This window comes from Vicugna pacos, unplaced genomic scaffold (assembly GCF_048564905.1).
Source record: "Vicugna pacos unplaced genomic scaffold, VicPac4 scaffold_19, whole genome shotgun sequence".
In the NCBI taxonomy this organism is placed as follows: domain Eukaryota; kingdom Metazoa; phylum Chordata; class Mammalia; order Artiodactyla; family Camelidae; genus Vicugna; species Vicugna pacos.
The window spans coordinates 2392705-2536883 of record NW_027328740.1 but is presented as its reverse complement, the minus strand read 5'-3'; positions in this window follow the sequence as shown (position 1 = coordinate 2536883).

Sequence of the window (144179 nt, the reverse complement as noted above, 5' to 3'; positions counted from 1 at the left end):
CAGAATATAGAATATAGAATACAGAATGCAGAATTTAGAATACAGAATATAGAATGTAGAATACAGAAGATACATTATGGAAAACAGAAAAAAGAACCCAGAATTTAGAACATGGAATTCAGAACACAGAATTTAGAATATAGAATACAGAATACATAATATAAATTTTAGAATATAGAATGTAGAACACAGAATATAGAATATAGAATAGAGAATATAGAAGACAGAATGTAGAACATGGAATTCAGAACACAGAATTTAGAATATAGAATACAGAATAATGAATATTGAATTTAGAATATAGAATGAAGAACACAGAATTTAGAATACAGTGTAAAGAATACAGAATATAGAATACAGAATATAGAATATAGAACACAGAATAAAGAATATAGAATACGGAATGAAGAATATAGAATACAGAATATAGAATGTTGAAAACAGAATATAGAAATAAGAAAACAGAATACAGAACCCAGAATTTAGAAAATGGAATGCAGAGCACACAATTTAAAATATAGAATACAGAATACATAATATAAATTTTAGAATATAGAATGTAGAACACAGAATATAGAATATAGAGTACGGAATGCATAATATAGGATACAGAATATAGAGTTTATAACACTGAATGTGGAATATTTCATAGAGTATATGGAACCCAAAATTTAGAACATGGAATGCAGAACACAGAATTTAGAATATAGAATACAGAATACTGAATATAGTATTTAGAATATAGAATGTATATACAGAATATAGAATATAGAATACGGAATGTAGAATATAGAATAGAGAATATAGAATATTGAACACAGAATACAGAAATAAGAAAACAGAATACAGAACCCAGAATTTAGAAAATGGAATGCAGAGCACAGAATTTAAAATATAGAATACAGAATACTGAATATAAAATTTAGAATATAGAATGTAGAACACAGAATATGTTATGTAGAATACGGAATGCAGAATATTGAATACAGAATATAGAATATGGAGCACAAAATTTAGAATATGGAAAACAGAATTTAGAACCCAGAATATAGAAAATGGAATGCAGAACACAGAATTTAGAATATAGAATACAGAATACTGAATATAGAATTTAGAACATGGAATGCAGAACACAGAATTTAGAATATAGAATACAGTAAACTGAATATAGAATTTAGAATATAGAATGTACAACACACAATAAAGAATATAGAATAGAGAATATAGAACCCAGAATATAGAACATGGAATGAAGAACACAGAATTGAGAATATAGAATACAGAATACTGAACATCGAATTTAGAATATAAACGCAGAGCACAGAATATAGTATATAGAATATGGAATGCAGAATATAGAATACAGAATATACATTATGGAAAACAGAATACAGAACCCAGAATTTAAAAATGGAATTCAGAACACAGAATTTAGAATATAGAATACAGAATACATAATATAAATTTTAGAATATAGAATGTAGAACACAGAATGTAGAATACAGAATAGAGAATATAGAAGACAGAATACAGAACATGGAATTCAGAACATAGAATTTAGAATAAAGAATACAGAGTAATGAATATAGAATTTAGAATATAGAATGAAGAACACAGAATTTAGAATACAGTGTAAAGAATACAGAATATAGAATTAAGAATATAGAATGTAGAACACAGAATATAGAATATAGAATACGGAATGAAGAATATAGACTACAGAATATAGAATGTTGAACACAGAATGTAGAAATAATAAAACAGAATACAGAACCCAGAATTAAGAAAATGGAATGCAGAGCACACAATTTAAAGTATAGAATACAGAATACTGAATATAAAGTTTAGAATATAGAATGTAGAACACAGAATATGGAATGTAGAATACGGAATGCAGAATATTGAATACAGAATATAGAATTTGGAACACAGAATTTAGAATATGGAAAACATAATGTAGAACCCAGAATATAGAAAATGGAATGCAGAACACAGAATTTAGAATATAGAATACAGAATACTGAATATAGAATTTAGAATATAAACGCAGAACGCAGAATATAGAATATAGAATACGGAAGGCAGAATATAAAATACAGAATATGGAATGTAGAATACAGAATATACATAATGGAAAACAGAATACAGAACCCAGAATTTAGAAAATGGAATTCAGAAAACAGAATTTAGAATATAGAATACAGAATACATAATATAAATTTTAGAATATAGAATGTAGAACACAGAATATAGAATATAGAATAGAGAATATAGAAGACAGAATATAGAACATGGAATTCAGAACACAGAATTTAGAATATAGAATACAGAATAATGAATATAGAATTTAGAATATAGAATGAAGAACACAGAATTTAGAATACAGTGTAAAGAATACAGAATATAGAATTTAGAATATAGAATTTATAACACAGAATATAGAATATAGAATACAGAATGAAGAATATAGAATACAGAATATAGAATTTTGAACACAGAATATAGAAATAAGAAAACAGAATACAGAACCCAGAATTTAGAAAATGGAATGCAGAGCACACAATTTTAAAATATAGAATACAGAATACTGAATATAAAATTTAGAAAATAGAATGTAGAACACAGAATATGGAATGTAGAATACGGAATGCAGAATATTGAATACAGAATATAGAATATGGAACACAGAATTTAGAATATGGAAAACAGAATGTAGAACCCAGAATATAGAAAATGGAATGCAGAACACAGAATTTAGAATATAAAATACAGAATACTGAATATTGAATTTTGAAAATGGAATGCAGAACACAGATATTAGAATATAGAATACAGTAAACTGAATATAGAATTTAGAATATAGAATGTACAACACACAATATAGAATAGAGAATAGAGAATATAGAACCCAGAATTTAGAACATGGAATGAAGAACACAGAATTTAGAAAATAGAATACAGAATACTGAATATAGAATTTAGAATATAAACGCAGAACACAGAATATAGAATATAGAATACGGAATGCAGAATATAGAATACAGAATATAGAATGTAGAATCCAAAATATACATTATGGAAAACAGAATACCGAACCCAGAATTTAGAAAATGGAATTCAGAACACAGAATTTAGAATATAGAATACAGAATACATAATATAAATTTTAGAATATAGAATGTAGAACACAGAATATAGAATATAGAGTACGGAATGCATAATATAGGATACAGAATATAGAATTTAGAACACAGAATATGGAATATTTCATAGAGTATATGGAACCCAATATTTAGAACATGGAATGCAGAACACAGAATTTAGAATATATAATACAGAATACTGAATATAGAATTTAGAATATAGAATGTAGTATACAGAATATAGAATATAGAATACGGAATGTAGAATATAGAATAGAGAATATAGAATATTGAACACAGAATATAGAAATAAGAAAACAGAATACAGAACCCAGAATTTAGAAAATGGAATGCAGAGCACCGAATTTAAAATATAGAATACAGAATACTGAATATAAAATTTAGAATATAGAATGTAGAACACAGAATATGGAATGTAGAATACGGAATGCAGAATATTGAATACAGAATATAGAATATGGAGCACAGAATTTAGAATATGGAAAACAGAATATAGAACCCAGAATATAGAAAATGGAATGCAGAACACAGAATATAGAATATAGAATACAGAATACTGAATATAGAATTTAGAACATGGAATGCAGAACACAGAATTTAGAATATAGACTACAGTAAACTGAATATAGAATTTAGAATATAGAATGTACAACACACAATAAAGAATATAGAATAGAGTATATAGAACCCAGAATTTAGAATATGGAATGAAGAACACAGAATTTAGAATATAGTATACAGAATACTGAACATCGAATTTAGAATATAAAAGCAGAGCACAGAATATAGAATATAGAATACGGAATGCAGAATATAGAATACAGAATATAGAATGTAGAATACAGAATATACATTATGGAAAACAGCATACAGAACCCAGAATTTAGAAAATGGGATTCAGAACACAGAATTTAGAATATAGAATACAGAATACATAATATAAATTTTAGAATATAGAATGTAGAACACAGAATGTAGAATATAGAATAGAGAATATAGAAGAGAGAATATAGAACATGGAATTCAGAACATAGAATTTAGAATATAGAATACAGAGTAATGAATATAGAATTTAGAATATAGAATGAAGAACACAGAATTTAGAATACAGTGTAAAGAATACAGAATATAGAATTAAGAATATAGAATGTAGAACACAGAATATAGAATATAGAATACGGAATGAAGAATATAGAATACAGAATATAGAATGTTGAACACAGAATATAGAAATAAGAAAACAGAATACAGAACCCAGAATTTAGAAAATGGAATGCAGAGCACACAATTTTAAAATATAGAATACAGAATACTGAATATAAAATTTAGAATATAGAATGTAGAACACAGAATATGGAATGTAGAATACGGAATTCAGAATATTGAATACAGAATATAGAATATGGAACACAGAATTTAGAATATGGAAAACAGAATGTAGAACCCAGAATATAGAAAATGGAATGCAGAACACAGAATTTAGAATATAGAATACAGAATACATAATATAAATTTTAGAATATAGAATGTAGAACACAGAATATAGAATATAGAATAGAGAATATAGAAGACAGAATATAGAACATGGAATTCAGAACACAGAATTTAGAATATAGAATACAGAATAATGAATATAGAATTTAGAATATAGAATGAAGAACACAGAATTTAGAATACAGTGTAAAGAATACAGAATATAGAATTTAGAATATAGAATTTATAACACAGAATATAGAATATAGAATACGGAATGAAGAATATAGAATAAAGAATATAGAATTTTGAACACAGAATATAGAAATAAGAAAACAGAATACAGAACCCAGAATTTAGAAAATGGAATGCAGAGCACACAATTTTAAAATATAGAATACAGAATACTGAATATAAAATTTAGAATATAGAATGTAGAACACAGAATATGGAATGTAGAATACGGAATGCAGAATATTGAATACAGAATATAGAATATGGAACACAGAATTTAGAATATGGAAAACAGAATGTAGAACCCAGAATATAGAAAATGGAATGCAGAACACAGAATTTAGAATATAGAATACAGAATACTGAATATTGAATTTAGAAAATGGAATGCAGAACACAGAAATTAGAATATAGAATACAGTAAACTGAATATAGAATTTATAATATAGAATGTACAACACACAATATAGAATAGAGAATAGAGAATATAGAACCCAGAATTTAGAACATGGAATGAAGAACACAGAATTTAGAAAATAGAATACAGAATACTGAATATAGAATTTAGAATATAAACGCAGAACACAGAATATAGAATATAGAATACGGAATGCAGAATATAGAATACAGAATATAGAATATGGGCACAGAATTTAGAATATGGAAAACAGAATATAGAACCCTGAATATAGAAAATGGAATGCAGAACACAGAATATAGAATATAGAATACAGAACACTGAATATAGAATTTAGAACATGGAATGCAGAACACAGAATTTAGAATATAGATTACAGTAAACTGAATATAGAATTTAGAATATAGAATGTACAACACACAATAAAGAATATAGAATAGAGTATATAGAACCCAGAATTTAGAATATGGAATGAAGAACACAGAATTTAGAATATAGAATACAGAATACTGAACATCGAATTTAGAATATAAAAGCAGAGCACAGAATATAGAATATAGAATACGGAATGCAGAATATAGAATACAGAATATAGAATGTAGAATACAGAATATACATTATGGAAAACAGCATACAGAACCCAGAATTTAGAAAATGGAATTCAGAACACAGAATTTAGAATATAGAATACAGAATACATAATATAAATTTTAGAATATAGAATGTAGAACACAGAATGTAGAATATAGAATAGAGAATATAGAAGACAGAATATAGAACATGGAATTCAGAACACAGAATTTAGAATATAGAATACAGAATAATGAATATAGAATTTAGAATATAGAATGAAGAACACAGAATTTAGAATACAGTGTAAAGAATACAGAATATAGAATTTAGAATATAGAATTTATAACACAGAATATAGAATATAGAATACGGAATGAAGAATATAGAATACAGAATATAGAATTTTGAACACAGAATATAGAAATAAGAAAACAGAAGACAGAACCCAGAATTTAGAAAATGGAATGCAGAGCACACAATTTTAAAATATAGAATACAGAATACTTAATATAAAATTTAGAATATAGAATGTAGAACACAGAATATGGAATGTAGAATACGGAATGCAGAATATTGAATACAGAATATAGAATATGGAACACAGAATTTAGAATATGGAAAACAGAATGTAGAACCCAGAATATAGAAAATGGAATGCAGAACACAGAATTTAGAATATAGAATACAGAATACTTAATATTGAATTTAGAAAATGGAATGCAGAACACAGAAATTAGAATATAGAATACAGTAAACTGAATATAGAATTTAGAATATAGAATGTACAACACACAATATAGAATAGAGAATAGAGAATATAGAACCCAGAATTTAGAACATGGAATGAAGATCACAGAATTTAGAAAATAGAATACAGAATACTGAATATAGAATTTAGAATATAAACGCAGAACACAGAATATAGAATATAGAATACGGAATGCAGAATATAGAATACAGAATATAGAATGTAGAATACAGAATATACATTATGGAAAACAGAATACCGAACCCAGAATTTAGAAAATGGAATTCAGGACACAGAATTTAGAATATAAAATACAGAATACATAATAGAAATTTTAGAATATAGAATGTAGAACACAGAATATAGAATATAGAGTACGGAATGCATAATATAGGATACAGAATATAGAATTTAGAACACAGAATATGGAATATTTCATAGAGTATATGGAACCCAATATTTAGAACATGGAATGCAGAACACAGAATTTAGAATATAGAATACAGAATACTGAATATAGAATTTAGAATATAGAATGTAGTATACAGAATATAGAATATAGAATACGGAATGTAGAATATAGAATAGAGAATATAGAATATTGAACACAGAATATAGAAATAAGAAAACAGAATACAGAACCCAGAATTTAGAAAATGGAATGCAGAGCACCGAATTTAAAATATAGAATACAGAATACTGAATATAAAATTTAGAATATAGAATGTAGAACACAGAATATGGAATGTAGAATACGGAATGCAGAATATTGAATACAGAATATAGAATATGGAGCACAGAATTTAGAATATGGAAAACAGAATATAGAACCCAGAATATAGAAAATGGAATGCAGAACACAGAATATAGAATATAGAATACAGAATACTGAATATAGAATTTAGAACATGGAATGCAGAACACAGAATTTAGAATATAGACTACAGTAAACTGAATATAGAATTTAGAATATAGAATGTACAACACACAATAAAGCATATAGAATAGAGTATATAGAACCCAGAATTTAGAATATGGAGTGAAGAACACAGAATTTAGAATATAGTATACAGAATACTGAACATCGAATTTAGAATATAAAAGCAGAGCACAGAATATAGAATATAGAATACGGAATGCAGAATATAGAATACAGAATATAGAATGTAGAATACAGAATATACATTATGGAAAACAGCATACAGAACCCAGAATTTAGAAAATGGAATTCAGAACACAGAATTTAGAATATAGAATACAGAATACATAATATAAATTTTAGAATATAGAATGTAGAACACAGAATGTAGAATATAGAATAGAGAATATAGAAGAGAGAATATAGAACATGGAATTCAGAACATAGAATTTAGAATATAGAATACAGAGTAATGAATATAGAATTTAGAATATAGAATGAAGAACACAGAATTTAGAATACAGTGTAAAGAATACAGAATATAGAATTAAGAATATAGAATGTAGAACACAGAATATAGAATATAGAATACGGAATGAAGAATATAGAATACAGAATATAGAATGTTGAACACAGAATATAGAAATAAGAAAACAGAATACAGAACCCAGAATTTAGAAAATGGAATGCAGAGCACACAATTTTAAAATATAGAATACAGAATACTGAATATAAAATTTAGAATATAGAATGTAGAACACAGAATATGGAATGTAGAATACGGAATTCAGAATATTGAATACAGAATATAGAATATGGAACACAGAATTTAGAATATGGAAAACAGAATGTAGAACCCAGAATATAGAAAATGGAATGCAGAACACAGAATTTAGAATATAGAATACAGAATACATAATATAAATTTTAGAATATAGAATGTAGAACACAGAATATAGAATATAGAATAGAGAATATAGAAGACAGAATATAGAACATGGAATTCAGAACACAGAATTTAGAATATAGAATACAGAATAATGAATATAGAATTTAGAATATAGAATGAAGAACACAGAATTTAGAATACAGTGTAAAGAATACAGAATATAGAATTTAGAATATAGAATTTATAACACAGAATATAGAATATAGAATACGGAATGAAGAATATAGAATAAAGAATATAGAATTTTGAACACAGAATATAGAAATAAGAAAACAGAATACAGAACCCAGAATTTAGAAAATGGAATGCAGAGCACACAATTTTAAAATATAGAATACAGAATACTGAATATAAAATTTAGAATATAGAATGTAGAACACAGAATATGGAATGTAGAATACGGAATGCAGAATATTGAATACAGAATATAGAATATGGAACACAGAATTTAGAATATGGAAAACAGAATGTAGAACCCAGAATATAGAAAATGGAATGCAGAACACAGAATTTAGAATATAGAATACAGAATACTGAATATTGAATTTAGAAAATGGAATGCAGAACACAGAAATTAGAATATAGAATACAGTAAACTGAATATAGAATTTAGAATATAGAATGTACAACACACAATATAGAATAGAGAATAGAGAATATAGAACCCAGAATTTAGAACATGGAATGAAGAACACAGAATTTAGAAAATAGAATACAGAATACTGAATATAGAATTTAGAATATAAACGCAGAACACAGAATATAGAATCTAGAATACGGAATGCAGAATATAGAATACAGAATATAGAATGTAGAATACAGAATATACATTATCGAAAACAGAATACCGAACCCAGAATTTAGAAAATGGAATTCAGAACACAGAATTTAGAATATAGAATACAGAATACATAATATAAATTTTAGAATATAGAATGCAGAACACAGAATATAGAATATAGAGTACGGAATGCATAATATAGGATACAGAATATAGAATTTAGAACACAGAATATGGAATATTTCATAGAGTATATGGAACCCAATATTTAGAACATGGAATGCAGAACACAGAATTTAGAATATAGAATACAGAATACTGAATATAGAATTTAGAATATAGAATGTAGTATACAGAATATAAAATATAGAATACGGAATGTAGAATATAGAATAGAGAATATAGAATATTGAACACAGAATATAGAAATAAGAAAACAGAATACAGAACCCAGAATTTAGAAAATGGAATGCAGAGCACAGAATTTAAAATATAGAATACAGAATACTGAATATAAAATTTAGAATATAGAATGTAGAACACAGAATATGGAATGTAGAATACGGAATGCAGAATATTGAATACAGAATATAGAATATGGGCACAGAATTTAGAATATGGAAAACAGAATATAGAACCCAGAATATAGAAAATGGAATGCAGAACACAGAATATAGAATATAGAATACAGAACACTGAATATAGAATTTAGAACATGGAATGCAGAACACAGAATTTAGAATATAGATTACAGTAAACTGAATATAGAATTTAGAATATAGAATGTACAACACACAATAAAGAATATAGAATAGAGTATATAGAACCCAGAATTTAGAATATGGAATGAAGAACACAGAATTTAGAATATAGAATACAGAATACTGAACATCGAGTTTAGAATATAAAAGCAGAGCACAGAATATAGAATATAGAATACGGAATGCAGAATATAGAATACAGAATATAGAATGTAGAATACAGAATATACATTATGGAAAACAGCATACAGAACCCAGAATTTAGAAAATGGAATTCAGAACACAGAATTTAGAATATAGAATACAGAATACATAATATAAATTTTAGAATATAGAATGTAGAACACAGAATGTAGAATATAGAATAGAGAATATAGAAGACAGAATATAGAACATGGAATTCAGAACACAGAATTTAGAATATAGAATACAGAATAATGAATATAGAATTTAGAATATAGAATGAAGAACACAGAATTTAGAATACAGTGTAAAGAATACAGAATATAGAATTTAGAATATAGAATTTATAACACAGAATATAGAATATAGAATACGGAATGAAGAATATAGAATACAGAATATAGAATTTTGAACACAGAATATAGAAATAAGAAAACAGAAGACAGAACCCAGAATTTAGAAAATGGAATGCAGAGCACACAATTTTAAAATATAGAATACAGAATACTTAATATAAAATTTAGAATATAGAATGTAGAACACAGAATATGGAATGTAGAATACGGAATGCAGAATATTGAATACAGAATATAGAATATGGAACACAGAATTTAGAATATGGAAAACAGAATGTAGAACCCAGAATATAGAAAATGGAATGCAGAACACAGAATTTAGAATATAGAATACAGAATACTTAATATTGAATTTAGAAAATGGAATGCAGAACACAGAAATTAGAATATAGAATACAGTAAACTGAATATAGAATTTAGAATATAGAATGTACAACACACAATATAGAATAGAGAATAGAGAATATAGAACCCAGAATTTAGAACATGGAATGAAGATCACAGAATTTAGAAAATAGAATACAGAATACTGAATATAGAATTTAGAATATAAACGCAGAACACAGAATATAGAATATAGAATACGGAATGCAGAATATAGAATACAGAATATAGAATGTAGAATACAGAATATACATTATGGAAAACAGAATACCGAACCCAGAATTTAGAAAATGGAATTCAGAACACAGAATTTAGAATATAAAATACAGAATACATAATAGAAATTTTAGAATATAGAATGTAGAACACAGAATATAGAATATAGAGTACGGAATGCATAATATAGGATACAGAATATAGAATTTAGAACACAGAATATGGAATATTTCATAGAGTATATGGAACCCAATATTTAGAACATGGAATGCAGAACACAGAATTTAGAATATAGAATACAGAATACTGAATATAGAATTTAGAATATAGAATGTAGTATACAGAATATACATTATGGAAAACAGAATACCGAACCCAGAATTTAGAAAATGGAATTCAGAACACAGAATTTAGAATATAAAATACAGAATACATAATAGAAATTTTAGAATATAGAATGTAGAACACAGAATATAGAATATAGAATAGAGAATATAGAAGACAGAATACAGAACATGGAATTCAGAACACAGAATTTAGAATATAGAATACAGAATAATGAACATAGAATTTAGAATATAGAATGAAGAACACAGAATTTAGAATACAGTGTAAAGAATACAGAATATAGAATTTAGAATATAGAATTAATAACACAGAATATAGAATATAGAAAACGGAATGAAGAATATAGAATACAGAATATAGAATTTTGAACACACAATATAGAATATAGAATAGAGAATAAAGAACCCAGAATTTAGAACATGGAATGCAGAACACAGAATTTAGAATATAGAATACAGAATACTGAATATCGAATTTAGAATATAAACGCAGAACACAGAATATAGAATATAGAATACGGAATGCAGAATATAGAACACAGAATATAGAATGTAGAATACAGAATATACATTATGGTAAACAGAATACCGAACCCAGAATTTAGAAAATGGAATTCAGAACACAGAATTTAGAATATAGAATACAGAATACATAATATAAATTTTAGAATATAGAATGTAGAACACAGAATATAGAATATAGAATAGAGAATATAGAAGACAGAATGTAGAACATGGAATTCAGAACACAGAATTTAGAATATAGAATACAGAATAATGAATATTGAATTTAGAATATAGAATGAAGAACACAGAATTTAGAATACAGTGTAAATAATACAGAATATAGAATACAAAATATAGAATGTAGAACACAGAATAAAGAATATAGAATACGGAATGAAGAATATAGAATACAGAATATAGAATGTTGAACACAGAATATAGAAATAAGAAAACAGAATACAGAACCCAGAATTTAGAAAATGGAATACAGAGCACAGAATTTAAAATATAGAATACAGAATTCTGAATATAAAATTTAGAATATAGAATGTAGAACACAGAATATGGAATGTAGAATACGGAAGGCAGAATATTGAATACAGAATATAGAATTTGGAACACAGAATTTAGAATATGGAAAACAGAATATAGAACCCAGAATATAGAAAATGGAATGGAGAACGCAGAATTTAGAATATAGAATACAGGATAATGAATATAGAAATTAGAACATGGAATGCAGAACACAGAATGTAGAATATAGAATACAGTAAACTGAATATAGAATTTAGAATATAGAATGTACAACACACAATATAGAATATAGAAAATAGAATATAGAACCCAGAATTTAGAACATGGAATGGAGAACACAGAATTTAGAATATAGAATACAGAATAATGAATAACGAATTTAGAATATAAACGCAGAACACAGAATATAGAATATAGAATACGGAATGCAGAATATAGAATACAGAATATAGAATGTAGAATACAGAATATACATTATGGAAAACAGCATACAGAACCCAGAATTTATGAAAATGGAATTCAGAACACAGAATTTAGAATATACAATACAGAATACATAATATAAAGTTTAGAATATAGAATGTAGAACACAGAATATAGAATATAGAGTACAGAATGCATAATATAGGATACAGAATATAGAGTTTAGAACACTGAATATGGAATATTTCATAGAGTATATGGAACCCAAAATTTAGAACATGGAATGCAGAACACAGAATTTAGAATATAGAATACAGAATACTGAATATAGAATTTAGAATATAGAATGTATATACAGAATATAGAATATAGAATACGGAATGTAGAATATAGAATAGAGAATATAGAATATTGAACACAGAATATAGAAATAAGAAAACAGAATACAGAACCCAGAATTTAGAAAATTGAATGCAGAGCACAGAATTTAAAATATGGAATACAGAATACTGAATATAAAATTTAGAATATAGAATGTAGAACACAGAATATGGAATGTAGAATACGGAATGCAGAATATTGAATACAGAATATAGAATATTGAACACAGAATTTAGAATATGGAAAACAGAATATAGAACCCAGAATATAGAAAATGGAATGCAGAACACAGAATTTAGAATATAGAATAGAGAATACTGAATATAGAATTTAGAACATGGAATGCAGAACACAGAATTTAGAATATAGAATACAGTAAACTGAATATAGAATTTAGAATATAGAATGTACAACACACAATAAAGAATATAGAATAGAGAATATAGAACCCAGAATTTATAACATGGAATGAAGAACACAGAATTTAGAATATAGAATACAGAATACTGAACATCGAATTTAGAATATAAACGCAGAGCACAGAATATAGTATATAGAATATGGAATGCAGAATATAGAATACAGAATATACATTATGGAAAACAGAATACAGAACCCAGAATTTAAAAATGGAATTCAGAACACAGAATTTAGAATATAGAATACAGAATACATAATATAAATTTTAGAATATAGAATGTAGAACACAGAATGTAGAATACAGAATAGAGAATATAGAAGACAGAATACAGAACATGGAATTCAGAACATAGAATTTAGAATAAAGAATACAGAGTAATGAATATAGAATTTAGAATATAGAATGAAGAACACAGAATTTAGAATACAGTGTAAAGAATACAGAATATAGAATTAAGAATATAGAATGTAGAACACAGAATATAGAATATAGAATACGGAATGAAGAATATAGACTACAGAATATAGAATGTTGAACACAGAATGTAGAAATAATAAAACAGAATACAGAACCCAGAATTTAGAAAATGGAATGCAAAGCACACAATTTAAAGTATAGAATACAGAATACTGAATATAAAGTTTAGAATATAGAATGTAGAACACAGAATATGGAATGTAGAATACGGAATGCAGAATATTGAATACAGAATATAGAATTTGGAACACAGAATTTAGAATATGGAAAACATAATGTAGAACCCAGAATATAGAAAATGGAATGCAGAACACAGAATTTAGAATATAGAATACAGAATACTGAATATAGAATTTAGAATATAAACGCAGAACGCAGAATATAGAATATAGAATACGGAAGGCAGAATATAAAATACAGAATATGGAATGTAGAATACAGAATATACATAATGGAAAACAGAATACAGAACCCAGAATTTAGAAAATGGAATTCAGAAAACAGAATTTAGAATATAGAATACAGAATACATAATATAAATTTTAGAATATAGAATGTAGAACACAGAATATAGAATATAGAATAGAGAATATAGAAGACAGAATATAGAACATGGAATTCAGAACACAGAATTTAGAATATAGAATACAGAATAATGAATATAGAATTTAGAATATAGAATGAAGAACACAGAATTTAGAATACAGTGTAAAGAATACAGAATATAGAATTTAGAATATAGAATTTATAACACAGAATATAGAATATAGAATACAGAATGAAGAATATAGAATACAGAATATAGAATTTTGAACACAGAATATAGAAATAAGAAAACAGAATACAGAACCCAGAATTTAGAAAATGGAATGCAGAGCACACAATTTTAAAATATAGAATACAGAATACTGAATATAAAATTTAGAAAATAGAATGTAGAACACAGAATATGGAATGTAGAATACGGAATGCAGAATATTGAATACAGAATATAGAATATGGAACACAGAATTTAGAATATGGAAAACAGAATGTAGAACCCAGAATATAGAAAATGGAATGCAGAACACAGAATTTAGAATATAAAATACAGAATACTGAATATTGAATTTTGAAAATGGAATGCAGAACACAGATATTAGAATATAGAATACAGTAAACTGAATATAGAATTTAGAATATAGAATGTACAACACACAATATAGAATAGAGAATAGAGAATATAGAACCCAGAATTTAGAACATGGAATGAAGAACACAGAATTTAGAAAATAGAATACAGAATACTGAATATAGAATTTAGAATATAAACGCAGAACACAGAATATAGAATATAGAATACGGAATGCAGAATATAGAATACAGAATATAGAATGTAGAATCCAAAATATACATTATGGAAAACAGAATACCGAACCCAGAATTTAGAAAATGGAATTCAGAACACAGAATTTAGAATATAGAATACAGAATACATAATATAAATTTTAGAATATAGAATGTAGAACACAGAATATAGAATATAGAGTACGGAATGCATAATATAGGATACAGAATATAGAATTTAGAACACAGAATATGGAATATTTCATAGAGTATATGGAACCCAATATTTAGAACATGGAATGCAGAACACAGAATTTAGAATATAGAATACAGAATACTGAATATAGAATTTAGAATATAGAATGTAGTATACAGAATATAGAATATAGAATACGGAATGTAGAATATAGAATAGAGAATATAGAATATTGAACACAGAATATAGAAATAAGAAAACAGAATACAGAACCCAGAATTTAGAAAATGGAATGCAGAGCACCGAATTTAAAATATAGAATACAGAATACTGAATATAAAATTTAGAATATAGAATGTAGAACACAGAATATGGAATGTAGAATACGGAATGCAGAATATTGAATACAGAATATAGAATATGGAGCACAGAATTTAGAATATGGAAAACAGAATATAGAACCCAGAATATAGAAAATGGAATGCAGAACACAGAATATAGAATATAGAATACAGAATACTGAATATAGAATTTAGAACATGGAATGCAGAACACAGAATTTAGAATATAGACTACAGTAAACTGAATATAGAATTTAGAATATAGAATGTACAACACACAATAAAGAATATAGAATAGAGTATATAGAACCCAGAATTTAGAATATGGAATGAAGAACACAGAATTTAGAATATAGTATACAGAATACTGAACATCGAATTTAGAATATAAAAGCAGAGCACAGAATATAGAATATAGAATACGGAATGCAGAATATAGAATACAGAATATAGAATGTAGAATACAGAATATACATTATGGAAAACAGCATACAGAACCCAGAATTTAGAAAATGGAATTCAGAACACAGAATTTAGAATATAGAATACAGAATACATAATATAAATTTTAGAATATAGAATGTAGAACACAGAATGTAGAATATAGAATAGAGAATATAGAAGGGAGAATATAGAACATGGAATTCAGAACATAGAATTTAGAATATAGAATACAGAGTAATGAATATAGAATTTAGAATATAGAATGAAGAACACAGAATTTAGAATACAGTGTAAAGAATACAGAATATAGAATTAAGAATATAGAATGTAGAACACAGAATATAGAATATAGAATACGGAATGAAGAATATAGAATACAGAATATAGAATGTTGAACACAGAATATAGAAATAAGAAAACAGAATACAGAACCCAGAATTTAGAAAATGGAATGCAGAGCACACAATTTTAAAATATAGAATACAGAATACTGAATATAAAATTTAGAATATAGAATGTAGAACACAGAATATGGAATGTAGAATACGGAATTCAGAATATTGAATACAGAATATAGAATATGGAACACAGAATTTAGAATATGGAAAACAGAATGTAGAACCCAGAATATAGAAAATGGAATGCAGAACACAGAATTTAGAATATAGAATACAGAATACATAATATAAATTTTAGAATATAGAATGTAGAACACAGAATATAGAATATAGAATAGAGAATATAGAAGACAGAATATAGAACATGGAATTCAGAACACAGAATTTAGAATATAGAATACAGAATAATGAATATAGAATTTAGAATATAGAATGAAGAACACAGAATTTAGAATACAGTGTAAAGAATACAGAACATAGAATTTAGAATATAGAATTTATAACACAGAATATAGAATATAGAATACGGAATGAAGAATATAGAATAAAGAATATAGAATTTTGAACACAGAATATAGAAATAAGAAAACAGAATACAGAACCCAGAATTTAGAAAATGGAATGCAGAGCACACAATTTTAAAATATAGAATACAGAATACTGAATATAAAATTTAGAATATAGAATGTAGAACACAGAATATGGAATGTAGAATACGGAATGCAGAATATTGAATACAGAATATAGAATATGGAACACAGAATTTAGAATATGGAAAACAGAATGTAGAACCCAGAATATAGAAAATGGAATGCAGAACACAGAATTTAGAATATAGAATACAGAATACTGAATATTGAATTTAGAAAATGGAATGCAGAACACAGAAATTAGAATATAGAATACAGTAAACTGAATATAGAATTTAGAATATAGAATGTACAACACACAATATAGAATAGAGAATAGAGAATATAGAACCCAGAATTTAGAACATGGAATGAAGAACACAGAATTTAGAAAATAGAATACAGAATACTGAATATAGAATTTAGAATATAAACGCAGAACACAGAATATAGAATCTAGAATACGGAATGCAGAATATAGAATACAGAATATAGAATGTAGAATACAGAATATACATTATCGAAAACAGAATACCGAACCCAGAATTTAGAAAATGGAATTCAGAACACAGAATTTAGAATATAGAATACAGAATACATAATATAAATTTTAGAATATAGAATGCAGAACACAGAATATAGAATATAGAGTACGGAATGCATAATATAGGATACAGAATATAGAATTTAGAACACAGAATATGGAATATTTCATAGAGTATATGGAACCCAATATTTAGAACATGGAATGCAGAACACAGAATTTAGAATATAGAATACAGAATACTGAATATAGAATTTAGAATATAGAATGTAGTATACAGAATATAGAATATAGAATACGGAATGTAGAATATAGAATAGAGAATATAGAATATTGAACACAGAATATAGAAATAAGAAAACAGAATACAGAACCCAGAATTTAGAAAATGGAATGCAGAGCACAGAATTTAAAATATAGAATACAGAATACTGAATATAAAATTTAGAATATAGAATGTAGAACACAGAATATGGAATGTAGAATACGGAATGCAGAATATTGAATACAGAATATAGAATATGGGCACAGAATTTAGAATATGGAAAACAGAATATAGAACCCAGAATATAGAAAATGGAATGCAGAACACAGAATATAGAATATAGAATACAGAACACTGAATATAGAATTTAGAACATGGAATGCAGAACACAGAATTTAGAATATAGAATACAGAATACTGAATATCGAATTTAGAATATAAACGCAGAACACAGAATATAGAATATAGAATACGGAATGCAGAATATAGAACACAGAATATAGAATGTAGAATACAGAATATACATTATGGTAAACAGAATACCGAACCCAGAATTTAGAAAATGGAATTCAGAACACAGAATTTAGAATATAGAATACAGAATACATAATATAAATTTTAGAATATAGAATGTAGAACACAGAATATACAATATAGAATAGAGAATATAGAAGACAGAATGTAGAATATGGAATTCAGAACACAGAATTTAGAATATAGAATACAGAATAATGAATATTGAATTTAGAATATAGAATGAAGAACACAGAATTTAGAATACAGTGTAAATAATACAGAATATAGAATACAAAATATAGAATGTAGAACACAGAATAAAGAATATAGAATACGGAATGAAGAATATAGAATACAGAATATAGAATGTTGAACACAGAATATAGAATATAGAGTACGGAATGCATAATATAGGATACAGAATATAGAATTTAGAACACAGAATATGGAATATTTCATAGAGTATATGGAACCCAATATTTAGAACATGGAATGCAGAACACAGAATTTAGAATATAGAATACAGAATACTGAATATAGAATTTAGAATATAGAATGTAGTATACAGAATATACATTATGGAAAACAGAATACCGAACCCAGAATTTAGAAAATGGAATTCAGAACACAGAATTTAGAATATAAAATACAGAATACATAACAGAAATTTTAGAATATAGAATGTAGAACACAGAATATAGAATATAGAATAGAGAATATAGAAGACAGAATACAGAACATGGAATTCAGAACACAGAATTTAGAATATAGAATACAGAATAATGAACATAGAATTTAGAATATAGAATGAAGAACACAGAATTTAGAATACAGTGTAAAGAATACAGAATATAGAATTTAGAATATAGAATTAATAACACAGAATATAGAATATAGAAAACGGAATGAAGAATATAGAATACAGAATATAGAATTTTGAACACACAATATAGAATATAGAATAGAGAATAAAGAACCCAGAATTTAGAACATGGAATGCAGAACACAGAATTTAGAATATAGAATACAGAATACTGAATATCGAATTTAGAATATAAACGCAGAACACAGAATATAGAATATAGAATACGGAATGCAGAATATAGAACACAGAATATAGAATGTAGAATACAGAATATACATTATGGTAAACAGAATACCGAACCCAGAATTTAGAAAATGGAATTCAGAACACAGAATTTAGAATATAGAATACAGAATACATAATATAAATTTTAGAATATAGAATGTAGAACACAGAATATACAATATAGAATAGAGAATATAGAAGACAGAATGTAGAATATGGAATTCAGAACACAGAATTTAGAATATAGAATACAGAATAATGAATATTGAATTTAGAATATAGAATGAAGAACACAGAATTTAGAATACAGTGTAAATAATACAGAATATAGAATACAAAATATAGAATGTAGAACACAGAATAAAGAATATAGAATACGGAATGAAGAATATAGAATACAGAATATAGAATGTTGAACACAGAATATAGAAATAAGAAAACAGAATACAGAACCCAGAATTTAGAAAATGGAATACAGAGCACAGAATTTAAAATATAGAATACAGAATTCTGAATATAAAATTTAGAATATAGAATGTAGAACACAGAATATGGAATGTAGAATACGGAAGGCAGAATATTGAATACAGAATATAGAATTTGGAACACAGAATTTAGAATATGGAAAACAGAATATAGAACCCAGAATATAGAAAATGGAATGGAGAACGCAGAATTTAGAATATAGAATACAGAATAATGAATATAGAAATTAGAACATGGAATGCAGAACACAGAATGTAGAATATAGAATACAGTAAACTGAATATAGAATTTAGAATATAGAATTTACAACACACAATATAGAATATAGAAAATAGAATATAGAACCCAGAATTTAGAACATGGAATGCAGAACACAGAATTTAGAATATAGAATACAGAATAATGAATAACGAATTTAGAATATAAACGCAGAACACAGAATATAGAATATAGAATACGGAATGCAGAATATAGAATACAGAATATAGAATGTAGAATACAGAATATACATTATGGAAAACAGCATACAGAACCCAGAATTTATGAAAATGGAATTCAGAACACAGAATTTAGAATATAGAATACAGAATACATAATATAAAGTTTAGAATATGGAATGTAGAACACAGAATATAGAATATAGAGTACAGAATGCATAATATACGATACAGAATATAGAGTTTAGAACACTGAATATGGAATATTTCATAGAGTATATGGAACCCAAAATTTAGAACATGGAATGCAGAACACAGAATTTAGAATATAGAATACAGAATACTGAATATAGAATTTAGAATATAGAATGTATATTCAGAATATAGAATATAGAATACGGAATGTAGAATATAGAATAGAGAATATAGAATATTGAACACAGAATATAGAAATAAGAAAACAGAATACAGAACCCAGAATTTAGAAAATTGAATGCAGAGCACAGAATTTAAAATATAGAATACAGAATACTGAATATAAAATTTAGAATATAGAATGTAGAACACAGAATATGGAATGTAGAATACGGAATGCAGAATATTGAATACAGAATATAGAATATTGAACACAGAATTTAGAATATGGAAAACAGAATATAGAACCCAGTATATAGAAAATGGAATGCAGAACACAGAATTTAGAATATAGAATACAGAATACTGAATATAGAATTTAGAACATGGAATGCAGAACACAGAATTTAGAATATAGAATACAGTAAACTGAATATAGAATTTAGAATATAGAATGTACAACACACAATAAAGAATATAGAATAGAGAATATAGAACCCAGAATTTATAACATGGAATGAAGAACACAGAATTTAGAATATAGAATACAGAATACTGAACATCGAATTTAGAATATAAACGCAAAGAACAGAATATAGAATATAGAATACGGAATGCAGAATATACAAAACAGAATATAGAATGTAGAATACAGAATATACATTATGGAAAACAGCATACAGAACCCAGAATTTAGAAAATGGAATTCAGAACACAGAATTTAGAATATAGAATACAGAATACATAATATAAATTTTAGAATATAGAATGTAGAACACAGAATGTAGAATATAGAATAGAGAATATAAAAGACAGAATATAGAACATGGAATTCAGAACATAGAATTTAGAATATAGAATACAGAGTAATGAATATAGAATTTAGAATATAGAATGAAGAACACAGAATTTAGAATACAGTGTAAAGAATACAGAATATAGAATTAAGAATATAGAATGTAGAACACAGAATATAGAATATAGAATACGGAATGAAGAATATAGAATACAGAATATAGAATGTTGAACACAGAATATAGAAATAAGAAAACAGAATACAGAACCCAGAATTTAGAAAATGGAATGCAGAGCACAGAATTTAAAATATACAATACAGAATACTGAATATAAAATTTAGAATATAGAATGTAGAACACAGAATATGGAATGTAGAATACGGAATGCAGAATATTGAATACAGAATATAGAATATGGAACACAGAATTTAGAATATGGAAAACAGAATGTAGAACCCAGAATATAGAAAATGGAATGCAGAACACAGAAATTAGAATATAGAATACAGTAAACTGAATATAGAATTTAGAATATAGAATGTACAACACACAATATAGAATATAGATTAGAGAATATAGAACCCAGAATTTAGAACATGGAATGAAGAACACAGAATTTAGAAAATAGAATACAGAATACGGAATATAGAATTTAGAATATAAACGCAGAACACAGAATATAGAATATAGAATACGGAATGCAAAATATAGAATACAGAATATAGAATGTAGAATACAGAATATACATTATGGTAAACAGAATTCCGAACCCAGAATTTAGAAAATGGAATTCAGAACACAGAATTTAGAATATACAATACAGAATACATAGTATAAATTTTAGAATATAGAATGTAGAACACAGAATATAGAATATAGAGTACGGAATGCATAATATTGGATACAGAATATAGAATTTAGAACACAGAATATGGAATATTTCATAGAGTATAGGGAACCCAAAATTTTGAACTTGGAATGCAGAACACAGAATTTAGAATATAGAATACAGAATACTGAATATAGAATTTAGAATATAGAATATAGTATACAGAATATAGAATATAGAATACGGAATGTAGAATATAGAATAGAGAATATAGAATATTGAACACAGAATACAGAAATAAGAAAACAGAATACAGAACCCAGAATTTAGAAAATGGAATGCAGAGCACAGAATTTAAAATATAGGATACAGAATACTGAATATAAAATTTAGAATATAGAATGTAGAACACAGAATATGGAATGTAGAATACGGAATGCAGAATATTGAATACAGAATATAGAATATGGAGCACAGAATTTAGAATATGGAAAACAGAATATAGAACCCAGAATATAGAAAATGGAATGCAGAACACAGAATTTAGAATATAGAATTCAGAATACTGAATATAGAATTTAGAACATGGAATGCAGAACACAGAATTTAGAATATAGAATACAGTAAACTGAATATAGAATTTAGAATATAGAATGTACAACACACAATAAAGTATATAGAATAGAGAATATAGAACCCAGAATTTAGAACATGGAAAGAAGAACACAGAATTTAGAAAATAGAATACAGAATACTGAATATAGAATTTAGAATATAAACGCAGAACACAGAATATAGAATATAGAATACGGAATGCAGAATATAGAACACAGAATATAGAATGTAGAATACAGAATATACATTATGGTAAACAGAATACCGAACCCAGAATTTAGAAAATGGAATTCAGAACACAGAATTTAGAATATAGAATACAGAATACATAATATAAATTTTAGAATATAGAATGTAGAACACAGAATATAGAATATAGAGTACGGAATGCATAATATAGGATACAGAATATAGAATTTAGAACACAGAATATGGAATATTTCATAGTGTATATGGAACCCAAAATTTAGAACATGTAATGCAGAACACAGAATTTAGAATATAGAATACAGAATACTGAATATAGAATTTAGAATATAGAATATAGTATACAGAATATAGAATATAGAATACGGAATGTAGAATATAGAATAGAGAATATAGAATACTGAACACAGAATATAGAAATAAGAAAACAGAATACAGAACCCAGAATTTAGAAAATGGAATGCAGAGCACAGAATTTAAAATATAGAATACAGAATACTGAATATAAAAATTAGAATATAGAATGTAGAACACAGAATATGGAATGTAGAATACGGAATGCAGAATATTGAATACAGAATATAGAATATGGAGCACAGAATTTAGAATATGGAAAACAGAATATAGAACCCAGAATATAGAAAATGGAATGAAGAACACAGAATTTAGAATATAGAATACAGAATACTGAATATAGAATTTAGAACATGGAATGCAGAACACAGAATTTAGAATATAGAATACAGTAAACTGAATATAGAATTTAGAATATAGAATGTACAACACACAATATAGAATATAGAAAAGAGAATATATAACCCAGAATTTAGAACATGAAATGAAGAACACAGAATTGAGAATATAGAATACAGAATACTGAATATCGAATTTAGAATATAAACGCAGAAAACAGAATATAGAATATAGAATACAGAATGCAGAATTTAGAATACAGAATATAGAATGTAGAATACAGAAGATACATTATGGAAAACAGAAAAAAGAACCCAGAATTTAGAAAATGGAATTCAGAACACAGAATTTACAATATAGAATACAGAATACATAATATAAATTTTAGAATATAGAATGTAGAACACAGAATATAGAATATAGAATAGAGAATATAGAAGACAGAATGTAGAACATGGAATTCAGAACACAGAATTTAGAATATAGAATACAGAATAATGAATATTGAATTTAGAATATAGAATGAAGAACACAGAATTTAGAATACAGTGTAAAGAATACAGAATATAGAATACAGAATATAGAATGTAGAACACAGAATAAAGAATATAGAATACGGAATGAAGAATATAGAATACAGAATATAGAATGTTGAAAACAGAATATAGAAATAAGAAAACAGAATACAGAACCCAGAATTTAGAAAATGGAATGCAGAGCACACAATTTAAAATATAGAATACAGAATACATAATATAAATTTTAGAATATAGAATGTAGAACACAGAATATAGAATATAGAGTACGGAATGCATAATATAGGATACAGAATATAGAGTTTATAACACTGAATGTGGAATATTTCATAGAGTATATGGAACCCAAAATTTAGAACATGGAATGCAGAACACAGAATTTAGAATATAGAATACAGAATACTGAATATAGTATTTAGAATATAGAATGTATATACAGAATATAGAATATAGAATACGGAATGTAGAATATAGAATAGAGAATATAGAATATTGAACACAGAATACAGAAATAAGAAAACAGAATACAGAACCCAGAATTTAGAAAATGGAATGCAGAGCACAGAATTTAAAATATAGAATACAGAATACTGAATATAAAATTTAGAATATAGAATGTAGAACACAGAATATGTTATGTAGAATACGGAATGCAGAATATTGAATACAGAATATAGAATATGGAGCACAAAATTTAGAATATGGAAAACAGAATTTAGAACCCAGAATATAGAAAATGGAATGCAGAACACAGAATTTAGAATATAGAATACAGAATACTGAATATAGAATTTAGAACATGGAATGCAGAACACAGAATTTAGAATATAGATTACAGTAAACTGAATATAGAATTTAGAATATAGAATGTACAACACACAATAAAGAATATAGAATAGAGTATATAGAACCCAGAATATAGAACATGGAATGAAGAACACAGAATTTAGAATATAGAATACAGAATACTGAACATCGAATTTACAATATAAAAGCAGAGCACAGAATATAGAATATAGAATACGGAATGCAGAATATAGAATACAGAATATAGAATGTAGAATACAGAATATACATTATGGAAAACAGCATACAGAACCCAGAATTTAGAAAATGGAATTCAGAACACAGAATTTAGAATATAGAATACAGAATACATAATATAAATTCTAGAATATAGAATGTAGAACACAGAATGTAGAATATAGAATAGAGAATATAGAAGACAGAATATAGAACATGGAATTCAGAACATAGAATTTAGAATATAGAATACAGAGTAATGAATATAGAATTTAGAATATAGAATGAAGAACACAGAATTTAGAATACAGTGTAAAGAATACAGAATATAGAATTAAGAATATAGAATGTAGAACACAGAATATAGAATATAGAATACGGAATGAAGAATATAGAATACAGAATATAGAATGTTGAACACAGAATATAGAAATAAGAAAACAGAATACAGAATCCAGAATTTAGAAAATGGAATGCAGAGCACACAATTTAAAATATAGAATACAGAATACTGAATATAAAATTTAGAATGTAGAATGTAGAACACAGAATATGGAATGTAGAATACGGAATGCAGAATATTGAATACAGAATATAGAATATGGAACACAGAATTTAGAATATGGAAAACAGAATGTAGAACCCAGAATATAGAAAATGGAATGCAGAACACAGAATTTAGAATATAGAATACAGAATACTGAATATTGAATTTAGAAAATGGAATGCAGAACACAGAAATTAGAATATAGAATACAGTAAACTGAATATAGAATTTAGTATATAGAATGTACAACACACAATATAGAATAGAGAATATAGAACCCAGAATTTAGAACATGGAATGAAGAACACAGAATTTAGAAAATAGAATACAGAATACTGAATATAGAATTTAGAATATAAACGCAGAACGCAGAATATAGAATATAGAATACGGAATGCAGAATATAGAATACAGAATATAGAATGTAGAATACAGAATATACATATTGGAAATCAGAATACAGAACCCAGAATTTAGAAAATGGAATTCAGAACACAGAATTTAGAATATAGAATACAGAATACATAATATAAATTTTAGAATATAGAATGTAGAACACAGAATATAGAATATAGAATAGAGAATATAGAAGACAGAATACAGAACATGGAATTCAGAACACAGAATTTAGAATATAGAATACAGAATAATGAACATAGAATTTACAATATAGAATGAAGAACACAGAATTTAGAATACAGTGTAAAGAATACAGAATATAGAATTTAGAATATAGAATTAATAACACAGAATATAGAATATAGAAAACGGAATAAAGAATATAGAATACAGAATATAGAATTTTGAACACACAATATAGAATATAGAATAGAGAATAAAGAACCCAGAATTTAGAACATGGAATGCAGAACACAGAATTTAGAATATAGAATACAGAATACTGAATATCGAATTTAGAATATAAACGCAGAACACAGAATATAGAATATAGAATACGGAATGCAGAATATAGAACACAGAATATAGAATGTAGAATACAGAATATACATTATGGTAAACAGAATACCGAACCCAGAATTTAGAAAATGGAATTCAGAACACAGAATTTAGAATATAGAATACAGAATACATAATATAAATTTTAGAATATAGAATGTAGAACACAGAATATAGAATATAGAATAGAGAATATAGAAGACAGAATGTAGAACATGGAATTCAGAACACAGAATTTAGAATATAGAATACAGAATAATGAATATTGAATTTAGAATATAGAATGAAGAACACAGAATTTAGAATACAGTGTAAATAATACAGAATATAGAATACAAAATATAGAATGTAGAACACAGAATAAAGAATATAGAATACGGAATGAAGAGTATAGAATACAGAATATAGAATGTTGAACACAGAATATAGAAATAAGAAAACAGAATACAGAACCCAGAATTTAGAAAATGGAATACAGAGCACAGAATTTAAAATATAGAATACAGAATTCTGAATATAAAATTTAGAATATAGAATGTAGAACACAGAATATGGAATGTAGAATACGGAAGGCAGAATATTGAATACAGAATATAGAATTTGGAACACAGAATTTAGAATATGGAAAACAGAATATAGAACCCAGAATATAGAAAATGGAATGGAGAACGCAGAATTTAGAATATAGAATACAGAATAATGAATATAGAAATTAGAACATGGAATGCAGAACACAGAATGTGGAATATAGAATACAGTAAACTGAATATAGAATTTAGAATATAGAATGTACAACACACAATATAGAATATAGAAAATAGAATATAGAACCCAGAATTTAGAACATGGAATGGAGAACACAGTATTTAGAATATAGAATACAGAATAATGAATAACGAATTTAGAATATAAACGCAGAACACAGAATATAGAATATAGAATACGGAATGCAGAATATAGAATACAGAATATAGAATGTAGAATACAGAATATACATTATGGAAAACAGCATACAGAACCCAGAATTTATGAAAATGGAATTCAGAACACAGAATTTAGAATATAGAATACAGAATACATAATATAAAGTTTAGAATATAGAATGTAGAACACAGAATATAGAATATAGAGTACAGAATGCATAATATAGGATACAGAATATAGAGTTTAGAACACTGAATATGGAATATTTCATAGAGTATATGGAACCCAAAATTTAGAACATGGAATGCAGAACACAGAATTTAGAATATAGAATACAGAATACTGAATATAGAATTTAGAATATAGAATGTATATACAGAATATAGAATATAGAATACGGAATGTAGAATATAGAATAGAGAATATAGAATATTGAACACAGAATATAGAAATAAGAAAACAGAATACAGAACCCAGAATTTAGAAAATTGAATGCAGAGCACAGAATTTAAAATATGGAATACAGAATACTGAATATAAAATTTAGAATATAGAATGTAGAACACAGAATATGGAATGTAGAATACGGAATGCAGAATATTGAATACAGAATATAGAATATTGAACACAGAATTTAGAATATGGAAAACAGAATATAGAACCCAGAATATAGAAAATGGAATGCAGAACACAGAATTTAGAATATAGAATAGAGAATACTGAATATAGAATTTAGAACATGGAATGCAGAACACAGAATTTAGAATATAGAATACAGTAAACTGAATATAGAATTTAGAATATAGAATGTACAACACACAATAAAGAATATAGAATAGAGAATATAGAACCCAGAATTTATAACATGGAATGAAGAACACAGAATTTAGAATATAGAATACAGAATACTGAACATTGAATTTAGAATATAAACGCAAAGAACAGAATATAGAATATAGAATACGGAATGCAGAATATACAAAACAGAATATAGAATGTAGAATACAGAATATACATTATGGAAAACAGCATACAGAACCCAGAATTTAGAAAATGGAATTCAGAACACAGAATTTAGAATATAGAATACAGAATACATAATATAAATTTTAGAATATAGAATGTAGAACACAGAATGTAGAATATAGAATAGAGAATATAGAAGACAGAATATAGAACATGGAATTCAGAACATAGAATTTAGAATATAGAATACAGAGTAATGAATATAGAATTTAGAATATAGAATGAAGAACACAGAATTTAGAATACAGTGTAAAGAATACAGAATATAGAATTAAGAATATAGAATGTAGAACACAGAATATAGAATATAGAATACGGAATGAAGAATATAGAATACAGAATATAGAATGTTGAACACAGAATATAGAAATAAGAAAACAGAATACAGAACCCAGAATTTAGAAAATGGAATGCAGAGCACAGAATTTAAAATATACAATACAGAATACTGAATATAAAATTTAGAATATAGAATGTAGAACACAGAATATGGAATGTAGAATACGGAATGCAGAATATTGAATACAGAATATAGAATATGGAACACAGAATTTAGAATATGGAAAACAGAATGTAGAACCCAGAATATAGAAAATGGAATGCAGAACACAGAATTTAGAATATAGAATACAGAATACTGAATATTGAATTTAGAAAATGGAATGCAGAACACAGAAATTAGAATATAGAATACAGTAAACTGAATATAGAATTTAGAATATAGAATGTACAACACACAATATAGAATATAGATTAGAGAATATAGAACCCAGAATTTAGAACATGGAATGAAGAACACAGAATTTAGAAAATAGAATACAGAATACGGAATATAGAATTTAGAATATAAACGCAGAACACAGAATATAGAATATAGAATACGGAATGCAAAATATAGAATACAGAATATAGAATGTAGAATACAGAATATACATTATGGTAAACAGAATTCCGAACCCAGAATTTAGAAAATGGAATTCAGAACACAGAATTTAGAATATACAATACAGAATACATAGTATAAATTTTAGAATATAGAATGTAGAACACAGAATATAGAATATAGAGTACGGAATGCATAATATTGGATACAGAATATAGAATTTAGAACACAGAATATGGAATATTTCATAGAGTATATGGAACCCAAAATTTAGAACTTGGAATGCAGAACACAGAATTTAGAATATAGAATACAGAATACTGAATATAGAATTTAGAATATAGAATATAGTATACAGAATATAGAATATAGATTACGGAATGTAGAATATAGAATAGAGAATATAGAATATTGAACACATAATACAGAAATAAGAAAACAGAATACAGAACCCAGAATTTAGAAAATGGAATGCAGAGCACAGAATTTAAAATATAGAATACAGAATACTGAATATAAAATTTAGAATATAGAATGTAGAACACAGAATATGGAATGTAGAATACGGAATGCAGAATATTGAATACAGAATATAGAATATGGAGCACAGAATTTAGAATATGGAAAACAGAATATAGAACCCAGAATATAGAAAATGGAATGCAGAACACAGAATTTAGAATATAGAATACAGAATACTGAATATAGAATTTAGAACATGGAATGCAGAACACAGAATTTAGAATATAGAATACAGTAAACTGAATATAGAATTTAGAATATAGAATGTACAACACACAATAAAGAATATAGAATAGAGAATATAGAACCCAGAATTTAGAACATGGAATGAAGAACACAGAATTTAGAAAATAGAATACAGAATACTGAATATAGAAATTAGAATATAAACGCAGAACACAGAATATAGAATATAGAATACGGAATGCAGAATATAGAACACAGAATATAGAATGTAGAATACAGAATATACATTATGGTAAACAGAATACCGAACCCAGAATTTAGAAAATGGAATTCAGAACACAGAATTTAGAATATAGAATACAGAATACATAATATAAATTTTAGAATATAGAATGTAGAACACAGAATATAGAATATAGAATAGAGAATATAGAAGACAGAATGTAGAACATGGAATTCAGAACACAGAATTTAGAATATAGAATACACAATAATGAATATTGAATTTAGAATATAGAATGAAGAACACAGAATTTAGAATACAGTGTAAAGAATACAGAATATAGAATACAGAATATAGAATGTAGAACACAGAATAAAGAATATAGAATACGGAATGAAGAATATAGAATACAGAATATAGAATGTTGAAAACAGAATATAGAAATAAGAAAACAGAATACAGAACCCAGAATTTAGAAAATGGAATGCAGAGCACACAATTTAAAATATAGAATACAGAATACATAATATAAATTATAGAATATAGAATGTAGAACACAGAATATAGAATATAGAGTACGGAATGCATAATATAGGATACAGAATATAGAGTTTATAACACTGAATGTGGAATATTTCATAGAGTATATGGAACCCAAAATTTAGAACATGGAATGCAGAACACAGAATTTAGAATATAGAATACAGAATACTGAATATAGTGTTTAGAATATAGAATGTATATACAGAATATAGAATATAGAATACGGAATGTAGAATATAGAATAGAGAATATAGAATATTGTACACAGAATACAGAAATAAGAAAACAGAATACAGAACCCAGAATTTAGAAAATGGAATGCAGAGCACAGAATTTAAAATATAGAATACAGAATACTGAATATAAAATTTAGAATATAGAATGTAGAACACAGAATATGTTATGTAGAATACGGAATGCAGAATATTGAATACAGAATATAGAATATGGAGCACAAAATTTAGAATATGGAAAACAGAATTTAGAACCCAGAATATAGAAAATGGAATGCAGAACACAGAATTTAGAATATAGAATACAGAATACTGAATATAGAATTTAGAACATGGAATGCAGAACACAGAATTTAGAATATAGAATACAGTAAACTGAATATAGAATTTAGAATATAGAATGTACAACACACAATAAAGAATATAGAATAGAGAATATAGAACCCAGAATATAGAACATGGAATGAAGAACACAGAATTTAGAATATAGAATACAGAATACTGAACATCGAATTTAGAATATAAACGCAGAGCACAGAATATAGAATATAGAATATGGAATGCAGAATATAGAATACAGAATATACATTATGGAAAACAGAATACAGAACCCAGAATTTAAAAATGGAATTCAGAACACAGAATTTAGAATATAGAATACAGAATACATAATATAAATTTTAGAATATAGAATGTAGAACACAGAATGTAGAATACAGAATAGAGAATATAGAAGACAGAATACAGAACATAGAATTTAGAATAAAGAATACAGAGTAATGAATATAGAATTTAGAATATAGAATGAAGAACACAGAATTTAGAATACAGTGTAAAGAATACAGAATATAGAATTAAGAATATAGAATGTAGAACACAGAATATAGAATATAGAATACGGAATGAAGAATATAGACTACAGAATATAGAATGTTGAACACAGAATGTAGAAATAAGAAAACAGAATACAGAACCCAGAATTTAGAAAATGGAATGAAGAACACAGAATTTAGAATATAGAATACAGAATACTGAATATAGAATTTAGAATATAAACGCAGAACGCAGAATATAGAATATAGAATACGGAAGGCAGAATATAAAATACAGAATATGGAATGTAGAATACAGAATATACATAATGGAAAACAGAATACAGAACCCAGAATTTAGAAAATGGAATTCAGAAAACAGAATTTAGAATATAGAATACAGAATACATTATATAAATTTTAGAATATAGAATGTAGAACACAGAATATAGAATATAGAATAGAGAATATAGAAGACAGAATATAGAACATGGAATTCAGAACACAGAATTTAGAATATAGAATACAGAATAATGAATATAGAATTTAGAATATAGAATGAAGAACACAGAATTTAGAATACAGTGTAAAGAATACAGAATATAGAATTTAGAATATAGAATTTATAACACAGAATATAGAATATAGAATACAGAATGAAGAATATAGAATACAGAATATAGAATTTTGAACACAGAATATAGAAATAAGAAAACAGAATACAGAACCCAGAATTTAGAAAATGGAATGCAGAGCACACAATTTTAAAATATAGAATACAGAATACTGAATATAAAATTTAGAAAATAGAATGTAGAACACAGAATATGGAATGTAGAATACGGAATGCCGAATATTGAATACAGAATATAGAATATGGAACACAGAATTTAGAATATGGAAAACAGAATGTAGAACCCAGAATATAGAAAATGGAATGCAGAACACAGAATTTAGAATATAAAATACAGAATACTGAATATTGAATTTTGAAAATGGAATGCAGAACACAGATATTAGAATATAGAATACAGTAAACTGAATATAGAATTTAGAATATAGAATGTACAACACACAATATAGAATAGAGAATAGAGAATATAGAACCCAGAATTTAGAACATGGAATGAAGAACACAGAATTTAGAAAATAGAATACAGAATACTGAATATAGAATTTAGAATATAAACGCAGAACACAGAATATAGAATATAGAATACGGAAGGCAGAATATAGAATACAGAATATAGAATGTAGAATCCAAAATATACATTATGGAAAACAGAATACCGAACCCAGAATTTAGAAAATGGAATTCAGAACACAGAATTTAGAATATAGAATACAGAATACATAATATAAATTTTAGAATATAGAATGTAGAACACAGAATATAGAATATAGAGTACGGAATGCATAATATAGGATACAGAATATAGAATTTAGAACACAGAATATGGAATATTTCATAGAGTATATGGAACCCAATATTTAGAACATGGAATGCAGAACACAGAATTTAGAATATAGAATACAGAATACTGAATATAGAATTTAGAATATAGAATGTAGTATACAGAATATAGAATATAGAATACGGAATGTAGAATATAGAATAGAGAATATAGAATATTGAACACAGAATATAGAAATAAGAAAACAGAATACAGAACCCAGAATTTAGAAAATGGAATGCAGAGCACCGAATTTAAAATATAGAATACAGAATACTGAATATAAAATTTAGAATATAGAATGTAGAACACAGAATATGGAATGTAGAATACGGAATGCAGAATATTGAATACAGAATATAGAATATGGAGCACAGAATTTAGAATATGGAAAACAGAATATAGAACCCAGAATATAGAAAATGGAATGCAGAACACAGAATATAGAATATAGAATACAGAATACTGAATATAGAATTTAGAACATGGAATGCAGAACACAGAATTTAGAATATAGACTACAGTAAACTGAATATAGAATTTAGAATATAGAATGTACAACACACAATAAAGAATATAGAATAGAGTATATAGAACCCAGAATTTAGAATATGGAATGAAGAACACAGAATTTAGAATATAGTATACAGAATACTGAACATCGAATTTAGAATATAAAAGCAGAGCACAGAATATAGAATATAGAATACGGAATGCAGAATATAGAATACAGAATATAGAATGTAGAATACAGAATATACATTATGGAAAACAGCATACAGAACCCAGAATTTAGAAAATGGAATTCAGAACACAGAATTTAGAATATAGAATACAGAATACATAATATAAATTTTAGAATATAGAATGTAGAACACAGAATGTAGAATATAGAATAGAGAATATAGAAGACAGAATATAGAACATGGAATTCAGAACATAGAATTTAGAATATAGAATACAGAGTAATGAATATAGAATTTAGAATATAGAATGAAGAACACAGAATTTAGAATACAGTGTAAAGAATACAGAATATAGAATTAAGAATATAGAATGTAGAACACAGAATATAGAATATAGAATACGGAATGAAGAATATAGAATACAGAATATAGAATGTTGAACACAGAATATAGAAATAAGAAAACAGAATACAGAACCCAGAATTTAGAAAATGGAATGCAGAGCACACAATTTTAAAATATAGAATACAGAATACTGAATATAAAATTTAGAATATAGAATGTAGAACACAGAATATGGAATGTAGAATACGGAATTCAGAATATTGAATACAGAATATAGAATATGGAACACAGAATTTAGAATATGGAAAACAGAATGTAGAACCCAGAATATAGAAAATGGAATGCAGAACACAGAATTTAGAATATAGAATACAGAATACATAATATAAATTTTAGAATATAGAATGTAGAACACAGAATATAGAATATAGAATAGAGAATATAGAAGACAGAATATAGAACATGGAATTCAGAACACAGAATTTAGAATATAGAATACAGAATAATGAATATAGAATTTAGAATATAGAATGAAGAACACAGAATTTAGAATACAGTGTAAAGAATACAGAACATAGAATTTAGAATATAGAATTTATAACACAGAATATAGAATATAGAATACGGAATGAAGAATATAGAATAAAGAATATAGAATTTTGAACACAGAATATAGAAATAAGAAAACAGAATACAGAACCCAGAATTTAGAAAATGGAATGCAGAGCACACAATTTTAAAATATAGAATACAGAATACTGAATATAAAATTTAGAATATAGAATGTAGAACACAGAATATGGAATGTAGAATACGGAATGCAGAATATTGAATACAGAATATAGAATATGGAACACAGAATTTAGAATATGGAAAACAGAATGTAGAACCCAGAATATAGAAAATGGAATGCAGAACACAGAATTTAGAATATAGAATACAGAATACTTAATATTGAATTTAGAAAATGGAATGCAGAACTCAGAAATTAGAATATAGAATACAGTATACTGAATATAGAATTTAGAATATAGAATGTACAACACACAATATAGAATAGAGAATAGAGAATATAGAACCCAGAATTTAGAACATGGAATGAAGATCACAGAATTTAGAAAATAGAATACAGAATACTGAATATAGAATTTAGAATATAAACGCAGAACACAGAATATAGAATATAGAATACGGAATGCAGAATATAGAATACAGAATATAGAATGTAGAATACAGAATATACATTATGGAAAACAGAATACCGAACCCAGAATTTAGAAAATGGAATTCAGAACACAGAATTTAGAATATAAAATACAGAATACATAATAGAAATTTTAGAATATAGAATGTAGAACACAGAATATAGAATATAGAGTACGGAATGCATAATATAGGATACAGAATATAGAATTTAGAACACAGAATATGGAATATTTCATAGAGTATATGGAACCCAATATTTAGAACATGGAATGCAGAACACAGAATTTAGAATATAGAATACAGAATACTGAATATAGAATTTAGAATATAGAATGTAGTATACAGAATATAGAATATAGAATACGGAATGTAGAATATAGAATAGAGAATATAGAATATTGAACACAGAATATAGAAATAAGAAAACAGAATACAGAACCCAGAATTTAGAAAATGGAATGCGGAGCACAGAATTTAAATATAGAATACAGAATACTGAATATAAAATTTAGAATATAGAATGTAGAACACAGAATATGGAATGTAGAATACGGAATGCAGAATATTGAATACAGAATATAGAATATGGAGCACAGAATTTAGAATATGGAAAACAGAATATAGAACCCAGAATATAGAAAATGGAATGCAGAACACAGAATATAGAATATAGAATACAGAATACTGAATATAGAATTTAGAACATGGAATGCAGAACACAGAATTTAGAATATAGATTACAGTAAACTGAATATAGAATTTAGAATATAGAATGTACAACACACAATAAAGAATATAGAATAGAGTATATAGAACCCAGAATTTAGAATATGGAATGAAGAACACAGAATTTAGAATATAGAATACAGAATACTGAACATCGAATTTACAATATAAAAGCAGAGCACAGAATATAGGATATAGAATACGGAATGCAGAATATAGAATACAGAATATAGAATGTAGAATACAGAATATACATTATGGAAAACAGCATACAGAACCCAGAATTTAGAAAATGGAATTCAGAACACAGAATTTAGAATATAGAATACAGAATACATAATATAAATTTTAGAATATAGAATGTAGAACACAGAATGTAGAATATAGAATAGAGAATATAGAAGACAGAATATAGAACATGGAATTCAGAACATAGAATTTAGAATATAGAATACAGAGTAATGAATATAGAATTTAGAATATAGAATGAAGAACACAGAATTTAGAATACAGTGTAAAGAATACAGAATATAGAATTAAGAATATAGAATGTAGAACACAGAATATAGAATATAGAATACGGAATGAAGAATATAGAATACAGAATATAGAATGTTGAACACAGAATATAGAAATAAGAAAACAGAATACAGAATCCAGAATTTAGAAAATGGAATGCAGAGCACACAATTTAAAATATAGAATACAGAATACTGAATATAAAATTTAGAATATAGAATGTAGAACACAGAATATGGAATGTAGAATACGGAATGCAGAATATTGAATACAGAATATAGAATATGGAACACAGAATTTAGAATATGGAAAACAGAATGTAGAACCCAGAATATAGAAAATGGAATGCAGAACACAGAATTTAGAATATAGAATACAGAATACTGAATATTGAATTTAGAAAATGGAATGCAGAACACAGAAATTAGAATATAGAATACAGTAAACTGAATATAGAATTTAGAATATACAATGTACAACACACAAAATAGAATAGAGAATATAGAACCCAGAATTTAGAACATGGAATGAAGAACACAGAATTTAGAAAATAGAATACAGAATACTGAATATAGAATTTAGAATATAAACGCAAAACGCAGAATATAGAATATAGAATACGGAATGCAGAATATAGAATACAGAATATAGAATGTAGAATACAGAATATACATATTGGAAATCAGAATACAGAACCCAGAATTTAGAAAATGGAATTCAGAACACAGAATTTAGAATATAGAATACAGAATACATAATATAAATTTTAGAATATAGAATGTAGAACACAGAATATAGAATATAGAATAGAGAATATAGAAGACAGGATACAGAACATGGAATTCAGAACACAGAATTTAGAATATAGAATACAGAATAATGAACATAGAATTTAGAATATAGAATGAAGAACACAGAATTTAGAATACAGTGTAAAGAATACAGAATATAGAATTTAGAATATAGAATTAATAACACAGAATATAGAATATAGAAAACGGAATGAAGAATATAGAATACAGAATATAGAATTTTGAACACACAATATAGAATATAGAATAGAGAATAAAGAACCCAGAATTTAGAACATGGAATGCAGAACACAGAATTTAGAATATAGAATACAGAATACTGAATATCGAATTTAGAATATAAACGCAGAACACAGAATATAGAATATAGAATACGGAATGCAGAATATAGAACACAGAATATAGAATGTAGAATACAGAATATACATTATGGTAAACAGAATACCGAACCCAGAATTTAGAAAATGGAATTCAGAACACAGAATTTAGAATATAGAATACAGAATACATAATATAAATTTTAGAATATAGAATGTAGAACACAGAATATAGAATATAGAATAGAGAATATAGAAGACAGAATGTAGAACATGGAATTCAGAACACAGAATTTAGAATATAGAATACAGAATAATGAATATTGAATTTAGAATATAGAATGAACAACACAGAATTTAGAATACAGTGTAAATAATACAGAATATAGAATACAAAATATAGAATGTAGAACACAGAATAAAGAATATAGAATACGGAATGAAGAATATAGAATACAGAATATAGAATGTTGAACACAGAATATAGAAATAAGAAAACAGAATACAGAACCCAGAATTTAGAAAATGGAATACAGAGCACAGAATTTAAAATATAGAATACAGAATTCTGAATATAAAATTTAGAATATAGAATGTAGAACACAGAATATGGAATGTAGAATACGGAAGGCAGAATATTGAATACAGAATATAGAATTTGGAACACAGAATTTAGAATATGGAAAACAGAATATAGAACCCAGAATATAGAAAATGGAATGGAGAACGCAGAATTTAGAATATAGAATACAGAATAATGAATATAGAAATTAGAACATGGAATGCAGAACACAGAATGTAGAATATAGAATACAGTAAACTGAATATAGAATTTAGAATATAGAATGTACAACACACAATATAGAATATAGAAAATAGAATATAGAACCCAGAATTTAGAACATGGAATGCAGAACACAGAATTTAGAATATAGAATACAGAATAATGAATAACGAATTTAGAATATAAACGCAGAACACAGAATATAGAATATAGAATACGGAATGCAGAATATAGAATACAGAATATAGAATGTAGAATACAGAATATACATTATGGAAAACAGCATACAGAACCCAGAATTTAGAAAATGGAATTCAGAACACAGAATTTAGAATATAGAATACAGAATACATAATATAAATTTTAGAATATAGAATGTAGAACACAGAATGTAGAATATAGAATAGAGAATATAGAAGACAGAATATAGAACATGGAATTCAGAACATAGAATTTAGAATATAGAATACAGAGTAATGAATATAGAATTTAGAATATAGAATGAAGAACACAGAATTTAGAATACAGTGTAAAGAATACAGAATATAGAATTAAGAATATAGAATGTAGAACACAGAATATAGAATATAGAATACGGAATGAAGAATATAGAATACAGAATATAGAATGTTGAACACAGAATATAGAAATAAGAAAACAGAATACAGAACCCAGAATTTAGAAAATGGAATGCAGAGCACAGAATTTAAAATATACAATACAGAATACTGAATATAAAATTTAGAATATAGAATGTAGAACACAGAATATGGAATGTAGAATACGGAATGCAGAATATTGAATACAGAATATAGAATATGGAACACAGAATTTAGAATATGGAAAACAGAATGTAGAACCCAGAATATAGAAAATGGAATGCAGAACACAGAATTTAGAATATAGAATACAGAATACTGAATATTGAATTTAGAAAATGGAATGCAGAACACAGAAATTAGAATATAGAATACAGTAAACTGAATATAGAATTTAGAATATAGAATGTACAACACACAATATAGAATATAGATTAGAGAATATAGAACCCAGAATTTAGAACATGGAATGAAGAACACAGAATTTAGAAAATAGAATACAGAATACGGAATATAGAATTTAGAATATAAACGCAGAACACAGAATATAGAATATAGAATACGGAATGCAAAATATAGAATACAGAATATAGAATGCAGAATACAGAATATACATTATGGTAAACAGAATTCCGAAACCAGAATTTAGAAAATGGAATTCAGAACACAGAATTTAGAATATACAATACAGAATACATAGTATAAATTTTAGAATATAGAATGTAGAACACAGAATATTGAATATAGAGTACGGAATGCATAATATTGGATACAGAATATAGAATTTAGAACACAGAATATGGAATATTTCATAGAGTATATGGAACCCAAAATTTAGAACTTGGAATGCAGAACACAGAATTTAGAATATAGAATACAGAATACTGAATATAGAATTTAGAATATAGAATATAGTATACAGAATATAGAATATAGATTACGGAATGTAGAATATAGAATAGAGACTATAGAATATTGAACACAGAATACAGAAATAAGAAAACAGAATACAGAACCCAGAATTTAGAAAATGGAATGCAGAGCACAGAATTTAAAATATAGAATACAGAATACTGAATATAAAATTTAGAATATAGAATGTAGAACACAGAATATGGAATGTAGAATACGGAATGCAGAATATTGAATACAGAATATAGAATATGGAGCACAGAATTTAGAATATGGAAAACAGAATATAGAACCCAGAATATAGAAAATGGAATGCAGAACACAGAATTTAGAATATAGAATACAGAATACTGAATATAGAATTTAGAACATGGAATGCAGAACACAGAATTTAGAATATAGAATACAGTAAACTGAATATAGAATTTAGAATATAGAATGTACAACACACAATAAAGAATATAGAATAGAGAATATAGAACCCAGAATTTAGAACATGGAATGAAGAACACAGAATTTAGAATATAGAATATAGAATACTGAAAATCGAATTTAGAATATAAACGCAGAGCACAGAATATAGAATATAGAATACGGAATGCAGAATAGAGAATACAGAATATAGAATATAGAATACAGAATATACATTATGGAAAACAGCATACAGAACCCAGAATTTAGAAAATGGAATTCAGAACACAGAATTTAGAATATAGAATACAGAATACATAATATAAAATTTGAATATAGTATGTAGAACACAGAATATAGAATATAGAGTACAGAATGCATAATATATTATACAGAATATAGAGTTTAGAACACTGAATATGGAATATTTCATAGAGTATATGGAACCCAAAATTTAGAACATGGAATGCAGAACACAGAATTTAGAATATAGAATACAGAATACTGAATATCGAATTTAGAATATAGATTGTATATACAGAATATAGAATATAGAATACGGAATGTAGAATATAGAATAGAGAATACAGAATATTGAACACAGAATATAGAAATAAGAAAACAGAATACAGAACCCAGAATTTAGAAAATGGAATGCAGAGCACACAATTTAAAATATAGAATACAGAATACTGAATATAAAATTTAGAATATAGAATGTAGAACACAGAATATGGAATGTAGAATACGGAATGCAGAATATTGAATACAGAATATAGAATATGGAACACAGAATTTAGAATATGGAAAACAGAATGTAGAACCCAGAATATAGAAAATGGAATGCAGAACACAGAATTTAGAATATAGAATACAGAATACTGAATATTGAATTTAGAAAATGGAATGCAGAACACAGAAATTAGAATATAGAATACAGTAAACTGAATATAGAATTTAGAATATAGAATGTACAACACACAATATAGAATAGAGAATAGAGAATATAGAACCCAGAATTTAGAACATGGAATGAAGAACACAGAATTTACAAAATAGAATACAGAATACTGAATATAGAATTGAGAATATAAACGCAGAAAACAGAATATAGAATATAGAATACGGAATGCAGAATATAGAATACAGAATATAGAATGTAGAATACAGAATATACATTATGGTAAACAGAATACCGAATCCAGAATTTAGAAAATGGAATTCAGAACACAGAATTTAGAATATACAATACAGAATACATAGTATAAATTTTAGAATATAGAATGTAGAACACAGAATATGGAATATAGAGTACGGAATGCATAATATTGGATACAGAATATAGAATTTAGAACACAGAATATGGAATATTTCATAGAGTATATGAAACCCAAAATTTAGAACATGGAATGCAGAACACAGAATTTAGAATATAGAATACAGAATACTGAATATAGAATTTAGAATATAGAATATAGTATACAGAATATAGAATATAGATTACGGAATGTAGAATATAGAATAGAGAATATAGAATATTGAACACAGAATACAGAAATAAGAAAACAGAATACAGAACCCAGAATTTAGAAACTGGAATGCAGAGCACAGAATTTAAAATATAGAATACAGAATACTGAATATAAAATTTAAAATATAAAATGTAGAACACAGAATATGGAATGTAGAATACGGAATGCAGAATATTGAATACAGAATATAGAATATGGAGCACAGAATTTAGAATATGGAAAACAGAATATAGAAACCAGAATATAGAAATTGGAATGCAGAACACAGAATTTAGAATATAGAATACAGAATACTGAATATAGAATTTAGAACATGGAATGCAGAACACAGAATTTAGAATATAGAATACAGTAAACTGAATATAGAATTTAGAATATAGAATGTACAACACACAATAAAGAATATAGAATAGAGAATATAGAACCCAGAATTTAGAACATGGAATGAAGAACACAGAATTTAGAATATAGAATACAGAATACTGAACATCGAATTTAGAATATAAACGCAGAGCACAGAATATAGAATATAGAATACGGAATGCAGAATAGAGAATACAGAATATAGAATGTAGAATACAGAATATACATTATGGAAAACAGCATACAGAACCCAGAATTTAGAAAATGGAATTCAGAACACAGAATTTAGAATATAGAATACCGAATACATAATATAAATTTTAGAATATATATGTAGAACCCAGAATGTAGAATATAGAATAGAGAATATAGAAGACAGAATATAGAACATGGAATTCAGAACATAGAATTTAGAATATAGAATACAGAGTAATGAATATAGAATTTAGAATATAGAATGAAGAACACAGAATTTAGAATACAGTGTAAAGTATACAGAATATAGAATTAAGAATATAGAATGTAGAACACAGAATATAGAATATAGAATACGGAATGAAGAATATAGAATACAGAATATAGAATGTTGAACACAGAATATAGAAATAAGAAAACAGAATACAGAACCCAGAATTTAGAAAATGGAATGCAGAGCACATAATTTAAAATATAGAATACAGAATACTGAATATAAAATTTAGAATATAAAATGTAGAACACAGAATATGGAATGTAGAATACGGAATGCAGAATATTGAGTACAGAATATAGAATATGGAACACAGAATTTAGAATATGGAAAACAGAATGTAGAACCCAGAATATAGAAAATGGAATGCAGAACACAGAATTTAGAAAATAGAATACAGAATACTGAATATAGAATTGAGAATATAAACGCAGAACACAGAATATAGAGTATAGAATACGGAATGCAGAATATAGAATACAGAATATAGAATGTAGAATACAGAATATACATTATGGTAAACAGAATACCGAAACCAGAATTTAGAAAATGGAATTCAGAACACAGAATTTAGAATATAGAATACAGAATACATAATATAAATTTTAGAATATAGAATGTAGAACACAGAATATAGAATATAGAGTACGGAATGCATAATAAATGATACAGAATATAGAATTTAGAACACAGAATATGGAATATTTCATAGAGTATATGGAACCGAAAATTTAGAACATGGAATGCAGAACACAGAATTTAGAATATAGAATACAGAATACTGAATATAGAATTTAGAATATAGAATGTAGTATACAGAATATAGAATATAGAATACGGAATGTAGAATATAGAATAGAGAATATAGAATATTGAACACAGAATATAGAAATAAGAAAACAGAATACAGAACCCAGAATTTAGAAAATGGAATGCAGAGCACAGAATTTAAAATATAGAATACAGAATACTGAATATAAAATTTAGAATATAGAATGTAGAACACAGAATATGGAATGTAGAATACGGAATGCAGAATATTGAATACAGAATATAGAATATGGAGCACAGAATTTAGAATATGGAAAACAGAATATAGAACCCAGAATATAGAAAATGGAATGCAGAACACAGAATTTAGAATATAGAATACAGAATACTGAATATAGAATTTAGAACATGGAATGCAGAACACAGAATTTAGAATATAGAATACAGTAAACTGAATATAGAATTTAGAATATAGAATGTACAACACACAATAAAGAATATAGAATAGAGAATATAGAACCCAGAATTTAGAACATGGAATGAAGAACACAGAATTTAGAATATAGAATACAGAATACTGAACATCGAATTTAGAATATAAACGCAGAGCACAGAATATAGAATATAGAATACGGAATGCAGAATATAGAATACAGAATATAGAATGTAGAATACAGAATATACATTATGGAAAACAGCATACAGAACCCAGAATTTAGAAAATGGAATTCAGAACACAGAATTTAGAATATAGAATACAGAATACATAATATAAATTTTAGAATATAGAATGTAGAACACAGAATGTAGAATATAGAATAGAGAATATAGAAGACAGAATATAGAACATGAAATTCAGAACATAGAATTTAGAATATAGAATACAGAGTAATGAATATAGAATTTAGAATATACAATGAAGAACACAGAATTTAGAATACAGTGTAAAGAATACAGAATACAGAATTAAGAATATAGAATGTAGAACACAGAATATAGAATATAGAATACGGAATGAAGAATATAGAATACAGAATATAGAATGTTGAACACAGAATATAGAAATAAGAAAACAGAATACAGAAACCAGAATTTAGAAAATGGAATGCAGAGCAAACAATTTAAAATATAGAATACAGAATACTGAATATAAAATTTAGAATATAGAATGTAGAACACAGAATATGGAATGTAGAATACGGAATGCAGAATATTGAATACAGAATATAGAATATGGAACACAGAATTTAGAATATGGAAAACAGAATGTAGAACCCAGAATATAGAAAATCGAATGCAGAACACAGAATTTAGAATATAGAATACAGAATACTGAATATTGAATTTAGAAAATGGAATGCAGAACACAGAAATTAGAATATAGAATACAGTAAACTGAATATAGAATTTAGAATATAGAATGTACAACACACAATATAGAATATAGAATAGAGAATATAGAACCCAGAATTTAGAACATGGAATGAAGAACACAGAATTTAGAAAATAGAATACAGAATACTGAATTTAGAATTTAGAATATAAACGCAGAACACAGAATATAGAATATAGAATACAGAATGCAGAATATAGAATACAGAATATAGGATGTAGAATACAGAATATACATTATGGTAAACAGAATACCGAACCCAGAATTTAGAAAATGGAATTCAGAACACAGAATTTAGAATATAGAATACAGAATTCATAATATAAATTTTAGAATATAGAATGTAGAACACAGAATATAGAATATAGAGTACGGAATGCATAATATAGGATACAGAATATAGAATTTAGAACACAGAATATGGAATATTTCATAGAGTATATGGAACCCAAAATTTAGAACATGGAATGCAGAACACAGAATTTAGAATATAGAATGCAGAATACTGAATATAGAATTTAGAATATAGAATGTAGTATACAGGATATAGAATATAGAATACGGAATGTAGAATATAGAATAGAGAATATAGAATATTGAACACAGAATATAGAAATAAGAAAACAGAATACAGAACCCAGAATTTAGAAAATGGAATGCAGAGCACAGAATTTAAAATATAGAATACAGAATACTGAATATAAAATTTAGAATATAGAATGTAGAACACAGAATATGGAATGTAGAATACGGAACGCAGAATATTGAATACAGAATATTGAATATGGAGCACAGAATTTAGAATATGGAAAACAGAATATAGAACCCAGAATATAGAAAATGGAATGCAGAACACAGAATTTAGAATATAGAATACAGTAAACTGAATATAGAATTTAGAATATAGAATGTACAACACACAATAAAGAATATAGAATAGAGAATATAGAACCCAGAATTTAGAACATGGAATGAAGAACACAGAATTTAGAATATAGAATACAGAATACTGAACATCGAATTTAGAATATAAACGCAGAGCACAGAATATAGAATATAGAATACGGAATGCAGAATATAGAATACAGAATATAGAATGTAGAATACAGAATATACATTATGGAAAACAGCATACAGAACCCAGAATTTAGAAAATGGAATTCAGAACACAGAATTTAGAATATAGAATACAGAATACATAATATAAATTTTAGAATATAGAATGTAGAACACAGAATGTAGAATATAGAATAGAGAATATAGAAGACAGAATATAGAACATGAAATTCAGAACATAGAATTTAGAATATAGAATACAGAGTAATGAATATAGAATTTAGAATATACAATGAAGAACACAGAATTTAGAATACAGTGTAAAGAATACAGAATACAGAATTAAGAATATAGAATGTAGAACACAGAATATAGAATATAGAATACGGAATGAAGAATATAGAATACAGAATATAGAATGTTGAACACAGAATATAGAAATAAGAAAACAGAATACAGAAACCAGAATTTAGAAAATGGAATGCAGAGCAAACAATTTAAAATATAGAATACAGAATACTGAATATAAAATTTAGAATATAGAATGTAGAACACAGAATATGGAATGTAGAATACGGAATGCAGAATATTGAATACAGAATATAGAATATGGAACACAGAATTTAGAATATGGAAAACAGAATGTAGAACCCAGAATATAGAAAATCGAATGCAGAACACAGAATTTAGAATATAGAATACAGAATACTGAATATTGAATTTAGAAAATGGAATGCAGAACACAGAAATTAGAATATAGAATACAGTAAACTGAATATAGAATTTAGAATATAGAATGTACAACACACAATATAGAATATAGAATAGAGAATATAGAACCCAGAATTTAGAACATGGAATGAAGAACACAGAATTTAGAAAATAGAATACAGAATACTGAATTTAGAATTTAGAATATAAACGCAGAACACAGAATATAGAATATAGAATACAGAATGCAGAATATAGAATACAGAATATAGGATGTAGAATACAGAATATACATTATGGTAAACAGAATACCGAACCCAGAATTTAGAAAATGGAATTCAGAACACAGAATTTAGAATATAGAATACAGAATTCATAATATAAATTTTAGAATATAGAATGTAGAACACAGAATATAGAATATAGAGTACGGAATGCATAATATAGGATACAGAATATAGAATTTAGAACACAGAATATGGAATATTTCATAGAGTATATGGAACCCAAAATTTAGAACATGGAATGCAGAACACAGAATTTAGAATATAGAATGCAGAATACTGAATATAGAATTTAGAATATAGAATGTAGTATACAGGATATAGAATATAGAATACGGAATGTAGAATATAGAATAGAGAATATAGAATATTGAACACAGAATATAGAAATAAGAAAACAGAATACAGAACCCAGAATTTAGAAAATGGAATGCAGAGCACAGAATTTAAAATATAGAATACAGAATACTGAATATAAAATTTAGAATATAGAATGTAGAACACAGAATATGGAATGTAGAATACGGAACGCAGAATATTGAATACAGAATATTGAATATGGAGCACAGAATTTAGAATATGGAAAACAGAATATAGAACCCAGAATATAGAAAATGGAATGCAGAACACAGAATTTAGAATATAGAATACAGTAAACTGAATATAGAATTTAGAATATAGAATGTACAACACACAATAAAGAATATAAAATAGAGAATATAGAACCCAGAATTTAGAACATGGAATGAAGAACACAGAATTTAGAATATAGAATACAGAATACTGAACATCAAATTTAGAATATAAACGCAGAGCACAGAATATAGTATATAGAATACGGAATGCAGAATATAGAATACAGAATATAGAATGTAGAATACAGAATATACATTATGGAAAAGAGCATACAGAATCAAGAATTTAGAAAATGGAATTCAGAACACAGAATTTAGAATATAGAATACAGAATACATAATATAAATTTTAGAATATAGAATGTAGAACACAGAATGTAGAATATAGAATAGAGAATATAGAAGACTGAATATAGAACATGGAATTCAGAACATAGAATCTAGAATATAGAATACAGAGTAATGAATATAGAATTTAGAATATAGAATGAAGAACACAGAATTTAGAATACAGTGTAAAGCATACAGAATATAGAATTAAGAATATAGAATGTAGAACACAGAATATAGAATATAGAATACGGAATGAAGAATATAGAATACAGAATATAGAATGTTGAACACAGAATATAGAAATAAGAAAACAGAATACAGAACCCAGAATTTAGAAAATGGAATGCAGAGCAAACAATTTAAAATATAGAATACAGAATACTGAATATAAAATTTAGAATATAGAATGTAGAACACAGAATATGGAATGTAGAATACGGAATGCAGAATATTGAATACAGATTATAGAATATGGAACACAGAATTTAGAATATGGAAAACAGAATGTAGAACCCAGAATATAGAAAATCGAATGCAGAACACAGAATTTAGAATATAGAATACAGAATACTGAATATTGAATTTAGAAAATGGAATGCAGAACACAGAAATTAGAATATAGAATACAGTAAACTGAATATAGAATTTAGAATATAGAATGTACAAAACACAATATAGAATAGAGAATATAGAACCTAGAATTTAGAACATGGAATGAAGAACACAGAATTTAGAAAATAGAATACAGAATACTGAATTTAGAATTTAGAATATAAACGCAGAACACAGAATATAGAATATAGAATACAGAATGCAGAATATAGAATACAGAATATAGGATGTAGAATACAGAATATACATTATGGTAAACAGAATACCGAACCCAGAATTTAGAAAATGGAATTCAGAACACAGAATTTAGAATATAGAATACAGAATACATAATATAAATTTTAGAATATAGAATGTAGAACACAGAATATAGAATATAGAATACGGAATGCATAATATAGGATACAGAATATAGAATTTAGGACACAGAATATGGAATATTTCATAGAGTATATGGAACCAAAATTTAGAACATGGAATGCAGAACACAGAATTTAGAATATAGAATGCAGAATACTGAATATAGAATTTAGAATATAGAATGTAGTATACAGGATATAGAATATAGAATACGGAATGTAGAATATAGAATAGAGAATATAGAATATTGAACACAGAATATAGAAATAAGAAAACAGAATACAGAACCCAGAATTTAGAAAATGGAATGCAGAGCACAGAATTTAAAATATAGAATACAGAATACTGAATATAAAATTTAGAATATAGAATGTAGAACACAGAATATGGAATGTAGAATACGGAACGCAGAATATTGAATACAGAATATTGAATATGGAGCACAGAATTTAGAATATGGAAAACAGAATATAGAACCCAGAATATAGAAAATGGAATGCAGAACACAGAATTTAGAATATAGAATACAGTAAACTGAATATAGAATTTAGAATATAGAATGTACAACACACAATAAAGAATATAGAATAGAGAATATAGAACCCAGAATTTAGAACATGGAATGAAGAACAAAGAATTTAGAATATAGAATACAGAATACTGAACATCGAATTTAGAATATAAACGCAGAGCACAGAATATAGAATATAGAATACGGAATGCAGAATATAGAATACAGAATATAGAATGTAGAATACAGAATATACATTATGGAAAACAGCATACAGAATCAAGAATTTAGAAAATGGAATTCAGAACACAGAATTTAGAATATAGAATACAGAATACATAATATAAATTTTAGAATATAAAATGTAGAACACAGAATGTAGAATATAGAATAGAGAATATAGAAGACTGAATATAGAACATGGAATTCAGAACATAGAATTTAGAATATAGAATACAGAGTAATGAATATAGAATTTAGAATATAGAATGAAGAACACAGAATTTAGAATACAGTGTAAAGCATACAGAATATAGAATTAAGAATATAGAATGTAGAACACAGAATATAGAATATAGAATACGGAATGAAGAATATAGAATACAGAATATAGAATGTTGAACACAGAATATAGAAATAAGAAAACAGAATACAGAACCCAGAATTTAGAAAATGGAATGCAGAGCACACAATTTAAAATATAGAATACAGAATACTGAATATAAAATTTAGAATATAGAATGTAGAACACAGAATATGGAATGTAGAATATGGAATGCAGAATATTGAATACAGAATATAGAATATGGAACACAGAATTTAGAATATGGAAAAGAGAATGTAGAACCCAGAATATAGAAAATGGAATGCAGAACACAGAATTTAGAATATAGAATACAGAATACTGAATATAGAATTTAGAATATAGAATATAGTATACAGAATATAGAATATAGATTACGGAATGTAGAATATAGAATAGAGAATATAGAATATTGAACACAGAATACAGAAATAAGAAAACAGAATACAGAACCCAGAATTTAGAAAATGGAATGCATAGCACAGAATTTAAAAAATAGAATACAGAATACTGAATATAAAATTTAGAATATAGAATGTAGAACACAGAATATGGAATGTAGAATACGGAATGCAGAATATTGAATACAGAATATAGAATATGGAGCACAGAATTTAGAATATGGAAAACAGAATATAGAACCCAGAATATAGAAAATGGAATGCAGAACACAGAATTTAGAATATAGAATACAGAATACTGAATATAGAATTTAGAACATGGAATGCAGAACACAGAATTTAGAATATAGAATACAGTAAACTGAATATAGAATTTAGAATATAGAATGTACAACACACAATAAAGAATATAGAATAGAGAATATAGAACCCAGAATTTAGAACATGGAATGAAGAACACAGAATTTAGAATATAGAATATAGAATACTGAACATCGAATTTAGAATATAAACGCAGAGCACAGAATATAGAATATAGAATACGGAATGCAGAATAGAGAATACAGAATATAGAATGTAGAATACAGAATATACATTATGGAAAACAGCATACAGAACCCAGAATTTAGAAAATGGAATTCAGAACACAGAATTTAGAATATAGAATACAGAATACAAAATATAAAGCTTGAATATAGAATGTAGAACACAGAATATAGAATATAGAGTACAGAATGCATAATATAGGATACAGAATATAGAGTTTAGAACACTGAATATGGAATATTTCATAGAGTATATGGAACCCAAAATTTAGAACATGGAATGCAGAACACAGAATTTAGAATATAGAATACAGAATACTGAATATAGAATTTGGAATATAGAATGTATATACAGAATATAGAATATAGAATATGGAATGTAGAATATAGAATAGAGAATATAGAATATTGAACACAGAATATAGAAATAAGAAAACAGAATACAGAACCCAGAATTTAGAAAATTGAATGCAGAGCACAGAATTTAATATATAGAATACAGAATACTGAATATAAAATTTAGAATATAGAATGTAGAACACAGAATATGGAATGTAGAATACGGAATGCAGAATATTGAATACAGAATAGAGAATATGGAACACAGAATTTAGAATATGGAAAACAGAATGTAGAACCCAGAATATAGAAAATGGAATGCAGAACACAGAATTTAGAATATAGAATACAGAATACTGAATATTGAATTTAGAAAATGGAATGCAGAACACAGAAATTAGAATATAGAATAGAGTAAACTGAATATAGAATTTAGAATATAGAATGTACAACACACAATATAGAATATAGAATAGAGAATATAGAACCCAGAATTTAGAACATGGAATGAAGAACACAGAATTTAGAAAATAGAATACAGAATACGGAATATAGAATTTAGAATATAAACGCAGAACACAGAATATAGAATATAGAATACGGAATGCAGAATATAGAATACAGAATATAGAATGTAGAATACAGAATATACATTATGGTAAACAGAATACCGAACCCAGAATTTAGAAAATGGAATTCAGAACACAGAATTTAGAATATACAATACAGAATACATAGTATAAATTTTAGAATATAGAATGTAGAACACAGAATATAGAATATAGAGTACGGAATGCATAATATTGGATACAGAATATAGAATTTAGAACACAGAATATGGAATATTTCATAGAGTATATGGAACCCAAAATTTAGAACTTGGAATGCAGAACACAGAATTTAGAATATAGAATACAGAATACTGAATATAGAATTTAGAATATAGAATATAGTATACAGAATATAGAATATAGATTACGGAATGTAGAATATAGAATAGAGAATATAGAATATTGAACACAGAATACAGAAATAAGAAAACAGAATACAGAACCCAGAATTTAGAAAATGGAATGCAGAGCACAGAATTTAAAATATAGTATACAGAATACTGAATATAAAATTTAGAATATAGAATGTAGAACACAGAATATGGAATGTAGAATACGGAATGCAGAATATTGAATACAGAATATAGAATATGGAGCACAGAATTTAGAATATGGAAAACAGAATATAGAACCCAGAATATAGAAAATGGAATGCAGAACACAGAATTTAGAATATAGAATACAGAATACTGAATATAGAATTTAGAACATGGAATGCAGAACACAGAATTTAGAATATAGAATACAGTAAACTGAATATAGAATTTAGAATATAGAATGTACAACACACAATAAAGAATATAGAATAGAGAATATAGAACCCAGAATTTAGAACATGGAATGAAGAACACAGAATTTAGAATATAGAATACAGAATACTGAACATCGAATTTAGAATATAAACGCAGAGCACAGAATATAGAATATAGAATACGGAATGCAGAATATAGAATACAAAATATAGAATGTAGAATACAGAATATACATTATGGAAAACAGCATACAGAACCCAGAATTTAGAAAATGGAATTCAGAACACAGAATTTAGAATATAGAATACAGAATACAAAATATAAAGCTTGAATATAGAATGTAGAACACAGAATATAGAATATAGAGTACAGAATACATAATATAGGATACAGAATATAGAGTTTAGAACACTGAATATGGAATATTTCATAGAGTATATGGAACCCAAAATTTAGAACATGGAATGCAGAACACAGAATTTAGAATATAGAATACAGAATACTGAATATCGAATTTAGAATATAGAATGAATATACAGAATATAGAATATAGAATACGGAATGTAGAATATAGAATAGAGAATATAGAATATTGAACACAGAATATAGAAATAAGAAAACAGAATACAGAACCCAGAATTTAGAAAATTGAATGCAGAGCACAGAATTTAAAATATAGAATACAGAATACTGAATATAAAATTTAGAATATAGAATGTAGAACACAGAATATGGAATGTAGAATATGGAATGCAGAATATTGAATACAGAATATAGAATATTGAACACAGAATTTAGAATATGGAAAACAGAATATAGAACCCAGAATATAGAAAATGGAATGCAGAACACAGAATATATAATATAGAATACAGAATACTGAATATAGAATTTAGAACATGGAATGCAGAACACAGAATTAAGAATATAGTATACAGTAAACTGAATATAGAATTTAGAATATAGAATGTACAACACACAATAAAGAATACAGAATAGAGAATATAGAACCCAGAATTTAGAACATGGAATGAAGAACACAGAATATAGAATATAGAATACAGAATACTGAACATCGAATTTAGAATATAAACGCAAAGAACAGAATATAGAATATAGAATACGGAATGCAGAATATAGAAAACAGAATATAGAATATAGAATACAGAATATACATTATGGAAAACAGCATACAGAACCCAGAATTTAGAAAATGGAATTCAGAACACAGAATTTAGAATATAGAACACAGAATACATAATATAAATTTTAGAATATAAAATGTAGAACACAGAATGTAGAATATAGAATAGAGAATATAGAAGACAGAATATAGAACATGGAATTCAGAACATAGAATTTAGAATATAGAATACAGACTAATGAATATAGAATATAGAATATAGAATGAAGAACAAAGAATTTAGAATACAGTGTAAAGAATACAGAATATAGAATTAAGAATATAGAATGTAGAACACAGAATATAGAATATAGAATACGGAATGAAGAATATAGAATACAGAATATAGAATGTAGAATACAGAATATACATTATGGTAAACAGAATACCGAACCCAGAATTTAGAAAATGGAATTCAGAACACAGAATTTAGAATATACAATACAGAATACATAGTATAAATTTTAGAATATAGAATGTAGAACACAGAATATAGAATATAGAGTACGGAATGCATAATATAGGATACAGAATATAGAGTTTAGAACACTGAATATGGAATATTTCATAGAGTATATGGAACCCAAAATTTAGAACATGGAATGCAGAACACAGAATTTAGAATATAGAATACAGAATACTGAATATCGAATTTAGAATATAGAATATAGTATACAGAATATAGAATATAGATTACGGAATGTAGAATATAGAATAGAGAATATAGAATATTGAACACAGAATACAGAAATAAGAAAACAGAATACAGAACCCAGAATTTTGAAAATGGAATGCAGAGCACAGAATTTAAAATATAGAATACAGAATACTGAATATAAAATTTAGAATATAGAATGTAGAACACAGAATATGGAATGTAGAATACGGAATGCAGAATATTGAATACAGAATATAGAATATGGAGCACAGAATTTAGAATATGGAAAACAGAATATAGAACCCAGAATATAGAAAATGGAATGCAGAACACAGAATTTAGAATATAGAATACAGAATACTGAATATAGAATTTAGAACATGGAATGCAGAACACAGAATTTAGAATATAGTATACAGTAAACTGAATATAGAATTTAGAATATAGAATGTACAACACACAATAAAGAATATAGAATAGAGAATATAGAACCCAGAATTTAGAACATGGAATGAAGAACACAGAATTTAGAATATAGAATACAGAATACTTAACATCGAATTTAGAATATAAACGCAGAGCACAGAATATAGAATATAGAATACGGAATGCAGAATAGAGAATACAGAATATAGAATGTAGAATACAGAATATACATTATGGAAAACAGAATACAAAACCCAGAATTTTGAAAATGGAATTCAGAACACAGAATTTAGAATATAGAATACAGAATACATAATATAAATTTTAAAATATAGAATGTAGAACACAGAATATAGAATATAGAATAGAGAATATAGAAGACAGAATATAGAACATGGAATTCAGAACACAGAATTTAGAATATAGAATACAGAATAATGAATATAGAATTTAGAATATAGAATGAAGAACACAGAATTTAGAATACAGTGTAAAGAATACAGAATATAGAATTAAGAATATAGAATTTATAACACAGAATATAGAATATAGAATACGGAATGAAGAATATAGAATACAGAATATAGAATGTTGAACACAAAATATAGAAATAAGAAAACAGAATACAGAACCCAGAATTTAGAAAATGGAATGCAGAGCACACAATTTAAAATATAGAATACAGAATACTGAATATAAAATTTAGAATATAGAATGTAGAACACAGAATATGGAATGTAGAATACGGAATGCAGAATATTGAATACAGAATATAGAATATGGAACACAGAATTTAGAATATGGAAAACAGAATGTAGAACCCAGAATATAGAAACTGGAATGCAGAACACAGAATTTAGAATATAGAATACAGAATACTGAATATTGAATTTAGAAAATGGAATGCAGAACACAGAAATTAGAATATAGAATATAGAATACTGAATATAGAATTTAGAACATGGAATGCAGAACACAGAATTTAGAATATAGAATACAGTAGACTGAATATAGAATTTAGAATATAGAATGTACAACACACAATATAGAATATAGAATAGAGAGTATAGAACCCAGAATTTAGAACATGTAATGAAGAACACAGAATTTAGAAAATAGAATACAGAATACTGAATATAGAATTGAGAATATAAACGCAGAACACAGAATATAGAATATAGAATACGGAATGCAGAATATAGAATACAGAATATAGAATGTAGAATACAGAATATACATTATGGTAAACAGAATACCGAACCCAGAATTTAGAAAATGGAATTCAGAACACAGAATTTAGAATATAGAATACAGAATACAAAATATAAAGCTTGAATATAGAATGTAGAACACAGAATATAGAATATAGAGTACAGAATACATAATATAGGATACAGAATATAGAGTTTAGAACACTGAATATGGAATATTTCATAGAGTATATGGAACCCAAAATTTAGAACATGGAATGCAGAACACAGAATTTAGAATATAGAATACAGAATACTGAATATCGAATTTAGAATATAGAATGAATATACAGAATATAGAATATAGAATACGGAATGTAGAATATAGAATAGAGAATATAGAATATTGAACACAGAATATAGAAATAAGAAAACAGAATACAGAACCCAGAATTTAGAAAATTGAATGCAGAGCACAGAATTTAAAATATAGAATACAGAATACTGAATATAAAATTTAGAATATAGAATGTAGAACACAGAATATGGAATGTAGAATATGGAATGCAGAATATTGAATACAGAATATAGAATATTGAACACAGAATTTAGAATATGGAAAACAGAATATAGAACCCAGAATATAGAAAATGGAATGCAGAACACAGAATATATAATATAGAATACAGAATACTGAATATAGAATTTAGAACATGGAATGCAGAACACAGAATTAAGAATATAGTATACAGTAAACTGAATATAGAATTTAGAATATAGAATGTACAACACACAATAAAGAATACAGAATAGAGAATATAGAACCCAGAATTTAGAACATGGAATGAAGAACACAGAATATAGAATATAGAATACAGAATACTGAACATCGAATTTAGAATATAAACGCAAAGAACAGAATATAGAATATAGAATACGGAATGCAGAATATAGAAAACAGAATATAGAATATAGAATACAGAATATACATTATGGAAAACAGCATACAGAACCCAGAATTTAGAAAATGGAATTCAGAACACAGAATTTAGAATATAGAACACAGAATACATAATATAAATTTTAGAATATAAAATGTAGAACACAGAATGTAGAATATAGAATAGAGAATATAGAAGACAGAATATAGAACATGGAATTCAGAACATAGAATTTAGAATATAGAATACAGACTAATGAATATAGAATATAGAATATAGAATGAAGAACAAAGAATTTAGAATACAGTGTAAAGAATACAGAATATAGAATTAAGAATATAGAATGTAGAACACAGAATATAGAATATAGAATACGGAATGAAGAATATAGAATACAGAATATAGAATGTAGAATACAGAATATACATTATGGTAAACAGAATACCGAACCCAGAATTTAGAAAATGGAATTCAGAACACAGAATTTAGAATATACAATACAGAATACATAGTATAAATTTTAGAATATAGAATGTAGAACACAGAATATAGAATATAGAGTACGGAATGCATAATATAGGATACAGAATATAGAGTTTAGAACACTGAATATGGAATATTTCATAGAGTATATGGAACCCAAAATTTAGAACATGGAATGCAGAACACAGAATTTAGAATATAGAATACAGAATACTGAATATCGAATTTAGAATATAGAATATAGTATACAGAATATAGAATATAGATTACGGAATGTAGAATATAGAATAGAGAATATAGAATATTGAACACAGAATACAGAAATAAGAAAACAGAATACAGAACCCAGAATTTTGAAAATGGAATGCAGAGCACAGAATTTAAAATATAGAATACAGAATACTGAATATAAAATTTAGAATATAGAATGTATAACACAGAATATGGAATGTAGAATACGGAATGCAGAATATTGAATACAGAATATAGAATATGGAGCACAGAATTTAGAATATGGAAAACAGAATATAGAACCCAGAATATAGAAAATGGAATGCAGAACACAGAATTTAGAATATAGAATACAGAATACTGAATATAGAATTTAGAACATGGAATGCAGAACACAGAATTTAGAATATAGTATACAGTAAACTGAATATAGAATTTAGAATATAGAATGTACAACACACAATAAAGAATATAGAATAGAGAATATAGAACCCAGAATTTAGAACATGGAATGAAGAACACAGAATTTAGAATATAGAATACAGAATACTTAACATCGAATTTAGAATATAAACGCAGAGCACAGAATATAGAATATAGAATACGGAATGCAGAATAGAGAATACAGAATATAGAATGTAGAATACAGAATATACATTATGGAAAACAGAATACAAAACCCAGAATTTTGAAAATGGAATTCAGAACACAGAATTTAGAATATAGAATACAGAATACATAATATAAATTTTAAAATATAGAATGTAGAACACAGAATATAGAATATAGAATAGAGAATATAGAAGACAGAATATAGAACATGGAATTCAGAACACAGAATTTAGAATATAGAATACAGAATAATGAATATAGAATTTAGAATATAGAATGAAGAACACAGAATTTAGAATACAGTGTAAAGAATACAGAATATAGAATTAAGAATATAGAATTTATAACACAGAATATAGAATATAGAATACGGAATGAAGAATATAGAATACAGAATATAGAATGTTGAACACAAAATATAGAAATAAGAAAACAGAATACAGAACCCAGAATTTAGAAAATGGAATGCAGAGCACACAATTTAAAATATAGAATACAGAATACTGAATATAAAATTTAGAATATAGAATGTAGAACACAGAATATGGAATGTAGAATACGGAATGCAGAATATTGAATACAGAATATAGAATATGGAACACAGAATTTAGAATATGGAAAACAGAATGTAGAACCCAGAATATAGAAACTGGAATGCAGAACACAGAATTTAGAATATAGAATACAGAATACTGAATATTGAATTTAGAAAATGGAATGCAGAACACAGAAATTAGAATATAGAATATAGAATACTGAATATAGAATTTAGAACATGGAATGCAGAACACAGAATTTAGAATATAGAATACAGTAGACTGAATATAGAATTTAGAATATAGAATGTACAACACACAATATAGAATATAGAATAGAGAGTATAGAACCCAGAATTTAGAACATGTAATGAAGAACACAGAATTTAGAAAATAGAATACAGAATACTGAATATAGAATTGAGAATATAAACGCAGAACACAGAATATAGAATATAGAATACGGAATGCAGAATATAGAATACAGAATATAGAATGTAGAATACAGAATATACATTATGGTAAACAGAATACCGAACCCAGAATTTAGAAAATGGAATTCAGAACACAGAATTTAGAATATAGAATACAGAATACATAATATAAATTTTAGAATATAGAATGTAGAACACAGAATATAGAATATAGAGTACGGAATGCATAATATAGGATACAGAATATAGAATTTAGAACACAGAATATGGAATATTTCATAGAGTATATGGAACCGAAAATTTAGAACATGGAATGCAGAACACAGAATTTAGAATATAGAATACAGAATACTGAATATAGAATTTAGAATATAGAATGTAGTATACAGAATATAGAATATAGAATACGGAATGTAGAATATAGAATAGAGAATATAGAATATTGAACACAGAATATAGAAATAAGAAAACAGAATACAGAACCCAGAATTTAGAAAATGGAATGCAGAGCACAGAATTTAAAATATAGAATACAGAATACTGAATATAAAATTTAGAATATAGAATGTAGAACACAGAATATGGAATGTAGAATACGGAATGCAGAATATTGAATACAGAATATAGAATATGGAGCACAGAATTTAGAATATGGAAAACAGAATATAGAACCCAGAATATAGAAAATGGAATGCAGAACACAGAATTTAGAATATAGAATACAGAATACTGAATATAGAATTTAGAACATGGAATGCAGAACACAGAATTTAGAATATAGAATACAGTAAACTGAATATAGAATTTAGAATATAGAATGTACAACACACAATAAAGAATATAGAATAGAGAATATAGAACCCAGAATTTAGAACATGGAATGAAGAACACAGAATTTAGAATATAGAATACAGAATACTGAACATCGAATATAGAATATAAACGCAGAGCACAGAATATAGAATATAGAATACGGAATGCAGAATATAGAATACAGAATACATAATATAAATTTTAGAATATAGAATGTAGAACACAGAATATAGAATATAGAGTACGGAATGCATAATATAGGATACAGAATATAGAATTTAGAACACAGAATATGGAATATTTCATAGAGTATATGGAACCCAAAATTTAGAACATGGAATGCAGAACACAGAATTTAGAATATATAATACAGAATACTGAATATAGAATTTAGAATATAGAATGTAGTATACAGAATATAGAATATAGAATACGGAATGTAGAATATAGAATAGAGAATATAGAACCCAGAATTTAGAACATGGAATGAAGAACACAGAATTTAGAATATAGAATACAGAATACTGAACATCGAATTTAGAATATAAACGCAGAGCACAGAATATAGAATATAGAATACGGAATGCAGAATATAGAATACAGAATATAGAATGTAGAATACAGAATATACATTATGGAAAACAGCATACAGAACCCAGAATTAAGAAAATGGAATTCAGAACACAGAATTTAGAATATAGAATACAGAATACATAATATAAATTTTAGAATATAGAATGTAGAACACAGAATGTAGAATATAGAATAGAGAATATAGAAGACAGAATATAGAACATGGAATTCAGAACATAGAATTTAGAATATAGAATACAGAATAATGATTATAGAATTTAGAATATAGAATGAAGAACACAGAATTTAGAATACAGTGTAAAGAATACAGAATATAGAATTAAGAATATAGAATGTAGAACACAGAATATAGAATATAGAATACGGAATGAAGAATATAGAATACAGAATATAGAAATTTGAACACAGAATATAGAAATAAGAAAACAGAATACAGAACCCAGAATTTAGAAAATGGAATGCAGAGCACACAATTTAAAATATAGAATACAGAATACTGAATATAAAATTTAGAATATAGAATGTAGAACACAGAATATGGAATGTAGAATACGGAATGCAGAATATTGAATACAGAATATAGAATATGGAACACAGAATTTAGAATATGGAAAACAGAATGTAGAAACCAGAATATAGAAAATGGAATGCAGAACACAGAATTTAGAATATAGAATACAGAATAATGAAAATTGAATTTAGAAAATGGAACGCAGAACACAGAAATTAGAATATAGAATACAGTAAACTGAATATAGACTTTAGAATATAGAACGTACAACACACAATATAGAATATAGAATAGAGAATATAGAACCCAGAATTTAGAACATGGAATGAAGAACACAGAATTTAGAAAATAGAATACAGAATACTGAATTTAGAATTTAGAATATAAACGCAGAACACAGAATATAGAATATAGAATACAGAATGCAGAATATAGAATACAGAATATAGGATGTAGAATACAGAATATACATTATGGTAAACAGAATACCGAACCCAGAATTTAGAAAATGGAATTCAGAACACAGAATTTAGAATATAGAATACAGAATACATAATATAAATTTTAGAATATAGAATGTAGAACACAGAATATAGAATATAGAGTACGGAATGCATAATATAGGATACAGAATATAGAATTTAGAACACAGAATATGGAATATTTCATAGAGTATATGGAACCCAAAATTTAGAACATGGAATGCAGAACACAGAATTTAGTATATAGAATGCAGAATACTGAATATAGAATTTAAAATATAGAATGTAGTATACAGAATATAGAATATAGAATACGGAATATAGTATATAGAATAGAGAATATAGAATATTGAACACAGAATATAGAAATAAGAAAACAGAATACAGAACCCAGAATTTAGAAAATGGAATGCAGAGCACAGAATTTAAAATATAGAATACAGAATACTGAATATAAAATTTAGAATATAGAATGTAGAACACAGAATATGGAATGTAGAATACGGAACGCAGAATATTGAATACAGAATATTGAATATGGAGCACAGAATTTAGAATATGGAAAACAGAATATAGAACCCAGAATATAGAAAATGGAATGCAGAACACAGAATTTAGAATATAGAATACAGAATACTGAATATAGAATTTAGAACATGGAATGCAGAACACAGAATTTAGAATATAGAATACAGTAAACTGAATATAGAATTTAGAATATAGAATGTACAACACACAATAAAGAATATAGAATAGAGAATATAGAACCCAGAATTTAGAACATGGAATGAAGAACACAGAATTTAGAATATAGAATACAGAATACTGAACATCGAATTTAGAATATAAACGCAGAGCACAGAATATAGAATATAGAATACGGAATGCAGAATATAGAATACAGAATATAGAATGTAGAATACAGAATATACATTATGGAAAACAGCATACAGAACCCAGAATTTAGAAAATGGAATTCAGAACACAGAATTTAGAATATAGAATACAGAATACATAATATAAATTTTAGAATATAGAATGTAGAACACAGAATATAGAATATAGAATAGAGAATATAGAAGACAGAATATAGAACATGGAATTCAGAACATAGAATTTAGAATATAGAATACAGAGTAATGAATATACAATTTAGAATATAGAATGAAGAACACAGAATTTAGAATACAGTGTAAAGCATACAGAATATAGAATTTAGAATATAGAAAGTAGAACACAGAATATAGAATATAGAATACGGAATGAAGAATATAGAATACAGAATATAGAATGTTGAACACAGAATATAGAAATAGGAAAACAGAATACAGAACCCAGAATTTAGAAAATGGAATGCAGAGCACACAATTTAAAATATAGAATACAGAATACTGAATATAAAATTTAGAATATAGAATGTAGAACACAGAATATGGAATGTAGAATGCGGAATGCAGAATTTTGAATACAGAATATAGAATATGGAACAAAGAATTTAGAATATGGAAAATAGAATATAGAACCCAGAATATAGAAAATGGAATGCAGAACACAGAATTTAGAATATAGAATACAGAATACTGAATATAGAATTTAGAACGTGGAATGCAGAACACAGAAATTAGAATATAGAATACAGTTAACTGAATATAGAATTTAGAATATAGAATGTACAACACACAATATAGAATATAGAATAGAGAATATAGAACCCAGAATTTAGAACATGGAATGCAAAACACAGAATTTAGATTATAGTAAACAGAATACTGAATATCGAATTTAGAATATAAACGCAGAACACAGAATATAGAATATAGAATATGGAATGCAGAATATAGAATACAGAATATAGAATGTAGAATACAGAATATACATTATCGAAAACAGAATACAGAACCCAGAATTTAGAAAATGGAATTCAGAACACAGAATTTAGAATATAGTATACAGAATTCATAATATAAATTTTAGAATATAGAATGTAGAACACAGAATATAGAATATAGAGTACGGAATGCATAATATAGGATACAGAATATAGAATTTAGAACACAGAATATGGAATATTTCATAGAGTATATGGAACCCAAAATTTAGAACATGGAATGCAGAACACAGAATTTAGAATATAGAATACAGAATACTGAATATAGAATTTAGAATATAGAATGTAGTATACAGAATATAGAATATAGAATACGGAATGTAGAATATAGAATAGAGAATATAGAACCCAGAATTTAGAACATGGAATGAAGAACACAGAATTTAGAATATAGAATACAGAATACTGAACATCGAATTTAGAATATAAACGCAGAGCACAGAATATAGAATATAGAATACGGAATGCAGAATATAGAATAGAGAATATAGAATGTAGAATACAGAATATACATTATGGAAAACAGAATACAGAACCCAGAATTTAGAAAATGGAATTCAGAACACAGAATTTAGAATATAGAATACAGAATACATAATATAAATTTTAGAATATAGAATGTAGAACACAGAATATAGAATATAGAATAGAGAATATAGAAGACAGAATATAGAACATGGAATTCAGAACACAGAATTTAGAATATAGAATACATAATAATGAATATAGAATTTAGAATATAGAATGAAGAACACAAAATTTAGAATACAGTGTAAAGAATACAGAATATAGAATTTAGAATATAGAATTTAGAACACAGAATATAGAATATAGAATACGGAATGAAGAATATAGAATACAGTATATAGAATATTGAACACAGAATAAAGAAATAAGAAAACAGAATACAGAACCCAGAATTTAGAAAATGGAATGCAGAGCACACAATTTAAAATATAGAATACAGAATACTGAATATAAAATTTAGAATATAGAATGTAGAACACAGAATATGGAATGTAGAATACGGAATGCAGAATATTGAATACAGAATATAGAATATGGAACACAGAATATAGAAAATGGAAAACAGAATATAGAACCCAGAATATAGAAAATGGAATGCAGAACACAGAATTTAGAATATAGAATACAGAATACTGAATATAGAATTTAGAACATGGAATGCAGAACACAGAAATTAGAATATAGAATACAGTAAACTGAATATAGAATTTAGAATATAGAATGTACAACACAGAATATAGAATATAGAATAGAGAATATAGAACCCTGAATTTAGAACATGGAATGCAAAACACAGAATTTAGATTATAGAAAACAGAATACTGAATATCGAATTTAGAATATAAACGCACAACACAGAATATAGAATATAGAATACGGAATGCAGAATATAGAATACAGAATATAGAATGTAGAATACAGAATATACATTATCGAAAACAGAATACAGAACCCAGAATTTAGAAAATGGAATTCAGAACACAGAATTTAGAATATAGAATACAGAATACATAATATAAATTTTAGAATATAGATTGTAGAACACAGAATATAGAATATAGATTACGGAATGCATAATATAGGATACAGAATATAGAATTTAGAACACAGAATATGGAATATTTCATAGAGTATATGGAACCCAAAATTTAGAACATGGAATGCAGAACACAGAAGTTAGAATATAGAATACAGAATACTGAATATAGAATTTAGAATATAGAATGTAGTATACAGAATATAGAATATAGAATACGGAATGTAGAATATAGAATAGAGAATATAGAATATTGAACACAGAATATAGAAATAAGAAAACAGAATACAGAACCCAGAATTTAGAAAATGGAATGCAGAGCACAGAATTTAAAATATAGAAAACAGAATACTGAATATAAAATTTAGAATATAGAATGTTGAACACAGAATATGGAATGTAGAATACGGAATGCAGAATATTGAATACAGAATATAGAATATGGAGCACAGAATTTAGAATATGGAAAACAGAATATAGTACCCAGAATATAGAAAATGGAATGCAGAACACAGAATTTAGTATATAGAATACAGAATACTGAATATAGAATTTAGAACATGGAATGCAGAACACAGAATTTAGAATATAGAATACAGTAAACTGAATATAGAATTTAGAATATAGAATGTACAACACACAATAAAGAATATAGAATAGAGGATATAGAACCCAGAATTTAGAAGATGGAATGAAGAACACAGAATTTAGAATATAGAATACAGAATACTGAACATCGAATTTAGAATATAAAGGAAGAGCACAGAATATAGAATATAGAATACGGAATGCAGAATATAGAATACAGAATATAAAATGTAGAATACAGAATATACATTATGGAAAACAGCATACAGAACCCCGAATTTAGAAAATGGAATTCAGAACACAGAATTTAGAATATAGAATACAGAATACATAATATAAATTTTAGAATATAGAATGTAGAACACAGAATGTAGAATATAGAATAGAGAATATAGAAGACAGAATATAGAACATGGAATTCAGAACATAGAATTTAGAATATAGAATACAGAATAATGAATATAGAATTTAGAATATAGAATGAAGAACACAGAATTTAGAATACAGTGTAAAGAATACAGAATATAGAATTAAGAATATAGAATTTAGAACACAGAATATAGAATATAGAATACGGAATGAAGAATATAGAATACAGAATATAGAATGTTGAACACAGAATATAGAAATAAGAAAACAGAATACAGAACCCAGAATTTAGAAAATGGAATGCAGAGCACAGAATTTAAAATATAGAATACAGAATACTGAATATAAAATTTAGAATATAGAATGTAGAACACAGAATATGGAATGTAGAATACGGAATGCAGAATATTGAATACAGAATATAGAATACGGAACACAGAATTTAGAATATGGGAAAGAGAATTTAGAACCCAGAATATAGAAAATGGAATGCAGAACACAGAATTTAGAATATAGAATACAGAATACTGAATATTGAATTTAGAAAATGGAATGCAGAACACAGAAATTAGAATATAGAATACAGTAAATTGAATATAGAATTTAGAATATAGAATGTACAACACACAATATAGAATAGAGAATATAGAACCCAGAATTTAGAACATGGAATGAAGAACACAGAATTTAGAAAATAGAATACAGAATACTGAATATAGAATTTAGAATATAAACGCAGAACGCAGAAAATAGAATATAGAATACGGAATGCAGAATATAGAATACAGAATATAGAATGTAGAATACAGAATATACATTATGGAAAACAGAATACAGAACCCAGAATTTAGAAAATGGAATTCAGAACACAGAATTTAGAATATAGAATACAGAATACATAATATAAATTTTAGATTATAGAATGTAGAACACAGAATATAGAATATAGAATAGAGAATATAGAAGACAGAATATAGAACATGGAATTCAGAACACAGAATTTAGAATATAGAATACAGAATAATGAATATAGAATTTAGAATATAGAATGAAGAACACAGAATTTAGAATACAGTGTAAAGAATACAGAATATAGAATTTAGAATATAGAATTTAGAACACAGAATATAGAATATAGAATACGGAATGAAGAATATAGAATACAGAATATAGAATGTTGAACACAGAATATAGAAATAAGAAAACAGAATACAGAACCCAGAATTTAGAAAATGGAATGCAGAGCACACAATTTAAAATATAGAATACAGAATACTGAATATAAAATTTAGAATATAGAATGTAGAACACAGAATATGGAATGTAGAATACGGAATGCAGAATATTGAATACAGAATATAGAATATGGAACACAGAATTTAGAATATGGAAAACAGAATATAGAAACCAGGATATAGAAAATGGAATGCAGAACACAGAATTTAGAATATAGAATACAGAATACTGAATATAGAATTTAGAACATTGAATGCAGAACACAGAAATTAGAATATAGAATACAGTAAACTGAATATAGAATTTAGAATATAGAATGTACAACACACAGTATAGAATATAGAATAGAGAATATAGAACCCAGAATTTAGATCATGGAATGCAAAACACAGAATTTAGATTATAGAAAACAGAATACTGAATATCGAATTTAGAATATAAACGCAGAACACAGAATATAGAATATAGAATATGGAATGCAGAATATAGAATACAGAATATAGAATGTAGAATACAGAATATACATTATCGAAAACAGAATACAGAACCCAGAATTTAGAAAATGGAATTCAGAACACAGAATTTAGAATATAGAATACAGAATACATAATGTAAATTTTAGAATATAGAATGTAGAACACAGAATATAGAATATAGATTACGGAATGCATAATATAGGATACAGAATATAGAATTTAGAACACTGAATATGGAATATTTCATAGAGTATATGGAACCCAAAATTTAGAACTTGGAATGCAGAACACAGAATTTAGAATATAGAATACAGAATACTGAATATAGAATGTAGAATATAGAATGTAGTATACAGAATATAGAATATAGAATACGGAATGTAGAATATAGAATAGAGAATATAGAATATTGAACACAGAATATAGAAATAAGAAAACAGAATACAGAACCCAGAATTTAGAAAATGGAAAGCAGAGCACAGAATTTGAAATATAGAATACAGAATACTGAATATTAAATTTAGAATATAGAATGTAGAACACAGAATATGGAATGTAGAATACGGAATGCAGAATATTGAATACAGAATATAGAATATGGAGCACAATATTTAGAATATGGAAAACAGAATATAGAACCCAGAATATAGAAAATGGAATGCAGAACACACAATTTAGAATATAGAATACAGAATACTGAATATAGAATTTAGAACATGGAATGCAGAACACAGAATTTAGAATATAGAATACAGTAAACTGAATATAGAATTTAGAATATAGAATGTAAAACACACATTATAGAATATAGAATATAGAATATAGAACCCAGAATTTAGAACTTGGAATGCAGAACACAGAATTTAGAATATAGAATACAGAATACTGAATATAGAATTTAGAACATGGAATGCAGAACACAGAATTTAGAATACAGAATACAGTAAACTGAATATAGATTTTAGAATATAGAATGTACAACCCACAATATAGAATATAGAATAGAGAATATAGAACCCAGAATTTAGAACATGGAATGCAGAACACAGAATTTAGAATATAGAATACAGAATACTGAATATCGAATTTAGAATATAAAGGCAGAACACAGAATATAGAATATAGAATACGCAATGCAGAATATAGAACACAGAATATAGAATGTATAATACAGAATATACATTATGGTAAACAGAATACCGAACCCTGAATTTAGAAAATGGAATTCAGAACACAGAATTTAGAATATAGAATACAGAATACATAATATAAATTTTAGAATATAGAATGTAGAACACAGAATATAGAATATAGAGTTCGGAATGCATAATATAGGATACAGAATATAGAATTTAGAACACAGAATATGGAATATTTCATAGAGTATATGGAACCCAAAATTTAGAACTTGGAATGTAGAACACAGAAGTTAGAATATAGAATACAGAATACTGAATATAGAATTTAGAATATAGAATGTAGTATACAGAATATAGAATATAGAATACGGAATGTAGAATATAGAATAGAGAATATAGAATATTGAGCACAGAATATAGAAATAAGAAAACAGAGTACAGAACCCAGAATTTAGAAAATGGAATGCAGAGCACACACTTTAAAATATAGAATACAGAATACTGAATATAAAATTTAGAATATAGAATGTAGAACACAGAATATGGAATGTAGAATACGGAATGCAGAATATTGAATACAGAATATAGAATATGGAACACAGAATTTAGAATATGGAAAACAGAATGTAGAACCCATAATATAGAAAATGGAATGCAGAACACAGAATTTAGAAAATAGAATACAGAATACTGAATATTGAATTTAGAAAATGGAATGCAGAACACAGAAATTAGAATATAGAATACAGTAAACTGAATATAGAGTTTAGAATATAGAATGTACAACACACAATATAGAATAGAGTATATAGAACCCAGAATTTAGAACATGGAATGAAGAACACAGAATTTAGAATATAGAATACAGAATACATAATATAAATTTTAAATATAGAATGTAGAACACAGAATATAGAATATAGAGTACGGAATGCATAATATAGGATACAGAATATAGAATTTAGAACACAGAATATGGAATATTTCATAGAGTATATGGAACCCAAAATTTAGAACATGGAATGCAGAACACAGAATTTAGAATATAGAATACAGAATACTGAATATAGAATTTAGAATATAGAATGTAGTATACAGAATATAGAATATAGAATACGGAATGTAGAATATAGAATAGAGAATATAGAATATTGAACACAGAATATAGAAATAAGAAAACAGAATACAGAACCCAGAATATAGAAAATGGAATTCAGAACACAGAATTTAGAATATAGAATACAGAATACATAATATAAATTTTAGAATATAGAATGTAGAACACAGAATGGAGAATATAGAATAGAGAATATAGAAGACAGAATATAGAACATGGAATTCAGAACACAGAATTTAGAATATAGAATACAGAATAATGAATAAAGAAGTTAGAATATAGAATGAAGAACACAGAATTTAGAATACAGTGTAAAGAATACAGAATATAGAATTTAGAATATAGAATTTATAACACAGAATATAGAATATAGAATACGGAATGAAGAATATAGAATTCAGAATATAGAAAGTTGAACACAGAATATAGAAATAAGAAAACAGAATACAGAACCCAGAATATAGAAAATGGAATGCAGAGCACAGAATTTAAAATATAGAATACAGAATACTGAATATAAAATTTAGAATATAGAATGTAGAACACAGAATATGGAATGTAGAATACGGACTGCAGAATATTGAATACAGAATATAGAATATGGAGCACAATATTTAGAATATGGAAAACAGAATATAGAACCCAGAATATAGAAAATGGAATGCAGAACACAGAATTTAGAATATAGAATACAGAATACTGAATATAGAATTTAGAACATGGAATGCAGAACACAGAATTTAGAATATAGAATACAGTAAACTGAATATCGAATTTAGAATATAGAATGTAAAACACACATTATAGAATATAGAATATAGAATATAGAGCCCAGAATTTAGAACTTGGAATGCAGAACACTGAATTTAGAATATAGCATACAGAATACTGAATAGAGAATTTAGAACAAGGAATGCAGAACACAGAATTTAGAATACAGAATACAGTAAACTGAATATAGATTTTAGAATATAGAATGTACAACACACAATATAGAATATAGAATAGAGAATATAGAACCCAGAATTTATAACATGGAATGCAGAACACAGAATTTAGAATATAGAATACAGAACACTGAATATCGAATTTAGAATATAAACGCAGAACACAGAATATAGAATATAGAATACGGAATGCAGAATATAGAACACAGAATATAGAATGTAGAATACAGAATATACATTATGGTAAACAGAATACCGAACCCTGAATTTAGAAAATGGAATTCAGAACACAGAATTTAGAATATAGAATACAGAATACATAATATAAATTTTAGAATATAGAATGTAGAACACAGAATATAGAATATAGAGTACGGAATGCATAATATAGGATACAGAATATAGAATTTAGAACACAGAATATGGAATACTTCATAGAGTACATGGAACCCAAAATTTAGAACATGGAATGCAGAACACAGAATTTAGAATATAGAATACAGGACACTGAATATTGAATTTAGAAAATGGAATGCAGAACACAGAAATTAGAATATAGAATACAGTAAACTGAATATAGAATTTAGAATATAGAAAGTACAACACACAATATAGAATAGAGTATATAGAACCCAGAATTTAGAACATGGAATGAAGAACACAGAATTTAGAATATAGAATACAGAATACATAATATAAAATTTAGAATATAGAATGTAGAACACAGAATATAGAATATTGAGTACGGAATGCATAATATAGGATACAGAATATAGAATTTAGAACACAGAATATGGAATATTTCATAGAGTATATGGAACCCAAAATTTAGAACATGGAATGCAGAACACAGAATTTAGAATATAGAATACAGAATACTGAATATAGAATTTAGAATATAGAATGTAGTATACAGAATATAGAATATAGAATACGGAATGTAGAATATAGAATAGAGAATATAGAATATTGAACACAGAATATAGAAATAAGAAAACAGAATACAGAACCCAGAATTTAGAAAATGGAATGCAGAGCACCGAATTTAAAATATAGAATACAGAATACTGAATATAAAATTTAGAATATAGAATGTAGAACACAGAATATGGAATGTAGAATACGGAATGCAGAATATTGAATACAGAATATAGAATATGGAGCACAGAATTTAGAATATGGAAAACAGAATATAGAACCCAGAATATAGAAAATGGAATGCAGAACACAGAATTTAGAATATAGAATACAGAATACTAAAGATAGAATTTAGAACATGGAATGCAGAACACATAATTTAGAATATAGAATACAGTAAACTGAATATAGAATTTAGAATATAGAATGTACAACACACAATAAAGAATATAGAATAGAGAATATAGAACCCAGAATTTAGAACATGGAATGAAGAACACAGAATTTGGAATATAGAACACAGAATACTGAACATCGAATTTAGAATATAAACGCAGAGCACAGAATATAGAATATAGAATACGGAATGCAGAATATTGAATACAGAATATAGAATATGGAACACAGAATTTAGAATATGGAAAAGAGAATGTAGAACCCAGAATATAGAAAATGGAATGCAGAACACAGAATTTAGAATATAGAATACAGAATACTGAATATTGAATTTAGAAAATGGAATGCAGAACACAGAAATTAGAATATAGAATACAGTAAATTGAATACAGAATTTAGAATATAGAATGTACAACACACAATATAGAATAGAGAATATAGAACCCAGAATTAAGAACATGGAAAGAAGAACACAGAATTTAGAAAATAGAATACAGAATACTGAATATAGAATTTAGAATATAAACGCAGAACGCAGAATATAGAATATAGAATACGGAATGCAGAATATAGAATACAGAATATAGAATGTAGAATACAGAATATACATTATGGAAAACAGAATACAGAACCCAGAATTTAGAAAATGGAATTCAGAACACAGAATTTAGAATATAGAATACAGAATACATAATATAAATTTTAGAATATAGAATGTAGAACACAGAATATAGAATAGAGAATAGAGAATATGGAAGACAGAATATAGAACATGGAATTCAGAACACAGAATTTAGAATATAGAATACAGAATAATGAATATAGAATTTAGAATATAGAATGAAGAACACAGAATTTAGAATACAGTGTAAAGAATACAGAATATAGAATTAAGAATATAGAATGTAGAACACATAATATAGAATATAGAATACGGAATGAAGAATATAGAATACAGAATATAGAATGTTGAACACAGAATATAGAAATAAGAAAACAGAATACAGAACCCAGAATTTAGAAAATGGAATGCAGAGCACACAATTTAAAATATAGAATACAGAATACTGAATATAAAATTTAGAATATAGAATGTAGAACACAGAATATGGAATGTAGAATACGGAATGCACAATATTGAATACAGAATATAGAATATGGAACACAGAATTTAGAATATGGAAAACAGAATATAGAAACCAGAATATAGAAAATGGAATGCAGAACACAGAATTTAGAATATAGAATACAGAATACTGAATATAGAATTTAGAACATGGAATGCAGAACACAGAAATTAGAATATAGAATACAGTAAACTGAATATAGAATTTAGAATATAGAATGTACAACACACAGTATAGAATATAGAATAGAGAATATAGAACCCAGAATTTAGATCATGGAATGCAAAACACAGAATTTAGATTATAGAAAACAGAATACTGAATATCGAATTTAGAATATAAACGCAGAACACAGAATATAGAATATAGAATATGGAATGCAGAATATAGAATACAGAATATAGAATGTAGAATACAGAATATACATTATCGAAAACAGAATACAGAACCCAGAATTTAGAAAATGGAATTCAGAACACAGAATTTAGAATATAGAATACAGAATACATAATATTAATTTTAGAATATAGAATGTAGAACACAGAATATAGAATATAGAGTTCGGAATGCATAATATAGGATACAGAATATAGAATTTAGAACACAGAATATGGAATATTTCATAGAGTATATGGAACCCAAAATTTAGAACATGGAATGCAGAACACAGAAGTTAGAATATAGAATACAGAATACTGAATATAGAATTTAGAATATAGGATGTAGTATACAGAATATAGAATATAGAATACGGAATGTAGAATATAGAATAGAGAATATAGAATATTGAGCACACAATATAGAAATTAGAAAACAGAGTACAGAACCCAGAATTTAGAAAATGGAATGCAGAGCACACAATTTAAAATATAGAATACAGAATACTGAATATAAAATTTAGAATATAGAATGTAGAACACAGAATATGGAATGTAGAATACGGAATGCAGAATATTGAATACAGAATATAGAATATGGAACACAGAATTTAGAATATGGAAAACAGAATGTAGAACCCATAATATAGAAAATGGAATGCAGAACACAGAATTTAGAAAATAGAATACAGAATACTGAATATTGAATTTAGAAAATGGAATGCAGAACACAGAAATTAGAATATAGAATACAGTAAACTGAATATAGAATTTAGAATATAGAATGTACAACACACAATATAGAATAGAGTATATAGAACCCAGAATTTAGAACATGGAATAAAGAACACAGAATTTAGAATATAGAATACAGAATACATAATATAAATTTTAAATATAGAATGTAGAACACAGAATATAGAATATAGAGTACGGAATGCATAATATAGGATACAGAATATAGAATTTAGAACACAGAATATGGAATATTTCATAGAGTATATGGAACCCAAAATTTAGAACATGGAATGCAGAACACAGAATTTAGAATATAGAATACAGAATACTGAATATAGAATTTAGAATATAGAATGTAGTATACAGAATATAGAATATAGAATACGGAATGTAGAATATAGAATAGAGAATATAGAATATTGAACACAGAATATAGAAATAAGAAAACAGAATACAGAACCCAGAATATAGAAAATGGAATTCAGAACACAGAATTTAGAATATAGAATACAGAATACATAATATAAATTTTAGAATATAGAATGTAGAACACAGAATGGAGAATATAGAATAGAGAATATAGAAGACAGAATATAGAACATGGAATTCAGAACACAGAATTTAGAATATAGAATACAGAATAATGAATATAGAAGTTAGAATATAGAATGAAGAACACAGAATTTAGAATACAGTGTAAAGAATACAGAATATAGAATTTAGAATATAGAATTTATAACACAGAATATAGAATATAGAATACGGAATGAAGAATATAGAATACAGAATATAGAATGTTGAACACAGAATATAGAAATAAGAAAACAGAATACAGAACCCAGAATATAGAAAATGGAATGCAGAGCACAGAATTTAAAATATAGAATACAGAATACTGAATATAAAATTTAGAATATAGAATGTAGAACACAGAATATGGAATGTAGAATACGGAACGCAGAATATTGAATACAGAATATTGAATATGGAGCACAGAATTTAGAATATGGAAAACAGAATATAGAACCCAGAATATAGAAAATGGAATGCAGAACACAGAATTTAGAATATAGAATACAGAATACTGAATATAGAATTTAGAGCATGGAATGCAGAACACAGAATTTAGAATATAGAATACAGTAAACTGAATATAGAATTTACAATATAGAATGTACAACACACAATAAAGAATATAGAATAGAGAATATAGAACCCAGAATTTAGAACATGGAATGCAGAACACAGAATTTAGAATATAGAATAGAGAATACTGAATATAGAATTTAGAACATGGAATGCAGAACACAGAATTTAGAATACAGAATACAGTAAACTGAATATAGAATTTAGAATATAGAATGTAAAACACACATTATAGAATATAGAATATAGAATATAGAACCCAGAATTTAGAACTTGGAATGCAGAACACAGAATTTAGAATATAGAATACAGAATACTGAATATTGAATTTAGAACATGGAATGCAGAACACAGAATTTAGAATACAGAATACAGTAAACTGAATATAGATTTTAGAATATAGAATGTACAACACACAATATAGAATATAGAATAGAGAATATAGAACCCAGAATTTAGAACATGGAATGCAGAACACAGAATTTAGAAAATAGAATACAGAATACTGAATATCGAATTTAGAATATAAACGCAGAACACAGAATATAGAATATAGAATACGCAATGCAGAATATAGGACACAGAATATAGAATGTAGAATACAGAATATACATTATGGTAAACAGAATACCGAACCCTGAATTTAGAAAATGGAATTCAGAACACAGAATTTAGAATATAGAATACAGAATACATAATATAAATTTTAGAATATAGAATGTAGAACACAGAATATAGAATATAGAGTTCGGAATGCATAATATAGGATACAGAATATAGAATTTAGAACACAGAATATGGAATATTTCATAGAGTATATGGAACCCAAAATTTAGAACATGGAATGCAGAACACAGAAGTTAGAATATAGAATACAGAATACTGAATATAGAATTTAGAATATAGAATGTAGTATACAGAATATAGAATATAGAATACGGAATGTAGAATATAGAATAGAGAATATAGAATATTGAGCACACAATATAGAAATAAGAAAACAGAGTACAGAACCCAGAATTTAGAAAATGGAATGCAGAGCACACAATTTAAAATATAGAATACAGAATACTGAATATAAAATTTAGAATATAGAATGTAGAACACAGAATATGGAATGTAGAATACGGAATGCAGAATATTGAATACAGAATATAGAATATGGAACACAGAATTTAGAATATGGAAAACAGAATGTAGAACCCATAATATAGAAAATGGAATGCAGAACACAGAATTTAGAAAATAGAATACAGAATACTGAATATTGAATTTAGAAAATGGAATGCAGAACACAGAAATTAGAATATAGAATACAGTAAACTGAATATAGAATTTAGAATATAGAATGTACAACACACAATATAGAATAGAGTATATAGAACCCAGAATTTAGAACATGGAATGAAGAACACAGAATTTAGAATATAGAATACAGAATACATAATATAAATTTTAAATATAGAATGTAGAACACAGAATATATAATATAGAGTACGGAATGCATAATATAGGATACAGAATATAGAATTTAGAACACAGAATATGGAATATTTCATAGAGTATATGGAACCCAAAATTTAGAACATGGAATGCAGAACACAGAATTTAGAATATAGAATACAGAATACTGAATATAGAATTTAGAATATAGAATGTAGTATACAGAATATAGAATATAGAATACGGAATGTAGAATATAGAATAGAGAATATAGAATATTGAACACAGAATATAGAAATAAGAAAACAGAATACAGAACCCAGAATATAGAAAATGGAATTCAGAACACAGAATTTAGAATATAGAATACAGAATACATAATATAAATTTTAGAATATAGAATGTAGAACACAGAATGGAGAATATAGAATAGAGAATATAGAAGACAGAATATAGAACATGGAATTCAGAACACAGAATTTAGAATATAGAATACAGAATAATGAATATAGAAGTTAGAATATAGAATGAAGAACACAGAATTTAGAATACAGTGTAAAGAATACAGAATATAGAATTTAGAATATAGAATTTATAACACAGAATATAGAATATAGAATACGGAATGAAGAATATAGAATACAGAATATAGAATGTTGAACACAGAATATAGAAATAAGAAAACAGAATACAGAACCCAGAATATAGAAAATGGAATGCAGAGCACAGAATTTAAAATATAGAATACAGAATACTGAATATAAAATTTAGAATATAGAATGTAGAACACAGAATATGGAATGTAGAATACGGACTGCAGAATATTGAATACAGAATATAGAATATGGAGCACAATATTTAGAATATGGAAAACAGAATATAGAACCCAGAATATAGAAAATGGAATGCAGAACACAGAATTTAGAATATAGAATACAGAATACTGAATATAGAATTTAGAACATGGAATGCAGAACACAGAATTTAGAATATAGAATACAGTAAACTGAATATAGAATTTAGAATATAGAATGTAAAACACACATTATAGAATATAGAATATACAATATAGAGCCCAGAATTTAGAACTTGGAATGCAGAACACTGAATTTAGAATATAGCATACAGAATACTGAATATAGAATTTAGAACATGGAATGCAGAACACAGAATTTAGAATACAGAATACAGTAAACTGAATATAGATTTTAGAATATAGAATGTACAACACACAATATAGAATATAGAATAGAGAATATAGAACCCAGAATTTTGAACATGGAATGCAGAACACAGAATTTAGAATATAGAATACAGAACACTGAATATCGAATTTAGAATATAAACGCAGAACACAGAATATAGAATATAGAATACGGAATGCAGAATATAGAACACAGAATATAGAATGTAGAATACAGAATATACATTATGGTAAACAGAATACCGAACCCTGAATTTAGAAAATGGAATTCAGAACACAGAATTTAGAATATAGAATACAGAATACATAATATAAATTTTAGAATATAGAATGTAGAACACAGAATATAGAATATAGAGTACGGAATGCATAATATAGGATACAGAATATAGAATTTAGAACACAGAATATGGAATATTTCATAGAGTACATGGAACCCAAAATTTAGAACATGGAATGCAGAACACAGAATTTAGAATATAGAATACAGGACACTGAATATTGAATTTAGAAAATGGAATGCAGAACAAAGAAATTAGAATATAGAATACAGTAAACTGAATATAGAATTTAGAATATAGAATGTACAACACACAATATAGAATAGAGTATATAGAACCCAGAATTTAGAACATGGAATGAAGAACACAGAATTTAGAATATAGAATACAGAATACATAATATAAATTTTAGAATATAGAATGTAGAACACAGAATATAGAATATTGAGTACGGAATGCATAATACAGGATACAGAATATAGAATTTAGAACACAGAATATGGAATATTTCATAGAGTATATGGAACCCAAAATTTAGAACATGGAATGCAGAACACAGAATTTAGAATATAGAATACAGAATACTGAATATAGAATTTAGAATATAGAATGTAGTATACAGAATATAGAATATAGAATACAGAATGTAGAATATAGAATAGAGAATATAGAATATTGAACACAGAATATAGAAATAAGAAAACAGAATACAGAACCCAGAATTTAGAAAATGGAATGCAGAGCACCGAATTTAAAATATAGAATACAGAATACTGAATATAGAATTTAGAACATGGAATGCAGAACACAGAATTTAGAATACAGAATACAGTAAACTGAATATAGATTTTAGAATATAGAATGTACAACACACAATATAGAATATAGAATAGAGAATATAGAACCCAGAATTTAGAACATGGAATGCAGAACACAGAATTTAGAAAATAGAATACAGAATACTGAATATCGAATTTAGAATATAAACGCAGAACACAGAATATAGAATATAGAATACGCAATGCAGAATATAGGACACAGAATATAGAATGTAGAATACAGAATATACATTATGGTAAACAGAATACCGAACCCTGAATTTAGAAAATGGAATTCAGAACACAGAATTTAGAATATAGAATACAGAATACATAATATAAATTTTAGAATATAGAATGTAGAACACAGAATATAGAATATAGAGTTCGGAATGCATAATATAGGATACAGAATATAGAATTTAGAACACAGAATATGGAATATTTCATAGAGTATATGGAACCCAAAATTTAGAACATGGAATGCAGAACACAGAAGTTAGAATATAGAATACAGAATACTGAATATAGAATTTAGAATATAGAATGTAGTATACAGAATATAGAATATAGAATACGGAATGTAGAATATAGAATAGAGAATATAGAATATTGAGCACACAATATAGAAATAAGAAAACAGAGTACAGAACCCAGAATTTAGAAAATGGAATGCAGAGCACACAATTTAAAATATAGAATACAGAATACTGAATATAAAATTTAGAATATAGAATGTAGAACACAGAATATGGAATGTAGAATACGGAATGCAGAATATTGAATACAGAATATAGAATATGGAACACAGAATTTAGAATATGGAAAACAGAATGTAGAACCCATAATATAGAAAATGGAATGCAGAACACAGAATTTAGAAAATAGAATACAGAATACTGAATATTGAATTTAGAAAATGGAATGCAGAACACAGAAATTAGAATATAGAATACAGTAAACTGAATATAGAATTTAGAATATAGAATGTACAACACACAATATAGAATAGAGTATATAGAACCCAGAATTTAGAACATGGAATGAAGAACACAGAATTTAGAATATAGAATACAGAATACATAATATAAATTTTAAATATAGAATGTAGAACACAGAATATATAATATAGAGTACGGAATGCATAATATAGGATACAGAATATAGAATTTAGAACACAGAATATGGAATATTTCATAGAGTATATGGAACCCAAAATTTAGAACATGGAATGCAGAACACAGAATTTAGAATATAGAATACAGAATACTGAATATAGAATTTAGAATATAGAATGTAGTATACAGAATATAGAATATAGAATACGGAATGTAGAATATAGAATAGAGAATATAGAATATTGAACACAGAATATAGAAATAAGAAAACAGAATACAGAACCCAGAATATAGAAAATGGAATTCAGAACACAGAATTTAGAATATAGAATACAGAATACATAATATAAATTTTAGAATATAGAATGTAGAACACAGAATGGAGAATATAGAATAGAGAATATAGAAGACAGAATATAGAACATGGAATTCAGAACACAGAATTTAGAATATAGAATACAGAATAATGAATATAGAAGTTAGAATATAGAATGAAGAACACAGAATTTAGAATACAGTGTAAAGAATACAGAATATAGAATTTAGAATATAGAATTTATAACACAGAATATAGAATATAGAATACGGAATGAAGAATATAGAATACAGAATATAGAATGTTGAACACAGAATATAGAAATAAGAAAACAGAATACAGAACCCAGAATATAGAAAATGGAATGCAGAGCACAGAATTTAAAATATAGAATACAGAATACTGAATATAAAATTTAGAATATAGAATGTAGAACACAGAATATGGAATGTAGAATACGGACTGCAGAATATTGAATACAGAATATAGAATATGGAGCACAATATTTAGAATATGGAAAACAGAATATAGAACCCAGAATATAGAAAATGGAATGCAGAACACAGAATTTAGAATATAGAATACAGAATACTGAATATAGAATTTAGAACATGGAATGCAGAACACAGAATTTAGAATATAGAATACAGTAAACTGAATATAGAATTTAGAATATAGAATGTAAAACACACATTATAGAATATAGAATATACAATATAGAGCCCAGAATTTAGAACTTGGAATGCAGAACACTGAATTTAGAATATAGCATACAGAATACTGAATATAGAATTTAGAACATGGAATGCAGAACACAGAATTTAGAATACAGAATACAGTAAACTGAATATAGATTTTAGAATATAGAATGTACAACACACAATATAGAATATAGAATAGAGAATATAGAACCCAGAATTTTGAACATGGAATGCAGAACACAGAATTTAGAATATAGAATACAGAACACTGAATATCGAATTTAGAATATAAACGCAGAACACAGAATATAGAATATAGAATACGGAATGCAGAATATAGAACACAGAATATAGAATGTAGAATACAGAATATACATTATGGTAAACAGAATACCGAACCCTGAATTTAGAAAATGGAATTCAGAACACAGAATTTAGAATATAGAATACAGAATACATAATATAAATTTTAGAATATAGAATGTAGAACACAGAATATAGAATATAGAGTACGGAATGCATAATATAGGATACAGAATATAGAATTTAGAACACAGAATATGGAATATTTCATAGAGTACATGGAACCCAAAATTTAGAACATGGAATGCAGAACACAGAATTTAGAATATAGAATACAGGACACTGAATATTGAATTTAGAAAATGGAATGCAGAACAAAGAAATTAGAATATAGAATACAGTAAACTGAATATAGAATTTAGAATATAGAATGTACAACACACAATATAGAATAGAGTATATAGAACCCAGAATTTAGAACATGGAATGAAGAACACAGAATTTAGAATATAGAATACAGAATACATAATATAAATTTTAGAATATAGAATGTAGAACACAGAATATAGAATATTGAGTACGGAATGCATAATATAGGATACAGAATATAGAATTTAGAACACAGAATATGGAATATTTCATAGAGTATATGGAACCCAAAATTTAGAACATGGAATGCAGAACACAGAATTTAGAATATAGAATACAGAATACTGAATATAGAATTTAGAATATAGAATGTAGTATACAGAATATAGAATATAGAATACAGAATGTAGAATATAGAATAGAGAATATAGAATATTGAACACAGAATATAGAAATAAGAAAACAGAATACAGAACCCAGAATTTAGAAAATGGAATGCAGAGCACCGAATTTAAAATATAGAATACAGAATACTGAATATAAAATTTAGAATATAGAATGTAGAACACAGAATATGGAATGTAGAATACGGAATGCAGAATATTGAATACAGAATATAGAATATGGAGCACAAAATTTAGAATATGGAAAACAGAATTTAGAACCCAGAATATAGAAAATGGAATGCAGAACACAGAATTTAGAATATAGAATACAGAATACTGAATATAGAATTTAGAACATGGAATGCAGAACACATAATTTAGAATATAGAATACAGTAAACTGAATATAGAATTTAGAATATAGAATGTACAACACACAATAAAGAATATAGAATAGAGAATATAGAACCCAGAATTTAGAACATGGAATGAAGAACACAGAATTTGGAATATAGAACACAGAATACTGAACATCGAATTTAGAATATAAACGCAGAGCACAGAATATAGAATATAGAATACGGAATGCAGAATATAGAATACAGAATATAGAATGTAGAATACAGAATATACATTATGGAAAACAGCATACAGAACCCAGAATTTAGAAAATGGAATTCAGAACACAGAATTTAGAATATAGAATACAGAATACATAATATAAATTTTAGAATATAGAATGTAGAACACAGAATGTAGAATATAGAATAGAGAATATAGAAGACAGAATATAGAACGTGGAATTGAGAACATAGAATTTAGAATATAGAATACAGAATAATGAATATAGAATTTAGAATATAGAATGAAGAACACAGAATTTAGAATACAGTGTAAAGAATACAGAATATAGAATTAAGAATATAGAATGTAGAACACAGAATATAGAATATAGAATACGGAATGAAGAATATAGAATACAGAATATAGAATGTTGAACACAGAATATAGAAATAAGAAAACAGAATACAGAACCCAGAATTTAGAAAATGGAATGCAGAGCACAGAATTTAAAATATAGAATACAGAATACTGAATATAAAATTTAGAATATAGAATGTAGAACACAGAATATGGAATGTAGAATACGGAATGCAGAATATTGAATACAGAATATAGAATATGGAACACAGAATTTAGAATATGGAAAAGAGAATGTAGAACCCAGAATATAGAAAATGGAATGCAGAACACAGAATTTAGAATATAGAATACAGAATACTGAATATTGAATTTAGAAAATGGAATGCAGAACACAGAAATTAGAATATAGAATACAGTAAATTGAATACAGAATTTAGAATATAGAATGTACAACACACAATATAGAATAGAGAATATAGAACCCAGAATTAAGAACATGGAAAGAAGAACACAGAATTTAGAAAATAGAATACAGAATACTGAATATAGAATTTAGAATATAAACGCAGAACGCAGAATATAGAATATAGAATACGGAATGCAGAATATAGAATACAGAATATAGAATGTAGAATACAGAATATACATTATGGAAAACAGAATACCGAACCCAGAATTTAGAAAATGGAATTCAGAACACAGAATTTAGAATATAGAATACAGAATACATAATATAAATTTTAGAATATAGAATGTAGAACACAGAATATAGAATATAGAATAGAGAATATGGAAGACAGAATATAGAACATGGAATTCAGAACACAGAATTTAGAATATAGAATACAGAATAATGAATATAGAATTTAGAATATAGAATGAAGAACACAGAATTTAGAATACAGTGTAAAGAATACAGAATATAGAATTAAGAATATAGAATGTAGAACACAGAATATAGAATATAGAATACGGAATGAAGAATATAGAATACAGAATATAGAATGTTGAACACAGAATATAGAAATAAGAAAACAGAATACAGAACCCAGAATTTAGAAAATGGAATGCAGAGCACACAATTTAAAATATAGAATACAGAATACTGAATATAAAATTTAGAATATAGAATGTAGAACACAGAATATGGAATGTAGAATACGGAATGCACAATATTGAATACAGAATATAGAATATGGAACACAGAATTTAGAATATGGAAAACAGAATATAGAACCCAGAATATAGAAAATGGAATGCAGAACACAGAATTTAGAATATAGAATACAGAATACTGAATATAGAATTTAGAACATGGAATGCAGAACACAGAAATTAGAATATAGAATACAGTAAACTGAATATAGAATTTAGAATATAGAATGTACAACACACAGTATAGAATATAGAATAGAGAATATAGAACCCAGAATTTAGATCATGGAATGCAAAACACAGAATTTAGATTATAGAAAACAGAATACTGAATATCGAATTTAGAATATAAACGCAGAACACAGAATATAGAATATAGAATACGGAATGCAGAATATAGAACACAGAATATAGAATGTAGAATACAGAATATACATTATGGTAAACAGAATACCGAACCCTGAATTTAGAAAATGGAATTCAGAACACAGAATTTAGAATATAGAATACAGAATACATAATATAAATTTTAGAATATAGAATGTAGAACACAGAATATAGAATATAGAGTACGGAATGCATAATATAGGATACAGAATATAGAATTTAGAACACAGAATATGGAATATTTCATAGAGTATATGGAACCGAAAATTTAGAACATGGAATGCAGAACACAGAATTTAGAATATAGAATACAGAATACTGAATATAGAATTTAGAATATAGAATGTAGTATACAGAATATAGAATATAGAATACGGAATGTAGAATATAGAATAGAGAATATAGAATATTCAACACAGAATATAGAAATAAGAAAACAGAATACAGAACCCAGAATTTAGAAAATGGAATGCAGAGCACAGAATTTAAAATATAGAATACAGAATACTGAATATAAAATTTAGAATATAGAATGTACAACACAGAATATGGAATGTAGAATACGGAATGCAGAATATTGAATACAGAATATAGAATATGGAGCACAGAATTTAGAATATGGAAAACAGAATATAGAACCCAGAATATAGAAAATGGAATGCAGAACACAGAATTTAGAATATAGAATACAGAATACTGAATATAGAATTAAGAACATGGAATGCAGAACACATAATTTAGAATATAGAATACAGTAAACTGAATATAGAATTTAGAATATAGAATGTACAACACACAATAAAGAATATAGAATAGAGAATATAGAACCCAGAATTTAGAACATGGAATGAAGAACACAGAATTTAGAATATAGAATACAGAATACTGAACATCGAATTTAGAATATAAACGCAGAGCACAGAATATAGAATATAGAATACGGAATGCAGAATATAGAATACAGAATACATAATATAAATTTTAGAATATAGAATGTAGAACACAGAATATAGAATATAGAGTACGGAATGCATAATATAGGATACAGAATATAGAATTTAGAACACAGAATATGGAATATTTCATAGAGTATATGGAACCCAAAATTTAGAACATGGAATGCAGAACACAGAATTTAGAATATAGAATACAGAATACTGAATATAGAATTTAGAATATAGAATGTAGTATACAGAATATAGAATATAGAATACGGAATGTAGAATATAGAATAGAGAATATAGAACCCAGAATTTAGAACATGGAATGAAGAACACAGAATTTAGAATATAGAATACAGAATACTGAACATCGAATTTAGAATATAAACGCAGAGCACAGAATATAGAATATAGAATACGGAATGCAGAATATAGAATACAGAATATAGAATGTAGAATACAGAATATACATTATGGAAAACAGCATACAGAACCCAGAATTAAGAAAATGCAATTCAGAACACAGAATTTAGAATATAGAATACAGAATACATAATATAAATTTTAGAATATAGAATGTAGAACACAGAATGTAGAATATAGAATAGAGAATATAGAAGACAGAATATAGAACATGGAATTCAGAACATAGAATTTAGAATATAGAATACAGAATAATGATTATAGAATTTAGAATATAGAATGAAGAACACAGAATTTAGAATACAGTGTAAAGAATACAGAATATAGAATTAAGAATATAGAATGTAGAACACAGAATATAGAATATAGAATACGGAATGAAGAATATAGAATACAGAATATAGAATGTTGAACACAGAATATAGAAATAAGAAAACAGAATACAGAACCCAGAATTTATAAAATGGAATGCAGAGCACACAATTTAAAATATAGAATACAGAATACTGAATAAAAAATTTAGAATATAGAATGTAGAACACAGAATATGGAATGTAGAATACGGAATGCAGAATATTGAATACAGAATATAGAATATGGAACACTGAATTTAGAATATGGAAAACAGAATGTAGAACCCAGAATATAGAAAATGGAATGCAGAACACAGAATTTAGAATATAGAATACAGAATACTGAATATTGAATTTAGAAAATGGAATGCAGAACACAGAAATTAGAATATAGAATACAGTAAACTGAATATAGACTTTAGAATATAGAATGTACAACACACAATATAGAATATAGAATAGAGAATATAGAACCCAGAATTTAGAACATGGAATGAAGAACACAGAATTTAGAAAATAGAATACAGAATACTGAATTTAGAATTTAGAATATAAACGCAGAACACAGAATATAGAATATAGAATACAGAATGCAGAATATAGAATACAGAATATAGGATGTAGAATACAGAATATACATTATGGTAAACAGAATACCGAACCCAGAATTTAGAAAATGGAATTCAGAACACAGAATTTAGAATATAGAATACAGAATACATAATATAAATTTTAGAATATAGAATGTAGAACACAGAATATAGAATATAGAGTACGGAATGCATAATATAGGATACAGAATATAGAATTTAGAACACAGAATATGGAATATTTCATAGAGTATATGGAACCCAAAATTTAGAACATGGAATGCAGAACACAGAATTTAGAATATAGAATGCAGAATACTGAATATAGAATTTAAAATATAGAATGTAGTATACAGAATATAGAATATAGAATACGGAATATAGTATATAGAATAGAGAATATAGAATATTGAACACAGAATATAGAAATAAGAAAACAGAATACAGAACCCAGAATTTAGAAAATGGAATGCAGAGCACAGAATTTAAAATATAGAATACAGAATACTGAATATAAAATTTAGAATATAGAATGTAGAACACAGAATATGGAATGTAGAATACGGAACGCAGAATATTGAATACAGAATATTGAATATGGAGCACAGAATTTAGAATATGGAAAACAGAATATAGAACCCAGAATATAGAAAATGGAATGCAGAACACAGAATTTAGAATATAGAATACAGAATACTGAATATAGAATTTAGAGCATGGAATGCAGAACACAGAATTTAGAATATAGAATACAGTAAACTGAATATAGGATTTACAATATAGAATGTACAACACACAATAAAGAATATAGAATAGAGAATATAGAACCCAGAATTTAGAACATGGAATGCAGAACACAGAATTTAGAATATAGAATACAGAATACTGAACATCGAATTTAGAATATAAACGCAGAGCACAGAATATAGAATATAGAATACGGAATGCAGAATATAGAATACAGAATATTGAATGTAGAATACAGAATATACATTATGGAAAACAGCATACAGAACCCAGAATTTAGAAAATGGAATTCAGAACACAGAATTTAGAATATAGAATACAGAATACATAATATAAATTTTAGAATATAGAATGTAGAACACAGAATGTAGAATATAGAATAGAGAATATAGAAGACAGAATATAGAACATGGAATTCAGAACATAGAATTTAGAATATAGAATACAGAGTAATGAATATAGAATTTAGAATATAGAATGAAGAACACAGAATTTAGAATACAGTGTAAAGCATACAGAATATAGAATTTAGAATATAGAATGTAGAACACAGAATATAGAATATAGAATACGGAATGAAGAATATAGAATACAGAATATAGAATGTTGAACACAGAATATAGAAATAAGAAAACAGAATACAGAACCCAGAATTTAGAAAATGGAATGCAGAGCACACAATTTAAAATATAGAATACAGAATACTGAATATAAAATTTAGAATATAGAATGTAGAACACAGAATATGGAATGTAGAATACGGAATGCAGAATATTGAATACAGAATATAGAATATGGAACACAGAATTTAGAATATGGAAAAGAGAATGTAGAACCCAGAATATAGAAAATGGAATGTAGAACACAGAATTTAGAATATAGAATACAGAATACTGAATATAGAATTTAGAACATGGAATGCAGAACACAGAAATTAGAATATAGAATACAGTAAACTGAATATAGAATTTGGAATATAGAATGTACAACACACAATATAGAATATAGAATAGAGAATATAGAACCCAGAATTTAGAACATGGAATGCAAAACACAGAATTTAGATTATAGAAAACAGAATACTGAATATCGAATTTAGAATATAAACGCACAACACAGAATATAGAAAATAGAATATGGAATGCAGAATATAGAATACAGAATATAGAATGTAGAATACAGAATATACATTATCGAAAACAGAATACAGAACCCAGAATTTAGAAAATGGAATTCAGAACACAGAATTTAGAATATAGAATACAGAATACATAATATAAATTTTAGAATATAGAATGTAGAACACAGAATATAGAATATAGAGTACGGAATGCATAATATAGGATACAGAAAATAGAATTTAGAACACAGAATATGGAATATTTCATAGAGTATATGGAACCCAAAATTTAGAACATGGAATGCAGAACACAGAATTTAGAATATAGAATACAGAATACTGAATATAGAATTTAGAATATAGAATGTAGTATACAGAATATAGAATATAGAATACGGAATGTAGAATATAGAATAGAGAATATAGAACCCAGAATTTAGAAAATGGAATTCAGAACACAGAATTTAGAATATAGAATACAGAATACATAATATAAATTTTAGAATATAGAATGTAGAACACAGAATATAGAATATAGAATAGAGAATATAGAACACAGAATATAGAACATGGAATTCAGAACACAGAATTTAGAATATAGAATACATAATAATGAATATAGAATTTAGAATATAGAATGAAGAACACAGAATTTTGAATACAGTGTAAAGAATACAGAATATAGAATTTAGAATATAGAATTTAGAACACAGAATATAGAATATAGAATACGGAATGAAGAATATAGAATACAGTATATAGAATATTGAACACAGAATATAGAAATAAGAAAACAGAATACAGAACCCAGAATTTAGAAAATGGAATGCAAAGCACACAATTTAAATTATAGAATACAGAATACTGAATATAAAATTTAGAATATAGAATGTAGAACACAGAATATGGAATGTAGAATACGGAATGCAGAATATTGAATACAGAATATAGAATATGGAACACAGAATTTAGAAAATGGAAAACAGAATATAGAACCCAGAATATAGAAAATGGAATGCAGAACACAGAATTTAGAATATAGAATACAGAATACTGAATATAGAATTTAGAACATGGAATGCAGAACACAGAAATTAGAATATAAAATACAGTAAACTGAATATAGAATTTAGAATATAGAATGTACAACACACAATAAAGAATATAGAATAGAGAATATAGAACCCAGAATTTAGAACATGGAATGAAGAACACAGAATTTAGAATATAGAATACAGAATACTGAACATCGAATTTAGAATATAAACGCAGAGCACAGAATATAGAATATAGAATACGGAATGCAGAATATAGAATACAGAATACATAATATAAATTTTAGAATATAGAATGTAGAACACAGAATATAGAATATAGAGTACGGAATGCATAATATAGGATACAGAATATAGAATTTAGAACACAGAATATGGAATATTTCATAGAGTATATGGAACCCAAAATTTAGAACATGGAATGCAGAACACAGAATTTAGAATATAGAATACAGAATACTGAATATAGAATTTAGAATATAGAATGTATTATACAGAATATAGAATATAGAATACGGAATGTAGAATATAGAATAGAGAATATAGAACCCAGAATTTAGAACATGGAATGAAGAACACAGAATTTAGAATATAGAATACAGAATACTGAACATCGAATTTAGAATATAAACGCAGAGCACAGAATATAGAATATAGAATACGGAATGCAGAATATAAAATACAGAATATAGAATGTAGAATACAGAATATACATTATGGAAAACAGCATACAGAACCCAGAATTAAGAAAATGGAATTCAGAACACAGAATTTAGAATATAGAATACAGAATACATAATATAAATTTTAGAATATAGAATGTAGAACACAGAATGTAGAATATAGAATAGAGAATATAGAAGACAGAATATAGAACATGGAATTCAGAACATAGAATTTAGAATATAGAATACAGAATAATGATTATAGAATTTAGAATATAGAATGAAGAACACAGAATTTAGAATACAGTGTAAAGAATACAGAATATAGAATTAAGAATATAGAATGTAGAACACAGAATATAGAAATAAGAAAACAGAATACAGAACCCAGAATTTATAAAATGGAATGCAGAGCACACAATTTAAAATATAGAATACAGAATACTGAATAAAAAATTTAGAATATAGAATGTAGAACACAGAATATGGAATGTAGAATACGGAATGCAGAATATTGAATACAGAATATAGAATATGGAACACAGAATTTAGAATATGGAAAACAGAATGTAGAACCCAGAATATAGAAAATGGAATGCAGAACACAGAATTTAGAATATAGAATACAGAATACTGAATATTGAATTTAGAAAATGGAATGCAGAACACAGAAATTAGAATATAGAATACAGTAAACTAAATATAGACTTTAGAATATAGAATGTACAACACACAATATAGAATATAGAATAGAGAATATAGAACCCAGAATTTAGAACATGGAATGAAGAACACAGAATTTAGAAAATAGAATACAGAATACTGAATTTAGAATTTAGAATATAAACGCAGAACACAGAATATAGAATATAGAATACAGAATGCAGAATATAGAATACAGAATATAGGATGTAGAATACAGAATATACATTATGGTAAACAGAATACCGAACCCAGAATTTAGAAAATGGAAATAAGAACACAGAATTTAGAATATAGAATACAGAATACATAATATAAATTTTAGAATATAGAATGTAGAACACAGAATAAAGAATATAGAGTACGGAATGCATAATATAGGATACAGAATATAGAATTTAGAACACAGAATATGGAATATTTCATAGAGTATATGGAACCCAAAATTTAGAACATGGAATGCAGAACACAGAATTTAGAATATAGAATGCAGAATACTGAATATAGAATTTAAAATATAGAATGTAGTATACAGAATATAGAATATAGAATACGGAATATAGTATAAAGAATAGAGAATATAGAATATTGAACACAGAATATAGAAATAAGAAAACAGAATACAGAACCCAGAATTTAGAAAATGGAATGCAGAGCACAGAATTTAAAATATAGAATACAGAATACTGAATATAAAATTTAGAATATAGAATGTAGAACACAGAATATGGAATGTAGAATACGGAACGCAGAATATTGAATACAGAATATTGAATATGGAGCACAGAATTTAGAATATGGAAAACAGAATATAGAACCCAGAATATAGAAAATGGAATGCAGAACACAGAATTTAGAATATAGAATACAGAATACTGAATATAGAATTTAGAGCATGGAATGCAGAACACAGAATTTAGAATATAGAATACAGTAAACTGAATATAGAATTTACAATATAGAATGTACAACACACAATAAAGAATATAGAATAGAGAATATAGAACCCAGAATTTAGAACATGGAATGCAGAACACAGAATTTAGAATATAGAATACAGAATACTGAACATCGAATTTAGAATATAAACGCAGAGCACAGAATATAGAATATAGAATACGGAATGCAGAATATAGAATACAGAATATTGAATGTAGAATACAGAATATACATTATGGAAAACAGCATACAGAACCCAGAATTTAGAAAATGGAATTCAGAACACAGAATTTAGAATATAGAATACAGAATACATAATATAAATTTTAGAATATAGAATGTAGAACACAGAATGTAGAATATAGAATAGAGAATATAGAAGACAGAATATAGAACGTGGAATTGAGAACATAGAATTTAGAATATAGAATACAGAATAATGAATATAGAATTTAGAATATAGAATGAAGAACACAGAATTTAGAATACAGTGTAAAGAATACAGAATATAGAATTAAGAATATAGAATGTAGAACACAGAATATAGAATATAGAATACGGAATGAAGAATATAGAATACAGAATATAGAATGTTGAACACAGAATATAGAAATAAGAAAACAGAATACAGAACCCAGAATTTAGAAAATGGAATGCAGAGCACAGAATTTAAAATATAGAATACAGAATACTGAATATAAAATTTAGAATATAGAATGTAGAACACAGAATATGGAATGTAGAATACGGAATGCAGAATATTGAATACAGAATATAGAATATGGAACACAGAATTTAGAATATGGAAAAGAGAATGTAGAACCCAGAATATAGAAAATGGAATGCAGAACACAGAATTTAGAATATAGAATACAGAATACTGAATATTGAATTTAGAAAATGGAATGCAGAACACAGAAATTAGAATATAGAATACAGTAAATTGAATACAGAATTTAGAATATAGAATGTACAACACACAATATAGAATAGAGAATATAGAACCCAGAATTAAGAACATGGAAAGAAGAACACAGAATTTAGAAAATAGAATACAGAATACTGAATATAGAATTTAGAATATAAACGCAGAACGCAGAATATAGAATATAGAATACGGAATGCAGAATATAGAATACAGAATATAGAATGTAGAATACAGAATATACATTATGGAAAACAGAATACCGAACCCAGAATTTAGAAAATGGAATTCAGAACACAGAATTTAGAATATAGAATACAGAATACATAATATAAATTTTAGAATATAGAATGTAGAACACAGAATATAGAATATAGAATAGAGAATATGGAAGACAGAATATAGAACATGGAATTCAGAACACAGAATTTAGAATATAGAATACAGAATAATGAATATAGAATTTAGAATATAGAATGAAGAACACAGAATTTAGAATACAGTGTAAAGAATACAGAATATAGAATTAAGAATATAGAATGTAGAACACAGAATATAGAATATAGAATACGGAATGAAGAATATAGAATACAGAATATAGAATGTTGAACACAGAATATAGAAATAAGAAAACAGAATACAGAACCCAGAATTTAGAAAATGGAATGCAGAGCACACAATTTAAAATATAGAATACAGAATACTGAATATAAAATTTAGAATATAGAATGTAGAACACAGAATATGGAATGTAGAATACGGAATGCACAATATTGAATACAGAATATAGAATATGGAACACAGAATTTAGAATATGGAAAACAGAATATAGAACCCAGAATATAGAAAATGGAATGCAGAACACAGAATTTAGAATATAGAATACAGAATACTGAATATAGAATTTAGAACATGGAATGCAGAACACAGAAATTAGAATATAGAATACAGTAAACTGAATATAGAATTTAGAATATAGAATGTACAACACACAGTATAGAATATAGAATAGAGAATATAGAACCCAGAATTTAGATCATGGAATGCAAAACACAGAATTTAGATTATAGAAAACAGAATACTGAATATCGAATTTAGAATATAAACGCAGAACACAGAATATAGAATATAGAATACGGAATGCAGAATATAGAACACAGAATATAGAATGTAGAATACAGAATATACATTATGGTAAACAGAATACCGAACCCTGAATTTAGAAAATGGAATTCAGAACACAGAATTTAGAATATAGAATACAGAATACATAATATAAATTTTAGAATATAGAATGTAGAACACAGAATATAGAATATAGAGTACGGAATGCATAATATAGGATACAGAATATAGAATTTAGAACACAGAATATGGAATATTTCATAGAGTATATGGAACCGAAAATTTAGAACATGGAATGCAGAACACAGAATTTAGAATATAGAATACAGAATACTGAATATAGAATTTAGAATATAGAATGTAGTATACAGAATATAGAATATAGAATACGGAATGTAGAATATAGAATAGAGAATATAGAATATTCAACACAGAATATAGAAATAAGAAAACAGAATACAGAACCCAGAATTTAGAAAATGGAATGCAGAGCACAGAATTTAAAATATAGAATACAGAATACTGAATATAAAATTTAGAATATAGAATGTACAACACAGAATATGGAATGTAGAATACGGAATGCAGAATATTGAATACAGAATATAGAATATGGAGCACAGAATTTAGAATATGGAAAACAGAATATAGAACCCAGAATATAGAAAATGGAATGCAGAACACAGAATTTAGAATATAGAATACAGAATACTGAATATAGAATTAAGAACATGGAATGCAGAACACATAATTTAGAATATAGAATACAGTAAACTGAATATAGAATTTAGAATATAGAATGTACAACACACAATAAAGAATATAGAATAGAGAATATAGAACCCAGAATTTAGAACATGGAATGAAGAACACAGAATTTAGAATATAGAATACAGAATACTGAACATCGAATTTAGAATATAAACGCAGAGCACAGAATATAGAATATAGAATACGGAATGCAGAATATAGAATACAGAATACATAATATAAATTTTAGAATATAGAATGTAGAACACAGAATATAGAATATAGAGTACGGAATGCATAATATAGGATACAGAATATAGAATTTAGAACACAGAATATGGAATATTTCATAGAGTATATGGAACCCAAAATTTAGAACATGGAATGCAGAACACAGAATTTAGAATATAGAATACAGAATACTGAATATAGAATTTAGAATATAGAATGTAGTATACAGAATATAGAATATAGAATACGGAATGTAGAATATAGAATAGAGAATATAGAACCCAGAATTTAGAACATGGAATGAAGAACACAGAATTTAGAATATAGAATACAGAATACTGAACATCGAATTTAGAATATAAACGCAGAGCACAGAATATAGAATATAGAATACGGAATGCAGAATATAGAATACAGAATATAGAATGTAGAATACAGAATATACATTATGGAAAACAGCATACAGAACCCAGAATTAAGAAAATGCAATTCAGAACACAGAATTTAGAATATAGAATACAGAATACATAATATAAATTTTAGAATATAGAATGTAGAACACAGAATGTAGAATATAGAATAGAGAATATAGAAGACAGAATATAGAACATGGAATTCAGAACATAGAATTTAGAATATAGAATACAGAATAATGATTATAGAATTTAGAATATAGAATGAAGAACACAGAATTTAGAATACAGTGTAAAGAATACAGAATATAGAATTAAGAATATAGAATGTAGAACACAGAATATAGAATATAGAATACGGAATGAAGAATATAGAATACAGAATATAGAATGTTGAACACAGAATATAGAAATAAGAAAACAGAATACAGAACCCAGAATTTATAAAATGGAATGCAGAGCACACAATTTAAAATATAGAATACAGAATACTGAATAAAAAATTTAGAATATAGAATGTAGAACACAGAATATGGAATGTAGAATACGGAATGCAGAATATTGAATACAGAATATAGAATATGGAACACTGAATTTAGAATATGGAAAACAGAATGTAGAACCCAGAATATAGAAAATGGAATGCAGAACACAGAATTTAGAATATAGAATACAGAATACTGAATATTGAATTTAGAAAATGGAATGCAGAACACAGAAATTAGAATATAGAATACAGTAAACTGAATATAGACTTTAGAATATAGAATGTACAACACACAATATAGAATATAGAATAGAGAATATAGAACCCAGAATTTAGAACATGGAATGAAGAACACAGAATTTAGAAAATAGAATACAGAATACTGAATTTAGAATTTAGAATATAAACGCAGAACACAGAATATAGAATATAGAATACAGAATGCAGAATATAGAATACAGAATATAGGATGTAGAATACAGAATATACATTATGGTAAACAGAATACCGAACCCAGAATTTAGAAAATGGAATTCAGAACACAGAATTTAGAATATAGAATACAGAATACATAATATAAATTTTAGAATATAGAATGTAGAACACAGAATATAGAATATAGAGTACGGAATGCATAATATAGGATACAGAATATAGAATTTAGAACACAGAATATGGAATATTTCATAGAGTATATGGAACCCAAAATTTAGAACATGGAATGCAGAACACAGAATTTAGAATATAGAATGCAGAATACTGAATATAGAATTTAAAATATAGAATGTAGTATACAGAATATAGAATATAGAATACGGAATATAGTATATAGAATAGAGAATATAGAATATTGAACACAGAATATAGAAATAAGAAAACAGAATACAGAACCCAGAATTTAGAAAATGGAATGCAGAGCACAGAATTTAAAATATAGAATACAGAATACTGAATATAAAATTTAGAATATAGAATGTAGAACACAGAATATGGAATGTAGAATGCGGAACGCAGAATATTGAATACAGAATATTGAATATGGAGCACAGAATTTAGAATATGGAAAACAGAATATAGAACCCAGAATATAGAAAATGGAATGCAGAACACAGAATTTAGAATATAGAATACAGAATACTGAATATAGAATTTAGAGCATGGAATGCAGAACACAGAATTTAGAATATAGAATACAGTAAACTGAATATAGGATTTACAATATAGAATGTACAACACACAATAAAGAATATAGAATAGAGAATATAGAACCCAGAATTTAGAACATGGAATGCAGAACACAGAATTTAGAATATAGAATACAGAATACTGAACATCGAATTTAGAATATAAACGCAGAGCACAGAATATAGAATATAGAATACGGAATGCAGAATATAGAATACAGAATATTGAATGTAGAATACAGAATATACATTATGGAAAACAGCATACAGAACCCAGAATTTAGAAAATGGAATTCAGAACACAGAATTTAGAATATAGAATACAGAATACATAATATAAATTTTAGAATATAGAATGTAGAACACAGAATGTAGAATATAGAATAGAGAATATAGAAGACAGAATATAGAACATGGAATTCAGAACATAGAATTTAGAATATAGAATACAGAGTAATGAATATAGAATTTAGAATATAGAATGAAGAACACAGAATTTAGAATACAGTGTAAAGCATACAGAATATAGAATTTAGAATATAGAATGTAGAACACAGAATATAGAATATAGAATACGGAATGAAGAATATAGAATACAGAATATAGAATGTTGAACACAGAATATAGAAATAAGAAAACAGAATACAGAACCCAGAATTTAGAAAATGGAATGCAGAGCACACAATTTAAAATATAGAATACAGAATACTGAATATAAAATTTAGAATATAGAATGTAGAACACAGAATATGGAATGTAGAATACGGAATGCAGAATATTGAATACAGAATATAGAATATGGAACACAGAATTTAGAATATGGAAAAGAGAATGTAGAACCCAGAATATAGAAAATGGAATGTAGAACACAGAATTTAGAATATAGAATACAGAATACTGAATATAGAATTTAGAACATGGAATGCAGAACACAGAAATTAGAATATAGAATACAGTAAACTGAATATAGAATTTGGAATATAGAATGTACAACACACAATATAGAATATAGAATAGAGAATATAGAACCCAGAATTTAGAACATGGAATGCAAAACACAGAATTTAGATTATAGAAAACAGAATACTGAATATCGAATTTAGAATATAAACGCACAACACAGAATATAGAAAATAGAATATGGAATGCAGAATATAGAATACAGAATATAGAATGTAGAATACAGAATATACATTATCGAAAACAGAATACAGAACCCAGAATTTAGAAAATGGAATTCAGAACACAGAATTTAGAATATAGAATACAGAATACATAATATAAATTTTAGAATATAGAATGTAGAACACAGAATATAGAATATAGAGTACGGAATGCATAATATAGGATACAGAAAATAGAATTTAGAACACAGAATATGGAATATTTCATAGAGTATATGGAACCCAAAATTTAGAACATGGAATGCAGAACACAGAATTTAGAATATAGAATACAGAATACTGAATATAGAATTTAGAATATAGAATGTAGTATACAGAATATAGAATATAGAATACGGAATGTAGAATATAGAATAGAGAATATAGAACCCAGAATTTAGAAAATGGAATTCAGAACACAGAATTTAGAATATAGAATACAGAATACATAATATAAATTTTAGAATATAGAATGTAGAACACAGAATATAGAATATAGAATAGAGAATATAGAACACAGAATATAGAACATGGAATTCAGAACACAGAATTTAGAATATAGAATACATAATAATGAATATAGAATTTAGAATATAGAATGAAGAACACAGAATTTTGAATACAGTGTAAAGAATACAGAATATAGAATTTAGAATATAGAATTTAGAACACAGAATATAGAATATAGAATACGGAATGAAGAATATAGAATACAGTATATAGAATATTGAACACAGAATATAGAAATAAGAAAACAGAATACAGAACCCAGAATTTAGAAAATGGAATGCAAAGCACACAATTTAAATTATAGAATACAGAATACTGAATATAAAATTTAGAATATAGAATGTAGAACACAGAATATGGAATGTAGAATACGGAATGCAGAATATTGAATACAGAATATAGAATATGGAACACAGAATTTAGAAAATGGAAAACAGAATATAGAACCCAGAATATAGAAAATGGAATGCAGAACACAGAATTTAGAATATAGAATACAGAATACTGAATATAGAATTTAGAACATGGAATGCAGAACACAGAAATTAGAATATAAAATACAGTAAACTGAATATAGAATTTAGAATATAGAATGTACAACACACAATAAAGAATATAGAATAGAGAATATAGAACCCAGAATTTAGAACATGGAATGAAGAACACAGAATTTAGAATATAGAATACAGAATACTGAACATCGAATTTAGAATATAAACGCAGAGCACAGAATATAGAATATAGAATACGGAATGCAGAATATAGAATACAGAATACATAATATAAATTTTAGAATATAGAATGTAGAACACAGAATATAGAATATAGAGTACGGAATGCATAATATAGGATACAGAATATAGAATTTAGAACACAGAATATGGAATATTTCATAGAGTATATGGAACCCAAAATTTAGAACATGGAATGCAGAACACAGAATTTAGAATATAGAATACAGAATACTGAATATAGAATTTAGAATATAGAATGTATTATACAGAATATAGAATATAGAATACGGAATGTAGAATATAGAATAGAGAATATAGAACCCAGAATTTAGAACATGGAATGAAGAACACAGAATTTAGAATATAGAATACAGAATACTGAACATCGAATTTAGAATATAAACGCAGAGCACAGAATATAGAATATAGAATACGGAATGCAGAATATAAAATACAGAATATAGAATGTAGAATACAGAATATACATTATGGAAAACAGCATACAGAACCCAGAATTAAGAAAATGGAATTCAGAACACAGAATTTAGAATATAGAATACAGAATACATAATATAAATTTTAGAATATAGAATGTAGAACACAGAATGTAGAATATAGAATAGAGAATATAGAAGACAGAATATAGAACATGGAATTCAGAACATAGAATTTAGAATATAGAATACAGAATAATGATTATAGAATTTAGAATATAGAATGAAGAACACAGAATTTAGAATACAGTGTAAAGAATACAGAATATAGAATTAAGAATATAGAATGTAGAACACAGAATATAGAAATAAGAAAACAGAATACAGAACCCAGAATTTATAAAATGGAATGCAGAGCACACAATTTAAAATATAGAATACAGAATACTGAATAAAAAATTTAGAATATAGAATGTAGAACACAGAATATGGAATGTAGAATACGGAATGCAGAATATTGAATACAGAATATAGAATATGGAACACAGAATTTAGAATATGGAAAACAGAATGTAGAACCCAGAATATAGAAAATGGAATGCAGAACACAGAATTTAGAATATAGAATACAGAATACTGAATATTGAATTTAGAAAATGGAATGCAGAATACAGAAATTAGAATATAGAATACAGTAAACTAAATATAGACTTTAGAATATAGAATGTACAACACACAATATAGAATATAGAATAGAGAATATAGAACCCAGAATTTAGAACATGGAATGAAGAACACAGAATTTAGAAAATAGAATACAGAATACTGAATTTAGAATTTAGAATATAAACGCAGAACACAGAATATAGAATATAGAATACAGAATGCAGAATATAGAATACAGAATATAGGATGTAGAATACAGAATATACATTATGGTAAACAGAATACCGAACCCAGAATTTAGAAAATGGAAATAAGAACACAGAATTTAGAATATAGAATACAGAATACATAATATAAATTTTAGAATATAGAATGTAGAACACAGAATAAAGAATATAGAGTACGGAATGCATAATATAGGATACAGAATATAGAATTTAGAACACAGAATATGGAATATTTCATAGAGTATATGGAACCCAAAATTTAGAACATGGAATGCAGAACACAGAATTTAGAATATAGAATGCAGAATACTGAATATAGAATTTAAAATATAGAATGTAGTATACAGAATATAGAATATAGAATACGGAATATAGTATAAAGAATAGAGAATATAGAATATTGAACACAGAATATAGAAATAAGAAAACAGAATACAGAACCCAGAATTTAGAAAATGGAATGCAGAGCACAGAATTTAAAATATAGAATACAGAATACTGAATATAAAATTTAGAATATAGAATGTAGAACACAGAATATGGAATGTAGAATACGGAACGCAGAATATTGAATACAGAATATTGAATATGGAGCACAGAATTTAGAATATGGAAAACAGAATATAGAACCCAGAATATAGAAAATGGAATGCAGAACACAGAATTTAGAATATAGAATACAGAATACTGAATATAGAATTTAGAGCATGGAATGCAGAACACAGAATTTAGAATATAGAATACAGTAAACTGAATATAGAATTTACAATATAGAATGTACAACACACAATAAAGAATATAGAATAGAGAATATAGAACCCAGAATTTAGAACATGGAATGCAGAACACAGAATTTAGAATATAGAATACAGAATACTGAACATCGAATTTAGAATATAAACGCAGAGCACAGAATATAGAATATAGAATACGGAATGCAGAATATAGAATACAGAATATTGAATGTAGAATACAGAATATACATTATGGAAAACAGCATACAGAACCCAGAATTTAGAAAATGGAATTCAGAACACAGAATTTAGAATATAGAATACAGAATACATAATATAAATTTTAGAATATAGAATGTAGAACACAGAATGTAGAATATAGAATAGAGAATATAGAAGGCAGAATATAGAACATGGAATTCAGAACATAGAATTTAGAATATATAATACAGAGTAATGAATATAGAATTTAGAATATAGAATGAAGAACACAGAATTTAGAATACAGTGTAAAGCATACAGAATATAGAATTTAGAATATAGAATGTAGAACACAGAATATAGAATATAGAATACGGAATGAAGAATATAGAATACAGAATATAGAATGTTGAACACAGAATATAGAAATAAGAAAACAGAATACAGAACCCAGAATTAAAAAAATGGAATGCAGAGCACACAATTTAAAATATAGAATACAGAATACTGAATATAAAATTTAGAATATAGAATGTAGAACACAGAATATGGAATGTAGAATACGGAATGCAGAATATTGAATACAGAATATAGAATATGGAACACAGAATTTAGAATATGGAAAAGAGAATGTAGAACCCAGAATATAGAAAATGGAATGTAGAACACAGAATTTAGAATATAGAATACAGAATACTGAATATAGAATTTAGAACATGGAATGCAGAACACAGAAATTAGAATATAGAAAACAGTAAACTGAATATAGAATTTGGAATATAGAATGTACAACACACAATATAGAATATAGAATAGAGAATATAGAACCCAGAATTTAGAACATGGAATGCAAAACACAGAATTTAGATTATAGAAAACAGAATACTGAATATCGAATTTAGAATATAAACGCACAACACAGAATATAGAAAATAGAATATGGAATGCAGAATATAGAATACAGAATATAGAATGTAGAATACAGAATATACATTATCGAAAACAGAATACAGAACCCAGAATTTAGAAAATGGAATTCAGAACACAGAATTTAGAATATAGAATACAGAATACATAATATAAATTTTAGAATATAGAATGTAGAACACAGAATATAGAATATAGAGTACGGAATGCATAATATAGGATACAGAAAATAGAATTTACTACCCAGAATATGGAATATTTCATAGAGTATATGGAACCCAAAATTTAGAACATGGAATGCAGAACACAGAATTTAGAATATAGAATACAGAATACTGAATATAGAATTTAGAATATAGAATGTAGTATACAGAATATAGAATATAGAATACGGAATGTAGAATATAGAATAGAGAATATAGAACCCAGAATTTAGAACATGGAATGAAGAACACAGAATTTAGAATATAGAATACAGAATACTGAACATCGAATTTAGAATATAAACGCAGAGCACAGAATATAGAATATAGAATACGGAATGCAGAATATAGAATACAGAATATAGAATGTAGAATACAGAATATACATTATGGAAAACAGCATACAGAACCCAGAATTAAGAAAATGGAATTCAGAACACAGAATTTAGAATATAGAATACAGAATACATAATATAAATTTTAGAATATAGAATGTAGAACACAGAATGTAGAATATAGAATAGAGAATATAGAAGACAGAATATAGAACATGGAATTCAGAACATAGAAATTAGAATATAGAATACAGAATAATGAATATAGAATTTAGAATATAGAATGAAGAACACAGAATTTAGAATACAGTGTAAAGAATACAGAATATAGAATTAAGAATATAGAATGTAGAACACAGAATATAGAATATAGAATGCGGAATGAAGAATATAGAATACAGAATATAGAATATGGAGCACAGAATATAGAAATAAGAAAACAGAATACAGAACCCAGAATTTAGAAAATGGAATGCAGAGCACACAATTTAAAATATAGAATACAGAATACTGAATATAAAATTTAGAATATAGAATGTAGAACACAGAATATGGAATGTAGAATATGGAATGCAGAATATTGAATACAGAATATAGAATATGGAGCACAGAATTTAGAATATGGAAAACAGAATATAGAACCCAGAATATAGAAAATGGAATGCAGAACACAGAATTTAGAATATAGAATACAGAATACTGAATATAGAATTTAGAACATGGAAGGCAGAACACAGAATTTAGAATATAGAATACAGTAAACTAAATGAAGAATTTAGAATATAGAATGTACAACACACAATAAAGAATATAGAATAGAGAATATAGAACCCAGAATTTAGAACATGGAATGAAGAACACAGAATTTAGAATATAGAATACAGAATACTGAACATCGAATTTAGAATATAAACGCAGAGCACAGAATATAGAATATAGAATACGGAATGCAGAATATAGAATACAGAATATAGAATGTAGAATACAGAATATACATTATGGAAAACAGAATACAGAACCCAGAATTTAGAAAATGGAATTCAGAACACAGAATTTAGAATATAGAATACAGAATACATAATATAAATTTTAGAATATAGAATGTAGAACACAGAATATAGAATATAGAATAGAGAATATAGAAGACAGAATATAGAACATGGAATTCAGAACACAGAATTTAGAATATAGAATACATAATAATGAATATAGAATTTAGAATATAGAATGAAGAACACAGAATTTTGAATACAGTGTAAAGAATACAGAATATAGAATTTAGAATATAGAATTTAGAACACAGAATATAGAATATAGAATACGGAATGAAGAATATAGAATACAGTATATAGAATATTGAACACAGAATATAGAAATAAGAAAACAGAATACAGAACCCAGAATTTAGAAAATGGAATGCAAAGCACACAATTTAAATTATAGAATACAGAATACTGAATATAAAATTTAGAATATAGAATGTACAACACACAGTATAGAATATAGAATATAGAATATAGAACCCAGAATTTAGAACTTGGAATGCAGAACACAGAATTTAGAATATAGAATACAGAATACTGAATATAGAATTTAGAACATGGAATGCAGAACACAGAATTTAGAATATAGAATACAGTAAACTGAATATAGATTTTAGAATATAGAATGTACAACACACAATATAGAATATAGAATAGAGAATATAGAACCCAGAATTTAGAACATGGAATGCAGAACACAGAATTTAGGATATTGAATACAGAATACTGAATATCGAATTTAGAATATAAACGCAGAACACAGAATATAGAATATAGAATACGGAATGCAGAATATAGTACACAGAATATAGAATGTAGAATACAGAATATACATTATGGTAAACAGAATACCGAACCCTGAATTTAGAAAATGGAATTCAGAACACAGAATTTAGAATATAGAATACAGAATACATAATATAAATTTTAGAATATAGAATGTAGAACACAGAATATAGAATATAGAGTTCGGAATGCATAATATAGGATACAGAATATAGAATTAAGAACACTGAATATGGAATATTTCATAGAGTATATGGAACCCAAAATTTAGAACATGGAATGCAGAACACAGAAGTTAGAATATAGAATACAGAATACTGTATATAGAATTTAGAATATAGAATGTAGTATACAGAATATAGAATATAGAATACGGAATGTAGAATATAGAATAGAGAATATAGAATATTGAGCACAGAATATAGAAATAAGAAAACAGAGTACAGAACCCAGAATTTAGAAAATGGAATGCAGAGCACACAGTTTAAAATATAGAATACAGAATACTGAATATAAAATTTAGAATATAGAATGTAGAACACAGAATATGGAATGTAGAATACGGAATGCAGAATATTGAATACAGAATATAGAATATGGAACACAGAATTTAGAATATGGAAAACAGAATGTAGAAACCAGAATATAGAAAATGGAATGCAGAATACAGAATTTAGAATATAGAATACAGAATACTGAATATTGAATTTAGAAAATGGAATGCAGAACACAGAAATTAGAATATAGAATACAGTAAAATGAATATAGAATTTAGAATATAGAATGTACAACACACAATATAGAATAGAGTATATAGAACCCAGAATTTAGAACATGGAATGAAGAACACAGAAATTACAATATAGAATACAGAATAAATAATATAAATTTTAGAATATAGAATGTAGAACACAGAATATAGAATATAGAGTACGGAATGCATAATATAGGATACAGAATATAGAATTTAGAACACAGAATATGGAATATTTCATAGAGTATATGAACCCAAAATTTAGAACATGGAATGCAGAACACAGAATTTAGAATATAGAATACAGAATACTGAATATAGAATTTAGAATATAGAATGTAGTATACAGAATATAGAATATAGAATACGGAATGTAGAATATAGAATAGAGAATATAGAATATTGAACACAGAATATAGAAATAAGAAAACAGAATACAGAACCCAGAATTTAGAAAATGGAATGCAGAGCAGAGAATTTAAAATATAGAATACAGAATACTGAATATAAAATTTAGAATATAGAATGTAGAACACAGAATATGGAATGTAGAATACGGAATGCAGAATATTGAATACAGAATATAGAATATGGAGCACAGAATTTAGAATATGGAAAACAGAATATAGAACCCAGAATATAGAAAATGGAATGCAGAACACAGAATTTAGAATATAGAATACAGAATACTGAATATAGAATTTAGAACATGGAATGCAGAACACAGAATTTAGAATATAGAATACAGTAAACTGAATATAGAATTTAGAATATAGAATGTACAACACACAATAAAGAATATAGAATAGAGAATATAGAACCCAGAATTTAGAACATGGAATGAAGAACACAGAATTTAGAATATAGAATACAGAATACTGAACATCGAATTTAGAATATAAACGCAGAGCACAGAATATAGAATATAGAATACGGAATGCAGAATATAGAATACAGAATATAGAATGTAGAATACAGAATATACATTATGGAAAACAGTATACAGAACCCAGAATTTAGAAAATGGAATTCAGAACACAGAATTTAGAATATACAATACAGAAAACATAATATAAATTTTAGAATATAGAATGTAGAACACAGAATGTAGAATATAGAATAGAGAATATAGAAGACAGAATATAGAACATGGAATTCAGAACACAGAATTTAGAATATAGAATACAGAATAATGAATATAGAATTTAGAATATAGAATGAAGAACACAGAATTTAGAATACCGTGTAAAGAATACAGAATATAGAATTTAGAATATAGAATTTATAACACACAATATAGAATATAGAATACGGAATGAAGAATATAGAATACAGAATATAGAATGTTGAACACAGAATATAGAAATAAGAAAACAGAATACAGAACCCAGAATTTAGAAAATGGAATGCAGAGCACAGAATTTAAAATATAGAATACAGAATTCTGAATATAATATTTAGAATATAGAATGTAGAACACAGAATATGGAATGTAGAATACGGAATGCAAAATATTGAATACAGAATATAGAATATGGAGCACAATATTTAGAATATGGAAAACAGAATATAGAACCCAGAATATAGAAAATGGAATGCAGAACACAGAATTTAGAATATAGAATACAGAATACTGAAAATAGAATTTAGAACATGGAATGCAGAACACAGAATTTAGAATATAGAATACAGTAAACTGAATATAGAATTTAGAATATAGAATGTAAAACACACATTATAGAATATAGAATATAGAATATAGAACCCAGAATTTAGAACTTGGAATGCAGAACACAGAATTTAGAATAAAGAATACAGAATACTGAATATAGAATTTAGAACATGGAATGCAGAACACAGAATTTAGAATACAGAATACAGTAAACTGAATATAGATTTTAGAATATAGAATGTACAACACACAATATAGAATATAGAATAGAGAATATAGAACCCAGAATTTAGAACATGGAATTCAGAACACAGAATTTAGAATATAGAATACAGAATACTGAATATCGAAGTTAGATTATAAACGCAGAACACAGAATATAGAATATAAAATACGGAATGCAGAATATAGAACACAGAATATAGAATGTAGAATACAGAATATACATTATGGTAAACAGAATACCGAACCCTGAATTTAGAAAATGGAATTCAGAACACAGAATTTAGAATATAGAATACAGAATACATAATATAAATTTTAGAATATAGAATGTAGAACACAGAATATAGAATATAGAGTACGGAATGCATAATATAGGATACAGAATATAGAATTTAGAACACAGAATATGGAATATTTCATAGAGTATATGGAACCCAAAATTTAGAACATGGAATGCAGAACACAGAATTTAGAATATAGAATAGAGAATACTGAATATAGAATTTAGAATATAGAATGTAGTATACAGAATATAGAATATAGAATACGGAATGTAGAATATAGAATAGAGAATATAGAATATTGAGCACAGAATATAGAAATAAGAAAACAGAGTACAGAACCCAGAATTTAGAAAATGGAATGCAGAGCACACAATTTAAAATATAGAATACAGAATACTGAATATAAAATTTAGAATATAGAATGTAGAACACAGACTATGGAATGTAGAATACGGAATGCAGAATATTGAATACAGAATATAGAATATGGAACACAGAATATAGAATATGGAAAACAGAATGTAGAACCCAGAATATAGAAAATGGAATGCAGAACACAGAATTTAGAATATAGAATACAGAATACTGAATATTGAATTTAGAAAATGGAATGCAGAACACAGAAATTAGAATATAGAATACAGTAAACTGAATATAGAATTTAGAATATAGAATGTACAACACACAATATAGAATAGAGTATATAGAACCCAGAATTTAGAACATGGAATGAAGAACACAGAATTTAGAATATAGAATACAGAATACATAATATAAATTTTAGAATATAGAATGTAGAACACAGAATATAGAATATTGAGTACGGAATGCATAATATAGGATACAGAATATAGAATTTAGAACACAGAATATGGAATATTTCATAGAGTATATGGAACCCAAAATTTAGAACATGGAATGCAGAACACAGAATTTAGAATATAGAATAGAGAATACTGAATATAGAATTTAGAATATAGAATGTAGTATACAGAATATAGAATATAGAATACGGAATGTAGAATATAGAATAGAGAATATAGAATATTGAGCACAGAATATAGAAATAAGAAAACAGAGTACAGAACCCAGAATTTAGAAAATGGAATGCAGAGCACACAATTTAAAATATAGAATACAGAATACTGAATATAAAATTTAGAATATAGAATGTAGAACACAGAATATGGAATGTAGAATACGGAATGCAGAATATTGAATACAGAATATAGAATATGGAGCACAGAATTTAGAATATGGAAAACAGAATATAGAACCCAGAATATAGAAAATGGAATGCAGAACACAGAATTTAGAATATAGAATACAGAATACTGAATATAGAATTTAGAACATGGAATGCAGAACACAGAATTTAGAATATAGAATACAGTAAACTGAATATAGAATTTAGAATATAGAATGTACAACACACAATAAAGAATATAGAATAGAGAATATAGAACCCAGAATTTAGAACATGGAATGAAGAACACAGAATTTAGAATATAGAATACAGAATACTGAACATCGAATTTAGAATATAAACGCAGAGCACAGAATATAGATTATAGAATACGGAATGCAGAATATAAAATACAGAATATAGAATGTAGAATACAGAATATACATTATGGAAAACAGCATACAGAACCCAGAATTTATAAAATGGAATTCAGAACACAGAATTTAGAATATAGAATACAGAATACATAATATAAATTTTAGAATATAGAACGTAGAACACAGAATGTAGAATATAGAATAGAGAATATAGAAGACAGAATATAGAACATGGAATTCAGATCATAGAATTTAGAATATAGAATACAGAGTAATGAATATAGAATTTAGAATATAGAATGAAGAACACAGAATTTAGAATATAGAATACAGAATACTGAACATCGAATTTAGAATATAAACGCAGAGCACAGAATATAGATTATAGAATACGGAATGCAGAATATAAAATACAGAATATAGAATGTAGAATACAGAATATACATTATGGAAAACAGAATACCGAACCCAGAATTTAGAAAACGGAATTCAGAACACAGAATTTAGAATATAGAATACAGAATACATAATATAAATTTTAGAATATAGTATGTAGAACACAGAATATAGAATATAGAGTACGGAATGTATAATATAGGATACAGAATATAGAATTTAGAACACAGAATATGGAATATTTCATAGAGTATATGGAACCCAAAATTTAGAACATGGAATGCAGAACACAGAATTTAGAATATAGAATACAGAATACTGAATATATAATTTAGAATATAGAATGTAGTATACAGAATATAGAATATAGAATACGGAATGTAGAATATAGAATAGAGAATATAGAATATTGAACACAGAATATAGAAATAAGAAAACAGAATACAGAACCCAGAATTTAGAAAATGGAATGCAGAGCACAGAATTTAAAATATAGTATACAGAATACTGAATATAAAATTTAGAATATAGAATGTAGAACACAGAATATGGAATGAAGAATATGGAATGCAGAATATTGAATACAGAATATAGAATATGGAGCACAGAATTTAGAATATGGAAAACAGAATATAGAACACAGAATATAGAAAATGGAATGCAGAACACAGAATTTAGAATATAGAATACAGAATACTGAATATAGAATTTAGAACATGGAATGCAGAACACAAAATTTAGAATATAGAATACAGTAAACTGAATATAGAATTTAGAATATAGAATGTACAACACACAATAAAGAATATAGAATAGAGAATATAGAACCCAGAATTTAGAACATGGAATGAAGAACACAGAATTTAGAATATAGAATACAGAATACTGAACATCGAATTTAGAATATAAACGCAGAGCACAGAATATAGAATATAGAATACGGAATGCAGAATATAGAATACAGAATATAGAATGTAGAATACAGAATATACATTATGGAAAACAGCATACAGAACCCAGAATTTAGAAAATGGAATTCAGAACACAGAATTTAGAATATAGAATACAGAATACATAATATAAATTTTAGAATATAGAATGTAGAACACAGAATGTAGAATATAGAATAGAGAATATAGAAGACCGAATATAGAACATGGAATTCAGAACATAGAATTTAGAATATAGAATACAGAGTAATGAATATAGAATTTAGAATATACAATGAAGAACACAGAATTTAGAATACAGTGTAAAGAATACAGAATATAGAATTAAGAATATAGAATGTAGAACACAGAATATAGAATATAGAATACGGAATGAAGAATATAGAATACAGAATATAGAATGTTGAACACAGAATATAGAAATAAGAAAACAGAATACAGAACCCAGAATTTAGAAAATGGAATGCAGAGCACACAATTTAAAATATAGAATACAGAATACTGAATATAAAATTTAGAATATAGAATGTAGAACACAGAATATGGAATGTAGAATACGGAATGCAGAATATTGAATACAGAATATAGAATATGGAACACAGAATTTAGAATATGGAAAACAGAATATAGAACCCAGAATATAGAAAATGGAATGCAGAACACAGAATTTAGAATATAGAATACAGAATACTGAATATTGAATTTAGAAAATGGAATGCAGAACACAGAAATTAGAATATAGAATACAGTAAACTGAATATAGAATTTAGAATATAGAATGTACAACACACAATATAGAATAGAGAATATAGAACCCAGAATTTAGAACATGGAATGAAGAACACAGAATTTAGAAAATAGAATACAGAATACTGAATATAGAATTTAGAATATAAACGCAGAACGCAGAATATAGAATATAGAATACGGAATGCAGAATATAGAATATAGAATTCGGAATGCAGAATATCGAATACAGAATATAGAATGTAGAATACAGAATATACATTATGGAAAACAGCATACAGAACCCAGAATTTAGAAAATGGAATTCAGAACACAGAATTTAGAATATAGAATACAGAATACATAATATAAATTTTAGAATATAGAATGTAGAACACAGAATGTAGAATATAGAATAGAGAATATAGAAGAGAGAATATAGAACATGGAATTCAGAACATAGAATTAAGAATATAGAATACAGAGTAATGAATATAGAATTTAGAATATAGAATGAAGAACACAGAATTTAGAATACCGTGTAAAGAATACAGAATATAGAATTAAGAATATAGAATGTAGAACACAGAATATAGAGTATAGAATACGGAATGAAGAATATAGAATACAGAATATAGAATGTTGAACACAGAATATAGAAATAAGAAAACAGAATACAGAACCCAGAATTTAGAAAATGGAATGCAGAGCACAGAATTTAAAATATAGAATACAGAATACTGAATATAAAATTTAGAATATAGAATGTAGAACACAGAATATGGAATGTAGAATACGGAATGCAGAATATTGAATACAGAATATAGAATATGGAACACAGAATTTAGAATATGGAAAACAGAATGTAGAACCCAGAATTTAGAAAATGGAATGCAGAACACAGAATTTAGAATATAGAATACAGAATACTGAATATTGAATTTAGAAAATGGAATGCAGAACACAGAAATTAGAATATAGAATACAGTAGACTGAATATAGAATTTAGAATATAGAATGTGCAACACACAATATAGAATATAGAATAGAGAGTATAGAACCCAGAATTTAGAACATGGAAAGAAGAACACAGAATTTAGAAAATAGAATACAGAATACTGAATATAGAATTGAGAATATAAACGCAGAACACAGAATATAGAATATAGAATACGGAATGCAGAATATAGAATACAGAATATAGAATGTAGAATACAGAATATACATTATGGTAAACAGAATACCGAACCCAGAATTTAGAAAATGGAATTCAGAACACAGAATTTAGAATATAGAATACAGAATACATAATATAAATTTTAGAATATAGAATGTAGAACACAGAATATAGAATATAGAGTACGGAATGCATAATACAGGATACAGAATATAGAATTTAGAACACAGAATATGGAATATTTCATAGAGTATATGGAACCCAAAATTTAGAACATGGAATGCAGAACACAGAATTTAGAATATAGAATACAGAATACTGAATATAGAATTTAGAATATAGAATGTAGTATACAGAATATAGAATATAGAATACGGAATGTAGAATATAGAATAGAGAATATAGAATATTGAACACAGAATATAGAAATAATCAAACAGAATACAGAACCCAGAATTTAGAAAATGGAATGCAGAGCACAGAATTTAAAATATAGAATACAGAATACTGAATATAAAATTTAGAATATAGAATGTAGAACACAGAATATGGAATGAAGAATATGGAATGCAGAATATTGAATACAGAATATAGAATATGGAGCACAGAATTTAGAATATGGAAAACAGAATATAGAACACAGAATATAGAAAATGGAATGCAGAACACAGAATTTAGAATATAGAATACAGAATACTGAATATAGAATTTAGAACATGGAATGCAGAACCCAGAATTTAGAATATAGAATACAGTAAACTGAATATAGAATTTAGAATATAGAATGTACAACACACAATAAAGAATATAGAATAGAGAATATAGAACCCAGAATTTAGAACATGGAATGAAGAACACAGAATTTAGAATATAGAATACAGAATACTGAACATCGAATTTAGAATATAAACGCAGAGCACAGAATATAGAATATAGAATACGGAATGCAGAATATAGAATACAGAATATAGAATGTAGAATACAGAATATACATTATGGAAAACAGCATACAGAACCCAGAATTTAGAAAATGGAATTCAGAACACAGAATTTAGAATATAGAATACAGAATACATAATATAAATTTTAGAATATAGAATGTAGAACACAGAATGTAGAATATAGAATAGAGAATATAGAAGACCGAATATAGAACATGGAATTCAGAACATAGAATTTAAAATATAGAATACAGAGTAATGAATATAGAATTTAGAATATACAATGAAGAACACAGAATTTAGAATACAGTGTAAAGAATACAGAATATAGAATTAAGAATATAGAATGTAGAACACAGAATATAGAATATAGAATACGGAATGAAGAATATAGAATACAGAATATAGAATGTTGAACACAGAATATAGAAATAAGAAAACAGAATACAGAACCCAGAATTTAGAAAATGGAATGCAGAGCACAGAATTTAAAATATAGAATACAGAATACTGAATATAAAATTTAGAATATAGAATGTAGAACACAGAATATGGAATGTAGAATACGGAATGCAGAATATTGAATACAGAATATAGAATATGGAACACAGAATTTAGAATATGGAAAACAGAATGTAGAACCCAGAATTTAGAAAATGGAATGCAGAACACAGAATTTAGAATATAGAATACAGAATACTGAATATTGAATTTAGAAAATGGAATGCAGAACACAGAAATTAGAATATTGAATACAGTAGACTGAATATAGAATTTAGAATATAGAATGTGCAACACACAATATAGAATATAGAATAGAGAGTATAGAACCCAGAATTTAGAACATGGAAAGAAGAACACAGAATTTAGAAAATAGAATACAGAATACTGAATATAGAATTGAGAATATAAACGCAGAACACAGAATATAGAATATAGAATACGGAATGCAGAATATAGAATACAGAATATAGAATGTAGAATACAGAATATACATTATGGTAAACAGAATACCGAACCCAGAATTTAGAAAATGGAATTCATAACACAGAATTTAGAATATAGAATACAGAATACATAATATAAATTTTAGAATATAGAATGTAGAACACAGAATATAGAATATAGAGTACGGAATGCATAATACAGGATACAGAATATAGAATTTAGAACACAGAATATGGAATATTTCATAGAGTATATGGAACCCAAAATTTAGAACATGGAATGCAGAACACAGAATTTAGAATATAGAATACAGAATACTGAATATAGAATTTAGAATATAGAATGTAGTATACAGAATATAGAATATAGAATACGGAATGTAGAATATAGAATAGAGAATATAGAATATTGAACACAGAATATAGAAATAATCAAACAGAATACAGAACCCAGAATTTAGAAAATGGAATGCAGAGCACAGAATTTAAAATATAGTATACAGAATACTGAATATAAAATTTAGAATATAGAATGTAGAACACAGAATATGGAATGAAGAATATGGAATGCAGAATATTGAATACAGAATATAGAATATGGAGCACAGAATTTAGAATATGGAAAACAGAATATAGAACACAGAATATAGAAAATGGAATGCAGAACACAGAATTTAGAATATAGAATACAGAATACTGAATATAGAATTTAGAACATGGAATGCAGAACCCAGAATTTAGAATATAGAATACAGTAAACTGAATATAGAATTTAGAATATAGAATGTACAACACACAATAAAGAATATAGAATAGAGAATATAGAACCCAGAATTTAGAACATGGAATGAAGAACACAGAATTTAGAATATAGAATACAGAATACTGAACATCGAATTTAGAATATAAACGCAGAGCACAGAATATAGAATATAGAATACGGAATGCAGAATATAGAATACAGAATATAGAATGTAGAATACAGAATATACATTATGGAAAACAGCATACAGAACCCAGAATTTAGAAAATGGAATTCAGAACACAGAATTTAGAATATAGAATACAGAATACATAATATAAATTTTAGAATATAGAATGTAGAACACAGAATGTAGAATATAGAATAGAGAATATAGAAGAGAGAATATAGAACATGGAATTCAGAACATAGAATTAAGAATATAGAATACAGAGTAATGAATATAGAATTTAGAATATAGAATGAAGAACACAGAATTTAGAATACCGTGTAAAGAATACAGAATATAGAATTAAGAATATAGAATGTAGAACACAGAATATAGAGTATAGAATACGGAATGAAGAATATAGAATACAGAATATAGAATGTTGAACACAGAATATAGAAATAAGAAAACAGAATACAGAACCCAGAATTTAGAAAATGGAATGCAGAGCACAGAATTTAAAATATAGAATACAGAATACTGAATATAAAATTTAGAATATAGAATGTAGAACACAGAATATGGAATGTAGAATACGGAATGCATAATATTGAATACAGAATATAGAATATGGAACACAGAATTTAGAATATGGAAAACAGAATGTAGAACCCAGAATATAGAAAATGGAATGCAGAACACAGAATTTAGAATATAGAATACAGAATACTGAATATTGAATTTAGAAAATGGAATGCAGAACACAGAAATTAGAATATAGAATACAGTAGACTGAATATAGAATTTAGAATATAGAATGTGCAACACACAATATAGAATATAGAATAGAGAGTATAGAACCCAGAATTTAGAACATGGAAAGAAGAACACAGAATTTAGAAAATAGAATACAGAATACTGAATATAGAATTGAGAATATAAACGCAGAACACAGAATATAGAATATAGAATACGGAATGCAGAATATAGAATACAGAATATAGAATGTAGAATACAGAATATACATTATGGTAAACAGAATACCGAACCCAGAATTTAGAAAATGGAATTCAGAACACAGAATTTAGAATATAGAATACAGAATACATAATATAAATTTTAGAATATAGAATGTAGAACACAGAATATAGAATATAGAGTACGGAATGCATAATACAGGATACAGAATATAGAATTTAGAACACAGAATATGGAATATTTCATAGAGTATATGGAACCCAAAATTTAGAACATGGAATGCAGAACACAGATTTAGAATATAGAATACAGAATACTGAATATAGAATTTAGAATATAGAATGTAGTATACAGAATATAGAATATAGAATACGGAATGTAGAATATAGAATAGAGAATATAGAATATTGAACACAGAATATAGAAATAATCAAACAGAATACAGAACCCAGAATTTAGAAAATGGAATGCAGAGCACAGAATTTAAAATATAGTATACAGAATACTGAATATAAAATTTAGAATATAGAATGTAGAACACAGAATATGGAATGTAGAATACGGAATGCAGAATATTGAATACAGAATATAGAATATGGAGCACAGAATTTAGAATATGGAAAACAGAATATAGAACCCAGAATATAGAAAATGGAATGCAGAACACAGAATTTAGAATATAGAATACAGAATACTGAATATAGAATTTAGAACATGGAATGCAGAACACAGAATTTAGAATATAGAATACAGTAAACTGAATATAGAATTTAGAATATAGAATGTACAACACACAATAAAGAATATAGAATAGAGAATATAGAACCCAGAATTTAGAACATGGAATGAAGAACACAGAATTTAGAATATAGAATACAGAATACTGAACATCGAATTTAGAATATAAACGCAGAGCACAGAATATAGAATATAGAATACGGAATGCAGAATATAGAATACAGAATATAGAATGTAGAATACAGAATATACATTATGTAAAACAGCATACAGAACCCAGAATCTAGAAAATGGAATTCAGAACACAGAATTTAGAATATAGAATACAGAATACATAATATAAATTTTAGAATATAGAATGTAGAACACAGAATGTAGAATATAAAATAGAGAATATAGAAGACAGAATATTGAACATGGAATTCAGAACATAGAATTTAGAATATAGAATACAGAGTAGTGAATATAGAATTTAGAATATACAATGAAGAACACAGAATTTAGAATACAGTGTAAAGAATACAGAATATAGAATTAAGAATATAGAATGTAGAACACAGAATATAGAATATAGAATACGGAATGAAGAATATAGAATACAGAATATAGAATGTTGAACACAGAATATAGAAATAAGAAAACAGAATACAGAACCCAGAATTTAGAAAATGGAATGCAGAGCACACAATTTAAAATATAGAATACAGAATACTGAATATAAAATTTAGAATATTGAATGTAGAACACAGAATATGGAATGTAGAATACGGAACGCAGAATATTGAATACAGAATATTGAATATGGAGCACAGAATTTAGAATATGGAAAACAGAATATAGAACCCAGAATATAGAAAATGGAATGCAGAACACAGAATTTAGAATATAGAATACAGAATACTGAATATAGAATTTAGAACATGGAATGCATAACACAGAATTTATAATATAGAATACAGTAAACTGAATATAGAATTTAGAATATAGAATGTACAACACACAATAAAGAATATAGAATAGAGAATATAGAACCCAGAATTAAGAACATGGAATGAAGAACACAGAATTTAGAATATAGAATACAGAATACTGAACATCGAATTTAGAATATAAACGCAGAGCACAGAATATAGAATATAGAATACGGAATGCAGAATATAGAATACAGAATATAGAATGTAGAATACAGAATATACATTATGGAAAACACCATACAGAACCCAGAATTTAGAAAATGGAATTCAGAACACAGAATTAAGAATATAGAATACAGAATACATAATATAAATTTTAGAATATAGAATGTAGAACACAGAATGTAGAATATAGAATAGAGAATATAGAAGACAGAATATAGAACATGGAATTCAGAACATAGAATGTAGAATATAGAATACAGAGTAATGAATATAGAATTTAGAATATACAATGAAGAACACAGAATTTAGAATACAGTGTAAAGAATACAGAATATAGAATTAAGAATATAGAATGTAGAACACAGAATATAGAATATAGAATACGGAATGAAGAATATAGAATACAGAATATAGAATGTTGAACACAGAATATAGAAATAAGAAAACAGAATACAGAACCCAGAATTTAGAAAATGGAATGCAGAGCACAGAATTTAATATATAGAATACAGAATACTGAATATAAAATTTAGAATATAGAATGTAGAACACAGAATATGGAATGTAGAATACGGAATGCAGAATATTGAATACAGAATATAGAATATGGAACACAGAATTTAGAATATGGAAAACAGAATGTAGAACCCAGAATATAGAAAATGGAATGCAGAACACAGAATTTAGAATATAGAATACAGAATACTGAATATTGAATTTAGAAAATGGAATGCAGAACACAGAAATTAGAATATAGAATACAGTAAACGGAATATAGAATTTAGAATATAGAATGTACAACACACAATATAGAATAGAGAATATAGAACACAGAATTTAGAACATGAAATGCAAAACACAGAATTTAGATTATAGAAAACAGAATACTGAATATCGAATTTAGAATATAAACGCAGAACACAGAATATAGAATATAGAATATGGAATGCAGAATATAGAATACAGAATATAGAATGTAGAATACAGAATATACATTATGGAAAACAGAATACAGAACCCAGAATTTAGAAAATGGAAATCAGAACACAGAATTTAGAATATAGAATACAGAATACATAATATAAATTTTAGAATATAGAATGTAGAACACAGAATATAGAATATAGATTACGGAATGCATAATATAGGATACAGAATATAGAATTTAGAACACAGAATATGGAATATTTCATAGAGTATATGGAACCCAAAATTTAGAACATGGAATGCAGAACACAGAATTTAGAATATAGAATACAGAATACTGAATATAGAATTTAGAATATAGAATGTAGTATACAGAATATAGAATATAGAATACGGAATGTAGAATATAGGATAGAGAATATAGAATATTGAACACAGAATATAGAAATAAGAAAACAGAATACAGAACCCAGAATTTAGAAAATGGAATGCAGAGCACAGAATTTAAAATATAGAATACAGAATACTGAATATAAAATTTAGAATATAGAATGTAGAACACAGAATATGGAATGTAGAATACGGAATTCAGAATATTGAATACAGAATATAGAATATGGAGCACAATATTTAGAATATGAAAAACAGAATATAGAACCCAATATAGAAAATGGAATGCAGAACACAGAATTTAGAATATAGAATACAGAATACTGAATATAGAATTTAGAACATGGAATGCAGAACACAGAATTTAGAATATAGAATACAGTAAACTGAATATAGAATTTAGAATATAGAATGTAAAACACACATTATAGAATATAGAATATAGAATATAGAACCCAGAATTTAGAACTTGGAATGCAGAACACAGAATTTAGAATATAGAATACAGAATACTGAATATAGAATTTAGAACATGGAATGCAGAACACAGAATTTAGAATACAGAATACAGTAAACTGAATATAGATTTTAGAATATAGAATGTACAACACACAATAGAGAATATAGAATAGAGAATATAGAACCCAGAATTTAGAACATGGAATGCAGAACACAGAATTTAGAATATAGAATACAGAATACTGAATATCGAATTTAGAATATAAACGCAGAACACAGAATATAGAATATAGACTACGGAATGCAGAATATAGAACACAGAATATAGAATGTAGAATACAGAATATACATTATGGTATACAGAATACCGAACCCTGAATTTAGAAAATGGAATTCAGAACACAGAATTTAGAATATAGAATACAGAATACATAATATAAATTTTAGAATATAGAATGTAGAACACAGAATATAGAATATAGAGTACGGAATGCATAATATAGGATACAGAATATAGAATTTAGAACACAGAATATGGAATATTTCATAGAGTATATGGAACCCAAAATTTAGAACATGGAATGCAGAACACAGAATTTAGAATATAGAATACAGAGTAATGAATATAGAATTTAGAATATAGAATGTAGTATACAGAATAAAGAATATAGAATACGGAATGTAGAATATAGAATAGAGAATATAGAATATTGAGCACAGAATATAGAAATAAGAAAACAGAGTACAGAACCCAGAATTTAGAAAATGGAATGCAGAGCACACAATTTAAAATATAGAATACAGAATACTGAATATAAAATTTAGAATATAGAATGTAGAACACAGAATATGGAATGTAGAATACGGAATGCAGAATATTGAATACAAAATATAGAATATGGAACACAGAATTTAGAATATGGAAAACAGAATGTAGAACCCAGAATATAGAAAATGGAATGCAGAACACAGAATTTAGAAATTAGAATACAGAATACTCAATATTGAATTTAGAAAATGGAATGCAGAACATAGAAATTAGAATATAGAATACAGTAAACTGAATATAGAATTTAGAATATAGAATGTACAACACACAATATAGAATAGAGTATATAGGACCCAGAATTTAGAACATGGAATGAAGAACACAGAATTTAGAATATAGAATACAGAATACATAATATAAATTTTAGAATATAGAATGTAGAACACAGAATATAGTATATAGAGTACGGAATGCAAAATATAGGATACAGAATATAGAATTTAGAACACAGAATATGGAATATTTCATAGAGTAAACGGAACCCAAAATTTAGAACATGTAATGCAACACAGAATTTAGAATATAGAATACAGAATACTGAATATAGAATTTAGAGTACAGAATGTATATACAGAATATAGAATATAGAATACGGAATGTAGAATATAGAATAGAGAATATAGAATATTGAACACAGAATATAGAAATAAGAAAACAGAATACAGAACCCAGAATTTAGAAAATGGAATGCAGAGCACAGAATTTAAAATATAGAATACAGAATACTGAATATAAAATTTAGAATATAGAATGTAGAACACAGAATATGGAATGTAGAATACGGAATGCAGAATATTGAATACAGAATATAGAATATGGAGCACAGAATTTAGAATATGGAAAACAGAATATAGAAACCAGAATATAGAAAATGGAATGCATAAAACAGAATTTAGAATATAGAACACAGAATAATGAATATAGAAATTAGAACATGTAATGCAGAACACAGAAATTAGAATATAGAATACAGTAAACTGAATATAGTATTTACAATGTAGAATGTACAACACACAATATAGAATATAGAATAGAGAATATAGAACCCAGAATTTAGAACATGGAATGCAGAACACAGATTTTAGAAAATAGAATACAGAGTAATGAATATAGAATTTAGAATATAGAATGAAGAACACAGAATTTAGAATACAGTGTAAAGAATACAGAATATATAATTAAGAATATAGAATGTACAACACACAATATAGAATATAGAATAGAGAATAAAGAACCCAGAATTTACAACCTGGAATGCAGAGCACAGAATTTAGAATATAGAATACAGAATACTGAATATCGAATTTAGAATATAAACGCAGAACACAGAATATAGAATATAGAATACGGAATTCAGAATATAGAACACAGAATATAGAATGTTGAATACAGAATATACTTTATGGTAAACAGAATACCGAACCCAGAATTTAGAAAATGGAATTCAGAACACAGAATTTAGAATATAGAATACAGAATACATAATATAAATTTTAGAATATAGAATGTAGAACACAGAATATATAATACAGAATAGAAAATATAGAAGACAGAATGTAGAACATGGAATTCAGAACACAAAATTTAGAATATAGAATACAGAATAATGAATATTGAATTTAGAATATAGAATGAAGAACACAGAATTTAGAATACAGTGTAAAGAATACAGAATATAGAATTAAGAATATAGAATGTAGAACACAGAATAAAGAATATAGAATACGTAATGAAGAATATAGAATACAGAATATAGAATGTTGAACACAGAATATAGAAATAAGAAAACAGAATACAGAAGCCAGAATTTTGAAAATGGAATACAGAGCACAGAATTTAAAATATAGAATACAGAATACTGAATATAAATTTTAGAATATAGAATGTAGAACACAGAATATGGAATGTAGACTACGGAATGCAGAATATTGAATACAGAATATAGAATTTGGAACACAGAATTTAGAACATGGAAAACAGAATATAGAACCCAGAATATAGAAAATGGAATGCAGAACGCAGAATTTAGAATATAGAATACAGAATAATGAATATAGAAATTAGAACATGGAATGCAGAACACAGAATGTAGAAAATAGAATACAGTAAACTGAATATAGAATTTAGAATATAGAATGTACAACACACAATATAGAATATAGAAAAGGGAATATAGAACTCAGAATTTAGAACATGGAATGCAGAACTCAGAATTTAGAATATAGAATACAGAATAATGAATAACGAATTTAGAATATAAACGCAAAACACAGAATATAGACTATAGAATACGGAATGCAGAATATAGAATACAGAATATAGAATGTAGAATACAGAATATACATTATGGAAAAAAGAATACAGAACCCAGAATTTAGAAAATGGAATTTAGAACACAGAATTTAGAATATAGAATACAGAATACATAATATAAATTTTAGAATATAGAATGTAGAACACAGAATATAGAATATAGATTACGGAATGCATAATTTAGGATACAGAATATAGAATTTAGAACACAGAATAAGGAATATTTCATAGAGTATATGGAACCCAAAATTTAGAACATGGAATGCAGAACACAGAATTTAGAATATAGAATACAGAATACTGAATATAGAATTTAGAATATAGAATGTATATACAGAATATAGAATATAGAATACGGAATGTAGAATATAGAATAGAGAATATAGAATATTGAACACAGAATATAGAAATAAGAAAACAGAATACAGAACACAGAATTTAGAAAATGGAATGCAGAGCACAGAATTTAAAATATAGAATACAGAATACTGAATATAAAATTTAGAATATAGAATGTAGAACACAGAATATGGAATGTAGAATACGGAATGCAGAATATTGAATACAGAATATAGAATATGGAACACAGAATTTAGAATATGGAAAACAGAATATAGAACCCAGAATATAGAAAATAGAATGCAGAACACAGAATTTAGAATATAGAATACAGAATAATGAATATAGTATTTAGAACATGGAATGCAGAACACAGAATTTAGAATATAGAATACAGTAAACTGAATATAGAATTTAGAATATAGAATGTACAACACACAATATAGAATATAGAATAGAGAATATAGAACCCAGAATTTAGAACATGGAATGAAGAACACCGAATTTAGAATATAGAATACAGAATAATGAACATCGAATTTAGAATATAAACGCAGCGCACAGAATAAAGAATATAGAATATGGAATGCAGAATATAGAATACAGAATATAGAATGTAGCATACAGAATATACATTATGGAAAACATCATACAGAACCCAGAATTTAGAAAATGGAATTCAGAACACACAATTTAGAATATAGAATACAGAATACATAATATAAATTTTAGAATATAGAATGTAGAACACAGAATACAGAATATAGAATAGAGAATATAGAAGACAGAATATAGAACATGGAATTCAGAACATAGAATTTAGAATATAGAATACAGAGTAATGAATATAGAATTTAGAATATAGAATGAAGAACACAGAATTTAGAATACAGTGTAAAGAATACAGAATATAGAATTAAGAATATAGAATATAGAACACAGAATATAGAATATAGAATACGGAATGAAGAATATAGAATACAGAATATAGAATGTTGAACACAGAATATAGAAATAAGAAAACAAAATACAGAACCCAGAATGTAGAAAATGGAATGCAGAGCACACAATTTAAAATATAGAATACAGAATACTGAATATAAAATTTAGAATATAGAATGTAGAACACAGAATATGGAATGTAGAATACGGAACGCAGAATATTGAATACAGAATATAGAATATGGAGCACAGAATTTAGAATATGGAAAACAGAATGTAGAACCCAGAATATAGAAAATGGAATGCAGAACACAGAATTTAGAATATAGAATACATAGTACGGAATATTGAATTTAGAACATGGAATGCAGAACACAGAAATTAGAATATAGAATACAGTAAACTGAATATAGAATGTAGAATATAGAATGTACAACACACAATATAGAATATAGAATAGAGAATATAGAACCCAGAATTTAGAACATAGAATGAAGAACACAGAATTTAGAAAATAGAATACAGAATACTGAACATAGAATTTAGAATATAAACTCAGAACACAGAATATAGAATATAGAATACGGAATGCAGAATATAGAATACAGAATATAGAATGTAGAATACAGAATATACATAATGGAAAACAGAATACAGAACCCAGAATTTAAAAATGGAATTCAGAACACAGAACTTAGAATATAGAATACAGAATACATAATATAAATTTTAGAATATAGAATGTAGAACACATAATATAGAATACAGAATAGAGAATATAGAAGAGAGTATATAGAACATGGAATTCAGAACACAAAATTTAGAATATAGAATGCAGAATAATGAATATAGAATTTAGAATATAGAATGTAAAACACAGAATATAGAATATAGAATACGGAATGAAGAATATAGAATACAGAATATAGAATGTAGAACACAGAATATGGAATGTAGAATACGGAATGCAGAATATTCAATACAGAATATAGAATATGGAACACAGAATTTAGAATATGGAAAACAGAATATAGAACCCAGAATATAGAAAATGGAATGCAGAACACAGAATTTAGAATATAGTATACAGAATACTGAATATAGAATTTAGAACATGGAATGCAGAACACAGAATTTAGAATATAGAATACAGTAAACTGAATATAGAATTTAGAATATAGAATGTACAACACACAATATAGAATATAGAATAGAGAATAAAGAACCCAGAATTTAGAACATGGAATGCAGAACACAGAATTTAGAATATAGAATACAGAATACTGAATATCGAATTTAGAATATAAACGCAGAACACAGAATATAGAATATAGAATACGGAATGCAGATTATAGAACACAGAATATAGAATGTAGAATACAGAATATACATTATGGTAAACAGAATACCGAACCCAGAATTTAGAAAATGGAATTCAGAACACAGAATTTAGAATATAGAATACAGAATACATAATATAAATTTTAGAATATAGAATGTATAACACAGAATATAGAATATAGAGTACGGAATGCATTATATAGGATACAGAATATAGAATTTTGAACACAGAATAAGGAATATTTCATAGAGTATATGGAACCCAAAATTTAGAACATGGAATGCAACACAGAATTTAGAATATAGAATACAGAATACTGAATATAGAATTTAGAATATAGAATTTAGAACACAGAATATAGAATATAGAATACGGAATGAAGAATATAGAATACAGAATATAGAATGTTGAACACAGAATATAGAAATAAGAAAACAGAATACAGAACCCAGAATTTTGAAAATGGAATGCAGAGCACACAATTAAAAATATACAATACAGAATACTGAATATAAAATTTAGAATATAGAATGTAGAACACAGAATATGGAATGTAGAATACGGAATGCAGAATATTGAATACAGAATATACAATATGGAACACAGAATTTAGAATATGGAAAACAGAATTTAGAACCCAGAATATAGAAAATAGAATGCAGAACACAGAATTTAGAATATAGAATACAGAATAATGAATATAGTATTTAGAACATGGAATGCAGAACACAGAATTTAGAATATAGAATACAGAATACTGAATATAGAATTTAGAATATAGAATGTATATACAGAATATAGAATATAGAATACGGAATGTAGAATATAGAATAGAGAATATAGAATATTGAACACAGAATATAGAAATAAGAAAACAGAATACAGAACCCAGAATTTAGAAAATGGAATGCAGAGCACAGAATTTAAAATATAGAATACAGAATACTGAATATAAAATTTAGAATATAGAATGTAGAACACAGAATATGGAATGTAGAATACGGAATGCAGAATATTGAATACAGAATATAGAATATGGAACACAGAATTTAGAATATGGAAAACAGAATGTAGAACCCAGAATATAGAAAATGGAATGCAGAACACAGAATTTAGAATATAGAATACAGAATACTGAATATTGAATTTAGAATATAAACGCAGAACACAGAATATAGAATATAGAATATGGAATGCAGAATATAGAATACAGAATATAGAATGTAGAATACAGAATATACATTATCGAAAACAGAATACAGAACCCAGAATTTAGAAAATGGAATTCAGAACACAGAATTTAGAATATAGGATACAGAATACATAATATAAATTTTAGAATATAGAATGTAGAACACAGAATATAGAATATAGATTACGGAATGCATAATATAGGATACAGAATATAGAAATTAGAACACAGAATATGGAATATTTCATAGAGTATATGGAACCCAAAATTTAGAACATGGAATGCAGAACACAGAATTTAGAATATAGAATACAGAATACTGAATATAGAATTTAGAATATAGAATGTAGTATACAGAATATAGAATATAGAATACGGAATGTAGAATATAAAATAGAGAATACAGAATATTGAACACAGAATATAGAAATAAGAAAACAGAATACAGAACCCAGAATTTAGAAAATTGAATGCAGATCACAGAATTTAAATTATAGAATACAGAATACTGAATATAAAATTTAGAATATAGAATGTAGAACACAGAATATGGAATGTAGAATACGGAATGCAGAATATTGAATACAGAATATAGAATATGGAGCACAATATTTAGAATATGGAAAACAAAATATAGAACCCAGAATATAGAAAATGGAATGCAGAACACAGAATTTAGAATATAGAATACAGAATACTGAATATAGAATTTAGAACATGGAATGCAGAACACAGAATTTAGAATATAGAATACAGTAAACTGAATATAGAATTTAGAATATAGAATGTAAAACACACATTATAGAATATAGAATATAGAATATAGAACCCAGAATTTAGAACTTGGAATGCAGAACACAGAATTTAGAATATAGAATACAGAATACTGAATATAGAATTTAGAACATGGAATGCAGAACACAGAATTTAGAATACAGAATAGAGTAAACTGAATATAGATTTTAGAATATAGAATGTACAACACACAATATAGAATATAGAATAGGGAATATAGAACCCAGAATTTAGAACATGGAATGCAGAACACAGAATTTAGAATATAGAATACAGAATACTGAATATCGAATTTAGAATATAAACGCAGAACACAGAATATAGAATATAGAATACGGAATGCAGAATATAGAACACAGAATATAGAATGTAGAATACAGAATATACATTATGGTAAACAGAATACCGAACACTGAATTTAGAAAATGGAATTCAGAACACAGAATTTAGAATATAGAATACAGAATACATAATATAAATTTTAGAATATAGAATGTAGAACACAGAATATAGAATATAGAGTACGGAATGCATAATATAGGATACAGAATATAGAATTTAGAACACAGAATATGGAATATTTCATAGAGTATATGGAACCCAAAATTTAGAACATGGAATGCAGAACACAGAAGTTAGAATATAGAATACAGAATACTGAATATAGAATTTAGAATATAGAATGTAGTATACAGAATATAGAATATAGAATACGGAATGTAGAAAATAGAATAGAGAATATAGAATATTGAACACAGAATATAGAAATAAGAAAACAGAGTACAGAACCCAGAATTTAGAAAATGGAATGCAGAGCACACAATTTAAAATATAGAATACAGAATACTGAATATAAAATTTAGAATATAGAATGTAGAAAACAGAATATGGAATGTAGAATACGGAATGCAGAATATTGAATACAGAATATAGAATATGGAGCACAGAATTTAGAATATGGAAAACAGAATATAGAACCCAGAATATAGAAAATGGAATGCAGAAAACAGAATTTAGAATATAGAATACAGAATAATGAATATAGAAATTAGAACATGTAATGCAGTACACAGAAATTAGAATATAGAATACAGTAAACTGAATATAGAATTTACAATGTAGAATGTACAACACACAATATAGAATAGAGAATATAGAACCCAGAATTTAGAACATGGAATGCAGAACACAGAATTTAGAATATAGAATACAGAATACTGAATATCGAATTGAGAATATAAACGCAGAACACAGAATATCGAATAAAGAATACGGAATGCAGAATATAGAATACAGAATATAGAATGTAGAATACAGAATATACATTATGGAAAACAGAATACAGAACCCAGAATTTAGAAAATGGAATTCAGAACACAGAATTTAGAATATAGAATACAGAATACATAATATAAATTTTAGAATATAGAATGTAGAACACAGAATATAGAATACAGAGTAGAGAATATAGAAGACAGTATATAGAACATGGAATTCAGAACACAGAATTTAGAATATAGAATACAGAATAATGAATATAGAATTTACAATATAGAATGAAGAACACAGAATTTAGAATACAGTGTAAAGGATACAGAATATAGAATTTAGAATATAGAATGTAAAACACAGAATATAGAATATAGAATACGGAATGAAGAATATAGAATACAGAATATAGAATGTTGAACACATAATATAGAAATAAGAAAACAGAATACAGAACCCAGAATTTAGAAAATGGAAAGCAGGGCACATAATTTAAGATATAGAATACAGAATACTGAATATAAAATTTAGAATATAGAATGTAGAACACAGAATATGGAATGTAGAATATGGAATGCAGAATATTGAATACAGAATATAGAATATGTAACACAGAATTTAGAATATGGAAAACAGAATATAGAACCCAGAATATAGAAAATGGAATGCAGAACACAAAATTTAGAATATAGAATACAAATACTGAATATAGAATTTAGAACATGGAATGCAGAACACAGAATTTAGAATATAGAATACAGTAAACTGAATATAGAATTTAGAATATAGAATGTACAACACACAATATAGAATAGAGAATAGAGAATATAGAACCCAGAATTTAGAACATGGAATGCAGAACTCAGAATTTAGAATATAGAATACAGAATACTGAATATCGAATTTAGAATATAAACGCAGAACACAGAATATAGAATATAGAATACGGAATGCAGAATATAGAACACAGAATATAGAATGTAGAATACAGAATATACATTATGGTAAAAAGAATACCGAACCCAGAATTTAGAAAATGGAATTCAGAACACAGAATTTAGAATATAGAATACAGAATTCATAATATAAATTTTAGAATATAGAATGTAGAACACAGAATATAGAATATAGAGTACGGAATGCATTATATAGAATACAGAATATAGAATTTAGAACACAGAATAAGGAATATTTCATAGAGTATATGGAACCCAAAATTTAGAACATGGAATGCAACACAGAATTTAGAATATAGAATACAGAATACTGAATATAGAATTTAGAATATAAACGCAGAACACAGAATATCGAATATAGAATACGGAATGCAGAATATAGAATACAGAATATAGAATGCAGAATACAGAATATACATTATGGAAAACAGCATACAGAACCCAGAATTTAGAAAATGGAATTCAGAACACAGAATTTAGAATATAAAATACAGAATATATAATATAAATTTTAGAATATAGAATGTAGAACACAGAATGTAGAATTTTCAATAGAGAATATGGAAGACAGAATATAGAACATGGAATTCAGAACATAGAATTTAGAATATAGAATACAGAGTAATGAGTATTGAATTTAGAATATAGAATGAAGACCACAGAATTTTGAAAACAGTGTAAAGAATACAGAATATAGAATTTAGAATATAGAATGTAGAACACAGAATATAGAATATAGGATACGGAATGAAGAATATAGAATACAGAATATAGAATGTTGAACACAGAATATAGAAATAAGAAAACAGAATACAGAACCCAGAAATTAGAAAATGGAATGCAGAGCAAAGAATTTAAAATATAGAATACAGAATACTGAATATAAAATTTAGAATATAGAATGTAGAACACAGAATATGGAATGTAGAATACGGAATGCAGAATATTGAATACAGAATATAGAATATGGAACACAGAATTTAGAATGTGGAAAACAGAATATAGAAACCAGAATATAGAAAATGGAATGCAGAACACAGAATTTAGAATATAGAATACAGAATACTGAATATAGAATTTAGAACATGGAATGCAGAACACAGAATTTAGAATATAGAATACAGTAAACTGCATATAAAATTTAGAATATAGAATGTACAACACACAATATAGAATATAGAATAGAGAATATAGAACCCAGAATTTAGAACATGGAATGCAGAACACAGAATTTAGAATATAGAATACAGAATACTGAATATCGAATTTAGAATATAAACGCAGAACACAGAGTATAGAATATAGAAGACGGAATGCAGAATATAGAACACAGAATATAGAATGTAGAATACAGAATATACATTATGGTAAACAGAATACCGAACCCAGAATTTAGAAAATGGAATTCAGAACACAGAATTTAGAATATAGAATACAGAATACATAATATAAATTTTAGAATATAGAATGTAGAACACAGAATATAGAATATAGAGTACGGAATGCATAATATAGGATACAGAATATAGAATTTAGAACACAGAATACGGAATATTTCATAGAGTATATGGAACCCAAAATTTAGAACATTGAATGCAGAACACAGAATTTAGAATATAGAATACAGAATACTGAATATAGAATTTAGAATTTAGAATGTATATACAGAATAAAGAATATAGAATACAGAATGTAGAATATAGAATAGAGAATATAGAATATTGAACACAGAATATAGAAATAAGAAAACAGAATACAGAACCCAGAATTTAGAAAATGGAATGCAGAGCACAGAATTTAAAATATAGAATACAGAATACTGAATATAAAATTTAGAATATAGAATGTAGAACACAGAATATGGAATGTAGAATACGGAATGCAGAATATTGAATACAGAATATAGAATGTAGAATACAGAATATACATTATGTAAAACAGAATACAGAACCCAGAATTTAGAAAATGGAATTCAGAACACAGAATTTTGAATATAGAATACAGAACACATAAAATAAATTTTAGAATATAGAATGTAGAACACAGAATATAGTATACAGAATAGAGAATATAGAAGACAGTATATAGAACATGGAATTCAGAACACAGAATTTAGAATATAGAATACAGAATAATGAATATAGAATTTAGAATATAGAATGAAGAACACAGAATTTAGAATACAGTGTAAAGAATACAGAATATAGAATTTAAAATATAGAATGTAAAACACAGAATATAAAATATAGAATACGGAATGAAGAATATAGAATACAGAATATAGAATGTTGAACACAGAATATAGAAATAAGAAAACAGAATACAGAACCCAGAATTTAGAAAATGGAAAGCAGAGCACATAATTTAAAATATAGTATACAGAATACTGAATATAAAATTTAGAATATAGAATGTAGAACACAGAATATGGAAAGTAGAATACGGAATGCAGAATATTGAATACAGAATATAGAATATGGAACACAGAATTTAGAATATGGAAAACAGAATGTAGAACCCAGAATATAGAAAATGGAATGCAGAACACAGAATTTAGAATATAGAATACAGAGTAATGAATATAGAATTTAGAATATAGTATGAAGAACACAGAATTTAGAATACAGTGTAAAGAATACAGAATATAGAATTAAGAATATAGAATGTACAACACACATTATAGAATATAGAATAGAGAATAAAGAACCCAGAATTTACAACATGGAATGCAGAACACAGAATTTAGAATATAGAATACAGAATACTGAATATCGAATTTAGAATATAAACGCAGAACACAGAATATAGAATATAGAATACGGAAATCAGAATATAGAACACAGAATATAGAATGTAGAATACAGAATATACTTTATGGTAAACAGAATACCGAACCCAGAATTTAGAAAATGGAATTCAGAACACAGAATTTAGAATATAGAATACAGAATACATAATATAAATTTTAGAATATAGAATGTAGAACACAGAATATAGAATACAGAATAGAAAATATAGAAGACAGAATGTAGAACATGGAATTCAGAACACAGAATTTAGAATATAGAATACAGAATAATGAATATTGAATTTAGAATATAGAATGAAGAACACAGAATTTAGAATACAGTGTAAAGAATACAGAATATAGAATTAAGAATATAGAATGTAGAACACAGAATAAAGAATATAGAATACGTAATGAAGAATATAGAATACAGAATATAGAATGTTGAACACAGAATATAGAAATAAGAAAACAGAATACAGAAGCCAGAATTTTGAAAATGGAATACAGAGCACAAAATTTAAAATATAGAATACAGAATACTGAATATAAAATTTAGAATATAGAATTTACAACACAGAATATGGAATGTAGACTACGGAATGCAGAATATTGAATACAGAATATAGAATTTGGAACACAGAATTTAGAACATGGAAAACAGAATATAGAACCCAGAATATAGAAAATGGAATGCAGAACGCAGAATTTAGAATATAGAATACAGAATAATGAATATAGAAATTAGAACATGGAATGCAGAACACAGAATGTAGAAAATAGAATACAGTAAACTGAATATAGAATTTAGAATATAGAATGAACAACACACAATATAGAATATAGAAAAGAGAATATAGAACTCAGAATTTAGAACATGGAATGCAGAACTCAGAATTTAGAATATAGAGTACAGAATAATGAATAACGAATTTAGAATATAAACGCAGAACACAGAATATAGACTATAGAATACGGAATGCAGAATATAGAATACAGAATATAGAATATAGAATACAGAATATACATGATGGAAAACAGAATACAGAACCCAGAATTTAGAAAATGGAATTTAGAACACAGAATTTAGAATATAGAATACAGAATACATAATATAAATTTTAGAATAAAGAATGTAGAACACAGAATATAGAATATAGATTACGGAATGCATAATATAGGATACAGAATATAGAATTTAGAACACAGAATAAGGAATATTTCATAGAGTATATGGAACCCAAAATTTAGAACATGGAATGCAGAACACAGAATTTAGAATATAGAATACAGAATACTGAATATAGAATTTAGAATATAGAATGTATATACAGAATATAGAATATAGAATACGGAATGTAGAATATAGAATAGAGAATATAGAATATTGAACACAGAATATAGAAATAAGAAAACAGAATACAGAACCCAGAATTTAGAAAATGGAATGCAGAGCACAGAATTTAAAATATAGAATACAGAATACTGAATATAAAATTTAGAATATAGAATGTAGAACACAGAATATGGAATGTAGAATACGGAATGCAGAATATTGAATACAGAATATAGAATATGGAACACAGAATTTAGAATATGGAAAACAGAATATAGAACCCAGAATATAGAAAATAGAATGCAGAACACAGAATTTAGAATATAGAATACAGAATAATGAATATATTATTTAGAATATGGAATGCAGAACACAGAATTTAGAATATAGAATACAGTAAACTGAATATAGAATTTAGAATATAGAATGTACAACACACAATATAGAATATAGAATAGAGAATATAGAACCCAGAATTTAGAACATGGAATGAAGAACACCGAATTTAGAATATAGAATACAGAATAATGAACATCGAATTTAGAATATAAACGCAGAGCACAGAATAAAGAATATAGAATATGGAATGCAGAATATAGAATACAGAATATAGAATGTAGCATACAGAATATACATTATGGAAAACAGCATACAGAACCCAGAATTTAGAAAATGGAATTCAGAACACACAATTTAGAATATAGAATACAGAATACATAATATAAATTTTAGAATATAGAATGTAGAACACAGAATACAGAATAAAGAATAGAGAATATAGAAGACAGAATATAGAACATGGAATTCAGAACATAGAATTTAGAATATAGAATACAGAGTAATGAATATAGAATTTAGAATATAGAATGAAGAACACAGAATTTAGAATACAGTGTAAGGAATACAGAATATAGAATTAAGAATATAGAATGTAGAACACAGAATATAGAATATAGAATACGGAATGAAGAATATAGAATAGAGAATATAGAATATTGAACACAGAATATAGAAATAAGAAAACAGAATACAGAACCCAGAATTTAGAAAATAGAATGCAGAGCACAGAATTTAAAATATAGAATACAGAATACTGAATATAAAATTTAGAATATAGAATGTAGAACACAGAATATGGAATGTAGAATACGGAATGCAGAATATTGAATACAGAATATAGAATGTAGAATACAGAATATACATTATGTAAAACAGAATACAGAACCCAGAATTTAGAAAATGGAATTCAGACCACAGAATTTAGAATATAGAATACAGAATACATAAAATAAATTTTAGAATATAGAATGTAGAACACAGAATATAGTATACAGAATAGAGAATATAGAAGACAGTATATAGAACATGGAATTCAGAACACAGAATTTAGAATATAGAATACAGAATAATGAATATAGAATTTAGAATATAGAATGAAGAACACAGAATTTAGAATACAGTGTAAAGAATACAGAATATAGAATTAAGAATATAGAATGTACAACACACAATATAGAATATAGAATAGAGAATAAAGAACCCAGAATTTACAACATGGAATGCAGAACACAGAATTTAGAATATAGAATACAGAATACTGAATATCGAATTTAGAATATAAACGCAGAACACAGAATATAGAATATAGTATACGGAATGCAGAATTTAGAACACAGAATATAGAATGTAGAATACAGAATATACTTTATGGTAAACAGAATACCGAACCCAGAATTTAGAAAATGGAATTCAGAACACAGAATTTAGAATATAGAATACAGAATACATAATATAAATTTTAGAATATAGAATGTAGAACACAGAATATAGAATACAGAATAGAAAATATAGAAGACAGAATGTAGAACATGGAATTCAGAACACAGAATTTAGAATATAGAATACAGAATAATGAATATTGAATTTAGAATATAGAATGAAGAACACAGAGTTTAGAATACAGTGTAAAGAATACAGAATATAGAATTAAGAATATAGAATTTAGAACACAGAATAAAGAGTATAGAATACGTAATGAAGAATATAGAATACAGAATATAGAATGTTGAACACAGAATATAGAAATAAGAAAACAGAATACAGAAGCCAGAATTTTGAAAATGGAATACAGAGCACAGAATTTAAAATATAGAATACAGAATACTGAATATAAAATTTAGAATATAGAATTTACAACACAGAATATGGAATGTAGACTACGGAATGCAGAATATTGAATACAGAATATAGAATTTGGAACACAGAATTTAGAACATGGAAAACAGAATATAGAACCCAGAATATAGAAAATGGAATGCAGAACGCAGAATTTAGAATATAGAATACAGAATAATGAATATAGAAATTAGAACATGGAATGCAGAACACAGAATGTAGAAAATAGAATACAGTAAACTGAATATAGAATTTAGAATATAGAATGTACAACACACAATATAGAATATAGAAAAGAGAATATAGAACTCAGAATTTAGAACATGGAATGCAGAACTCAGAATTTAGAATATAGAATACAGAATAATGAATAACGAATTTAGAATATAAACGCAGAACACAGAATATAGACTATAGAATACGGAATGCAGAATATAGAATACAGAATATAGAATGTAGAATACAGAATATACATTATGGAAAACAGAATACAGAACCCAGAATTTAGAAAATGGAATTTAGAACACAGAATTTAGAATATAGAATACAGAATACATAATATAAATTTTAGAATATAGAATGTAGAACACAGAATATAGAATATAGATTACGGAATGCATAATTTAGGATACAGAATATAGAATTTAGAACACAGAATAAGGAATATTTCATAGAGTATATGGAACCCAAAATTTAGAACATGGAATGCAGAACACAGAATTTAGAATATAGAATACAGAATACTGAATATAGAATTTAGAATATAGAATGTATATACAGAATATAGAATATAGAATACGGAATGTAGAATATAGAATAGAGAATATAGAATATTGAACACAGAATATAGAAATAAGAAAACAGAATACAGAACCCAGAATTTAGAAAATTGAATGCAGAGCACAGAATTTAAAATATAGAATACAGAATACTGAATATAAAATTTAGAATATAGAATATAGAACACAGAATATGGAATGTAGAATACGGAATGCAGAATATTGAATACAGAATATAGAATATGGAACACAGAATTTAGAATATGGAAAACAGAATATAGAACCCAGAATATAGAAAATAGAATGCAGAACACAGAATTTAGAATATAGAATACAGAATAATGAATATAGTATTTAGAACATGGAATGCAGAACACAGAATATAGAATATAGAATACAGTAAACTGAATATAGAATTTAGAATATAGAATGTACAACACACAATATAGAATATAGAATAGAGAATATAGAACCCAGAATTTAGAACATGGAATGAAGAACACCGAATTTAGAATATAGAATACAGAATAATGAACATCGAAATTAGAATATAAACGCAGCGCACAGAATAAAGAATATAGAATATGGAATGCAGAATATAGAATACAGAATATAGAATGTAGCATACAGAATATACATTATGGAAAACAGCATACAGAACCCAGAATTTAGAAAATGGAATTCAGAACACAGAACTTAGAATATAGAATACAGAATACATAATATAAATTTTAGAATATAGAGTGTAGAACACAGAATATAGAATACAGAATAGAGAATATAGAAGAGAGTATATAGAACATGGAATTCAGAACACAAAATTTAGAATATAGAATGCAGAATAATGAATATAGAATTTAGAATATAGAATGAAGAACACAGAATTTAGAATACAGTGTAAAGAATACAGAATATAGAATTTAGAATATAGAATGTAAAACACAGAATATAAAATATAGAATACGGAATGAAGAATATAAAATACAGAATGTAGAATGTTGAACACAGAATATAGAAATAAGAAAACAGAATACAGAACCCAGAATTTAGAAAATGGAAAGCAGAGCACATAATTTAAAATATAGAATACAGAATACTTAATAAAAAATTTAGAATATAGAATGTAGAACACAGAATATGGAATGTAGAATACGGAATGCAGAATATTGAATACAGAATATAGAATATGGAACACAGAATTTAGAATATGGAAAACAGAATATAGAACACAGAATATAGAAAATGGAATGCAGAACACAGAATTTAGAATATAGTATACAGAATACTGAATATAGAATTTAGAACATGGAATGCAGAACACAGAATTTAGAATATAGAATACAGTAAACTGAATATAGAATTTAGAATATAGAATGTACAACACACAATATAGAATATAGAATATAGAATAAAGAACCCAGAATTTAGAACATGGAATGCAGAACACAGAATTTACAATATAGAATACAGAATACTGAATATAGAATTTAGAATATAAACGCAGAACACTGAATATAGAATATAGAATACGGAATGCAGAATATAGAACACAGAATATAGAATGTAGAATACAGAATATACATTATGGTAAACAGAATACCGAACCCAGAATTTAGAAAATGGAATTCAGAACACAGAATTTAGAATATAGAATACAGAATAATGAATATTGAATTTAGAATATAGAATGAAGAACACAGTATTTAGAATACAGTGTAAAGAATACAGAATATAGAATACAGAATATAGAATGTAGAATACAGATTAAAGAATATAGAATACGGAATGGAGAATATAGAATACAGAATATAGAATGTTGGACACAGAATATAGAAATAAGAAAACAGAATACAGAACCCAGAATTTAGAAAATGGAATGCAGAGCACACAATTTAAAATATAGAATACAGAATACATAATATAAATTTTAGAATATAGAATGCAGAACACAGAATATAGAATATAGAGTACGGAATGCATAATATAGGATACAGAATATAGAGTTTAGAACACTGAATATGGAATATTTCATAGAGTATATGGAACCCAAAATTTAGAACATGGAATGCAGAACAGAAAATTTAGAATATAGAATACAGAATACTGAATATAGTATTTAGAATATAGAATGTATATACAGAATATAGAATATAGAATACGGAATGTAGAATATAGAATAGAGAATATAGAATATTGAACACAGAATATAGAAATATGAAAACAGAATACAGAACCCAGAATTTAGAAAATGGAATGCAGAGCACAGAATTTAAAATATAGAATACAGAATACTGAATATAAAATTTAGAATATAGAATGTAGAACACAGAATATGGAATGTAGAACACGGAATGCAGAATATTGAATACAGAATATAGAATATGGAGCACAGAATTTAGAATATGGAAAACAGAATATAGAACCCAGAATATAGAAAATGGAATGCAGAACACAGAATTTAGAATATAGAATACAGAATACTGAATATAGAATTTAGAACATGGAATGCAGAACACAGAATTAAGAATATAGAATACAGTAAACTGAATATAGAATTTAGAATATAGAATGTACAACACACAATAAAGAATATAGAATAGAGAATATAGAACCCAGAATTTAGAACATGGAATGAAGAACACAGAATTTAGAATATAGAATACAGAATACTGAACATCGAATTTAGAATATAAACGCAGAGCACAGAATATAGAATATAGAATACGGAATGCAGAATATAGAATACAGAATATAGAATGTAGAATACAGAATATACATTATGGAAAACAGCATACAGAACCCAGAATTTAGAAAATGGAATTCAGAACACAGAATTTAGAATATAGAATACAGAATACATAAAATAAATTTTAGAATATAGAATGTAGAACACAGAATGTAGAATATAGAATAGAGAATATAGAAGACAGAATATAGAACATGGAATTCAGAACATAGAATTTAGAATAAAGAATACAGAGTAATGAATATAGAATATAGAATGAAGAACACAGAATTTAGAATACAGTGTAAAGAATACAGAATATAGAATTAAGAATATAGAATGTAGAACACAGAATATAGAATATAGAATACGGAATGAAGAATATAGAATACAGAATATAGAATGTTGAACACAGAATGTAGAAATAATAAAACAGAATACAGAACCCAGAATTTGGAAAATGGAATGCAGAGCACACAATTTAAAATATAGAATACAGAATACTGAATATAAAGTTTAGAATATAGAATGTAGAACACAGAATATGGAATGTAGAATACGGAATGCAGAATATTGAATACAGAATATAGAATTTGGAACACAGAATTTAGAATATGGAAAACAGAATGTAGAACCCAGAATATAGAAAATGGAATGCAGAGCACAGAATTTAGAATATAGAATACAGCATACTGAAAATAGAATTAAGAATATAAACGCAGAACGCAGAATATAGAATATAGAATACGGAATGCAGAATATAGAATACAGAATATGGAATGTAGAATACAGAATATACATAATGGAAAACAGAATACAGAACCCAGAATTTAGAAAATGGAATTCAGAATACAGAATTTAGAATATAGAATACAGAATACATAATATAAATTTTAGAATATAGAATGTAGAACACAGAATATAGAATATAGAATAGAGAATATAGAAGACAGAATATAGAACATGGAATTCAGAACACAGAATTTAGAATATAGAATACAGAATAATGAATATAGAATTTAGAATATAGAATGAAGAACACAGAACTTAGCATACAGTGTACAGAATACAGAATATAGAATTTAGAATATAGAATTTATAACACAGAATATAGAATATAGAATACGGAATGAAGAATATAGAATACAGAATATAGAATTTTGAACACAGAATATAGAAATAAGAAAACAGAATACAGAACCCAGAATTTAGAAAATGGAATGCAGAGCACACAATTTAAAATATAGAATACAGAATACTGAATATAAAATTTAGAATATAGAATGTAGAACACAGAACATGGAATGTAGAATACGGAATGCAGAATATTGAATACAGAATATAGAATATGGAACACAGAATTTAGAATATGGAAAACAGAATGTAGAACCCAGAATATAGAAAATGGAATGCAGAACACAGAATTTAGAATATAGAATACAGAATACTGAATATTGAATTTAGAAAATGGAATGCAGAACACAGAAATTAGAATATAGAATACAGTAAACTGAATATAGAATTTAGAATATAGAATGTACAACACACAATATAGAATATAGAATAGAGAATATAGAACCCAGAATTTAGAACATGGAATGAAGAACACAGAATTTAGAAAATAGAATACAGAATACTGAATATAGAATTGAGAATATAAACGCAGAACACAGAATATAGAATATAGAATACGGAATGCAGAATATAGAATACAGAATATAGAATGTAGAATACAGAATATACATTATGGTAAACAGAATACCGAACCCAGAATTTAGAAAATGGAATTCAGAACACAGAATTAAGAATATAGAATACAGAATACATAATATAAATTTTAGAATATAGTATGTAGAACACAGAATATAGAATATAGAGTACGGAATGCATAATATAGGATACAGAATATAGAATTTAGAACACAGAATATGGAATATTTCATAGAGTATATGGAACACAAAATTTAGAACATGGAATGCAGAACACAGAATTTAGAATATAGAATACAGAATACTGAATATAGAATTTTGAATATAGAATGTAGTATACAGAATATAGAATATAGAATACGGAATGTAGAATATAGAATAGAGAATATAGAATATTGAACACAGAATATAGAAATAAGAAAACAGAATACAGAACCCAGAATTTAGAAAATGGAATGCAGAGGACAGAATTTAAAATATAGAATACAGAATACTGAATATAAAATTTAGAAT